Genomic DNA, 140,134 nt, shown 5'->3' with positions numbered 1-140,134 from the left:
CACACAGCTAACTTTCCCTAGATCCCATGCCTCCTGACTTTCTGAATGAGCCTTCCATGAGGAACTTTATCAAACGCCTTACTAAAATCCATGTGCACCAAGTTCACTGCTCTATCTTCATCAATGTGCTTTGTCACATCCTCAATTCAATCAGACTTGTGGGGCACAACCTGCCCCTCACAAAGCCACGCTGACTGTCCCCAGTCAGCCTATGCTTCTCCAAATGCCCATAAATCCTGTCTCTAAGACTCTTCTCCAGTAATTTGCCCACCACTGGTCTGTAATTCCCAGGTTATCCCTACTCCCTTTTTCTGAACAAAGGAACAACATTTGCCTTTGTCCAATCATCAGTGGCCAGTGAGGACGCAAAGATCATCACCAAAGGCACAGCAATCTCTTCCCTCGCTTCCTGTAATAACCTTGGATATCTCATCCAGCCCTAGTGACATCTATCCTAATGTTTTTCAATAGTTCCAGCACATCCTCTTCCTTCCTGTTGACATGCCCTAGCACATCAGCCTGTTGTATGCCATCCTCACAAACGTCAAGGTCTCTCTCACTGGTGAACACTGAAGCAAAGTATTCATTAAGGACCTCCCCTACCTCTTCGGACTCCAGGCACATTTCCTTTTTTTATTCCTGATCGGTTGTACCCTCATTCTAGTCATCGTCCTATTCTTCACATGCGTGTAGGCTGCCTTGGGGTTTTCCTTGATCCTACTCGCCAAGGCCTTCTCATGCCCCCCTTCTAGCTCTCCTAAGTCCATTCTTAAGCTCCCTCCTGGCTATCTTGTAACTCTCCGGAGCCCTGTCTGATCCTTGCTTTCTAAACCTTACTGTAGGTAAGCTTGCTTCCTTTTGACAAGATATTCTATGTCTCTTGTCAACCACAGTTCCTTCACTCTACCATCCTTAGACTGCCTCAATGGGACAAACCTATCCAGAGCCCCATGCAAGTACTCCCTAAACAATCTCCACATTTCCATTGTGTACTTCCCCAAGAACATGTTACCACCAATTTATGCTCCCAAGTTCCTGCTCAATAGCATCATGATTCCTGCTTCCCCAGTTAAATACTTTCCCATATCGTCTGCCCCTATCCCTCTCTAAGGCTATGGTAAAGGTCAAGGAGTTAAGGTCACTATTTCCAGAATGCTCTCCCACCGAGAGATCTGACATCTGATCGGGCTCATTGCCTAGTACCAGGTCCAGTATGGCCCCTCTAGTCGGCCTGTCCACATACAGTATCAGGAATCCTTCCTGGATGCACCTAACAAACTCTACCCCATCTATCCCCTTTACACTAAGGAGGTGCCAATCAATATTAGGGAAGTTGAAATCACCCATGACAACAACCCTGTTATTTCTGCACCTCCAAAATCTGCCTCCCTATCTGCTCCTCTGTCTCCACTGCTACTGAGAGTTCTGTAGAATACTCCCAACAGTGTGGTCACTCCCTTCCTGTTTCTGACTTCCACCCACACTGACTCAGTAGACGATCCCTCCAGGACATCCTCCCTTTCTACAGCATTTGAGAGAAAACTTGTGTGTAATATTAAAAACAAAGGGTAATTGTTTCAACAGAGAAATCAATAGGAAGAAGATGGCCAAGTTTGATAAGGGGCCACTAGAGAACAAGGCTGGTAAATTAATAACAAAAAGAAATGGCTGCAAACAATCCCAAGCAGGCTAATTTCAAATAACAGGGAGGAACTTGTAAGAATCCCAATCACAGGGGATAGAGTACGAGAGAAACTCATGGGCGGACAGATCACTGGGAGGTGATGGCCTGTACCTGTACCTGTACCCAAGGGTTTTAAAGCAGGTGGCTGCAGAGATGATGGACCCATTGGCCAAAAATATTCAGAACCTGTGAAATTCTGGGATGGTGCCAGAAGAATGGAAAAGTATCAATCTGACTCCCTTGTGCAAAAGGAAGACAGAAGGTGGGGAACTACAGGCTGGTTAGTTTAACATCTGTGATGGGCAAGGTATCAGAATCAATAATCAATGAGGAAATAACTAATCATTTAAGAAAGCTAAATAAAATCAAACTTAGTCAAAGGTAAATCATGTTTGACAAATGTGCTTGAAGTTTTTGAGGACGCAACAGGAGAGTTGATAGAGGGGAACTGTTGATGTAGTGTAGTTTGATTTTTTAAAGGCATGGAAATTTCTTTTCTCAGAAGGTGGAGAATCTTTGGAATTCTCTGTCCCCGGGGGTGGTGGTGTGGCCAGATCGTTCGATATATTTAAGGTAGCGACAGATCAATAGTTGTAAGATTGAGGGTTAAGGGGACCTGACGTAGAATGTACTCGGGTACACAGTAACATCGGTGATTTTTCATGTGTTTGCTCTGAGTGCTGATCAACAAGAACACCTTGTATACTGTAGAAATAGAAAACCAGAGGTGACCAAGTCTTGTGTGGTCTGAGAGCAAGATTCTTGCAATGGTCACTTTCCTACTGAGGAAACCAATTATTGTTACGCGCACTAGTAAAATGATCTATGACTTTGGTGGTGGACAGCCTGTAACCTGGAATTAGCGTGAGCATGACCTAAGCAATGACTGATTTGTAACATTGAATGAAGGTTATCTTAAATGAGCAGATGGGACACGCTCGCAGGGCAACGCAGGACGAGTTGGGCTGAAGGCCTGTTTCTGTGCTGTATGACTCTACAGAAGGGGCACAGAAAGACAAATGCACTAAGGAATTTCATTTCCACTGGAGCTGTGAGAAGTGCTCTGCAATGAATCTTGAGTCTCTTATTGTGGGAACAGATGTGCATTGAGTTTGGACTTTTTACTGCAGGAAGTGTTGAATATGTTCATTTCTAAAAAAGATAAATTAATGTTCATAAGTTGCCTTCAGTGAAGCTCATTTATTCATGATGAAAGACAACGACTTTCATAATGAAAGCACCTTGCAAGATGAAGTTGGTAGGTGTAAACAACCTAGCTTTAACTGAAGTATCTCAATTTCACAATACGTAATATATGCCAGGAGCCCACTGGTCACTCTCCTTGCTTGCTAACATGCCTGTACGTTCTGCATTGCAGGCTTTGATGTTTGTTTGTCCATCATAGCTAAGATTTCTGGAGTCTCTTGCATCAACCCACCTGATTCCTTAACTAAATTCTACTATATTTCAAAATTGTTCAAAGAATGATTTAAATAATGGGCCAGGAAATGCCACAGTGTTAACTGTAATCATGCAACAAATTGCAGGAGCATCACTCTGATAACAGGGCCACACGTTCCACGTAACATCTGTACTTGAATTCAACTGTCTATCTCCTTGTGAAATAGAAAAAAAAATGAGAGTCAGAGTCATACAGCACGGAAACAGGCCCTTCGGCCCAACTGGTCCATGCCAATCAAGATGCCCAATCCAAGCTAGTCCCATTTTCCAGGGTTTGGCCCAGATCGCTTTAAACCTTTCCTATCCATGTACCTGTCCAAATGTCCTTTAAAAGTTGTTATTGTATTTGCCTCAACTACTTCTGGCAGTTCGTTGCACATCCATACCGCCCTTTGTGTAAAAACAAAACGTTGCCCCTCAAGTTCCGATGAAATCTCTCCCCTCTCAGCTTCAACCTGTATCCTCTCGTTCTTGATTCCTCAACCCTGGGAAAAGGACTGAGTGCATTCACCCTATCTCTGCCTCTCATGATTTTATACACCCCTGTAAGATCACCTCTCAGTCCCCTACACTCCGAGGAATAAAGTCCTAGCCTGTCCAACCTCTCCCTATACTCAGTCCCTCAAGTTCTGGCAACATCCTTGTGGATCTTTTCTGCACTCTTTCCAGTTTAATAACATCTTTCCTATAGCAGGGTGATCAAAACTGAACACAATACTCTAAGTGCAGCCTCACCAGCGTCCTGTACAACTGCAGCATGACCTCCCAACATTTATACTCAAATGCCTGACTGATGCCAGTGTGCCAACAGCCTTCTTCACCACCCTGTCTACCTATAACTCCAGTTTCTACTTGTAATCCAAGGTCCCTCTGTTCTACATCAGTCCCCAGAGCCCTGCCATTCACTGTGAAAGTCCTACCTTGAGTTGACTTTCAAAAATGCAACACCTCACACTTGAATTAGGTTTAATTTGCCATTCCCCGGCCCACTCACCCAACCATCAAGATCCCCCTGTAATTTTTGATAACCACCTTCACTGTCCACTATACCACCTATTTTAGTGTCATCTGCAAACTCACCATTCCCTGTACATTAGAAACATAGAAAACCTTCAGCACTCTTCAGGCCCTTCGACCCACAAAGCTGTGCCGAACATGTCCCTACCTTACAAATTACTAGGCTACCCATAGCCCTCTATTTTTCTCAGCTCCATGTACCTATCCAACAGTCTCTTAAAAGACCCGATCGTATCCACCTCCACCACCGCTGTCGGCAGCCCATTCCACACACTCACCACTCTCTGAGTAAAAAACTTACCCCTGACATACTCTATACTTACTCCCCAGCACCTTAAACCTATGTCCTCTTGTGGCCACCATTTCAGCCCTGGGAAAAAGCCTCTGACTAACTACCCTATCAATACCTCTCATCATCTTATACACCTCTATCAGGTCCCCCCTCATCCTCTGTCGCTCCAAGGCGAAAAGGCCGAGTTCCCTCAACCTGCTTTCATAAGGCATGCTCCGCATTCCAGGCAGCATCCTTGTAAATCTCCTCTGTACCCTCTCAACAGCTTCCACATCCTTCTTGTACTGAGGTGACCAGAACTGAGCACAGTACTCCAAGTGGGGTCTGACCAAGGACCTATATAGCTGCAACAATACGTCTCGGCTCCTAAATTCAATTCCCCGATTGATGAAGGAATCTTATCCATTGACAGAGATGACAAACAACAATAGGCCCAGCACCGACCCAAGGCACACCCACTAGTCACGGGCCTCCAGTCTGAGAAACAACCTTCCACCATCACCCTCTGCTTCCCCCCATCAAGCCAATTGTGTATCCAATTAGCCTGCTCTCCCTGCATCCCTTGTGATATAATGATCCAGACCAGTCTACCATGCGGAACCTTATCAAAGGCCTTACTGAAATCCACATAAATCACATCTATTGCACTGCCCTCATCAACTTTCTTGGTCACATCATCAAGAAAACTCAGTCTGGTTCATAAGACATGATCTCCCATAGACAAAGCGGCGCTGACTGCTCCTTATCAACCCATCTTTCCAGATGTATGTAATCTTATCCCTCAGAATCCTCTGCGGTAACTTACTTGCCACAAATGTTAGACTTACAGGTCTGTATTTCCCAGGTTTTTCTTTGGGGCCCTTTTAAATAAAGGCACATTTGGTACCCTCCAGTCTGCCAGCAGCTCACCTGTGGCTAACGATGATGTAAATCTCTCAACTAGGGCTCCCACAGTGTTCTTGGATATAGCCAGTCAGGCCCTGGAGATTTGTCTACCTTCATACCTTTTGAGACTTCTTGAATCTTCTCTACTATAATGCAGACTGTCCCCAAGACATCCCCATTTGCTTTTCCTAATTCTGAAGTCTTCATGTCTTGCTCCATGGTAAAAATAGAGGAGAAATATTCATTAAGGACCTTGCCCATCTCCTGTGGCTCCACACAAAGATGTCCCCTTTGGTCTCTGTGGGGCCCTATTCTCTCTCCAGTTACTCTTTTTCCCTTAGTACAGTTAAAACTCTTTGGGTTCTCCTTGACCTTAGCCAAAGCTATCTCATGCCCCCTTTTTGCCCTCCCTGTCTTCCTTCTTGAGTACACTCGTTCATCCCCAGTACTCCAGGGATTTGCTTGATCCCAGTTGCCTGTACCTGACCCATGTCTCCTTTTTCCTGACCAGGGCCTCAATATCCCTCATCATCCAGGGTTCCCTACCCCTACCAGCCTCGCCCTTCACTCTAACAGGAACATGCAGACCTTGAGCTCTCACTATCTCACCTTTAAAAGCCTCCCACTTGCCTGTTGTCCTTTCGCTCACAAACAACCTACACCAATCAACCTTTGCAAGCTCCTGCCTTGGACCATCAAAATTTGCCTTGCCCCAATTTAGAACTTGAACCTGTGGACCAGTTCTGTCCCTTTGCATAACTAGTTTAAAACTAATAGAACTATGGTCACTGGTCCCAAAGTGCTTCCCCACTGACACCTCAGTCACCTGCCCTGCCCTATTACCCATGATTAGGTCGAGCTTTGCCCTCTTCCAGGGCCCTCTGTATATTGCCCAATGAAACTTCCCTGAGCACACTTAACAAATTCCACCCCATCTATCCGTTAGCACTATGGCGGTCCCCGTTTGTGTTCGGAAAGTTAGTATCCCCTACTGTGAAAATCCTGTTTTTACTAATCCATGATCTTCCTGCATATTTGTTCTCCTAATCCCTGTTGACTTTTTTTTTGGGGGGGGGCTATAGTACAACCCCAACAATGTGATCACCCCTTCTTATTTCTCAGCTCCACCCGTAAAACCTCACTGGATGATCCTTCAGTATCTTAGACTACTGCTGTGACATTCCCCTTAATCAAAAAGGCAACTCCCCTCCTCTCTTTCCTCCACCTCTATCCCACCTAAAGCACCTTATCATGCTGTTAGGTAATCATTTACAACTATGCTACATGCCAGGAAATGGCCACCAGCTAAAGAGAGTATAATCACTATCCCTGTCGTACAAGGATATTACCAATAATTCACTATCCTCTGGGTGAAGAAACTTGCACTAATTAAATCCTATGCTAATTATATTAAGTAAAATTTCGAACAGATTTGTCAAACACTATTTCCCTTTCATAACTCCATGTTGACTCTACCCAATCCGATTATTATAAGTGCTCCCCCATTTCCACTTCCTTGACAATTCTAGCATTTCCCTACTACTGGTATCACACTAAATGTTCCAGTATCTTTTTGCTACTTTTCAATCTGTGCGAATCACCAATTTCTCCAAAACTAATTTTTCTGCAAATTATAATTTCTTTAATGTATTCCGAAACCACCCCGTGCTGTGGTTCTCCACTATCTGCGAACCAGGGTGAACAAGCCAATTGGATACAAAATTGGCTTGGTGGAAGGAGACAGAGGGTGGGGGTGGAGGGTTGTTTTGCAGATTAGTGGCACCCCACACTCCAACACCTCTCCCCACCAGCCTCTCCCCCACTCCCAATGCCCCTCCCTCCCACTCACCCCTCCCATGACAACAACCTTTCCCTCAATGTCAACAAAAGAGCTGGTCATTGACTTCAGGAAAGGGGGTGGTGTACATGCACCTGTCTACATCAGTGGTGCTGAGGTCGAGAGGGTTGAGAGCTTCAAGTTCCTGGGAGTGAACATCACCAACAGCCTGTCCTGGTCAAATCACATAGAAGCCATGGCCAAGAAAGCTCACCAGTGCCTCTACTTCCTCAGGAGGCTAAAGAAATTCGGTTTGTCCCCTTTGACTCTCACCAACTTTTATCGATGCACCGTAGAAAGCATCCTATGTGGATGTATCACGGCTTGATATGGCAACTGCTCTGCCCAGGATCGCAAGAAACTGCAGAGAGTTGTGGACACAGCCCAGCGCATCGCGGAAACCAGCCTCCCCTCCTTGGACTCTGTCTTTACCTCTCGTTGTCTTGGCGAAGCAGCCAGCATAATCAAAGACCCCACCCACCCAGGACATTCTCTCTTCTCTCCTCTTCCATTGGGTAGAAGATACTGGAGCCTGAGGGCACGTACCACCAGACTTAAGGACAGTTTCTACCCCACTGTGATAAGACTTATATGATGAGGTGGACAATGACCTCACGATCTACCTTGTTGTGACCTTGCACATTATTGCACTGCACTTTCTCTGTAGCTGTGACACTTTACTCTGTACTGTTATTGTCTTTACCTGTACTACCTCAATGCACTCTGTACTAACCCAATGTAACTGCACTGTGTAATGAATTGACCTGTACGATCGGTTTACAAGACAAGTTTTTCACTGGACCTCGGTACAAGTGACGATAATAAACCAATACCAACACCCCACTCCATTGAAACGACCCTCCCTCCCACTCCTCCCTCATCCCACTCTCTACCCCCACCCACCCATTAGCTGCACCAACCCCCTCCCCCATCCCCTCACCACCCCCTCCACCACCCGTCATCCTCCCCCTCCACATCCCCCACTCTGCCCATCCACACACACTCTCACACCCCTCCCCACGCCACCCCTTTCCTCCCCTCCCGACACCCCTCCCTCCTCTTCCAAACCCCCTCCTCTCCTCCAACTCCCCTCCTCCCCTGACTTCCCCCTCCCCTCTCCTGAACCCCCCTTCCCTCCCCTCCCCTGACCCCTGCTCCTCCAACCCCATTCCCTCCCCTTCCTTGTCCTCCCTCCACCCACCCTGAACCCCCTCCCCTCCCCCAACCCACCATCCCCAACCCTTCCTCCGACCACCCTCCCATCCCACGGCCCCCAGTCACCCCCCCCCCTTGGTGGTAGGAGACAGGGGGTGGGGGGTTAGGTTGTTTTTCAAATTGGTGGCACCCCCACTCTGACCTCTCCCCACTCCCCTCCTGCCTCTGCTCGCCCACATCTCCCCACCCTTCTCTCCCTCCCTCCTTCCTCTCCACTCCCTCCTCTCCCTCTTCCCCCTCCAACTATCTCTCACCTCCACTCCCCTCTCTCAACACTCCCCACTTCTCTCCCCTCCACTCCCCCTCCCTCTCCCCTCTCTCATCTCCTTCCCTCTCTCCCTCCCCTCCACCTGTCCCTACCCCTCCACTGTCTCCCCTCCACTTCTCACCACTCCCCCCCACTTCCCTCCGACTGTCCCCCTCCCCTCCTGCTGTCACTCCCACTCCCCTCTCTCCCCCCCCCCTCTCTCCCCCCTCCCCTCTCTCCCCCCTCCCCTCTCTCCCCCCTCCACTCCCAACCCCTCCCCTTTCTCCCACTCCCCTCCCTTCTCTCTTCCTCAACTCCACTCCCCCTCCTGCCCTCCCACCATCTCCCCTCCTGCCCTCCCCCTCTCTCCCCTCCTGCCCTCCCCTTCCCACCGCTCCCCTCCCTCTCCTTCACTTCCCCACCTCTCCTCCCCCCTCACTCCACTCCCCTATCCCCCTCTCTCCTACTTCACACCCCTCCCAATCTCCACTCCCTCTCTCCCCCCCCCACTCTCCCCACCCCACCCCACTCCCCCCCACCTCCCTCCACACCCTCTCACCTAACCCCACCTCCTCCCACCCCCTCACCCTCCTCAACCCCCATCCCATCATCCACCTCCTCAACCCCACCCCACCTCCCTCCCTCACCCCTCACCCCCAACCTCCTCCCCTCACCCCCACACTCCCTCAACTCAACCCCAACCTCCCCCTCCTCACCCCTCCCCTCCCCACCTCAACCCCAACCCCTCAAACCCCAATCTCCCCCTCCACCTCACCCCCTCACCTCCCAACTGAACCCCAACACCTCACTTCCTCCCTCACCCCCACCCTCACTTACCCCCTCACCTGCCCCTCCCCTCACCCCCAACCTCCCCTCCAACACCACCTCCCTTCTCATCACCTCACCTCACCTCCCTCCTCACCCACACACCCCCTCACCTCCCCACCTCAATCCCAACCCCACCTCCTCCCTCACCCACCAACCTCCCCACCCCATCCCCCTCCCTCATCCCCTCACGTGTCCCCTCACCTCCCACCCTTCCCCCCTTTGCTCCCACCTCCTCCTGTCCCCCACCTCCCCTCGCCATAACCTCCTCCCCTCTCCCTCCCAGCTCCTCCTCTCCCACGTCCCACCTCCTCCCCTTGCCTCCACCACCCCTCCTACTCTCCCAACTTTCCTACCTTCCTCATCTCCCCACTCCCCTCCCCACTATCCCCCACCCAATTACCGCCTCCCCATCCCTCACCAATACCCACCCCTCCCCCTCCTCTTACCTCTCCCACCCACCCCTTCACCCTCCCCACACCCACAAACCCTCACACTCCCCCACACCCCTCTAACCCTCACCGACCACCGCCATCCCCTCAACCTCCCCAACCCTCACCCTCCCCTCAACCCCCCACCCCTCCCCCACCCCCTTACCCTCACCCACCACTCAACCTGTCACCCTCCCCCATCCCTCACACAACCCTTCAACCTCACCCCCCAAACCCCCCTCTAACCCCCCCAAACACCACTCTCACCCCCTCATCCCTCTCACCAGTGAACCGGGCACATGTGGCATTCTTTATAGTGCTGGAGGGCTGGAGGGTCCAGCCCAGGTAGTTCAAAAAGGCCAATGGCCCGGTGCCAGCAGGGGCTAATCGATGACAAGAGGCCAGTGACCTGAAGCCAAGTACAGATGTGCTTAAAGGGGCCAATGGTCAGGTGTGCACTGATGGGTGGGGTGGAGCCAGACATTGATTGACAGTGGTGTGTCTTTCGACCAGGTAATGGGCAGTGCTGTCACGTGATAGCCACAGCCCTCCACAATACAATCCACCCCTCGAAAGTCACACCACCCGCCAATCATGGTGATAACTATTACTAAGCCTAGAACTACGTGTCAGTGTACAGTATTTATGAAGGGCAGACGTGCTCTTAATAACCTGGCAATCACAGCATAATATATAGTGATGAGAATGAGAGCAGTCGCCCAGTGGACGATAGTAGCCTACCATCCCCCCAGAGACCCAAACGGCCACCAGCTTCCCAAAGACGTGTTGTGTTGGAGGAGCTGGTCCCTCGCTTTTTGAATTTTAGCCACCAAGTCCTGAATGTGAGCAGCCAAGTGGGTGATGTTCCTTGGTTCATCAGGGATAAATGTGCAGCACTCCTTACCAATCACTGCACAGGTACCACCATCCCCAGCGAGTAGGTAATCCAGGGCCATTCGATTCTGCAGAGCGACCATCCTGACGGCCGTCAGCTCAGTTGCCGTCTGCGTCAGGGCGTCTTCGGTATGTTGCAGTGCCACTGCCATTTTGTTGGCCGGCGGTTTGAGCACACTGGCCATCTGGATGACCTCACGGGACAATCAGGCCGTGCCATATGTGGGAAAGGCTATCATCCAAAACCTTTCTGCCTCTTTAATGGCCCTCTTGTCCCGGTGGCCGCTTTGTGCCAGGTGCTCCCCAAGGTCATCTAGGGTGTGGATATAGGGCACCAGAAACACTGGAAAGCAGCAACCGTACCAGTTTGCGGGGAGCCACGGGTAGGCGCGGTGGCCGCAAATCTGGTGGGTCCCGTTCAAAGTCCAGGGAGCCCCCAGTTTCGCGACACCATCGGCAGTGGTCACTGAGGCACCCGGATACCAGTTTCGCTCACAGTCGCTGTGGCTGACTGGAAGGGTGGAACCATGCTCATTCGGGAGCCTGCACCAGCCTTCCTTAGGCTTGCTCACCGGCTGTGGAACGTCCCTGAGAGTCGGGACTTGGGTGGAGGTCAAATTGCAGGGAGAGAAATACCAGTTCCTGAAACACCCACCCCATCGGGGATCGCTGCAAGAGATGTTATGTGGTGGTGAGGGGAGTGGTGGGGGACTGTCATCTGCCCCCCCCCCCAAACAAATCTGCCAAACCCCACTGGAGCGAAAAGTCTATGTAAACAGTTCATTTGAAAGTCATCCGGCGGGATCCGTGTGAGTGGCAGAGCTTCATCGGCGTGTGCTGGGGTTCACACGCAAATCCAGCAGTCGGATCTATTAGTGGTGCTGGCGAATTCGTAGGCGACTCTGAGGAAGGTGTTGGCAGGCGTCCCAATGCCGATCATCGCGGTGAACAGAAGGGATGACTGCTGTAGTGCCATTGTCCAGTAGGGGGTGGGGGGGAGGGGGGAGAGCTGTTGAGGAACAGGCTCATTCTCGTCAGGTCAGGTGTTGGGTATGAAGACAGGCCAGGTTAGTGTGACCCGGGTTCGCGACCCAACGGGTGTCTCCAGGACCGCGCGTGACAACTTCTCCCTTCCGAGGGGGACCCTGTGGCTGTCGCACTCACACTCTCCCTGAGTCCTCGGTCTCGGGGGGTCCAGTGTCTTGCAAGTCAGGAGGTGGGGGGGTGAGCCAGATGACGGGACAGCGGGGACCCCCCTCGGCCAGTGGGCCGTGTATTCAGCTGGTCGATGGCCTGCTACAGCACACTCAACCACCCCTGCAGTGTGCGGGAGGGTGTTAGCGTACGTACTTTCTCTTTAAGCAGGCCGTTCATTCTCTCGATCAGGCCTGATACCTGTGGGCGATAGGGTATATGGAACAGCCACGAGATCCCCGCCTCAACCGCCCAGTTCTGGACTTTAGCCCCAGCAAAGTGTGAGCCCTGATCAGATTGCACCTCCCATGGGACTCCATAGCTGGAGGAGAGGTGCTGCGATCCTTTGATGGTGCTGTTCTGGTCGGCCCTCTCACAGGGCACCGTCACCGGGACACCGGAGTATGTGTCCACCATCGTCAGGGCGTACTGCTTTTTGTTTTGGTGTGGGAGCGGTCCGATATAGTCTATCTGCCATACATGACCCGCTCCCATGCCGAGGTGAATGTGACCCGGCAGCCCTGCTGGCCAGCCTCGTGGCCTCACTTACATTGGTCTTCCCAACCAATGCTTCCCAACCAACCCCGAATTGCTCTGCCCAACGCCGCGTACCGTCGGCCCCTAGGTGACCGCTCTTGTGGTGTGCCCACGCAGCTAACGCACTGAGGTCAGGTTCATCTGGGGAGGCGGTGGCACAGCATATTTGAGCAGCCTGGTCCGCAGCAGCATTACGTATAGCCTCTTCTGTATTTTTGTGGGTATGAACATCCACATGGTGGACTGAAATCTGTCTGTGGGTTGCTTGATCCCAGATAAAACGCCAGTGTCCCTGTCCCCAGAAGGGGCATCCATGAATTTCCCACCCCATTTCGTGCCACAGGGCCATCCACACCGCCATACCATTGGCCACTGCCCGAGTCGGTATAAATGTGGACTGGCCCCGTAGTGTCCTGTAGGGTATGTGCTACCGCTGCCAATTCGGCAAGTTGACTGGACCCACCCACTCCCTCTTTGGTCAAGGTTTTCCCTGTGGCGGGATGAAGTGCTGCGGCTTTCCAATATTGCTTCCCCCTTTCCAGCGGCTGGAACCGTCTGTGAACCAGGCGTGCAATTTTTGTTCGGGGTTGAGGGAGTCGAAGGGTCGGCCCCAGGCATAGGGGAGGGCTGGATTTTAGGTACATTGGCATGCAAAAGTTTGGGCACCCCTGGTCAACATTTCTGTTACTGTGAATAGGTAAGTGAGTAGAAGTTGAACTGATCTCCAAAAGTCATAAAGTTAAAGATGAAACATTCTTTTCAACATTTTAAGCAAGATTAGTGTATTATTTTTGTTTTGTACAATTTTAGAGTGAAAAAAGGAAAGGAGCACCATGCAAAAGTTTGGGCACCCCAGGAGATTTGAGCTCTCAGATAACTTTTACCAAGGTCTCAGACCTTCATTAGCTTGTTAGGGCTATGGTTTGTTCACAGTCATCGTTAGGAAAGGCCAGGTGATGCAAATTTCAAAGCTTTATAAATACCCTGACTCCTCAAACCTTGTCCCAACAATCAGCAGCCATGGGCTCCTCTAAGCAGCTGCCTAGCACTCTGAAAATTAAAATAAATGATTCCCACAAAGCAGGAGAAGGCTGTAAGAAGATAGCAAAGCGTTTTCAGGCAGCTGCTTCCTCAGTTTGTAATGTAATTAAGAAATGACTGTTAACAGGAACGGTGGAGGTCAAGTTGAGGTCTGGAAGACCAAGAAAACTTTCCGAGAGAACTGCTCGTAGAATTGCTAGAAAGGCAAATCAAAACCCCCGTTTGACTGCAAAAGACCTTCAGGAGGATTTAGCAGACTCTGGAGTGATGGTGCACTGTTCTACTGTGCAGCGACACCTGCACAAATATGACCTTCATGGAAATGTCATCGGAAGAAAACCTTTCCTGCGTCCTCACCACAAAATTCAGCATCAGAAGTTTTCAAAGGAACATCGAAACAAGCCTGATGCATTTTGGAAACAAGTCCTGTGGACTGATGAAGTTAAAATAGAACTTTTTGGCCGCAATGAGCAAAGGTATGTTTGGAGAAAAAAGGGCGCAGAATTTCATGAAAAGAACACCTGTCCAACTGTTAAGCACGGGGGTGGATCGATCATGCTTTGGGCTTGTGCTGCAGCCAGTGACACAGGGAACATTTCACTGGTAGAGGGAAGAATGAACTCAATTAAATACCAGCAAATTCTGGAAGCAAACATCCCACCGTCTGTAAAAAAGCTGAAGATGAAAAGAGGATGGCTTCTACAACTGGATAATGATCCTAAACACACCTCAAAATCCACAATGGACTACTTCAAGAAGCACAAGCTGAAGGTTTTGCCATGGCCCTCACAGTCCCCCGACCTAAACATCATCAAAAATCTGTGGATGGACCTCAAAAGAGCAGTGCATGCAAGACGGCCCAAGAATCTCTCAGAACTAGAAGCCTTTTTGCATGGAAGAATGGGCAAAAATCCCCCCAATAAGAATTGAAAGACTCTTAACTGGCTACAGAAAGCGTTTACAAGCTGTGATACTTGCCAGAGGGGGTGTTACTAAGTACTGACCATGCAGGGTGCCCAAACATTTGCTTTGGGCCCTTTTCCTTTTTTGTTATTTTGAAACTGTAAAAGATGGAAATAAAAAAGTAATCTTGCTTAAAATATTAAAGAGATGTGTCATCTTTAACTTTATACCTTTTGGAAATCAGGTCATCTTTTACTCACTTAGCTACTCCCAGTAACAGAAATTTTGACCAGGGGTGCCCAAACTTTTGCATGCCACTGTATGTCTGGGGTGGGTCCTGGGACTGTGGGAAGGACATGACCAGCTCATGGAGGCGGCTGGCTCCTTCCAGACCGGTTTCGGCTCGGTCGGCAATGTACCATTTCCACTTCACAATAAAGAGTGCCACACGTGCCCGGTTCTCTCTCTCTCTGACTGCTCCGAGGGATTCACCCTGCTACATCCCAGGCTGAGGAACCGTGGAATGGCGCTGGAGAGACCGTTGTTAAGGTGTGCACTTCAACAGGGTTAGGAGCATTTAAGTTATTATCCCCGGTAGCATACAGCCGTGCCCGCACTGATTTAAGGAGTGGAGGGTATCGTATTGCTTTTCCATAGAACCATACAGCACAAAACAGGCCCTTCGGCCCACCATGTTGTGCCATCCATCAAACCACCCTCACACTACCTAACCCCTTCCTCCCGCATATCCCTCCATGTGCCTATCCAACAAGCTCTTGAACCTGTTCAATGTATCTGCCTCCACCACCACCCCGGGCAGTGCATTCCATGCACCAACCACTCCCTGGGTGAAAAACCTCCCCCTGACATCTCCCCTGAACCTCCCACCCATAACCCTAAAGCCATGACCTCTCGTCTTGAGCATTGGTGCCCTGGGAAGGAGGCGCTGACTGTCTACTCTATCTATTCCTCTCAGTATTTTATATACTCTCTCATCTCATCCTCCTCCTTTCCAGTGAATAAAGCCCTAGCACCTTAAGCCTCTCCTCATATTCAATACTCTCTAATCCAGGCAGCATCCTGGTAAATCTCCTCTGCACCCTCTCCAACGCCTCCACATCCTTCCTATAATGAGGCGACCAGAACTGAACACAGTACTCTAAGTGTGGCCTAACTAGAGTTTTGTAAAGCTGCGTCATCACCTCGCAGCTCTTAAACTCAATCCCGCGACTTACGAAAGCCAACATCCCATTGGCCTTCTTAACTGCTCTTTCCAGCTGTGAGGCAACTTTCAATGAACTGCGAATATGAACCCCCAGATCCCTCTGCTCCTCCACACTGCCAAGTACCTTGCCATTTACCCAGTACTCTGCCCTGGAGTTTGTCCTTCCAAAGTGTACCACCTCACACTTCTCCAGATTGAACTCCATCTGCCACCTGTCAGCCCAGCTCTGCATCCTATCAATATCCCTCTGTAAGCTCCGACAGCCCTCCACATTATCCACAAAACTGCCGATCTTAGTGTCGTCCGCAAACTTACTAACCCAGCCCTCCACCCCCTCACCTAAGTCATCTATAAATATCACAAAAAGTAGAGGTCCCAGAACCGATCCCTGCGGGACACCACTAGTCACTGCCCTCCAATCCGAGGGCACTCCTTCCACCACAACCCTCTGCTTTCTACAGGCAAGCCAATTCCTAATCCACACAGCCAAGCTTCCCTGGATCCCTTGGCCTCTGACCTTCTGAAGAAGCCTACCATGAGGAACCTTATCAAACGCCTTACTAAAATCCATGTAAACCACATCCACCGCACTGCCCTCGTCAATCTTCCTGATCACCTCCTCAAAGAACTATCAGGCTTGTGAGGCAAGATCTTCCCTTCACAAAGCCATGCTGGCTGTCCCTAATCAGTCCATGATTCTCTAGGTGTTCATAAATCCTATCCCTTAGAATCCTTTCTAACAGCTTACCCACCACAGACGTGAGACTCACCGGTCTATAATTCCCTGGCCTATCCCTATTACCTTTTTTGAACAAGGGGACCACATTGATTGTCTGTATCCAGTTCGTTGTGTGTGCGTGTGTGTATCTTACCCTTGTTGCGATTTTCCCACGCTCGCTATCACCAGTACGTGTGCGTGTGTTGCCCCCGTTACCTTGTCCCTGTGTTTGTCTTCGTCAATAAATCATTTATCTAATAAGACTGTGTTCAGAGTCCTTGTGCTTCGAGATCTCGAATCTGTTTCACAACACTTGGTGCTGTGAGCAGGGTCTCGAAGGTCTTAGCTGAACACAGATGCGGGGAGGGATAGAACATAGAACAATTACAGCACATTTCAGGCCCTTCGGCCCACAAAGCTGTGCCCAACATGTCCCTACCCTAGAAATTACTAGGCTTACCCAAAGCCCTCTATTTTACTCAGCTCCATATACCGATCTAACAGTCTCTTGAAAGACCCTATGGTATCCGCCTCCACCACCATTTCTGGCAGCCCATTCCACACACTCACCACTCTCTGAGTAAAAAACTTACCCCTGACATCTCCTCTATACCTACTCCCCAGCACGTTAAACCTTTGTCCTCTTGTGGCCACCATTTCTGCCCTGGGGAAAAGCCTCTGACTATCCACCTGATCAATATCTCTCATCATCTTGTATACCTCTATCAGGTCCCCCCTCATCCTCAGTCACTCCAAGGAGAAAAGGCCGAGTTCCCTTGGCCTGCTTTCATAAGGCATGCTCCGCATACCAGGCAGCATCTTAGTAAATCTCCTCTGCACCCTCTCTATGGCTTCCACATCTTTCCTGTAGTGAGGCGACCAGAACTGAGCACAATACTCCAAGTGGGGTCCGACCAGGGACCTATATAGCTGCAACAATACCTCAAGGTTCCTAAATTCAATTCTCCGATTGATGAAGGACAATACACCATATGCCTCATTAACCGCAGAGTCAACTTGCGCAGCCGCTTTGAGCGTCCTTTGGACTCGGACCCCAAGATCCCTCTGATTCTCCACACTGCCAAGAGTCCTACCATTAATACTATATTCTGCCATCATATTTGACCTACCAAAATGAACCACTTCACACTTATCTGGGTTGAACTGCATCTGCCACTTCTCAGCCCAACTCTTCATCCTATCGATGTCCCTCTTGAACCTCTGACAGCCCTCCAAACTATCCACAACACCCCCATCCTTCGTGTCATCCGCAAACTTACTAACCCACCCCTCCACTTCCTCATCCAGGTCATTTATAAAAATCACAAATAGTAAGGGTCCCAGGACAGATCCCTGAGGTACACCACTGGTCACCAACCTCCACTCAGAATACGACCCTTTAACAACCGCTCTTTGCCTTCAGTGGGCCAGCCAGTTCTGGATCTACACTGCAATGTCCCCTTGGATCCCATGTCTCCTCACCTTCTTCATAAGCCTCACCTGGGGTACCTTATCGAACGCCTTGCTGAAATCCATATACACGACATCTACTACTCTCCCTTCATTGATGTGCTTAGTCACATCCTCAAAAAATTCAATCAGGCTCGTAAGGCAGGACCTGCCCTTAACAAAGCCATGATGACTATTCCTAATCATATTATACCTCTCCAAATGTTCATAAATCCTGCCTCTCAGGATCTTCTCCATCAGCTTACCAGTCACTGAGGTAAGACTCATCGGTCTATAATTTCCTGGGCTATCCCTACTCCCCTTCTTGAATAAGGGAACAACATCCACAACCCTCCAATCTTCCGGAACCTCTCCCATCTCCGTTGATGATGCAAAGATCATTGTCAGAGGCTCCGCAATCTCCTCCCTCGCTTCCCACAGCAACCTGGGATACATCTCATCCGGTCCTGGCAACTTATCTAACTTGATGCTTTCCAAAAGTTTCAGCACCACCTCTTTTCTAATATCTACATGCTCAAGCTTTTCAGGCCGCTGCAAGTCCTCACTACAATCCCCCAGATCTTTTACCATAGTGAATACTGACGTAAAGTATTCATTAAGTACCTCTGCTATTTCTTCCGGATCCATACACACTTTCCCACTGCTGCACTTGATAGGCCCTATCCTTTCACATTTCATCCTCTTACTCTTCATATACTTGTAGAATGCCTTGCGGTTTTCCTTAATCCTGCCCGTCAAGGCCTTCTCATGTCCCCTTCTGGCTCTCCTAATCTCCTTCTTAAATTCCTTCCTTTTAACCTTGTACTCTTCCAGATCTCTAACATTACCGAGCTCTCTGTAGCTTTTGTATGCTTTTCTTTTCCTTTTGACTAGATTTATTATAGCCTTCGTACACCACGGTTCCTGTATCCTATCATGACTCCCCTGTCTCATCGGAACATGTCTGTACAGAGCTCCACACAAATATCCCCTGAATATTTGCCACATATCTTCCGCACTTTTCCCAGAGAACATCTGTTACCAATTTAATCTTCCAATTTCCTGCCTGAGAGCCTCATAATTCCCTGTACTCCAAGTAAACACCTTTCTAGCCTGTCTGTTCCTACCCCTCTCTAGTGCTAATGTAAAGGAGATAGAATTATGATCACTATCATAATGTTCTGGGACAGGGGCAGGAAAGCCAGTGCAGGCACCGAGGATAGGATCCCCGGGTGGACCAATGAGAGCGAGGGATTTGGGAGCTTGACCAGCATGCTGGCAGACCACGGTAAACCAGTGGACTGGGCTGAGCAGTTAGACCCCCGTGGTGAGAAACTGGGGCACCATGTGGTCGCCCTCCTCCAGAGGTCGGGGATCCCCAAGGCCAAAGGGGTGCCTTCTGGCTGCTTGTGTCCCTCCTGAGCTGCCAGGTCAGGATTACTGGCCAGATACAGGACACATGTCTCCAAAAAGACAAGGAGATAGAGGTGCTCCAGCAGCGCTGCTGTGTGCTGCAGGAGGCAGTCCAGGCTGCTCAGACCCGAGCCAATGACCTCGAAGCCAGCGGTACTGAGGTCGCCTGCAGGCTGATTCAACTGCAGCAGGGGCAGGCAGCCCGCCGGTCTGGCTGGCAGCTGGACCCACTCAAAATTCATGCCCTGGTCCAGTGTGGCGACAAGCTGGACGCATGGTTGGGGGATAGGGATATATGGATGGACAATGACAAGGAGCCTGGGTCTCATCACACCCGCCCTCCCCCCACGCACCCAAACTCCTGCATGCTCGACCCGTTATCACGCGGTCCCAGGTCCACCACAGAAGGGAGGGGAACGGGGATGAGGCCACCGCAGGGGGAAGTGCTCGTGATCCCTCTAGAACTATGGAGACCCGGGATTTCTCCATCATGGAGCTGACCCAGCTGGCAGATCGGTACCGCCAGCGGCTGGGCAAGCACCTGGCCACATGGCTGCTCCGACTGTGGGATGAGGGGGCCCCAAACGTGAGCCTCTCTCACCAGGAAGCGAGCGCCCTGGGGAGCTTGTCCGACCAACAATGCCCTGTGGGTGCCACCGGGAGGGATCGGGGACACCGCCACCCTGTAGGATCGGGTAGTGACCAGCATGAGGGTCCAGACCCTACCCTCTTTGAATGGGATTTATACGGGCGACTGCAATGGAACACAGTCAGTGAGGGCACCAGGGTCATTAGGGAGTGGGCGCTGGTGACCGGCATTTATGAGAGGGCCCGCGATCACGAGTTTTTAGAAAACATCAGGGTGACCAGTGCGCTGGTGGGATACCTGGTCACCACTGCGCGCAAGTTGAAGCCAGTGGTCCTGCCCCTCACGGGATTGGCTAATAGGAAGACCGTGTGGGATGGCATCACCCTCCTGGAAGGGCTAGAGAACAATCAGCTGGGGGGGGGGGGGGGGGGGGGCGGGGAGGCATTTGCCCAGGTCCGTAGAGTGGAGACGAGGGTTGGAGACACAACCCCTCATTTCACGCTCAAACAGTTATACAGGGGTGGACTGCACCAGCATAGATGGGGTCCCAACCTCCGCCCTTTACGCGCAGTGGAAAGACCTCCACCCCCATCCCACAGGATGAAGGCCAGGGGTCCCGGCACATTTGTTCCATTGCCCTTCCCTGCCCGGGGAACCAGAGGCCACATATACCCCTAGCGGTACGTAGGGGGAAGGGGAACGTACAGAGGTGGATGGCACTCGTCGACACAGATGCCCAACACACCATCATCCCGGGCAACCCTGCCGGATGGACGGGGGCGCAGGTGCAGATAGAGGGGTTGAGGGGGGGGGGTGTTCCCTTTTGCCTGCGAGGGAAGTCGCGATCCGCATGGCCATTGGGAACCAACCTCCTCGACCCATAACTGTTTTAATAGCGGCCTCGCCTGAGTGCATCCAAGGGATCAATGTCTTATAGGGACAGTCCCTTCATACTAACTGGGGCAAGTTTGCGTTCGGAGTCACAGGGCTACAGTGGTAGTTGGGACAGCCAAATGGGAACTAGTTGTTGTTCCCCCTCCCCCGCCTCCAAAGTTGTCTGTAGCTGACAGTACAGAGTGCCGGGGGGACACCGAGACATCACTGAGGCCGTCCAAGCCCTGCTGCGGGAGGGCGTTGTCAGACCCGCAGCCTCTCCCTTCAACAGTCCCGTCTGGCCCGTCCACTAAAAGAATGGGACGTGGCGCATGATGGTGGACTACATACACCTTAATACGATTGCCCCACCCCTCGCTGCCGCTGTGCCCGACATAGTCACTCTAGTCGAGGATATGGCGGGGGCCCAGCCAAGCCTTGGTATGCAGTGGTGGATTTGGCCAGGATCAATTCGCATTCAGCTGGGACGGGAGACAACACACATTCTGCCGTCTGCCCCCAGGCTACATTCACAGCCCTACAATTTGTCACGGTTTAATCTCCCAGGATATGCAAGGCATTCAACTCCCCCCCAGAGGTGTCAACTGCCCATTACATTGACCACATCCTCCTACAAGGGCCATCTGAGACCATTGTCTCAGAGGCTCTTGATATGTTAATCTCCTCCCTCAGAGAACGGGGCTGGGCCATGAACATGGCTAAGGCACAGGGCTCCAGCCAGAATGTCCTGTTCCTCGGGATAAAATGGCACTCAGGCAAGCGACATATCCCTGAGGCTGCCAGGAATAAAATTTTGAATTTTGCTGTTCCCTCCAATAAAACTGACACCCCTCCACCCCCGTCACCCCATCCCCCTCCTTCTCACCCCCTCCTCTCAACCCCTCCCCCTTCCCTCTCACCCCCCTCCCTCTCACCCCTCCACTACCTCTCACTAACCCCGTCCCTCTCACCCTCCCTCCCTGTCCCACTCACCCATCCCCTCCCTCACCCCCTCCCACACTCTCACCCCGTCCCTCCTTCTCACCCCCACCTCCCTCCCTCACCCCCCACCCACCCCCTCTCACGTCCCCTCCCTCTCACCCCCACTCCCCCCTCACCCAACCCCTCCTTCTCACCCCCACCTCTCACCAATGCCCTCCCTCTCTCTCACCCCTCCCTCTCACCCCCATCAGCATGCCTCCCTCTCTCACCCCTCCCTCTCACCCCCATCAGCATGCCTCCCTCTCACTCACCCCTCCCTCTCACCCCCATCAGCATGCCTCCCTCTCTCACTCACCCCTCCCTCTCACCCCATCAGCATGCCTCCCTCTCACCCCTCCCTCTCACCCCCATCAGCATGCCTCCCTCTCTCTCACCCCTCCCTCTCACCCCCATCCGCATGCCTCCCTCTCTCACTCACCCCTCCCTCTCACCCCCATCAGCATGCCTCCCTCTCTCTCACCCCTCCCTCTCACCCCCATCAGCATGCCTCCCTCTCTCACTCACCCCTCCCTCTCACCCCCATCAGCATGCCTCCCTCTCTCACTCACCCCTCCCTCTCACCCCCATCAGCATGCCTCCCTCTCTCTCACCCCTCCCTCTCACCCCCATCAGCATGCCTCCCTCTCTCACTCACCCCTCCCTCTCACCCCCATCAGCATGCCTCCCTCTCTCACTCACCCCTCCCTCTCACCCCCATCAGCATGCCTCCCTCTCTCACCCCCCATTCTTCCTCTCTAACCCATCTCCGTCACCCCCTCTCCATCTCTCACCACTCTCCCTCACTCACCCCCCTCTCGATCTCTCACCCCCCACCCTCTATCAACCCCCCCCACCCCCTCCCTCTCTCCCACGCCCTCACCCCTCTCTCCCCCGCACAAACCCCTCTCCCTCTTACCTCCCTCTAACTGGATCCTTGACTTTCTAACAAACAGACCGCAATCAGTGAGGATAGGCAGCAATACCTCCAGCACGATTATTCTCAACACTGGTGTCCCACAAGGCTGCGTCCTCAGCCCTCTACTCTACTCCCTATACACTCATGACTATGTGGCCAGATTCTGCTCTAACTCCATCTACAAGTTTGCAGATGATACCACTGTTGTCGGCCGTATCTCAAATAGCGATGAGTCGGAGTACAGGAAGGAGATAGAGAGCTTAGTGGAATGGTGTCATGACAACAACTTTGCCCTCAATGTCAGCAGAACAAAAGAGCTGGTCATTGACTTCAGGAAAGAGGGCAGTGTACATGCACCTGTCTGCATCAGAGGAACTGAGGTCGAGAGGGTTGAGAGCTTCAAGTTCCTGGGAGTGAACATCACTACCAGTCTGTCCTGTCAAATCACATAGAAGCCACGGCCAAGAAAGCTCACCAGCACCTCTACTTCCTCAGGAGGCTAAAGAAATTTGGTCTGTCCCCTTTGACTCTCACCAACTTTTATCGATGCACCATAGAAAGCATCCTATCTGGATGCATCACGGCTTGGTACGGCAACTGCTCTGCCCAGGACCGCAAGAAACTGCAGAGAATTGTGGACACAGCCCAGCGCATTACGGACACCAGCCTCCCCTCCTTGGACTCTGTCTTTACCTCTCGTTGTCCTGGTGAAGCAGCCAGCATAATCAAAGACCCCACCCACCTAGATCATTCTCTCTTCTCTCCTCTTCCATCAAGTAGAAGATACAGGAGCCTGAGGGCACGTACCACCAGACTTAAGTACATCTTCTACCCCACTGTGATAAGACTATAAGGTTCCCTTATACGATGAGATGGACTATGACCTCACGATCTACCTTGTTGTGACCTTGCACATTATTGCACTGCACTTTCCCTGTAGCTGTGACACTTTACTCTGTACTGTTATTGTTTTTACCTGTACTACCTCAATGCACTCTGTACTAACCCAATGTAACTGCACTGTGTAATGAATTGACCTGTACGATCGGTTTGTAAGACAAGTTTTTCACTGTACCTCGGTACAAGTGACAATAATAAACCAATACCAATAGCCCCCCCACCCCCCTCTCTCACCCCTCCCTCTCTAACCCCCATCTCCCTCACCCCCTCTCCCTCTCCCACCCCCCTCTCCCTCCCTCTCCCACCCTCTCTCCCTCCCTCTCTCACCCCCGTCTTCCTCTCTCACCCTCTCTCTCCCTCTTCCTCTACCTCTCTCACCCCCCTCTCACGCTCCCTCCCTCCACCGTCTCCCTCTCTCTCCCTCCCCCCTCCCTCTCAACCCCCCCTACCTCTCTCAATCCCCTCTCCCTGTCTACCTCTCACCCCCCTCTCAACCCCACTCCCTCCCTCTCCCTCCCTCCCCCTCCCCTCACCCCCCTCCCTTCCCTCCCTCACACCCCCCTCCCTTCCTCCCCTCACCCCCATACTCCCGCCCCCTCCTTCCCTCAAGCCCCCTCACCACCCCTCCCTCCCTCCCCACACTCCAGCCACCCTCACCCCCTCCCTACCTCTCCTCCCCCCACACTCCCCTCCCCCTCCCTCCCTCCCACCCAACACCCCATCCCCCTCACCCCCTCCCTCCTCCCCCTCTCCCCCCTCCTCCCCACCCCTCTCCCCCCTCTCTCGCTCCCTCCCTCACCCCCCTTCACTCCCTCCCTCACCCCCTCCCTCCCTCCCCCCTCCCCCTCACCCCCTCCTCCCTACCCCTCCCTCACCCCCTCCTCCCTCCCTACCCCTCCCTCACCCCCTCCCTCCCCCCACACCCCCTCCCCCTCACCCCACTCCCTCCCTCCCCCCTCCCCCTCACCCCCCTCCCTCCCTCCCCCCTCCCCCTCCCTCCCTCCCACCCCCTCCCTCCCCCCCTCCCCCCACTCCCTCCCTCCCCATCCCTCTCACCCCACTCCCTCCCTCCCCTCCCTCCCCTCTCTCCCCATCCCTCTCACCCCACTCCCTCCCTCCCCCTCCCCCCCCTCCCCCCTCCCCCTCCCCCCCTCCCACCCCCTCCCTCCCCCTCCCCCCTCCCACACCCCCTCCCTCCCTCCCACACCCCCTCCCTCCCTCCCTCACCCCCTCCTTCCCTCCCTCCCTCACCCCCTCCCTCCCTCCCTCCCACACCCCCTCCCTCCCCCTCACTCACTCCCTCCCTCCCACACCCCCTCCCTCCCCCTCATTCACTCCCTCCCTCCCTCCACTCCCTCCCTCCCCCCTCCCCCTCACTCACTCCCTCCCTCCCCCCCTCCCCCCTCCCCTCCACTCCCTCCCCCCCTCCCTCACCCCCTCCCCCTCACCCCCTCCCTCCCTCCCCCCCTCCCCTCCCCCTCCCTCCCCCCCTCCCCCTCCCTCCCCCCCTCCCCCTCCCTCCCCCCCCTCCCCTCCCCCTCCCTCCCCCCCCTCCCCTCCCCCTCCCTCCCCCTCACCCCTCCCCCTCCCTCCCCCTCACCCCTCCCACTCACCCCTCCCACACCCCCTCCCTCCCCCCCACCCCCTCCCTCCCTCCCCCTCCCCCCCCACCCCCTCCCTCCCTCCCCCTCCCCCCCCTCACCCCCACCCCCTCCCTCCCTCCCCCCCTCCCCCTCACCCCCACCCTCCCTCCCCCTCACCCCCTCCCTCCCTCCCCCTCACCCCCTCCCCCCTCCCACACCCCCTCCCTCCCCTCCCACACCCCCTCCCCCCCTCCCTCCCCCCTCCCTCCCTCCCTCACCCCCTCCCTCCCACACCCCCTCCCACACCCCCTCCCTCCCTCCCACACCCCCTCCCTCCCCCTCACTCACTCCCTCCCGCCCACACCCCCTCCCTCCCCCTCACTCACTCCCTCCCTCCCTCCACTCCCTCCCTCCCCCTCACTCACTCCCTCCCTCCCCCTCACTCACTCCCTCCCTCCCTCCCCCTCCCCCCCTCCCCCCTCCCCCTCCCCCCCTCCCACCCCCTCCCTCCCCCTCCCCCCTCCCACACCCCCTCCCTCCCTCCCACACCCCCTCCCTCCCTCCCTCACCCCCTCCTTCCCTCCCTCCCTCACCCCCTCCCTCCCTCCCTCCCACACCCCCTCCCTCCCCCTCACTCACTCCCTCCCTCCCACACCCCCTCCCTCCCCCTCATTCACTCCCTCCCTCCCTCCACTCCCTCCCTCCCCCCTCCCCCTCACTCACTCCCTCCCTCCCCCCCCTCCCCCCTCCCCTCCACTCCCTCCCCCCCTCCCTCACCCCCTCCCCCTCACCCCCTCCCTCCCTCCCCCCCTCCCCTCCCCCTCCCTCCCCCCCTCCCCCTCCCTCCCCCCCCTCCCCTCCCCCTCCCTCCCCCCCCTCCCCTCCCCCTCCCTCCCCCTCACCCCTCCCCCTCCCTCCCCCTCACCCCTCCCACTCACCCCTCCCACACCCCCTCCCTCCCCCCCACCCCCTCCCTCCCTCCCCCTCCCCCCCCACCCCCTCCCTCCCTCCCTCCCCCTCCCCCCCTCACCCCCACCCCCTCCCTCCCTCCCCCCCTCCCCCTCACCCCCACCCTCCCTCCCCCTCACCCCCTCCCTCCCTCCCCCTCACCCCCTCCCCCCTCCCACACCCCCTCCCTCCCCTCCCACACCCCCTCCCCCCCTCCCTCCCCCCCTCCCTCCCCCCCTCCCTCCCTCCCTCACCCCCTCCCTCCCACACCCCCTCCCACACCCCCTCCCTCCCTCCCACACCCCCTCCCTCCCCCTCACTCACTCCCTCCCGCCCACACCCCCTCCCTCCCCCTCACTCACTCCCTCCCTCCCTCCACCCCCTCCCTCCCCCTCACTCACTCCCTCCCTCCCCCTCACTCACTCCCTCCCTCCCTCCACTCCCTCCCTCCCCCTCACTCACTCCCTCCCTCCCCCTCACTCACTCCCTCCCTCCCCTCCCCTCCCTCCACTCCCTCACTCCCTCCCGTACCTGACGCAGGTGAGTCGGGCGGGGCGAAAAGTTCTTCCTGTCACGTGACCCGAGCGGACCCGGGAGAGAGAATCGGAGGGACAGACAGACGGAGGGAGGGAGACAACATGAGGAACTCCGGGCTCACGTACGACCCCAAAAAAGACGTAAGTAGCGAATGTCTCCCCTCCCCTGGCGCCCCTTCCTCACCCTCCACTCCCCTCCACTCCCCTCTACCCCTCTACCCCTCCCTCCTCCCTCCACTCCCGATCCTCCTGTCCCCTCTCTTCCTCCCCCTTCCATCCTCTGCTCTGCCTTTCAGCCTCCCTCCTCCTCCCCCTCCTCCTCCTCCTCTCCCCTCCTCCTCCTCCCCCCTCCTCCTCCTCCCCCCCCTCCTCCTCCCCCCCCCTCCTCCTCCCCCCCCTCCTCCTCCTCCCCCCCCTCCTCCTCCTCCCCCCCCTCCTCCTCCTCCCCCTCCTCCTCCTCCTCCTCCCCCCCCCTCCTCCTCCTCCCCCCCCCCTCCTCCTCCTCCTCCCCCCCCTCCTCCTCCCCCCTGCGTGTGAGCTCTTTGCTGCCCTGGTTTTCATTTTCCTTGGGTTAATCATCAACTCAGTCTTCAGCCCTTGACTGCAGACCAGCATTGGGTGCTGGGGACGTGGGAGTGTTGGTGCTGGCTCTGAAGCAGGTTTCACTTCAGACCAAAGATGTTCGAATGGCCATTGGATAGAATTTGTCGTTGGAAAGTTTAACTGGACCTTGGAGTCTGTGGCAGTTGGCTTTTTTTCTTGTTATCTTTTATCTTGGTTATTGCGTGGAGTGTGGTAAAAGTATTTTGAAGTGATCTCAGTTTTAAACACTTCCTCATACTATGGTGAATTCTGAGGGATTTGGAACGAAACATTGAACTATTTTGCCACCAGGTGGCCAGAAAGGAGTGGCAGGGGGCAGTGTCTAGGAAGTGGGACGCAGGTCAGGTGGGATAAGTGGGCAAAGTGTGAGTGATTGGAACTTGGAATGGGTTTGGCACCAGGTGAGAGATTAATCTACTCAGCAAAGGAGGACGGTTGTGGTTTTTGGGAAGATTGCCATCTCGGTTTCAGAATTTCACAACTGGAGATTCTCAGGACAGTGTCTCAGTCAAAGAATTCTCAACTGTTTCCTTAGTGGTTTGAGCAAACCGTTGCCCAGTTAAAATCAGAGCTACATGGCAGTGTTTTGTGTGTGATTTTAAAATGTTCTGGTATGTATGTAAAAGGAACGTAAGAATGAAACTATAAGCATGCAACTCCAGTGCAGTATTATCTTCTGTCCTTGCACTAATTGAAATCCTTAACCATATATCCCACTTGCCCCATCAGGTATTGCAAAAGATCCCCCAACACTATTGGAAGAAGGGAACTGCTCCTTAGCGTACAAGTCCAATGATTCCTGAAGGCAGCAGCACAGATTAAAAAGACAAATGGAACACTTGCTTTCATTAGTTGGGGTACAGAATATAACAGCAGGGAGGTTATGGTTCAGTTATCCACATCTGGAATAGTGTGTGCCGTTCTGGTCACCACACTATAGGAAGGTTTAGAGGGAATATGAGGGGTTGGAACCAACCGTATGGGTGATTGAAATCTGGAACACGCTGCCTGGAGAGGTGATGAGCAGAGACTGTCACAACATTTAAGAACCATTGAGACAAACATTTGAATCGCCTGGACATTGAAGGCTACAGACCAAATGTGGGTAAATGGGACTAGTATGGATAAGTACACTGGTGGGTTGAAGGGCACATGACTGTATGACTCTGGATGTACGTTTAGTCTTGGTTCCTAGGGAGGGACGTACTTACCCAGCAAAGATTTAGTTATTTGATTCCCAGGCTGCAAAGAAACTTGGAAAAATAGCAGGAGGAGTAGGCCATCCAGCCCTTCAAACCTGCTCTGCCATCCAATATGATCAAGATTAATCATCTATCTCAAAACTATACCCCTGGTCTCTCCCCATACTCGATGCTTTTGATCTAGAAGTTGCTTAAATTCTGATAATGTTTTCCACTCTGGGCATTTAACTGGTTTCCGAGGTTTGTCCCTTAAAAGAAATTTTCTTTTATACTTAGTATTCAGTCCAGATAACAGGTCTCAACCCAAAACTTCGACTATGCATTTCCCTCCATTGATGCTGCCTGATCTGAGTTCCTTTGCTGTTTTGTGTGTCAATGTCATATATCAATGGTTTTAAATACCCATAGATTGTGAGAGGAGGTGAAAAGTGAGAAAGATGATAACATGAGGAGTTCACTTAGTCCCTTAGGTTTGCTCTGCTATTCGTATCCTCAGGAAATTCAGCATGTCCAAATGACCCTCACCAATTTTTATAGATGCACCATAGAAATTAGAATTTGTCACATGTACTGAGATACAGTGGAAAAACTTAGTTTTGCATGCCATCCATACAGATCATTTGAAAACATAAGTGCATTGAGGCAGTACAAGGGAAAAGCAATAGGTTCTGCAGAATATTGTGTTGCAGTTACAGGGAAAGTGCAGTGCAGGTAGGCAATAAGATGCAAGGGTCATGAGAAGGTAGATTATGAGGTCAAGAGTTCACCTTAATGTACAAGAGGTCCATTCAATAATCTTATAACAGCGAGATAGAAGCTGTTAAGCTTGGTGGTGTGTGTTATCAAGCTTTTGTATTTTCTGCTTGATGGAAGAGGGAGAAGAAAGAATGTCTAGGGTGGGAGAGGTCTATGTTGTCTGCTTTACTGAGGCAGTGAGAAGTATAGACAGTCCGTGGAGGGGAGACTGGTTTCCCTGATGTGCGGAACTCTCTGCAGTTTCTGTGGTCACAGGCAGAGCAGTTGCTGTACCAAGCCGTGATGCATCTGGATAGGATGCTTTCTATGGTGCATTGAAAACATTTGGTGAGGGTCAACAGAGACATGCCGAATTTCCTTAGTCTTCTGAGGAAGCAAAGGCACTGGTGTGTTTTCTTGGCCCTAGCTTCTGTGTGGTTGGACCATTGCAAGCTATTGGCCATGTTTACACCTGAGAACTTGAAGCTTTCAACCATCTCCACCTCTGCACCATTGATGCATACAAGGGTGTGTGCACCTCCCTCCTTCGTGAAGTCAATGACCAGCTCTTTTGTTTTACTAACAATGAGGGAAAGGTTGTTGTCACAAATTGCAGTGGGTTGAAGTTGTCTGGGAGGCTGGAGTTGATGTGTGCCATGACCAGCCTCTTGAAGCACTTCATGATGGTGGATGTCAGAGCCACTGGGCAGTAGTCATTCAGGCATGTTACCTTTCATTATCTCCAGGATGATAGTGGTCTTAAGGCAGGTGGGAACCTCAGACTGAAGTAGGGAGAGGTTAAAAATGTCTGCAGATACCCCCGCTAGCCGTTCAGCACAGGATCTAGGGGCCCCATCTGGGCCAGATGCTTTCCGCGGTTCACTGATGTCTGCAATGGTGGGTATTGGTGCATTGGAGGCTGTCGGGGTGGGTGGTGACATTCCAATCCCCTTCTGTTCAAAACATGCATAGAATATGTTAAGCTCTTTGGGAAAGGATGCGCTGTTGTCAGCGATGCTGCCCGACTTCGTTTGGTGGACCATTATAGCACGTCAGCCCTGCCACAACTGGCGGCTGGTCTGGGACTCGATTTGGACTGGTTTCTGTGTCTTGGCATCCCTGATCACTGTTCAACTTTCTGTTCTGGATCCTCGTGTTTTGTGGAAGTGACTTCCTAATATGTGTCACCCTCTGAATGTGGAAGTACTTACTGGCATGGAGTGCATGGCATGGGATGGTGGGGAGGTTGGAGGGGAGCGAATCGTTTTGGGTCCCAATGCAGGCTCTCGACTCAAAATGTCGACCATCCTTTTGCCTCCACAGATGCTGCTTGACCCTTTGAGTCCCTCCAGCAGTTTGTTTCTTGCTCCACATTCTAGCATCTGCCGTCTCTTGTGTCTCTGATGTTTCTGATACCCACAAAGTCCTGTGATTGATAGAATTGATGTTCATTGGCTGTTTCCTCAAACTCCAGAGTCCAGATCTGTGGGATGAAGAGATGAAGAGAGATCTCTTTGTCTATCTCTTTACTGTGAATCTGTGCCATTATCTAACGCATGTGACTGTGGTTGCTCAATCATTGTTCAGAGGTGTTTCAGATGGATTTCTGAATATTAAGGGAAAAGATACAGCAATTGGGTGGGAGGATCAGTCATCATCATATGAAGTGGCAGAACAGATATAGGAAGTAAACAGCCTACTGCTCCTGCTTTTTATGTTTCCTAAGCTTTGGTCTGTGACACCCAAGGCCCAGTAGTGATGTTCCTGGGGGTTGTCATGTCCAAGTGATGGGGTCCTGTAGTACAGAGAGTGCAAGAATAACGTTTGAGATTGACGTTTGTTGGCTGTTTCATGATTAAATCCATTTGAAAATGGGTGTACTGCAATTCCTTCTGATTCATAAGCAGAATGTGGGCATCACAGACAATTTGCTGCCACCCTTAGTTGACCTTGCTGAGGTGTTGCTGAGTTTGAACCACTGGTATAAGGATTCCTGAAATGCTGCTAGGTAAGGAGATGTACGATATTGACCCAGTGAAGAAATGCGAGTATATTTCCAAGTCAGGATAGTGTGTGATTTGATACAGGAGGTGGCAGCTCTTGTCCTTCTTGATGGTAAAAATTTTGGATGTGTGAGGAACAGAGGACATCTGTGGAAGCAGCATTGTATCTTGCAGGAGGTGTGCCAGTGATGGAGGAACTGAAAGTCCAGGGAGGTTGATGACGTGTTAACTAACTGTAATAAAAACTATAATAGAAAATGTTGGAAATGCTGTAATACTGTAATAAAACTATAGTAATAACTATAATAATTAACTTTCATAAAACTAATAGAAAACGTTGGAAATGCTCAGCAGGTCAGGTTGTATCTGTGGGTAGAGAGACAGAATTAGTTTCAGATCAGAGACCCTTCAGAACTGGGAAAGAGAGAAAAGAAACTCAGAAGGGTGGGAGAAGGTGATGCCCCTGAGAGGGTAAGATTGGGGTAACCATGGGGTAAAGCTGTAAACAAGTTTATCTGGTCAGTGAGTGAATAGGAGCAGTTAGCGAGTGAGAACACAGACAAAAGAGCCTAGACAAAGATTTTATATTTTAGCTTTTCAGCATCTGCAGTTTTAGATTTTCATTTACAATTCAATTAACCTGGTACTCTGACCTGGATGGTGTGAACTTCTGAAGTGTGGCAGCTCTACTTATCCAAGTGGGGAGAAGGTATTCCATTCATAGCCCTGCCATGATTCACACTCAACGATTCAGGAACAGCTTCTTCCCCTCTGCCATTAGATTTCTGAACTGTCCATGAACACTACCTCGTTATTCCTTCTTTTGCACTAGTTATTTTTGTAGTTAGTAGTAAGTTAATGTCTTTGCACTTGTACTGATGCTGCAAAATGACAAATTTTACATCATCCAAGTCAGTGGTCATAAACCTGATTCTGATTTGTAGATATTGGAAAGTCTTTGGGAAATCAGGATGTAAACTCTTGCCTCCAGATACCTCCCCTCTCTTCTGCTATAGATAATATATGTTTGTAGCTGGTCCAATTAAGTTCCTGGTCAGTGATAACACCCCAATGTTGTTGGAGATTAGCAATGTTAATACCATTGGATGTCAAATGGGGATAGACATTCCTGTTTAAAATGGTCACCATCTGTTATTTGGCATCAATAAACCCAATTATAGTAAAGGTGCTGCAATAATTTGGGTGACTTTAACCTACAGATTGAATAACTCAAATTGGCAAATATAGCATTGAGAATGAGTTCATATAGTGTATTCAGGGCAGTTTCCTAGAAGAATATATTGTTGAACCAAGGAACAGCAAGTTTAGGATCTGGTTATATGCAACACAATAGGATTAATTTGTTATCTGTAATGAAGGATCTTCTGGCAAAGAATTGCTAGAATTTCATATTAGGTTAAAGAGTGAGAAACTTGAATAAAAACTTTTCTTAAATCTGGGCAATTAGATGGAGTTAAGTGGACTGGGAACATGGGTAAGACTGTAGAGGTGAAGTGGCAGAGTTAAGGTTCTATGTCATAATTCTTAACAAAGACATATTCCATTGAGAAATCAAGTGTCAGAGGGTTAATCCATCTGTAGCCAAGGAGGACATAGAACAGTACAGCACATGAACAGGCCCTCAGCCCACATGTTGTGCCAAACTAATTAAATTAGCAATCAAATGCTCAACTAAACCCTTCTGCTTACTCAATGTCCATATCCCTCCATTTCTTGCACACTCGTGTGCCTATCCAAGAGCTTCTTGAATGCCTCTATCGTATTTGCTGCCTCCACCAGCACCTCTGGCAGTGCATTCCTGACACCCACCACTCTGTGTTTTTCAAAAAAAACTTGCCCTGCACATCTCTGAACTTAACCCCTCTCACTTTAAGTGCAGGCCCTCTGGTATTAGACATTTCAACCCTGGGAAAAAGATACCATTGTCGACTCTATGCCTCTTGTAATCTTATAAACCTCCATCAGATCTCCCCTCAGCCTCCTCTGCTCCAGAGAAACAACCCAAGTTTGTCCGACGTCTCCTTATAGCACATGCCCTCTAATCCAGGCAGCATCCTGGTAAACCTCTTCTGCACCCTCTCCAAAGCCTCCACATCCTTCCTGTAATGTGATGACCATTGTTTATAAAAGAAGCTAGAAGGGTAAAGAGGGGACATGAAATATCCTTGGCAAGTAAGGTTAAGGAAAATCCCAAGATCTATATCAGGAGCTAGAGAGTAGCCAGGGAAAGTGTTTGGGGAGAATACAGAAAGCCTTATTGGAATAGTCCCCAGGATGAAGGGCTGCAGTTACATGGAAAGATGGGATAAATTGGTGGTGGTGTTCTTGGAGCATGGAAGGCTGAGAGGAGATTTCACAGGAGTGATCAAAATGAAGGTCTAGATCATGGAAGTCCAAAATTTGGTCCATGTCTTGGGCCATGGAGTAACTCCCAGGCTCAAATATTCACTGTGTTCAGTAGAATGTTGTCAGGGATCTCCTACTACCATGGAGAGGGGAGATCATGAAGACTTGGAGAGTGGATTACAGTGGGAGGCAGGTTGGAGAGAAGATGGGAGTCTGGGAAATGGAGATCGGAAAGAGGATAATGTGGATTGGAGTGCAAGGATTGAGCCAAGGGAAGAGTGGCTGATGCTCAGAAGAAATTGGTATATGCAGGGGCTGGCGATGGAGAGGATCAGGGAGTGCTCAGGCAGATGGTTGGGGAGGGCAACATTCTGAGAGAGAAAAGTTGCCCAAGCTTCTTCAGCCCTCCAGCAGTTCCCCACATTGGATCCTGTGATACTGAAGCAAGCCTCGGCTCCCCCAGTGTTCAAGATCTGTACCGTTCTCTCAGTAACCACAGAGCACATTTGGCCCATTGAATCCATGCCAGCTCTCATCCCCATCCCCATCTGTCCCATTTCCCCCTCTTACTCCCTTGTAACCTATTCCTTCTCACTTGCCCATTAAGCATCCCCTCTCCTGTCAGTCCTCTACACCAGGGGCCAATTAACCCACCTTTGGGCTGTGGGAGGAAACTGGAGCATCCGGGGGAAAACCATGCAGTCACAGAGAGCACCCAATGTCAGGGATGAACCAGGTCGCTGGAGCTGTACAGCACAGCTCTACCTGCTGAGAATGTTCTGGTATGTTTACTATCTCCCAAGCAGCGAATGGTCTCTGGCTTTTGTTGAAAATGTATTATCACTGAAGTGTAGATGCTGTTGGAGTGCGGGTGTGGATCTGTCCCAGTTTGGTTTGGCCTGTCTCCTCCTTTAGGGGATGAGTCAGGAGATGGGGCTGGCATGTGTCTGGTGCTGGGTGGGGCCTGAGCTGATGATTCATCACTGCAGCTATTTTTGGAAGCTGTGGGGGTGGATTCAGTTTCTATGAAATTAAGGTGGGATGTCTTCCCAGTTATTCCTTTCATTTACTTGTGAAAGATTGGAAATGACTGTTTCCAACTAATGCTTCGTCATCTGAATTTTACAACTTGTCACAAGTTCCTTTTCTTGAATAAATACAAAATGCTGGAAATACCCAGGAAGTCAGCCAACACTGTTGGAGAGAGGGACAGTTTCACTCCAGGGTGATGGCCTTTCTAATGAAAGGTCATCAGCTGAAATACAAAACTATTGGTACTTCACGGGTGCTGCCTGACGCAGAATATTTCCAGCATTTTCTGCTTTTGTTTGGGTTTCAGCATCACTTTCACTTGATGAGGCTCATTAGGGTTCTGTTGTTGCTCTTGCCGTGGTTACAGGTGCCCAATGAAGTGATCAGCCAGACACCGCACACATCATCCCAGCGAGGCTGAACTGACAAACTAATGTCTGGGTGAAATGTGAACCTGCCCAGGCCAGTGTTCACACCTCAGCCTATATTATTGGAATAGATTATCTGGCAATTTATTTCTGTGCTATTGGTGGAGGCTTGTGCTGTATAAATTGGTGGTCACCTGAATAAATCAGTGGCTGGAGTTCGGATGCCTGTAAAATGCACTGCTGACATGAGCTACAGGAGGATATTTGGTTAACACATCATTCTTTCAGCTCTACTGCTGTTGCTCGGTGATTCATCTCCGTGGAGTTGTTGGTTGCCCAGTGCTGCCTGTTGCAGGGACTCTGACGTCAGGCAGGGAGGCTCTCACAGCTCATGCAGGGGTTTTAGTTTGGTAAAGGTTCTGACTTGCAGTATTTCTCCATCTTTAACCTCACTCTCAACACCTGAGTGCTTTCCCTGTTGGACCTGTTCTGCAGGTTACCTATTTTGTTGTTTTTGACACTGTTGTAGAAGAAGTGACTGTTGCGAAACGTTCCTGAGGGATTGTTTTGCTGTGGAGTGTTCCCATGGTATTTTCCTTTGGTAGTGGTGGTGTAACAAGTTAAGTTACTGGACAAGTGACCCTTGACCAAGGGTTATCGATCCAGAGTTCACAGAATTCAGAGACACACTTGGCCCAGTCGACTTTGCAAAGTCCTCACAGACATCTGGGGACTGGTGTCCGAACTGAGGGAGGTGTTGACACACTCTCTGAGAAAGTGTTGTGCCCCTGGTAGGATGGACCCAGCAGTGAGGGCTGTGCAGTTATACACAGGCAGCTTTAAGAATACTCAACATTGACTCCAAAACCTATGAGGTCTCTTGGCATCAGGTCAAACATGGGCAAGAAAACCTCCTTGATTACCATCTGGTGTCCTTCCTTGGTTGACGAACCAGTGCCACTCCAAGTTCTGGACGTATTCTGGATGGGGATTTTAATATCCATCGCGAGTGGTTTGGCAGCATCACTGCTGACCTGAGCCCCGAAGGACTCGGCTGTCAGACTGGGTCTGTGACATGTATTAACTGGACCAACACAAGGGATAAAGCTCCTTGACCTTGCCAGTTTACCCATGGCAGATGTATCTGTCCATGATGGCACCATGCAGTACCAGACACTGTCTTCACACTGGGGACACCCTCCGTTCAGTTATATGTCACTGCAGATATGCAAAGTAGAGCAGTCTCAGGACAGATGTGGGCATTGATGAGGGACTGTGACCATCAGAAGCAGCAGAAATGTCCACCACTACTGTTTTGTAGTCTTGTGACCCAGCAGCAGGTACCTCAGTGTAGTCCATTTACCAGGGTTCAGATGGCATATTAGGGGCAGCGCCAAATGTACCTGATGATGACCTGGTGAAGCTGAAACATGCTAAGCAACTAAAACCGTGTGTAGTGGACAGAGCAAAGTGATCCTATGTCACCAATCAGATTAAAGCTCTGTAGGCCTGTCACATCCATCACCAACGTTAGTGGCTGGTTAGAGCTAATGGAAGGAGGTTGAGGAAGATCCCCGTCGCCTGAGGTGAGTGAAAGGAATGGGGAAGGCAAAAACAGGCCATGAAATATACTTGGCAGGTAAAACTTGAGGAGAATCCCAAGACACCCTGTATGAGAAGCAGGAGGATAGCCCAACTCCTTTGGGGACTAAAGGGTTCATCTGTCTGTGGAGCTGGGGAGGAAAGCGGGGTCCTGAATGTTCTCATTGGCATTCACCAAAGAGAAGGACGTGGAGGATGGTGAGATTTTTTTATTCATCCAAGAGATGTGGGCTTTACATGTATTACCCATCCCCAATTTCCCCTGCGGAGGTGGTGGTGAGCTGCCTTAAACTGCTGTAGTCCTTGTGGTGTGGGTATACCCACAATGCTGTTAGGGAGGGAGTTCCAGGATTTTGACCCGGTGACAGTGAAGGAACGGCGATACATTTCCAAGTCAGGACGGTGTGTGGCTTGGAGGGCAACTTCCAGGGGATGGTGCTCCCGTGCTTTTGCTGCCCTTGTCCTAGCTGGTGGGTTTGGAAGGTGCTGTCTGAGGAGTATTGGTGAGTTGCTGCAGTGCATCCTGTAGATAGTACACACTACTGCCTCTGTGTGTCAGTGGTGGAGTGAGTAACTGTTTGCAGGTGGGGTATCTATCAAGCGGGCTGCATGTCCTGTATGGCATTGAGCTTCTTCAGTGTTGTTGAAGCTGCGCTCAGACAAGTGGAGGGTGTTCCGTCACAGTGCTGACTGGCGCCTTGTAGATGGTGGACAGGCTTTGGGGAGTTAGGAGGTGAGATACTCACCGCAGGATTCCCAGCCTCTCACCTGCTCTTGTAACCACAATGTTTATATGGGTACTCCAGATCAGTTTCTGGTTACTGGTAATCCCCAGGTGGGGGATTCAGTGATGGTAACGCCATTGAATGTCAGGAGGCGATAGCTGGATTTTCTCTTGTTGGATATCATCATTGCCTGGCACTTGTGTGGTGTGAATGTTACTTGCCACGTGTCAGCCCAGGCCTGGATATTGTCCAGGTGCTGCTGCATTTGGATGTGGACTGCTTCGTGATCTGAGGAGTTGTGAATGGTGCTTGAACACTGTGCAATCATTGGCGAACATCCCCGCTTCTGGCCTTCCGATTGAAGGAAGGTCATTGATGAAGCAGCTGAAGATGGTTGGCCAAGGACGCCACCCTGAGGAACTCCTGCAGAGATGTCCCGTGGCTGAGATGATTGACCTCCAACCACCACAGCCACCTTCCTCCGTGCTGGGTCTGATCCCAACCAGTGGAGGGTTTTCCCTGATTCCTATTGACTCCAGTTTAGCCCAAGCTCCTTGATGCCAGACTCAGTCAAATGCTACCTTGATGTCAAGGGCAGTTACTCTCACTTCATCTCTGGAGCTCAGCTCCTTTGTCCATGTTAGGACCAAGGCTGTAATGAGGTCAGGAGCTGAGTGACTTTGGCAGAACCCAAACTCTGCTTCTGTGAGCAGGTTGTTGCTCAGCGAGTGCCGTGTGTTAGCACCATCGATGATCCCTTCCGTCACTTCACTGACTGAGAGTGGACCAATGGGGTGGTAAATGGCTGGGTTGGATTTGTCCTGCTTCTTGTGGACAGGACATACCTGGGTAATTCTCCACATTGTCAGGCAGATGCTGGTGTTGTCGCTGTACTGGAACAGCTTGGCCAAGGGTGCAGCAAGCTCTGGGGCACAGGTCTTCTGTACTATTGCCAGAATGTTGTCAGGGTCCATGGACTTTGCTGTGTCCAGTGCCTTTAGCCATTTTTTGATATCATGTGGAGTGAATCGACTTGGCAGAAGACCAGCATCCATCATGCTGAGGACCACTGGAGGAGGCTGAGGTGGGTCATCCTCGCAGTTCAGGGAGGGGGATGTGGATAATCTGGAGCAGGTCAGTATTAAGACCGGGGAGCTGTCAGATGTCATGGGATGCATAAGAGTTGATAAATCCCCAGAGATCTATCCAGGATGCCAAGGGAAGCCAGGGAGAAGCTAGCTGGGATCCTGATGAAGAGTTTTGCATCTTTGTCCAGCGAAAGACTGGAGGATGTTGTGATGCAGGGCTTCAACCCAAAGCATCGACAATTTCTCTTCCCCCAAAGATGCTGCTTGACCCACTGAGTTCCTCCAGCAGATTGTGTGTTGCTCCAGATTCCAGTATCTGCTGTCTCTGGTGTCTCCTGGAGGATAGCTAATGTTGATCCATTATTTAAGAAGGGTAGCAGGGATAAACCAGGTAACTACAGGCTGGTGACCTTTGTGTCATTGGTGGGGAAGTTATTGTAGAAAATTCTAAGGGACAGGATTTCTGTACGTTTGGAATGGCAGGGACTGATCAGGGACAGTTAGCATGGCTTTGTGTGTTGGAAATCATGACTGACAAATCTGTTAGTCTTTTGAAGAGGTAACCAAGAGGATAGATGAGGGCACAGCAGTAGACATCTGTATGGACTTTAGCAAGGCCCTTGACAAAGTTCCACATGGTAGGCTAGTCTGGAAAGTTAGATCGATTTGATCCAGGGAGAGATGGCTAAGCTGATACATAATTGGCTGGATGGCTTAAAAAAATCCAGAGGGTGATGGTGGAAAGGTATTTTTCAGACTGGAGTGATGTGCCGCTGGGACTGGTGCTGGGGCCTATGTTGTTCCTTATCTATGATAAGCAATTTGGATATGAATGTACAAGGCACGGTTAGCAAGTTTATGGATGACACTAAAATGGATGGTATCACAGACAGTGAAGAAGGTTATCGAAAATTACAGGGGGATCTTGATCAGCTGGGTCTGTGGGCTGACGATTGGCAAATGGCTTTCAATTCAGATAAGTGAAGTGTTCCATTTTGGGAAGTCAAACCAGGGTAGAGTTGTACAATGAGTGGTTGGGCGCTGGGGAGTGTTGTGGAACAGAGGGACCTGGGAGTACAAGTACACTGAAAGTGGTGTCACGGGTAAACAGGGTGGTGAAGAAGGTGTTTGGCACGCTGGCCTTCATCAGTCAGGGCATTGAGTATAGAAGTTGGGAGGTTATGTTGCAGTTGTACAAAACATTGGTGAGACTGCATTTGGAGTATTGTGGAGACACAAGAGAGACTGCAGATGCTGGAAATCTGGAGCAACACACAGATGCTGGAGGAACTCAGCAGGTCAGGCGGCATCTATGGAGGGAAATAAACAGTTGACATTTCGGGCCAAAACCCTTCATCAGGATGGGGCCTGAAACATCGACTATTAATTTCCCTCCATAGATGCTGCCTGACCCACTGAGTTCCTCCAACATCTGTGTGTCTTGCTCCTTTGGAGTATTGTGTACGGTTTTGGCCACCCTGGTATATGACGTACATCATTAAACTGGAAATTGTGCAAAGAATTCTTACGAGAATGTTACCAGGATATGAGGGCCTGAGTTATAGGGAGGAATTGGACAGGCTAGGATTTTATTCCTTGGAATGTAGGAGGTTAAGGGTGACCTTGTAGAGGTGTATAAAATCATGAGAGGCATAGATATGGTGAATGCACAGTCTTTTTCCCAGGGAAGGGGAACTAAAAACTAGAGGACATAAGTTTAAGGTAAGAGGTGAAAGATTTAAAAGGGGCCTGAGGGGCAACTTCGTCCCTGACTTGCTGAGTGTTTCCAGCATTTAGTCCGTTCCAGGTTTTCAGCATCTGTGGTATGTTTTTATTTTGAACAAAACATCTGTAACTGCAGGTCAGCCTTTGGTGGGTCAGACAGACACCTCCAAATCTCAGCGCTGGATAACGAGCTCTCTGTATGTTTCCTGCCAAAATGGCCACCTTCACATTTTCCCACATCACAGTGCGTTGCCCACTCATGGAACCTGTCTCCATCCCTCTCCTGTCTCCTCGCATCTTCTTTACAACTTCCTTTTCTGCATGACTCTGTCATCAGAACAATGGCCATGTGAAAGAATTAGCGGGGGCACAAATGGACAAATGGTCCTCTGAGTTGTAAATTTTATCAATTGGATGAAAATAAAAAAAATACTGCAGCTGCTGGAAATCTAACATGACCACTGGGGAAAGAGTTGAGGGAGTGGGACTGGGTAGAACTGGAACAAAGACTGTTCTGCATATTCCACAAAAAGACAGGGATAGCTTGGGCCCATGCGAGTGTCCATAGTTACACCTTGGACCTGGCGTAGAAGGAGAAGTTGTTCATTGTGTGAACAAGTTCAGCCAGGACAATGTGTGTGTGTTGGTGGAGGGGAACTGATTGGGCCTCTGCTTGAGGAAGAAGCAGAAGACCCTCGGACCATGCTGATGTGGGTTGGAGGAGGTATAAAGGGATTATACATCCATGGTAAAGATGAGTCTGTTGGGGCCAGAGAATTGGAAGTGGTCAAAGTGGCTGAGGGATAGAAGTGGGAAGGGACTGGACCAGAGGGGGAAGAACTAAGTTAGGTAGGGCAAGAGAAGGCCAAAACAAAGGGTCTGCCGGGGCTGTGCTGCTTGTGAGTGTTGGGTGGGAGATAGAAGCGGACTGTCCGGGGAGAGTTGTGAGGGGGGGGTCTGTGAGCTGACACCTGGCCCCTGCAAGATGGAGGTCGGTTCACCAGACCAGAAAAGCACCACCCTTATCAGTGGGTTTGATGACAATATTGGGGTTGTTTTGAGTGACTGAAGTGCTGCATTTTCAGAAGGGGACAGATGAGGGTGAGACAAAGATGGGACCGGTCCACTGGTTCACGTCTTAAATTGAGGCAGGGGCGATTTTGAAGGCATAGGCTATAACTTGCAGCGTTTGATTGCGTGAGATTGTTCGCAGGTAAAGGAACTTCTGGGAAGTGGGAGGCTTTTAGAAGTGCAATATCAAGAGTTCAGGTAAAGCATGTTCCTTTAAGATAAAACACCCAGTTATCAGTGAACAGATCGAGAGAGGGTACTGGCCAGAGCAAGGGGTCCAGGTGGATGGGCAGTTCTGATGGTGGGTGACACCGGTCACTGTGAAAGGTCTATAGTTTAAGGTGAAAGAAACAGGCAGAGGTGGCAGAAGAGTTCAGTGTGATGTTGAGCTTGGAATTCATTGGGATGAGGGTGCAGGAGGACGAAGCTGAGGCCTCTTCTGTGGACCAATTGTTCACGATTGAAGGTCAGAAGGGGTGGGACTGAGGGACGATGGGATCTGAGAAAGGGAAGAGGGAGAAAGATCCAGAGGGATATTGGAGTGCAGGAGCCTTCGGAGTCTGCGATCTTTGAGATCTGAAAGGGAGGAGAAAAATCTTCTGTGGTGGCACTGACTGATGAAGAATAAAGTGGAACTGTGGATAGTGAGTCAGTGTTGCAGAGAGAGGTGAAATGCATGTGGCAATGCACAGCAATGAGTGGTGATCTGAAGATGTGAAGAGAACCGTGCCCAAGTGATGTTGGATAGTTTGAACATCCTCCACGGTTTCCACCACCTTCAAAGAGATTCCACCACCAGGCACAGAGAGTCAGAGTCATACAGCACAGAAGCAGGCCCTTTGGCTCAACCCGTCCATGCCAACCAAGATGCCCATCTCAGCTAGTCCCATTTGCCCTTTGGCCCATATCCCTCTAGACCTTTCCTATCCATGGACCTGTCCAAGTACCTTTTAAATGTTGTTAATGTACCTGCCTCAACCACTTCCTCTGGCAGCTCATTTCATATACCGACCACCCGCTGGATGAAAAAGTAGTCCCTTGGGTTCCGATTAAATCTCTCCCCTCTCACCTTAAACCCATGCCCTTTTGTTCATGATTCCCCAATCCTGGGAAAAAGTGCATTCACCCTATCTATGCCCCTCAAGATTTTATAAGATTACCCCTCAGCCTCCTACACTCCAATGAAAAAATGTCCCAACCTGCTTAACCTCTCTCCATAACTCAGTCCCTCAAGTCCCAGTAACGTCCTGGTAAATCTTCCCTGTAATCCCTTCCCACAGAAGTGGCCTGACTTGCCGAGTATTTCCACTATTTTCTGTTTTATTATCATTTGGGTGAATTGTGTGCTGGGACTAGTGTTTTCTAACAAATCAGAAAATGCTGGAAGCACTCAGCAGGCTGCAGTATGTGTAAACAGGGAACAGGGTTAATGTTTAAGGCTGACCCTTCATCAGAACACAGCTGTTGGCAGGAGGAGCCTCCATTGATGCTGCCGGACCTGCGGAGTGTTTCCAGCATTTTCTGTTTTTGTTTCAGATTTCCAACCGCCTCAGTTTTGATTTTCATTGCGGAGTATTTTGTAATCCTGATTACACTACCTCCACATCAACAATTAGCCTTTTAAAACTCCTCCCACACACCCCGCCCTCGAGCAGGCCGGTTTCGTGATCTGCACTGGGCCGTGAAGAGGCAGACGTAGCAGGAAGTGCTTAACCAATTGGGTTATAAATCAGACTTTGACTGAGGAAGGATTAAACTGGGAACCTGTAGATTTTTTGTGGAATTTGGAATAAAATAACTATTGCTTCCAACAGCTCTCATAGTCAGTCAACTAAATGTAAGACAGCAAATTGCAAATATGCCACTGAGAAATGATTTTACTGACTCTTTACTTAAAACATTAACTCGTTTATAGAGTCATGGAAAAAGGTATCATGGAAACAGGCCCTTCAGCCTACCAAGTCTGTGCCGACCATCAACAACCTACTGACACTAATCCTACATTAATCCAACTTTATTCTGCCCACATTCTCATCAACTGCCCCCAGATTCCCCCACTCACCCACACACCAGGGGCAATTACAGTGGCCAATTAACCTGCCAGCTCCCATTTCTTTGGGATGTGGGAGGAAACTGCAACACCTGGAAGAAACCCACCCGGTCACAGAGTGTTTGAACTCTACACAAGCAGCACGCGAGGTCAGGATCTTTGGTGCTCTGAGGCAGTGGTTTTACTCAACAACAACACATAAAATGCTGGAGGAACTCAGCAGGTCAGGCAGCATCTGTGGAGAGAAATAAACAGTCGATGTTTTGGGTTGAGACTCGCTGCCCCATAACAGAGCGTAGAACAGTACAGCACAGGAACAGGTCCTTTGGCCCACGATGTTTTGCTGAAATAATTAAACTGGTAATTAACTGCCTAACTAAACTAAACCCTTCTTCCTACACAATGTCCATATCCCTCCATTCTCTGCACATCCATGGTGTCTATAAACATCTTTGTTGTATTTCCTTCCACCACCACCCCTGGCAGCACATTCCAGGCACCCACCACTCTGTAAAAAAAAAATTTCTCCCGCACACCTCCTTTGAAGTTACCCCCGTCTCACCTTAAATGCATGCCCTCAGACACTTCAACCCTGGGAGAAAGACACTTGCTGTCTATCTGTGCCTCTCATAATCTTTTAAACTTCTATCAGGTCTCCCCTCAGCCTCTGCAGCTCCAGATAAAACAACCCAAGTTTGTCCAACCTCTCCTTACAGCTCTTGCTCTCTAATCCAGGCAGCATCCATGTCTATCAGAATTTAGATTAGGACAAGTTGTGAAAAGGAAACAGAATTTAAACAATCACTTCTCTATGCAAAGTTGGCCGAGTACTTCATCAGATCGATATAACTACTATATTTCGTGATGATACAGTTCACCACGGACATCAGCAATTTGGCCCTGTCAGCTCTAAACAGGCTGTTGAAATGGCGATACTCCCCATGTCTATCTCCACAGACCTGCAATGTTCCTTTTAAGTATAAAAGTTACTATTTAAACTGCTTTCACTGTGCTTTTAGGTCGTGTTGTTTAGATCATTATAACTCTCTGCTTTAAATCAGGTCTCCTCTGGCTCTTTTATCAATTGTCTTTCATGTGTTTCACTGATTTCTTACTCTTCTGCCAATAGAAATAATTTTCCTTTCTCTGTTCCATCAAAAACCTTTAATTTTAATAATCTTTTATTAAATTCCTGCACACCTCCAAGGTCAACAACTACTTTTTCCGTAGAACTGATCGCCTTCTCTGCCTTCCCCAGGACTTTCATATCCTTCCTAAAATGTGGCACTCAGCATTTGACATGGTCTTTGGTGGGAACTGAACCAACCAGCAGCCTGTGTTCATGTAATAAGACTTCTTAACAAGCACATTATCTTCAAACTTTGAGCCCCGTTCACTTAAGCAAAACTTTGTTACAGCTTTGGTCTGAAAAAATATGAGTGGTGGATTGATGGACATAACACCAGAGCTGTCAGCAGAGGTTGTGGAAGGCACAGTCGCCATGGTGCAGCAATGAAATGCGGCAGAACTGGATGAGTGCAGATATCTCAGCAGTTGTAGGGCTGCTGGAGATTCCAGGGACTGGAAGGGGTGGTGTGACTATGGAAGAGTTTGCAAACGAGGAGACAGTGTGAGTTAGGGCACAGATTTGATTGCTGATTCACAGAAGGTAAATTGAGGGAGTCTGACATGTGTTGGAAGGCACACAGAGATCTGTAGCAACACACAAATCTCTGGAGGAACTCAGCAGGTCAGTCAGCATCTACGGAGGGAAATGGAGTATCAACGTTTTGGGTCAAGACCCTTCATCTGGATCATGAAGTTCAGATTTATCTAGACATGTAGTTGGATCCCAGTCTCCATTGCCAAAACTGGTTGCTAGTCAAAGATTATCCAGAAATGCAAAGATAACCCCCTCCTGTTCCCTACAGGCCACTTTTGTCTCCGATAGCAAGGGTGGGGAGCTGATGAACTTTGTCAGAAATAAATAGTCTGTCTTCACAGTGACTTCAGTTGTCCACCTCCGTCCAGTTCTCCACTGCCCCAGGACTAAAATCACATCTTCCTCAAGACTCTGCCTCATCTTCTGCCTTCCCATACTCACCTTGTGCATGAAACTCACTTCCTGTTCCCTCACTGCCATCTTGACCAAACATTGGCCATTTTAATTTCTGGGCCAAATGTTGGCTGATGATGTTCACTGCTCCCTCTCCTCAGACATTGTTGTCCCTCCACCTGGGGGAAAAAGCAACTTAAAATTCCTTCCCTGAATGATAGTGTAGATTTCTCACGGGTACTGTCATATCACAAGTATGATCACCTTCTCACCAGTGGGCTGTGCCAGCCAGTAATAGTTTACTTTCACTTCTATCTGTCCCATCCACTCACCCCTCTGCTCAAACAAGTCCACCCTTGACTCTCCCCAACAAGGTTCTGTCTGATCTCCAACCTTCCTTTCTACCCAGCATCCTTGAATGTTCTGTTGCCTCAAAACAGTGGCCATTTTTCTCACCGTCCTCTATTATGAACCCTCCAGTCAGATTTCTGGACCTGGTGCATTAATGGAACATACTTTATCAAAACTACAAATTACATTTCTGTTGATCTGGGCTGGAGGTTATCCACCTTTATCCAACTGAACCTGTCTGCAGACAGGAGCTTTGACCATTCCGTCTTCCAGCGACACCTATCCCCACGGCCCAGCTGAATTGTGCTACTTTTGATTGGTTCTCCGCTTGTGTGTTAAATCCCAGCAATTGTTCCTCTTGCTGCTCTCACAACACTGCTTCTGGGAATTCTCCTCAACCGCCCCCCAAGAACTGATGCTTGGTTCTCTACTGTCTTTCTGTATTTAGCCTCTCAGTGATAGCATCTGAAAACGGACAGGGTGATCTACGCTTCCACCACTTGTCCCTGAGCTGCACTGTGTTGCATCTGTCTCATCTTGACTGGATTCAATATTAGATGAGGCAGAATTTCCTGCAACAAAGTAAGTGGGAGCTGGAGCAACACACTCAAAACGCTGGAGGAACTCAGCAGGTCAGGCAGCATCTATGGAGGGAAACAAACAGTCGACGTTTTGGGCCGAGACCCCTCATCAGGACTGGAAAGGAAGAGGGCAGAAGCTGGAATAAGGAGGGAGGGGGAGGGGGAGGGGCACACGCAGGCAGGTGATAGCTGAGTCCAGGTGAGGGGGGAAGGTAGGTAGGTGGGGGAGGGGGGAGAAGTAAGAAGCTGAGAGGTGATCGGTAGAAGAGGCAAAGGGCTGAAGAAGAAGGAATCCGGTAGGAGAGGGCAGTGGACCCTGGAATAAAGGGAAGGGATGAGCAGGTCATGAGGGTGGGGGGAAGAGGGCCACAGGAATGAGGGAAGACAAGGAAAGAAGGGAGGGGTTACCGAAAGTTAGAGAAATCGATGTTGAGGCAGTCAGGTCGGAGACTATCAAGGCGAACTATGAGATGTTGTTTCTCCAACCTACGTCTGGCCTCAGTGTGGCAGTAGAGGAGGCTGTGGATAGACATGTCGGTGTGGGAGTGGGATGTGGAATTGAAGTGGTTGTGGTAGGTGATGACAAAGGGAAACCTGTCCCTGTTATTTTGGGGTGGGGGGGTGGGGTTGATGAGGTGAAAATAGACTTGTGGGAAATGGAGGAGATGCAGGAACGAACAGAGTGGGATTGGTGCCTTCTCTTTGGTTTTTGCCAAAACTCAACTCGCTGGCCACCACTCCTATCCCAGGAAACTGCCTGAAAGTGAGGAAGAAAGGTTATGACCTGGCCATTTCATGTCTCTCAGAGCTGAGATTGAAGCAGATATCCCCTGTTATCTAAAGACTTATTTCTGCTGCTGGAACTTTACCCAGGCCTTCTATAGCTCTAGACTTACCATTCCAGTGCTGTCCTACTTCTCCAAATCTCAGCCACACACATCTTGACACATTCTCTATTGTCTTTATGACCTTGTCTACCAGTATCAAGCCTTAAAGAAATTGGCGTTCTTCCAATTCTGGCACCAGCATGTCTGCTGCATCACCAGAAGCCAGAACTTTAGCTGCCTTGGCTCCAAACCACGGACTTCTTCCTTTGAAGCTCTGTGCTTCTCCACTGCCTTTCTCTGACCAAGGCTTCGACAGCTTGTACTGGTTTCTATGTTACATGGGTCTTGTTTTTGTTTGATAATGCACCAGCTAAACATTAACCATAAAGATGTAAAGGGTTTAGAGATAGTGCAGATAATTTGCCGAAATGATTCCAGGGATGGGCAACGTCACTTGCCTGGACGGACTGGAGGAGCTGGTGTTCTTCTCCTTGGAACAGAGAAGGTTGTGAGAGGATCTGATGGAGAGATTTAAGTTTTAGGAAAGGTGCAGTCAAAGTAGATGGAGGGAAAGCTCCCACTGGCTGAGCGGTCAAAAGCCAGGCACGTGGAGTGAAGGAAATTGAAAAGTTATTTTTGCACTGCGACTAGTAGGGTCTGGGGTCAGTGTCGGGAGGAGCAGCAGAGGGGGGCTCAATTGTAGAGTTCAAGAGGGAGCTGGGTAAGTACCTGAAGGGGAAAAAACCCTGCAGGGCCACGTGGAGGGGGCAGGGGACATGATGGACAGGGGACAGGGGGCAGGGGAGTATGGACATGATGGGCTGAATGGCCTCCTTCTGAGCTGTCAACATGATAAATGTAACTTACCGGTCATCATTATAAATCCATGTTTAAACAAGTAGATAACTTTGTACTAGTTGCTCTAAACTATCTCTCCATCTCAGGGTAACACTGATGCGGCTGGTGGAAGCCGCTGCCCTGCAGCTCCAGTGATCCGGCTTTGGTCCTGCCCTCTGCTGCTGTGACCGTGTGAGTTTCCTCCGGCTGCTCCAGTTTCCTCCCACATCCCAAAGACGTGCACTTTGGAAGGTTTAACTGGCTGCTGTAAATTGCCCAATTGTGTTGATGAGTGTGGTATTAAGGAGGAATGTGGGAAGAACAAAATGGGATTATTGTGAATGGGTGACTGATGGTCAACATGGACTCAGTGGGCCGAAGGGCCTGTTTCTGTACAACTCTGACTCTGCAGTTGCTGTGTTTATCCACTTCCCATCTTTGAACAGAGTTGTGATATTTGCATTCTCCTCACCTCTGGCTCCACCTCCAGCAGGAAAGCAGACAACATGCCCTCAGCTCTAGCAACCCGAGTTCAATCCTGACCTCGCGTGCTGTCTGTGTGGAGTTTGCATGCTCCTCCTGCGACTGTGTGTTGTTTCCTCCAGGTGCTCCGGCTTCCTCCCACATCCCAAAGGTGTGTGGGTTGGGAGGTTAATTGCCCCTGGTGCTTAGGTGAGGGGTAGAATCTGGGGCAGTTGATGAGAATGTGGGGAGAATAAAATGGGGGTCAGTGTGTGAGTGGTTGGTGGTTGCCAGGCACTGCGTTGCTCTAGAATTCTCTCCTCAAGCCCCATGGGACTAGAGCTCACCTCAAGGAACGCTTTGAAATCTGCTCCTTTGGCCTATCCTGTTTGAATGTTTGGTGTGAACTTTGATTGCCTGGCTCCTGTGATTGTGCTGGAACATCTCCCTCTGGTGAGGGTTCTGTACCGAGTCACAGAGAGGTGAGGCATGGAAACGGGCCTTTTGGTGCACCAAGGCCTCGCAGACCAACCAGCACTGATTTTTTTGCACTAATTTTATCCTATTATTCCCATCAACTCTCCCCAGATTCTATCACTCACCTACACACTGGGGATAATTTACAGCAGCCAATTAGTTTAACAACCTGCATGACCTTCAGATGTGGGAGGAAACCAGAGCAGGCACATGGATGATAGAGAAATGGAGGGCTGTGTGGGAGGGAAGGGTTAGATAGATCTTAGAGCAGGATAAAATGTTGGCACAACATTGTGGGCCGAAGGGCCTGTACTGTGCTGTAGTGTTCTATGTTCACCTGGAGGAAACCCACACAGTTACAGGGAGAATCTGAAAATTCCACACAGACAGTGCCCAAGGTCAGGATTGAACTCGCGTTACTGGAGCTGTGAGGCAGCAGCTCTACGAGTTGTGCTGCTCTACTGACCAGAAACGGAAGCCTTACGATAACGCAGGCTCAGAGAATTACGTGATCTTGTTCTCATCCTAGACATTGTTACTAGTTAAATGCCTTGTTTACCAGAACAGCTCACTATTTTCTGGATAATCCACATGTCTGTTCAGACACCTGGTTCAGGGAGATGCAGTGAGATGGACATGCTGAGTAGAATCAATCAATCTGATTAGTAATCCATCCGGCTGTCAGCACTCTTGTGTATGTCCAGTCCACCAGAACTTTGAGGAGGCCGGTGATAGGACAGACAACGTAGCTGTGTTTATTAAGGCCTTGGGGTTGTGTAGCTCCCCACGGCCTTGAAGCACGATAGTAGATTGTGGGAAACTGTTCTCTACCTGTGGCCCAGTCGATTCCCAGTCACTGCTTGTCCACTTTTGGTGATTGGAGGAATTGTAATGCACGCAGACCTTTTCAAGAACTAGAAAGCATAGGTTTAAGGTGAGAGGGGAGAGATTTAATAGGGACCTGAGGGGCAACTTCTTCACGAAGGGAGTAGTCAGTATATGGACTGAGCTGCCAGAGGAAGTGATTGAGGCAGGTACATTAACAAAATTTAAAAGACATTTGGACAGGTATATGGATAGGAAAGATTGGGAAGGATATGAGCCAAACACAGGCAAATGGGACAAGCTTCGATAGGCACCTTGGTCGGCAAGGGCTAGTTGGGCCAAAGGGCCTGTTTCTGTGCTGTAGGACACTATGAGGAGTTCTGAGGAGTCACTTCAGGTTATAGAATGACTCAGTGTAGCTGCTGTGCACCCTGAAATAATCCTTTGTGGTGATCTGTTCACCTTGTGGGAGGTTTATTCTCACTGAAACTCTGATCCAATTAACAACTTGATTTAGTATTGAGTTATTTTCTGAGTACCCGTGGTTTGAAGTGCTGGGCCAACATAGTCTCTACCTACTGCATGCATGTCTCAACAGGTTTGGGTATGGACTGAGCTGGGTGGGGACAGACTGTGGGAGGAGGCTCTTATCTGACTTCTGTTGATGTAAAAGATTAATCCAAGTTTCACTGGCCTCACTAGTTACTGCTTTAGTGGTGTAATTAGAAGGGACTGATCTCAGAATAATGTGAATACAAGAGAATTGGTAAGCCAGAAAACACTCAAAATACTCAACAGGTCAGGGTGCATCTGTGGGAAGAGACACAGAGATAAATTTTCAGCTCAAGACCCTCGTTAAATCTACTCCGACAGAGTTCTCCACTGACATTCTGACGCAAGGTCTCCCACCTGAAATGTTAGCTCTGTTTCCCTTCCCACAGATGCTGCCTGATCTCCTGAGTGTTTCCAGCCTTTCGTTGTTTTAGATTTCCAGCATCTACAGCTTGTTTGATTTTCAAGTTCAAGGCATACATACCCAGGGCTACATGCGTGAAAATTAACTTTTTACAACAGCAGCACAGTGCATTACAATATGGCCAGCATTAGTTAATATAAATTAATGTAAATTAGACACAACATACACGTGCGCAAAAATAAACAGCCAAATAAACATCACGACACCAGTGTAAGCTGAGAGAGAGAGAGAGAAATGGAGGTCAAAATAGTGCTGAGGTTTCTCAGGTCAGTTCAAGAATTTGATGGCGGTGGGGAAGAAGCTGTTGTTGAACCTTGAGGTGCTCCTATACCTCCTGCCTGATGGCAGCATCGAGAAGAGGGCATGGCCCTGATGATGCATGTCACCTTCATAGAGTCAGGGAGCAATACAGCACAGATACAGGCACTTCGGCCCAACTAGTCCATGCTGACCACGGTACCCACCCAGCTAGTCCCAATTTCCTGCATTTGGCCCATATCCCTCTAAGCCCCGCCTCTCCATGTACCTATCCGAGTGCTTCTTAAATGATACTGTTGTACCTGCCTCACCCACTTCCTCTGGTAGCTCGTTCCATATACTCACCAGTGAGTTATAGGGAGAGGTTGGACAGGCTGGGTCTTTATTTCTTGGAACGTAGGAGAATGAGAGGCGACCTTACAGAAGTGTTTAAAATTATGAGAGAGATAGATAAGTTGGATGGTAACAGTTTTCTCCTGAGAGTAGGGGAATCCAAAACTAGGGTGAGAGGGGAAAGATTTCAAATGGACCTAAGGGGCAACTTCTCCACAGAAGTTGCTTGACAGTAATGGTAAACTTTATCTTTATTCTTTACATCAACTCTGCAAACAAAGTTTACGTAATTTCGGTTTTCAGTTATTTTCTCTGGAAGTCAGCCAGAGTACTCTTGGTTTTTTTTTATGGCTTTCTTAACCTTTGTCAATGTGTTTATGGTTTTTCTCAGTTGTCCCAGATCCCTCAGTTCCTTTACCCTGTATGGACTCCATTTTCCAAGTCAGACGTGATCTTTGCACGATCTGAGTCAGAGCGTGCGATTTACTCTAAAGCGATTAGGTCCATTCATGTTTTGCATGCTGCAAGCGAAAAGGCTTTGTCCCCCAATGCGGATCACTCTAACAGTGTGAAGGTAGCACTGTTCACTGGTAACTCACGTTAAATGAGAGCATTGTGTCATTTGGCTATTATCGAATTGTTTATAAACGAATCTTTTCCATCCAAAATAGAGGGAAAAAATAAAGAATTACACAACTATTTGGCGTAAACTACCTAAATAATGGATTTAGTTATTGAAATTTTTGTTAGGGAAGTGAGAATTTTGGTAATTTCGTAGAGAAGTGGGTAAGAATTGTAATCTTTTATGTAGCAGTTAAATGGAAAACAACTCCTTTTGGAACATAAATTCATTTCAAGGGTATTTTTTCACAGAAATCCAAAGGACCAATGTCCAGGGTTACTGTTAAGACTCAAAAGTCTGCAAAGAAACTGCACACAGCCCCTAGATCAGTTTCAGTTCAATCACTATGTTGTAAAATCATGAGCATTTTAACATGGATGGGAGGGGTACTTGAATATGTTTTGTGCTCACTTTTGTAACAGGTTCTGGTGCTCCTATGGGTGAAACCACTGGGTTATTTCATTGTTGTTGGAAGGGCTTTTATCTTAGCTGATTTTACTACATTTTGGTGGGTGTATTGGTAGCATTCTTTCTTCATGGTGAGATTTCATAGCAGGGCTGACAACAGTGTAGTCCTGACTCTGTTGATCTTCGAACCTGAACCATAATTAATTTATTCTGTCATTATTTGAGTAGTGGTGAGTCCTTCAGTATTATTTGCTGATGTTATTGGGATTTGTTAATTGTTGGAAGACTCTGAGAAAGGTTGAATCCTTATGGGTGGAGCTAAGAAGCAGCAAGGGTAAAAGGACAATAGTAGCAGTTTATATAGGCCCCCTAATAGCAGTCAGGAAGTGGACTATAAGTTGCAGTTAGAAATAGAAAAAGCGTGCCAGAGTGACAACGTTAAGATAATTTTGGGGGATTTTAACATGAAGGTGGACTGGGAAATCCAGCAAGGCAGTAGATCACAGGAGAGTGAGTTTGTGGAATGTCTACGGGACAGCTTTTTGGAGCAACTTGTTGAAGAGCCCACCAGGGGATCGGCTGTTTTGGATTGGGTGCTGTGTAACGAACCAGAGGTGATTAAGGAACTAAAGGTAAAGGAACCATTAGGAACTAGTGATCACAATATGACTGAGTTCAGTTTCAAATTTGAGAAGGAGAAGCTGATAAATGGTGTATCGATATTTCAGTGGAACAAAGGAAATTACAATGGTATGAGAGAGGAGCTGGCCCAAATTGATTGGAAGAGTAAGCGAGCTGGAGGGACGGCGGAGCAGAAATGGATGGAATTTCTGCAAGAAATAAGGAAAATGCAGGATAGATATATTCCAAGAAAAAAGGTTTTGAATGGAAAAATGGCACAAATGTGGATAATGAGAGAGGTGAAGGCTAAAATAAAAGCAAAAGGGAGGGCATACAAGGAAGCAAAAATTAGTGGGAAAACAGAAGACTGGGAAACTTTTTAAAAAAAAACCTGCAGAAAGAAACTAAGAAGGTCGTTAGGAAAGAAAAGATGAATTATGAAAGGAAGTTGGCAGATAACACTCGAAAGGATACTAAGAGTTTTTTAAAATATATAATGAGTAGAAGAGAGACACAGGTTGATATAGGACCAATCGATAATGGTGCGGGAGAGATTATAATGGATGATAAAGAGATGGCAGAGGAACTAAATGAGTATATTGCATCAGTCTTCACTGTGGAGGACATCAGCAATATACCGGATAGTCAGGGGTCTCAAGAAATGGAACTGAGTTCAGTTAAGATTACTAGAGAGAAGTTGCTAGGAAAACTAAATGGACTAAAGACAGATAAGTCTCCCGGACCGGATGAGGTGCATCCCCGGGTTCTGAAGGAGGTGGCTTTAGAGATAGCGGAGGCATTGGTGATAATTTTTCAGGAATCGATAGACTCCAGCATGGTTCCAGAGGACTGGAGGGTCGCAAATGTAGTTCCACTGTATAAGAAAGGAGGGAGGCAGCATAAAGGAAATTACAGACCTATTAGTCTGACGTAGGTGGTGGGAAAGTTATTGGAATCGATCCTCAAGGATGAGGTTATGGAATACCTAGAGGCGCAAGGCAAGATAGGTCCAAGCCAACATGGTTTCGTGAAGGGAAGATCCTGCCTGACCAACCTATTGGAGTTTTTTGAAGAAATCTCAGGTAGGGTAGATGAGGGAGAGGCGGTAGATGTTGTGTATTTAGACTTTCAAAAGACCTTCGATAAGGTGCCGCACAAGAGACTGATTAATAAGATGAGAGCTCATGGAATTACAGGTAGGATAACAGAATGGGTGGAGCATTGGCTGGTAGGCAGAAAGCAAAGGGTGGGAATAAAAGGATCCTGTTCTGGTTGGCTACCTGTTACTAGTGGTGTTCCGCAGGGGTCGGTGTTGGGGCCGCTTCTTTTTACCCTGTACATTAACGATTTGGATGATGGAGTAAATGGTTTTGTGGCTAAGTTTGTGGATGACACCAAGATAGGTGGAAGAGTAGAGAGTATTGAGGAGACAGGAAGGTTGCAGAGAGACCTAGATAGTTTAGGAGAATGGGCAAGGAAATGGCAGATGAGATTCAATGTTGAGAAATGTGCAGTTGTACACTTTGGAAACAGAAATAAATGGGCAGATTATTATCTAGAAGGGGAGAAAATTCAAAGTACGGAATTACAAAGGGACTTGGGGGTACTTGTGCAGGATACCTTAAAGGTTAACCACCATGTCGGATCAGTGGTAAAGAAAGCGAATGCTATGTTGGCATTCATTTTGAGAGGTATAGTGTATAAAAGTAAGAAAGTGTTGATGAGGCTGTACGGGGCACTAGTGAGGCCTCATTTGGAAGACTGTGCACAGTTTTGGGCCCCATATCTTAGGAAGGATGTGCTGATGTTGGAGAGGGTTCAGAGGGGATTTACGAGGATGATTCCTGGAATGAAAGGGCTTACATATGATGAGCATTTGTCGGCTCTTGGACTGTACTCACTGGAGTACAGAAGAATGAGAGGGGACCTCATAGAAACATTTAAAACATTGAAAGGACTGGACAGAGTAGATGTGGCCAAGCTGTTTCCCTTGGTGGTTCAGGATCAGAGGACACAATCTTAGAATTAGAGGGTACAGGTTTAAAACAGATGAGGGGAAATTTCTTTAGCCAGAGGGTAGTGGATTTATGGAATTCTTTGCCACATACAGCAGTGGAGGCCAGATCATTGGAGGTGTTTGAGGAGGAGATAGATAGGTATCTAATTAGTCAAGTTATCAAGGGATATAGGGATATGGGGATAAGGCTGGAAATTGGGGTTAGAATATTTTTTTCTGCTCATGGAGCAGACACCCCCCATCACCCCCCGCCGCCACCCCCCCCTCCCCATCACCCCCCGCCGCCACCCCCCCTCCCTCCCCCCATTTCTCATTTCTTTTTCTTTTTCCCCTTTTCTTTGGAGCAGACTCAATGGGCCGAATGGCCTACTTCTGCTCCCTTGTCTTGTGATCTTCATATTCTTCTCAGCAAGATCTTCTGCACATACTTATCAACAATATAAATTCTCCAATTATATGTGTATTCTGCAAGTTTATTAATCTTGATATTTTATCACCTCCTTTCTCACAATCAACCACTTCCCCCCAGTTCAGTGTATTCAGCAAACTTTGTCTCTGCCTGTTTAATCCCATATTATGCAATGTTGCTAACAAATGCATTATGGAAAGTTAATATTTACTCAGTGAAAAGTAGGAACCTGATGGGTTGCTCTAGGGTGGGTGAACAATGGCTCTGTTTGCTTTTAACAGCATGTTCTGGGTTTCCACAGGAAATCAATGGCATTCCAGAGGAAATGGAGTTTCTTCCAGCAAGTAACCAGAAGAAGTTGGAGAAACGCAGCCCAAAGGAGAGAATGCTGCTTGTGGGATTGATTATTGGGGCTGCCCTATTATCCCTGATGATTGGACTCCTTGTTTGGCATTTTCATTGTAAGTATATCACAGCAGTAGTTGACGAAGGAGGAACATCACTTGCACAAGGGAGGTACTGCAGGTGGGAATGGAACACACAGTGATGCCTTCATTGTTTGGATGAATTAAAGAAACGCCAGTGGAATTCATGTGTGTTGAATGTCTCGAGCAAAATTCATTTATCTCCAGGACTAAATATCTAGAACGCAGGGTGTTTATAGCAAGGATTAAAATCCAGCTCACATATACTTGCAAAAGAGATAAATATTCGAAGTACACTCAGGGCTAAATATACAATGCACTTGCAAATGTGCCGTAGATCCAGAACAAATTTGCCTACAAATAGAGAAGTACACATAGCACTCTGTGCTTGTACACTGTTACATCAACAACAACCATTGAGGTTGTGGCTACCTTGTTGTAGAGCAATCCTCCCATGGTGCTACTCTGGAATTTTTTTTTAACCTTCAAATCTTAATCTAGTTGCATTTTTAAAAACTACAATCAAATCTCTATATACAGTTCCTTAAGGCAATGCATTCTAGATTGTAACTTTTTGCTTATCAGTCAGTAGCTTCTTCTTGAATCACTCCTGGGTCTTTAACCAATCATGTTAAGCCTGTGTCATTTGATTGTTGACCCCAGCAGTAAATGGGAAATATTGTGAGTAGAATGTGCTTGTGCACTGGACTGAATATCCGTAGCATATTGTGCTTACAGTTTCATATCCAGACTGCAGAGTGCTTCCAGAGAGAGTTAAGCATTCAGAGCACAGTGAGCCTGGACAAAGATTAATATCCAGATTACTGAGTGAATACAATGGTTAAATGTGGTAGCGTTGTAGATATAAGACTGGTAATGGAAGCATTGCAGAAATCTTGAATGAGAATCATTCTTATTTGCTGACTTTACCTTTTGACCACCACTAGTTCGGCCAGATAATCGAATCAAGAAAATGTACAATGGTTACCTTACTATTACCAACAAGCAGTTCACTGAGAAACTGGAGGATTCGGAGTCGGAGGCATTTAAGCAACTTGCTGCCACGGTTGAGGAAACGGTGAGTTTTTGGTTAAACAAATACCCACAGGGCAGGCAGGCATGGCGCAGGTAAATTACAGAATAAAGCTCCCTGCATGTGGTCTGAGGACAGGTATGACATTATTGAGACCTTGTCTCAGCTTCTAAGGGACTTTTCACTTTTGGAACCCTCGTTTTACAAACCTCTTTTACAATCCCCTTCACCAGTTTTTTAGTCATCCTTACTTGCTAAATTTCCCTCCATCTCAAGCCTAGCATAATTCTTGGCAAACCTCTATTAAGCTAATGTCATCTGTAATCCCTTAAGTCAGCTACAGGCAAAGCTGCTTTCCCAAAGAGTCTTACTTCCTTGACAGTATGTATCTTTGTTGAAAGTAATAAAGTATTTCTTCAAATATCTTCCAACTGTTAATCTGCTGTCCTCTCAGGTACTCCCAAGGGCCTTTCTGTTTGATCAAAGCTTTGACCAGTTCTCCTGATCTCTCTGTTACTTGGATCATAAACTGTGATTATTCTCCTGGAAAGAGTAGGTTGTGCAGAGATATGATGGAGGGATTTAAAATGACAAAGTAAATGGAGAGAAACTTCCCACTGGCTGAGTGGCCAAGAACCAGACACATGGAATGAACCACTGTGACTGGTGGGGTTTGGGGTCTCTGTCGGGAGGAGCAGCGGGGGGGGGGGGGGGGGGTCCACTTGTAGATTTTAAGAGGGAGCTGGATAAGAACCTGCAGGGCCATGTCGAGTGGGCAGGGGAGTGGGTCCAGCTTGGGATACTTCTACCTAGAGCTGGTATAGACAATGATGGGCTGAATGGCCTCCTTCCCTTCTGTAACTGTTCTGTGACTCTGTGATACCTTTTGATCTGAATTTCCAATCCATGTTAGCCAATTCTTATTTCATATCTATATTATTCCTTTATTTAAATTTAGGAACCTAAATTAATCTTTCTCAAATAACTGCCCAGAAAGCTGAGGACAAGAGTCTCATGTAAAGAAGGGATTTGAGGAAATTGGTATTTGTAAAAACAATGATGCCTAAATGAATGTGACAAAGCTGATAATCCCTTTCTCACAATCTGACCCCCTAGCGCACTGAAAGGAGTAGCCGTGGAGCCATGGGAACGGTAGATTCATGAGTAGTGTTTTCCCAAATTCTGCAGATTGTGAGACAGTTCCTGCAGTTTGGAGGGTGGCAAATGTCACCCCACTACTTAACTACGATGAAGAAAGAAAATCCAGCACTCCAGACCAGTTGGCATAAGATCAGTGGTAGGGAAAAGGCTGGTGTTAGTTTGGATATAATAATAGGAAATTTAAAAACTATCAGTAGGATTAAACAAAATCAGCAAGAATTCTTGAAAGGGTGATCGTGTTTGACAAAACTTCTGCAGTTTTTGGAGGTGTCACTGGTAGAATAGACAAGGCAGAACCAATGCATGTGATGGATTTGCATTTTCAGAAAGCCTTTGATAAAGTCCCACATAAGTGGTCAGTGCACAAAATTGAAGCACGTGGGATTGGGAGTAATGTACTGGTGTGGAAGCTGGGTTGGCAGATAGAAGACAGTAGGAATAAATACAGAAAATTCTGGAAACATTAATCAGATCCGGCAGTATCTTTGGAGAGAGAACCAGAATCAGTTTCAGGTTGAAGACCCTTCATCAGGTTCAAATTTCCAGCATCTTTTTGGGGTCTTTTTTGGGGTGGCAGGGAGTTACTAATGGGGTGCATTAGGGCGCAAGCGATTCTTGATGTACAGCAGTGATTTGGATCTGAGAATTTCCTTGGGGGCTCACATTTCCTCCTGTGCCCCACAGATTTACTGGTAGGTTAATGGGTTACTGTTAGCCAAGCCCAGGAAATTGGGACTAGCTAGGCGGACAGTGTGGTTGGCATGGACTCGTTGGGCCGAAGGGCCTGCATCCATGCTGTATTGCTGTTTGATTCCATGACACTCTATGACTCTAAATCACCCTTTAGCATAAATTAACCCCCCTTTGCCATTAATTGAGAGAATAAGTTGCAGGGGTGCAGGGAAGTAAGGAGACAAGGAGTGGGATTGCTGCACTGGGAGCTGGCATGGACCTGATGTGAACAGGATGAAAGAGGCTTCAGGTCAAGTTAGACAAGGTGAGTGAGTGAGCAAGTACTTGGCAGAGAGAGCATTGAGTGATAAGTGTAGGAAAACAGAACAGGTAGAACGTTCTTTATATCATGACATATTGGAAGATGTTGATGTACAAAGGGATCTGGGGGGGCCCCTGTACACCGGTCAATGGATGCAAACATGCAGGTCATAGTTTTATGCAGCACAGACACAGGACCTTCTGCCCACCATGCCTGTGCTAACCATCAAGTACCCAACTATACTAATTCCATTCACCAGCACTTGGTCTGCAGCCTTGTGTGCCTTGGCGATTCAAGTGCTTGTCCAGAGGTTTCCGAAGTGTGAGAGCACCTGGCTCCACCACCTCCTCATGCAGTTGGATGACAATATGCTTCAGATCCCTCTCAGCCTGTTCCTCTTCCTAATGAACCTGAGCCCTCTGTTCTTTAGACACCTGTGCCATGGGGAGCTGTTTCTTACTATCTCCTTGATCTCTGCCCCTCGTAATTTTGTACATCTCCGTCACACCCCTCATCAGCCTCCTGCTCCAGATGACAAACCCAGCCTATCCAGTCTCTTCTCATCGCTGATGAGCAAGGTGTTGCATTTTGGGAAGTCAAGTCAGGGTAGGACTTGTACAGTGAATGGTTGGGCCCTGGGGAGTGTTACGGCACAGAGGGACCTAGGAGTACAAGTACGTAGTTTGCTGAAAGTGGTGTCACAGGGTGGTGAAGAAGGCGTTTGGTATGCTGGCCTTCGTCAGTCAGGGCATTGAGTTCAGGTGTTGGAATGTTATGTTGCCTTTGTACAAGACGTTGGTGAGACTGCACTCGGACTTGAGGGCCTGAGTTATATGGAGAGATTGGGCAGGCTAGGACTTTATTCCTTGGAGCACAGCAGACTGAGGGATGACGTAGAGGTGTACAAAACCATGAGGGGTATAGATAGGGTGAATGCACACACTTTTTCCCAGGGAAAGGGAACTAAAAACTAGAGGGCATAGGTTTAAGGTGAAAGATTTGCAAGGGACCTGAGGGGCACTTGGTTCGTGCAGAGGGTGCTGGAAACATGGAACGAGCTGCCAGAGGAAGTAGTTGTGGCAGGCACAATAACAACATTCAAAAGACATTTTGATAAGTACTTGGAGACACAGGAGGTTCTGCAGGTGCTGGGATCTGGAGCAACACACACAAAGTGCTGGAGGAACTCAGCAGGTCAGGCAGCATCTATGGAGGGAAATAAGCATTCAACGTTTCTGGTCGAGACCTTCAACTCAATGTCAATTGTTTATTTCCCTCCATAGATGCTCCCTGACCTGCTGAGTTCCTCCAGTTGTGTGTGTTGATAAGTACACGGGTAGGAGAGGTTTAGAGGCATATGGGCAAATGGGGCTAGTTTGGTGGGCACCATGGTTGGCAAGGAAGAGTTAGGCCGAAGGGCCTGTTTCCATGATGTATTAAGTGCTCTACAACTCTATGAAGTGCTTTATCCCGGGCAACCTCCTGGTGAATCTCCTCTCTAGTGCAATCATGTCCTTAACGTAGTGTAGCGACCAGAACTAAACAGAATATTTCAGCTGTGACCTAACCAATATTTTATAAAGTTGTACAGTCTTCCCTTCTTTTATATGCTTTTCCCAGCTAATGAAGGCAGGTATCTCATCCTGCTCCTTCACCACCCTATCTACCAATGGTACTACCTTCGGGAATCTTTAGACTTTTACTCTTTGGAGGTGCAAGGAAGGCAAATGATATGTTGCCCTTCATAGCAAGAGACTGACTATAGGAGCAAGGATGTCCAGCTACAAATAAACAGTACCTTGTTGAGACTATGCCTGGAATATTGTGTGCAGTTCTGGTCTTCTTACCTCGGAAAAGAAATACTTGCAGTGAAGGGAATGTAATAAGAGTTCACCAGACTGATTCCTTGAATGGCAGGACTGTCCTGTGAGGAGAAGTTGAATTGACTCATCCTGTACTCATAGAGTTTAGAAGAATGAGAGGGCATGTACCAAAACATTGGTCAGGCTACATTTGGGGTATTGTGTACAGTTTTCGTCGCCTCAATACAGGAGGGATGTGGAGGCTTTGGAGAGGGTGCAGAAGATGTTGCTGGATTGGAGAGTATTAGCTAAGAGGAGCGATTGGACAAACTTGGATTGTTTTCACTGGAGGGGTGGAGGCTGAGGGGAGACCTGATAGAAGAATATGAATTTATGAGAGGCATAGATAGTCTTTTTTTCCAGGGTGGAAATGTCAGATACTAGCAGGCATATTTTAAGGTGAAGAAGGGGAAGGTTTAAGGGAGATGCGTAGGACAAGTTTTTTTACACAGTGGTAGGTGCCTGGAACGTGCTGCCGGGGTAGTGGTGGTGGCAGATACAATAAAGGTGTTTAAGAGGAATTTAGACAAACAAGCAGGGAATGGAAGGATATGGATCATTTGCAGGCAGATAGGATTAGGCTGTATTGCACTATGTTCTACGTCTTGTCAAAATTCTGATGGTCCGACTGCAGGGAGGGTGTTTTCTCTGGGTGGGGAATAGGCAGTGTCGAGGACTACGGGTCATAGTTTCAGGATGTGACGTTAGGACTGAGGAGGGGAGAAACTTGGTGGTCCGGTGGCATTCCCTACCACAGAGGGTTGTGGAGGCCAAGTTGCTGAATATACTTAGGAAGGAGGTAGATTCTGGATGCAAAAGGCATCGAGGGTTACGGAGAAAGTGGGAAATGGTTTGGGGGAAGATTGGCCACAACAGGATTGACTGGCAGAGCAGGCTCAAAGGTCTGTTTAGTCTTCACGTTCTGCTGTTTCCATGTGAATTTTGCGATCCCTTGTTCTCCAAAGGTTCTTCACTGTGCAGTCACTAGTTACTCCTATCCATGACTTGATCTGAAATAGATTGTTCCCCCTTTACCTCCAGGGCCAAGAATGTATTCCCTGGACTCTCCTCAAGATCACCTTGTGGGAGGAGTCTCTCCTTTGTTGTTTCCTGCCACTGCTTGCATGGATCCTGCTTCCTCTTCTCTCTGAGCCAGAGTAACTTCTCACAAATCCGACTGCATCCTTCATATTGTATGTTATATTTCTTGTTCTATTTTCTTGTGACATAAGAGGCCATTCAGCCCATTGAGTCTGTGCCAGCTCTCAGAGCAATCAATTTGTCTTATTCCCCTGTCACCCATCCTCCCCATATTCTCATCAACCCCCCCCCAGATTCTATCGCTCACCTTCGCACAAGGAGCAACTTACTGTGCAATTAGTCTACCAATCCGCATGCCTTTGGGATGTAGAAGGAAACCCCTGTGGTCACGGGGAGAACGTGAAAAATCCACACAGACACCACCTGGGGTCAGAATCGAACCTGGGTCACAGGAGCCTGAGGCAGCTGCACTAACTGATGCCCTATTGGAATGCCCCACCTCATCTCCCATGAAAGTTAAATACCTGTGAATGTCCGGTCCCCAGCCTAGGTCACCTCACAGCCATGAGTCTGTAGGGGCTAGCAGATCACAAGGGAGCATTTTAATTAGTATTTTATCCGTTTTTGCCTTTATTCGTCTGCATTGGTACGAATGCCCTGCACGCATTGTTGTCACTTTGCCTGTTACTCCAGTGCGCCATCTCTTGTCCTTCCTTTGCAACTTTTTAAATTCGCCTCATTGCCCTCGCTCCTTCCCCTCCATCCCCTCCCCACCCCACCAAAGATGCAGTTTAAAGTTCCAGTTTCTGAGATCATCAAACCACTGTCCACAGTTTGTGCAGCCTGTGTGCTGAGAGCAAAGACAGCAATGGGGGTCAGAGAACGGACCAAAGCACCGCAGGTGTACAGGACCTGTGATACCACACCTGGGATATTGTGCACATGTCTGGGACACAGACCTGAGACAGACCAGCTATTCACGGACTGTACAGTTGGGATAGGTTAAAAGTGGTTTAATTTGTAGTGAGAAGGTATATCGCTTTTGTTAAATTTGATTATTTCCTCTTTAATTTGACAGCTTCAGAATACTTACATGGGGATGGACGCAGTGGCTCCGTATTATGTTCGTTCCACTGTTAGTGCATTCAGGTAGGTCTCTGACTGGCACTGCTTGGGCTGGGGTGGGGTTTTGTTTTGGGAAGTGCTGGGATCACAGTTCTATGATGCTGATTTCAGAGGTACTGTCCATCCTTGCTGATGCTTGGGTTGTGAGATACGTGGTTGCCAATAGTAGGGATCTCTGACACCAGGGGTACCTGTTCCATGATCACTGATTTCCAGGGGACTGACTCTGATTTCAGATTCTCATGGTTGCATGATCACTGGTTCTTCATGAATGAACAGGCACATTTCTCTTGGCCTGTGTGGTTCTAAGAAAGCACATGGTACAGTCAACCTGCTTGTGCACTCTGACCTCAATACTCATGCCTTGTGCTCCAGGGTTACTCTGGGAACCCAGCTTGATGCATCACCTCCCTGACCAGGAACTGTGGTTAATTACAGCTTGCATGGAGATTAAACCCTTGGTCTTGTTACTTGTGCAGCTTGGTCACAGGAATGCAGGATCCACTTGTGAACTGTGGTCCAGTGCATAGACTGCTGAGTAACTGTGTCACCAGATCAAACCTTCTGGCTCCTCCTTATTTCCCTTCACTCCTTTGATCTCTCAGTTAAGAACATAAGAACCAGGAGCAGAACCTGTGAGGCTGCTCCACCATTCTGCAAGGTCATGGTTGTTCCTCTTGCTCAGCACCACTGTCCTGTATTATCATCGTACCCCTTGATTCCTCTCTCCTGAGCTCAATGACTTGAGCCTCCACAGCCCCTGGGGTAGAGAAGATATAAGATAAGATTTCTTTATTCGTCACATGTACATCGAAACACACAGTGAAATGCATCTTTGCGTAGAGTGTTCTGGGGCAGCCTGCAAGTGTCACCACGCTTCCAGCGCCAACGTAGCATGCCCACAACTTCCTAACCTGTGCGTCTTTGGAATGTGGGAGGAAACCAGAGCACCCGGAGGAAACCCACGCAGTCACGGGGAGAACGTACAAACTCCTTACAGGCAGCAGCTGGAATTGAACCTGGGTCTCTGGTGCTGTAATAGCATTACGCTAACTGCTACATTACCCCCGAATTCACCACCCACTGAAGAAATCTCTCCTCATCTCAGTCCTAACTGGCTTATTCTTTATTTTGAGATAATGAAGGGCATGTTGTGATGAGGATATTGTGACCCTGCAATAGATGGAGTGATGGGCAAAAGCTTGTTCAATGGAGTTCATTGTGGGGAAGTGTGAGGCCATGTAATTCAATAAGAAAAACCAAAAGACAGAGTAGTATCTAAATGGAGAGGGATTGCAAGTGAGTGATGTTTCAGACAGGTCTTGGTGTTCTGGTGCGTGACTCACAAAGTTAATGGGCAGGTTCAACAAGTAGTTGAGAAGGCAAACAACATTTTGTCATTTATTGCATAAAGAGGTTGGAGTTGAAGCATGGGGAGGTTTTGTTCCAATTGTACAGGGTGTTGGTGAGGTCACACCTGGAGTACTGCGCACAGTTTTGGTCCCCTTACCTAAAATCAATATAGTAGCATTGGAGACCATCCAAGTGAGATACGCCATGAGAGGCTTGTCTTATCAACAGTGGCTAAACACATTGGGTCGGTTTTCAGAGAATGAAGGGTGACCTTACAAAACCATACAAGATCCTGAGGGGACGACAGGGTAGATGTTGGGATGTTTTCACTATTGGGAGAGTCTCAAACGAGGGGACAGAGTTACAAGATAAGGGACAGTCATTTAAAATGGAGGTGTGCAGAAATTTCTTCCTGCAAAGGGTGGTGAATGTCTGGAGTTCTCTACCCCAGGGAGTTGTGCAGACTGAATCGTGGGAAGTATTTAAAGTCAAGGTAGAAAAGTCTTTGAAAGATCAGGGAGTTGAGGGCTGTGGGGAACAGGCAGAGAAGAGGAGTTGTCAGAGAGTCATGCAGCAGGGAAACAGGCCGTGCAGCCCCTCGCAGCCACGCCACCCTCGGGCACCCACCTGTATCAATCCTGGCCCATGGCCTTCTATCCCTGGGCGATTCAGGTGCTCATCTCAAATGCTGTCAGCGACCCAGCTTCCACCACTCACTCCAGCAGCGCATTCCAGGTTCTCACCACCCTCTGGGTGAAGAAGGTCCCGCTCAGATCCCCTCTGAATTTCTGCCCCCTTAACCAAAATCTACATCCTCTAGTTTTAGTCACCTCTGATCTGGGAAAAGTTTCCTGTGGTCATCCCTATCTACATCCCTCATAATTTTATATACCTCCATCATTTCTGCTCACCTGTTCCACTCCAGGGAGAACAGACCCAGCCTCTCCTCATGACTGAAACACTCCATCCCAGGCACATCCTGGTGAATCCCCTCTGCACCCTCTCCGGTGCTATCACATCCTTCCTATGGTGTGGTGACCAGAACTGCACACAGTGCTCCAGCTGAGGTCTGACTGATGTTTTGTAGAGTTGAAGCGTAACCTCCCTGCTCTTGTGTTTTCTTGTCCTCCTGTGCATTAGGGCCAATGTAGATGAACCATGATCATATGGAATGGTGAGGCAGGCTTGAGGGGCCAGGTAACCTACTCCTGCTACTTTTTCTCTCTGTTCGTGTGATCCCTGGTTCTAAACTCCTCAGACGTGGTGAACACCCTCCCTGCACCTGCCCTGTCAAGCTGCCTGAGGGTTTGTGCGTTTCAGTGAAATCACATCTCCTTGCAAACTGGAGTGTGTTGAGCTGTATGTTTCTGCCGCCTGTCTGAGCTGTCTCCTCTCCTCCTGCAGTGAAGGTTCCGTGATTGCTTATTACTGGCTTGAATGTTGGGTCCCACCAGAGAATGCAGCAGAACTTGATGCAGCTATACGAGCAACATCGCTTTCGATATCTGGCAGATCCCACCCAGGTGTCTCAAAATCACTGAGGATTGCTGAGTTAGTTGTTGATCGTAAGTACCGTGTGTCTCTGTGTGCATGGAACAGGCAATGGCGCCTCTGTGTCATTGTCCTTCAAATCCATCTACGTATGCAGCATGGGGGGTCAAATTCTGATGGACATATGGAGTAAATGGCAGGGAGACGAGGAGCACTGATGCACGGCATGACCCTTGGCATCCAAGTCCATAGCTGCCTGAATGTGGCAACACCAGTGGTTGGATAGTGAAGGCCTTTGGTGTAGAGACACAAGAGACTGCAGATGCTGGAATTAGGAGAATAAAACAAACTGCTGAAAGTCGAGACCCTGCATCAGGACTGAGAGTGTAGAGGGAAGAGAGCTGGTATAAAGAGGTGAGAGGGAGGGCTGAGACTGGGCTGGCAGTGATAGGTGGAACCAGGTGAGAGGGGAAGGGCGGTGAGGAGCGGGTGGAGCCGTGTGGGGGAGGAGGAGGGGAGGCTGGTGGGTGAGAGTTAGAGAGTCCTAGAAACAGGCCCTATGGTGCACCATGTCTATGCCTAGGCCCTCTAGTTTTATACACCCCTACCATGAGAAACTCTAGCTATAAGACATGGTCCCACCACTGATGTAAGGCTCACCAGCCTGTAGTTCCATGGCTTATCCCTGCTGCCCTTCTTAAATAAAAGCACAACGTTAGCTGTCCTCCTGATACCTGGCCCATAACTAACAAGGATCCAAAAATCTCTGCCAGAGCCCAGCCATCTCCTCCCTCAATTCCCGTAACATTCTAGGACACACCTGGTCAGGCTCTGGGGAGTTATCCACCTCTGTGTTTCGGGAGCTCCAACACCACCTCTGTTACGTTGTTGTGCTCCAGGATATCACTTTTCCCTCCCCTGAACTCACCGCTTCCATGTCCTCCTCCACCGTAAATACAGACAGGAAGTATTCATGCAAGACCTTACTGACTTCCTGTGCTTCCAAACATGGATCACCACACTGATCCTTGGGTTTATTCTCACTGGAACATAGGATGCTGAGGGGTGACTTTATAGAGTTTGTTAAAATAATGAGGGCCGTAGATTGGGTAGGTCGTCAGAGTCTGTTTCCCAGGGCAGGGGAGCTCAGATCTGGAGGACAGAGGTTTAAGGTGAGAGGGAATAAATTTAAAGGAGATCTGAGGGGTAAGTTCTTCACACAGAGGGTGGTGAATATTTGGAAGCAGCTGCCGGAGGCAGTGGTGGAGGCAGATACAATTACAATGTTTAAAAAGAGTTTGGACATGTAGGTGGATAGAGGGTGTAGAGGGACACAGGCATATTGCAGGCAAATGGGATCAGTATGGATGAGGTGGGCCAAAGGGCTTGTTTCTGTGCTGTATGATTCTGAGATTGTATGATTTTATTGTAGTTTGTAAATTGAAATATCTGAAGCAGAAGTAGCCCACGTAGCTACTTGTAGCTGCTTCAACTGTTCCGTGGATCTGTTTCCCAGAACGATCCTTTCCCCTACAGTCCAACATGTCTGCTCTGCTCCTTTCCCTCCATCGGGGTCAATCCATGGTCACTGTGACACAGCAGCACCACCCCAAACGCTGAGACAAAACCCTTAATTTCGCTGCCATTTTCTTGGTCCCTAAAGTAATTTTTCACCTGTCTGAGTGACGGTTTTAGTAGTACAGCTGGTGTCAGGACTGGACCAAGTAAGCAGCCAGTTTAGATAGAGAGGTCAGGTAGGCGGAGGGAGTGTGATTGGGTGCAGAGAGCAGTTGTGGGGATGAGGGGTGGAGATGTTGAGGGGCATGGGGTTCGGATCTTGGGGTGGTGGGGGGAGGTAGTTTGGTGGTGGCAGGTTGAGGGTGATTGATGACTGGGGAGGGATGTGTGTTCAGGGTACGTCTTTTGGGTGGTGGGGGTCTGGAGGTTGTGGGTGAAGAACAATGAGGGGAAGGTGACCGAGGGGTGCTGAGGTGGAGCGAGAGTCAGTGGTCAGTGAGCAACTGAGGGCCAGCAGTGACCGTGAGTAAGTGAGTGGTGCACAGGGAGCACGGGGATTAGGACTGGTGCGTGACTGGGGAGCAGTGCTGGCTCTTGGAGAAGGGAGGTGAGGGAGGGGTAGGGGAGGACTGAGTGGGGTAGGGGTATCTGTTGCAGAACTGAGCTGAGACTTGCACTATGTTTCCAGGTGCTGATCCACAGAGGGTGAAGCCGCCAAAGGACAGTAAGTACCAAGGCTGCTGAGTGACGGGGAGGTGTGGTCTGCGTCAGGTATCTGCACGGTCTTCTCTGTTTGTCTGGAGATTGGGAACGGTTTTTACTTGTGAGTTGGGGAGTGGCAGACTGCCAAAAGAGGACTTGCAAGTATTTTATAATTTCTTTCACTTTCTCCGACAGAAAGCTGCTCCTTTGATCTGCATGCAGTTCCTGGGAAGGTCGGCACATTCACCTCACCCGGATTCCCCAATTCCCCCTACCCCTCCAACGCCTGGTGCCAGTGGGTGATCCGAGCAGATCCCCAGCATATCCTCGAACTCAACTTCGTGACCTTCGACCTGGAGAATATTTGCCACAATGACTTTGTCGTGGTCTATGACTCTCTGAGTCCGATTGAACAGCGGGAAATAACAGAGTAAGTAAAGAGCTCCAAGGTGCTGGAGAATTCTTGTTCAGTTCAGTGTTCAACAGCACACTGCCTGGAATTCTGACCTTCAGAGACATTCAAAACCAAGTAACAAAAACTCAAATTATTCAAATACTGGAATCAATGAAAAATCAGTTAAATATTTTAAGTATTCTACACTAAACTTTTAAACAAACAGTTAAAAATTTAACAATCCCAACACACACGGTGTAACCGTTGCCTTCCAGTGTGATCAGTAGGGAATTATTCTCTTCGCCTGCTCAGGGATTGGCATTAGCTCCCTGCCGGGGCTCTCCATCTAGAGTCCAACGCTGCAGTGCAGGTAAAGAAATGTGTGACAAACAGCTGTCAGTAACTTCAGGCTTTCTGACTTCACTACGTATGCATGGAAACTCCTGGACTTGCTGGCACTTCCTCACAAGATCCAAATGTATCTGATCTCCTGCTGGTTCCCTTTATTCTCGCTGACAGGCGCTGTGGCATGTATCCTCCAACAAATGCATTCAAGTTAATCTCCTCACGCAACGTGATGCTGGTGACGTTGATGACGGATGATGATGAGAATTACCCAGGATTCAAAGCGGAGTTCAGGCAACTTCCAAAGATAAAAGGTAAAATCTCTTCGTGTCAGCACCCATGAAAGCTGAGGATAGGGTTGAGCAGGGCCGAGTCACAACTGGTTCCTCTGCACTGACACTGAAGCTTGATCAGGATTCCTGGAACATGGAAGCAGGAGCGGAAGTGCCCCCTTGGCCTCTTTGAGCCTGCTCCATCATTCCACGTGAACATGGCTGATTGTCCAAATTCAGGACCTCTTCCTGCTTTTTCCTGAATGTCCTTTGAGCCCTTTAGCTTTGAACTCCTTGAATGTATGTAGTGATCTGGCTTCAACTGCTTTCTGAGGTAGAGAATTCCACAGGTTCACCACTCTCTGGGAGAAAAAAGATCTCCTCAAAGTCCCTCATGGCCTGCACCTTGTCCTTAGACTGCAACTCCTGACCCTGGAGTCTTCCACCATCCTTCCTGCATCTGGTCTGCTTGCTCTAATTAGAACCTTATTTCTTCTCATTCTTCTGAACCATAGCCAGTACAAGCCTTATTGACTCAATCTCTCCTTATGCACAGTCCTGCCAACCAGGAGTCAGTCCTGTGATGCTTCACTGCACTCCCTCCATGGTAAGAATAGTCTTCCTCAGATAAGAAGACTGCACACAATACTCAAGATGCCCCCTCCACTGTACCTGCTGTGAAGGCCAACATCTCTTCCTGTGCACAAGGACACCCCAGTTTCGTGGCACCTGCTTTTCCAATCACCTCTTAGATAATGACTCGCCCTCCTGTTTTGGCCACCAAAGTGTCATAGAACCTTGGACTCGTAACCTGATGTTTACTCACGTTACATTTGCCTGCTCAGTCAACCTGTCCAAATCCAGCTGCAGCTTCTCAACATCCTCCTGACAGCTCACACTCCCACCCAGCTCTGTGTAATCTGCAAACTTGGTGATATTGCATTTATTTTCCTCATCAAAATCATTAATACGTATTGCGAGTAGCAAGGGCACTAACACAGCACCCTGCAGTGCCCCACAAGTTGCTGCCTGCCACTCAGGAAACAACTCATTTATTTCTACTCCTGGTGTGTTGTCAGCCGTAGTTCACTGTCCCTGTGGGGACCTTGCACCTTAGTGCCATGTGCTTTAATTTTGTACACTAATCTCTTTCGTGGAAATTTGATGAAAGCCTTCTGAAAGTTCAAGTCCCCCACATCCACTGGCTCTCCCTCATCAACTGGCTCTCACATCCTCAAAAAACTTCCGGTGGATTTATCCAATGTGATTCCCTTCTCACAAGTCCGTTGTGTTTATCTGTTGCTGTTTCCCAGGTGCTCTGCTGTTGCCTGTTTTCTTGCGGACTTGGCGACTTGTCTCAGCCCAGTTTTCTTTCCCCTTGATTGGAATAGCAGGGACACGTTAGCTCCGCTCTGATCTGTGGAACTGTTCCAGAGTCTATACAACTTTGGAAAATGACTGATATTATTGACCATCTGTTATTTCTCAGCATTTTTCACACCATGCCCCTCGTTGTTGGTCACCTGTAGTTTCTGGGCCTTTCACTTTTGCCATTTTGTTTCCTGTCTTTCACTTCTATACCTTTTTCCTCCTCTTGTCTCCCTGCTCAGGTTACCACCCCCACCCCCCCCCCCCCAACCCCCTGCCATTCTAGTTTAAATCCTCCCCAAGAACACTAGCAAACAGCTCCACTAGGGCATTGGTCTGGGTCCTGCCCAAGTGTAACCTGTCCTGCTTGTCCCAGAAACCTAGATCCCTCCCTCCAGCACCATCCTTCCAGCCACGCATTCATCTGATCTAATCTCCTATTCCTGCGCTCATTGGTACATGGAACAGGGAGTAATCTTGAGATTACTATCTCTGAGTCCTGCTTTTCAATTTAACTCCTAATTCCGTAACACCAATTACTGGATCTCATCCCTTCTTCCAACATATTTAGTTGATATCATTGTGCACCACACTAACTGCCTGTGCACCCTCCCCCTTCAGAATACCCTGCAGCTGCTCCTAGACCCTAGCATCAGGGAGGCAAAATATCATCCTGCAGTCTCTAGAAGTAAGTGAAAGTGCCTCTAATCTCCCATCTGGTGCAGGAGGAGCATGCCTTGGCCCTGGATTAAGCTCCATAGTTATTCACCTTTAGTGTGTATGGAAGTATACTTTGGGGAAAGGAATAACAAGGTGATGCATGGGAAGTAAATTGGGTTTACAATGTCTACGTGGATTTTACTAAGGCGTTTGACAAGGTCCCACGTGGGAGGCTCATCCAGAAGATTAAGATGCACAGAATCCACGGTGACTTGGCCGTTTGGATTCAGAATTGGCTTGCTCATTGAGGACGGAGGGACTTATACTGGCTGGAGGTCAGTGACTAGTGGTGTTTCGCAGCGATCTGTACTGGGACCTGTGCTGTTTGTGATGTTTATAAATGACCTGGAGGAAAACGTGGAATGGGTGTGTTGGTAAGTTCGCAGATGATACAGTGATGGGTAATGTTGTGGATCATGTAGAAGATTGCCAAAGGATACAGAGGGATATAGATCAGTTGCAGATATGGACAGAGAAATGGCAGATGGAGTTTAATCCAGCCAAATGTGAGGTGTTGCACCTTGGGAGATCAAATGTAAAGGGACAGTACACTGTTAATGGCAAGAGCCTTAACAGCGTTGATGTACAGAGGGATCTTGGGGTCCAAGTCCATAACTCCCTGAAAGTGGCTGCACAGGTTGATAGGGTGGTAAAGAAGGCATATGGCGTGCTTGCCTTCATTAGTTGAGGCACTGAGTTCAAGAGTCAGGAAGTTATGTTACAGCTCCATAAAGCTCTCGTTAGGCTGCACCTGGAGTATTGCATTCAGTTCTGTTCATCCCATTTTTCGGAAGGATATGGAGGCTCTGGAGAGGGTGCAGAAGAGATTTATGAGGACACTGCCTGGATTAGAGGGCATGTACTATAAGGAGATGTTGGACAAACTTGGTTTGTTTTCTCTGGAGTGGCTGAGGGGAGATCTGATAGAGGTTTATAAGATAATGAGAGGCATAAATAGAGTAGACAGCCAGTATCTTTCTCCCCACGGTTGAAATGTCTAATTCTAGAGGACGTGCATTTAAGGTGAGGGGGGGAAGTTCAAAGGAGATGTTCGGGCAAGTTTTTTTTAAACACAGAGAGTGGTGGGTGCCTGGAATGTGCTGTCAGGGATGGTAGTGGAGGCAGATATGATACAGTAGTTTAAGAGGCTCTTAGTTAGGCACATGAATGTGCAGGGAATGGAGGGATATGAACAGTGTGTAGGCAGAAGGGATTAGTTTAGTTAGGTGTTTCATTAGTTCAGCACCACATGATGGGCCGAAGGGCCTGTTCCTGTGCTGTACTGTTCTAGGTTACAATGTGTTCCCTTCATACTGCTGGGCACCAGGGGTGGCAAAAGTCTGGCAGTTGCAGGTGATGAGTGCTGGTTGGGAGGGTTTCAGCTGCACATTCAGTCACATCAGCAGTGCCACTTGGGAAATTGGCGGGAGATTCTTATTCATTTCATCAAGGCCCCATTCTCCAGAGCATGATTTTGCCCAGTGAAGCCTCTCCCTGTGGAACAAACAATCTGCTGAAGGAACTCTATCGGGTCGAGCAGCATCTGTGGGAGGAAAGGAATTGTCAATGTTTCAGGTCAGAAGCCTGCATTCAATCTCCCTGTGGAATACTGACTGACCCATTGAAGCCCCTCAACATCCCTACTCCTGATCGACATGATTCTGTGGCAGTGTTCAATTGATTACATTAGTTTATGTGATACTTCACTGGGAGCAAAAATGCAAATGCTTAATTGTGTCATGCCTCTTTGAACTGGAAGATTTACAGCTTGATATTTACAGCTGATGTCTGGCTGAATTATTTAGGGTCAGCCTCTCCCTGATGACTGACCGGTGCAGCTCCTGCTCCTGATCTAGTTCGCTGTTGTGACTCTGCTTTAGGAATCCACATGTCTCTGTTCTTTCACTGGTGGGTAAACAACCCTTCACTAACCAGAAAGGTCATTTATTTCTGACAGAGTGCAATGAGGTACTGGAAGGATCGGGAAACATCTCTTCCCCATATTACCCAGCATATTACCCGCCTCGAGCAAACTGTACCTGGATTTTGAGGGTAAGTTTGAATCATAATGTTGTCATTCCTTTTTCTTGCTACATCTTATTAAATATCATCTGCTGCATGACAGTCTGGTTCAGTAACCCATGGACTCTTGGAGTCATACAGCATGGAAACAGGCCCTTTGGCCCAACTGGTCCATGCCGACCAAGATTCCCATCTAAGCTCATCCCATTTGCCTGTGTTTGGCTCATATCCCTCTAAACCTTTCCTATCCATGTACTGTACCTGTCCAAGTACCTTTTTAAATGTTGTTAATGTACCTGCCTAAACCACTTCCTCTGGCAGCTCGTTCCATCTACTGATCACGCTCTGGGTGAAAAAGTTGCCCTTCAGATTCAAATTAAATCTCTCCACTCTCACCTGAAACCTATGTCCTCTAGTTCTTGATTCTCCAAACCTAGGAAAAAAGACTGTGCACATTGACCCTATCTATGCCCCTCGTGATTATATACACCCCTGTGAGATCACCCTTCATTCTCATATGCTCCAATGAAATAACTCCTAGAATAAAAAACTGAAAATGCTGGAATTATTTAACAGATCAGGCAATGTCTATGGAGAGAGAGAAACTGAGTTGGTATTTCAAGTTTATAAGCTTTCGTCAGAATGAAAAATTTAGAAATAAAACAAGTTTAAGGAAGTTTTAGTAAGATGAAGAGGAGTTAACGGGAAGTGCAGAGAGGAACCAGGAGAGACTGAACGTCACAAGAGGTGGTGGTGTTGGCTGAGGGAGGAGGCTCACCTTGTGCCTGGAGGAAGTATGAATCAGAGAGACTGAAATCGGAAGAACCAGAAGAGGAGAGAGAAAACCGGAGTGTGGGAAATGTGAGCTACAGGACTGATTATCTGAAGTTATTGAGTTTGAGGGCCACGTCAGAAGATGGAGCTGCGGTTCCTTGGAGTTTTGTTGAGCTTTGTTGGAAGACTGCAGGAGGCTAAAGAGAGAGAGAGAGTGGGATAGAAAATTAAAGTAACTGCAAGCTCAGGTCACCCCTCTGCAAAGCAGTCACCCAATCTGCATTTGATTTCCTCAAAGTAAATGAGATCATATCACGAGTGCCAAATGTAGTTCATTAGATTAACAGAGGTGCAGGTGAATCACTGCTTCACCTGTTTGGGTCCCTCAGCCACAGCTGAGGTGCCAAGTGACTGGAGGACAGTGAATGTAGTACCTTGTGGCAGTGGGGATAAACCAGGTAATTACAGGCCAGATAATCCAATGTTGGTGGTGGAAAGTTATTGGAAAAAATTCAGAAGGGCAGATTAATTGATATTTGGAAAGGTAGGAATTAGTCAAAAACCACCTTCATTATGGGGAGATTCTGTCTGATGAAGTTGGTTGAATTTTTTGAAGAGCCAACAAAAAGTGTACTGATCGGGGCAGTGGGGTTAAGTTGGTCTCCATGAACAACAGTAAGGCCTTTGACGTGTGGGACACTGGCACCAACGATTAGAGCCCACGAGATCTGGGCAAATTGGATCCAAAATTGTCTTTGTAGTCGGAGGCAGAGGGTGGTGGTGGAGGGTTGCTCTTGTGATTGAAAGCCAGTGAGCACTTTACGGTTTGTGATGTGCATTAATGATTTGGATGTGAATGTAGGGGGTATGTCTAGTTTGCAGATGACATGCTGATGTTGGGCAGAGCAATGACAGATGGAATTTGAGCCTAGTTAGTGTGAAGTGATGCATGTTGTGAGGTCAGATAAGAGTCAGACAGACAATGAATAGCAGGGCTCCAAGGAGTATTTAGGAACAGAGGAACCCAGGTGTACAAATCCGCCGATGGTGGCAGCACAGGTAGAAGGCACATGGGATGCTAGACTTCACTAGCTGAGACACAGAATACAAGAACAGGAAAGATACGGTACAGCTTTATAAAGCATTGCTGAAGCTACATCTGGAATATTGTGTGCATTTTTGGTCACTGCGGTATAGAAAGAACATGAATGAAACAAGACCCAAGGCAAGGTCAGTGAACAACACCTCATCTTGTATCAGGGCAGTTTGCAACCTTGTGGGCTCAATATCGCATTCTCTAACTTTAGAGAGCATGCTCTTCCTGTCCATGAAAGAACCATTAGTCACACATTCAGTCACGAGCAGCCCTCTACCATCACCCTCCAGCCTGTTCCCAAGCCAGTTTTGAATCCAAATTTGCCAACTTGCCCTGGATCCCATGTCCCTAACCTTTTGGAACAGTCTCCCTGTGGGACCTTGTCAAAAGCTTATTCAAGCCGATGGAAACCACATCTGCTGCACTGCCCTCATCAACACACTTTGTAATTTCTTCCTTCTGTTGCCCTTTGGGATTTTGCCTTTTCTTCAAAGGTCTTCCATTGTTTATTCTGTGTTTTGCCTTTGACTTCAGCCCTCCTGGACATGATCTCTTCTACTCACCAAAATTAGTCCCCCAGTTATGTTTTGTGGAGTGTTATATTTCATCCTTTTCCACAACGATTGTACCTTGATGATATTGTGAATCAAGGTATGATTCCAACTGAAATGTTCCAGCCCTGGCCCCCACCTCTACCCCCCCCCAACCCCCCCCCCGCCACCCCCCCCCCCACCACCACCATTCCTCAGAATTAGACCACTTCCATCAGGAAAAATCTCTTGGTGCATTGGGGGAATTGCATCAGTGCTTTTACACTGTTAGGGCCCAGCATTCATCGGGATAAATTATGTCTCCCCATCATCACCAATCGGTAGTCAGGTAATTGTTCTGGAAATTTGTTTTCTTCTTCCCCAGTTTGTAAGATCACACCTGGAATTCTGTGTGCAGTTCTGGTCGTCACACTGTGGGATGGATGTGGGTTCGCTGGAGAGAGTGTGAGGAGGTTTACCAGGAGGTTGCCTGGATTGGAGGACTTCCGTTATGGGGAGATACTGGACAGCGTGGGCTTGTTTCTCCTGCAGTGAAGGAGGCTGAGGGCTGATCTGATAGAAGTGTTAAGGTTATGAGAGGCATAGATAGGGTAGAAAGTCAAAACCTTTTTCTCATTGTAGCGGTATCAAAAACAAGAGGGCAGCAGTTTAAGGCGAAAGGAAGGAGTTTTACGGGATCTGAGAGGAATGTTTTCTTTACACAGAGTGATTGATATCTAGAACTCACTGCTAGAGGAGATGGGATCAGATACAGTCACTGTGTTTAAGTGGCATTTAGACACACACTTAAATGGTTGAGGCAGGGAAGTATACGGACATAGTGAGGGTAAATGGAATTAATGTAGGTGGGCAAAAAATTCGGCATGGATGTGGTGGACCGAAGGGCCTGTTTCTGTGCTGTACAAGTCGGTGACTCTAAGAGCTGGTTTGTTTACCCTTTGCAACCTTCAGTCACTTCTTCCCTTTCCGGTTCTACAGTTGCTTCTTTGAACAATTGACCTCTGTTTTCCCACCCCGTCTTTCCTGAATATCTTGTGGCCAGGACCATTAATTTTGAAGTCTTCCCTTGCCTGGAGCTGGGTCCCTGCTGTCACTGCTGCATCACAGATCCACGTGTAACCTGCCTGCAGCTCACTAACCTTGTTTATCGTGTCACCTTATGTATTCTGGACCTACCCTGGACTGCACCTTATTTACCCCAATTCCTTCTACTTCTGACCTATTCCATCTGTTGCTCTTTGCATCTCCTAGTTCTCTCTGCATAGTTTTTGTCTCTGCTACTCACTGCTGGTGTTAGCAATGGCAACTTGAAACCTGTCCACCCTTCACAGTCCCAGACCCTTGCCTTGTCCCAGAACCAACAAGGAGATCATGTTGGAATTCTATAAATTGGCAGTGAGACCTCAGCTATAATTTTGTGAATAATCTGGGCATCAGATCTCAGAGAAGGTAGAGGGCCCTTGGAAAAAGTGCAGCAGATTTGGACATCCTTTAGACATAGAACAGCACAGCACAGGAACAGGCCCTTTGACCCACCACGTTGTGCCAACCTAATTAAACTAGTAATTAAACTCCCAACTCAACTAATGCCTTCTGCCTACACAATGTCCATATCCCTCTATTCTCTGCACATGTATGTGCCTATCTAAGAGCCTCTTAAACACCTCTGTCATACTTGCCTTCACCACCACCCCTGGCAGTGCATTCCAGGCACCCACCACTCTGTGTGTAAAACAAAACGTGCCCACACATCATCTATGAACCAGCTGTCTACACTATCTATGCCTCTCATAATTGTATAAGCTTCTATCAGGTCTCCCCTCAGCCTCCACTGGTCCATAGAAAACAACTCAAGTTTGTCCAACCTCTCCTTATAGCACATGCCCTCTAATCCAGGCAGCATCCTGGTGAACCTCTTCTGCACCCTCTCCAAAGCTCCCACATCCTTCCTATAATGGGGCGACCAGAATTGAATGCAGTTACTCCAGATGCAGCCTAACCAGAGATCTATAAAACTGCAACATAACTTCCTGACTCTGGAACTCAGTGCTTCCGCTAATAAAGGCAAGCATGCCGTGCACTGCATTTACCACCCTATCAACCTGTGCAGCCACTCTCAGGGAGCTATGGAGTTGGTCACCCAAGATCAACATCAACACTGCCATTAACAGTGTACTGTCGCTTTACATTTGATCTCCCAAAGTGCAGCACCTCACACTTGGTCGGATTAAACTCCACCTGCCGTTTCTCCACCCATATTGGCAACTGATCTGTATCCCACTGTATCCTTTGGTGATCTTCTACACTATGCACAACACCAATCTTTGTATCATCTGCAAACTTACTAACCCACCCATTCACTTTTTCATTCAAGTCATTTGTCACAAACAGCAGAGGTCCCAGTACAGATGCCTGCGTAACACCACTAGTGACGGACCTCCAGTCAGAATAAGTCCCATTGACCACTACCCTCTGTCTTCTATGGGCAAACTGATTCTAAATCCAAATGGCCAAGTCATCATGGACCCCATGCATCTTAATGTTCTGGATGAGGATCCCATGAGGAGCCTTGTCAAACACCTTACTAAAGTCCATGTAGACGATACAGTATCTACAGCTCTACCTTCACCAATCACCTTCATCGCCTCTTTGGAAAAACTCTCGAAAGAGAGGATGGAACAGCTAGGACTGCTGCTAGAACAGAGAAGTTTATGAGGACACCTTGCAAAGGTTTGATGGATGCTGAGAAATTGTGATGGTGCATTTGAGGTGGTCAATAATTAGAGGCTGATAGAAGGGAAGGAAGGAGAAACATGTTCACTCAGTTGTTGGGATATGGAAATCTTGACCTGAAAAGGTAGTACTAGATAATTCTGTAAATATGACAGGTGCATGGATAGGAAAGAGGGATATGGGGCAAATGGGACTAGTTTAGATGGGCACCTTGGTTGGCATGGTTGAGTTGGGCCGAAGGGCCTGTTGCTATGCTGTATGCCTCTATATCTCCATTTTAAATGTTGGATTAGTTGAAGAAAAAAACCTCTTTGTAATCCCACGATACCTTGCATGTTTCTGTCGGTCCCTAACCACCTTGAAGGAGGAGGTGAGTGGGTGGGAAGCAGTAGATGGGCTGAATGGCTCCCTTCACTGCTGTCAGCTCTGTGATGTGAAGCCCTCTCTCCACCGTGGCCCCTGTGTCTACCTACCTTCTCCACTGTTCCTACACTCACTACGTTTGAAGTCCCACAGGATACCAGCTCTCTGCTTCCACATAACTCACAACTTGCACCCGTTGCCTCCCCCTTGAATGTAAAGCTTTTACTTCGGCAGAGAGGAACAGCACCTGCAGGATTGTGCTAATAGCCCCTACAGTCAGGGGAATCCCTGGCCCGTGAGGGTGCTCAACCCACCACGTCGATGCTTGCAAAAAAAATCTCAGCTCTTTGGGTCATTGCTAGCTGGCAGACAGTTTCAGTATTCTGCAGATGTTGAGTGAAATCCTTGACCCTGATGTCAGGGAGAGGATAGGACCATTGGCCTGTTTCTGTGCTGTATCTCGCTAATGACTCTGTGAACAGCCTGAATCATGTCTATGGTCACATCAACACCTGTTTGTAGCCTAACCTTAGAACTGTGTGTCAGTGTGGCCCCCTGCTCCCGTCCTTTCCATGGGGGTCTCATAGTACCTTGGATTTGGGGGTTTTGAGTTCAGCCACCTTGCAGCCCATTATGGATCTATATTTTGCTGTGATTCCTCTCCCGTGGTTCGATGGAAGTGCGCTAGAATCCCCTCCTCGTACTCGGCACTGAAAGCCGAGTGATGCCAAGCTCCAGGAGTGTTCCTGTACTGCCTCTCTCCTGGATGCCAAGCTCTGTGGTGTGGAGTGATCATCTCGTGGAACGCCAGTGTTTGAAGGGTTCTTTCTCTCCCCCGTGTTCTGCTGCTGCTCAGTCTCAGACACGGAACAAATGGAAGCACTTCAGTCAACGGGAAACTCTGGGCTCCACACTTGGCAACGGGTCTCAGTTGTCCCTGTGCTTTAAGTTCTATTTATGTTGTGCATGTTTTTTTAGTTCAGTATCCTTGCTTATTTTTCAATTATCCATGAAATTCACATCCCTTTAACCCTCTACTTGGAGAGTTTCAACCCTATCCCCTTATTTCCTTTGAGCTGGTAATTACTTTGGTTTTTATATCGGCACTTTTATCTCGGTCTCTTGATTTAAAACTCTTGGAGCCTCCTTCCTCCTGTTCACCATTCCAGCACATTCTATTATCACTCAGCACCCACTTATTTTTAGAATTTACAGCTATAATAATAAAGGACCTCTTTAGGAATGTACTAACTATTAATTAGTAACAGTAGTGGCCTAAAGTTAAAAAGTAAGAAGACAAGGTTAAATTTCACTTGGGCAACAGCAAACTATCTCCACAATTTATCAGTGAATTTGTAAATTTACTTAAAAACGGAAAGACTTGCCCTTACAAAGTACCTTCCACGCCCCTGTCCAAAGGTATGAATCATGAGTTACTACTGTAATGCAGGAATCGAGGAGGCCCATTTGAGCACTGTGTGGTAAGACAAACAGCGCTGTGGTAATGACCACTTGATCTGATTTGTAGAAATACTGACTGATGGAGAGCTCTCCTAATCCCCTTTGAAATTGTGTCATGGGATCTTCGACTTCCTGGATTTTCAAGCTGGTGTTTCCCTCTGAGCTCCATGGGAATGTTGGAAGTTGGGCCCAGTTATAAAGTTGACAATTTTTGGTTAAAACCAGAGTGGGAACGCAGCAAAAAACAAACTGTAAATTGCAGTTTATATCCATTCAAGAAACAGGGTGGAGCCTCAGTTAACATCGTAACCCAAGGAATTGTCTCCAACACTCCAGCACTCCCTCATTGGTAGGTTTAAAAAGTCAGCTGAGATTTTCAAGAAAATTTCGGTAGTGTCTAGATTTAAGCTAATTCATCGAGCCCTATGTGTTATAGACTTTGGGAGACTGGTACAAAAGACTAGAGCCAATGAGATCCAGGGCATGTTTGGCAAATTGGATCCAAAACTGGCTTAATGATAGGAGGCAGAGGATGGTAGGGGCAGGTTTTTTTGTGGTGGGGGCAGGTTTTTTGTGATGGGATGGCTGTGACCTTCGGGACGCTCATTGTTTGTTAAATATATTAATAATTTACTGATGGTGAGAAGAGTTGTTGTTTACAGGGTGACATTGGTCAGTTGGTAAGATGGGCAGAGCAATGGCAGATGGAATTTAATGCTGATAAGAGTGAGGTGATGCATTATGGGGGGGGGGGGGGGTGATAAGGGTGGGATGTCCATAATGAACAGTAGGGCCCTGGAGAGTATTGAGGAACCAAGGATCATTTGCCTTCATTGGTTGGGGCATAAAGAGCAGAGAGGTTATGTATGACTTTATAAAACATTGGTTAGGGTACAGCCAGAGTACTGTGTACGGATTTGGTCACCACACTACAGGCAGGATGTGACTGCACTGGAGAGGGTGCAGAGATGATTTACCAGGATATTGCCTGGGATGGAGCAGTTCAGTTAAGGAGGAGAGACAGGGGCCTAACAGGTGTACATCACAGAGGGGCATGAATAGGGTAGATGGCAGGAAATATTTTTCCAACCCAGAAGGTTGTCAGAACATTTTCATTGAGAGACTGATAGATATCTGGAGCATCCCGGCTAACTGGGTGGTGGAGGCAGGGATTCACAACATTTAAGTATTTCAACAACCACTTACATCACCAACACATAGAAAGCTATGGACTTAATGCTGGCAAATGAGGTAGGTATAAACTGGGTACTTGATGGTGATGTGGACATGAGGTGACGGTTTCTGTGCTTTACAACTCTGAGGTAGAGTTCAGGTGTGATCTGGAAGTGGTGTTTGGCTCGAGATAAAACTGGGTGGATCTGGGTCACTGGTTGGATTTTGGTTTGGTCCAGGTTACATTGGTAGGGACTGGGGTTGGTCCGGTTTGCGGTGGGACCGGGATTGCTGCAGGTGCGACAGTGAAGTGTTGGGTTGACCAAGGTGTAATCCCTGTGTCTGAGTGTGATCCAGATGTATGGGCAGTGGCAGGATTTGACTTGATTTGTTGATTGGGCCTGTGTTTGTTTTGCCTGTTAATGGCTGTGTCTGAGTGTGACTGAGGAGCAGTGGGTGGGAATGGTTTAGTTCAAAGTGTGCTGCTTGGGTCTGGGTTTAACTCTGCCTAATGGCCTGGTCTTGATTTCCCCTGGTACAGTGACTGGGTCGGAGCTTGAACTGGTGCAGTGGTGAAGTTGAGGGTTTCACCATCTTACCGGGGTGTCTGCATTTCCTGGTTGTCACGGATTAAAACGTGTAACTTAGGGTTTATGTTTGACTCGGTTCTCGTGTCTGGGTCTGGGATTGTTCCGTGTGTAATGCTATAACTTTGCTTTCACCAGTAGACAGCAGTCCCTGTTGGTTGGGTCTTGTCTGTCCTTTCAACCAGCAGGTTGTAGCTCGCTGCACCTGGTGTTTGGTATGTTGCTGTGGGGCAGGTGATGATCCAAGGGGTTTTCTGCACCTCTGCCCTGAACCCTGTGTCACTGTGATCCTTTTCCTCCTCAGGTAGCTCCCTCCAAACACGTAAAAGTCACGTTCAATGTATTCCTTTTGCAAAATCCGGACAAGGACAACATCTGCAGGGACTACGTGGAAATAAACAACAAGAAGTGAGTTGTTCTGCACTCACACACATCTGAGTTTATTGCCGTGGGCACCACCTACCCAGGGTATAAATGCCATGAGAGTCGGCTTTTTGCAGTACAGTACAGACATGGCAAACATTAAGTGCATAAACTTAAATTATAATAGGTCTTAGGGTTTGACAAATTGATAGATCTAAAGGAAAACACATTTTCCACATTTTTATCTTTTTTTCAGGGTGAAAAGGGCAACCAGTAATAGCACAGCTTCCCTTCGTTTGGAATAGGTTATAGGTGCAGAGAAGAAGAGGTGACTAAGAAGGTGCTCAGGATAGCTGAAGGTGTAGAATGTAAGAGCAGGGAGGTTATGAACTGGCGAGGTCACAGCTGGAGTTTCATGTGTAATTCTGGTTACCACGGTATAGGAAGGATCTGACTGCATTGGAGAGGGTGCAGAGGAGACTGACCAGGAGGTTGGCTGGGATGGAGAGTCTCCGTCATGAGGAGAGAGTGAGTACACTGGACTTGGAGCTGAGAAGGCTGAAGGGGGAGCCCGGTCCACCATGAAAAAAGATTTTCAAAAAATGTGGGAAAACCTGCTTTCCTTTGGCTCTATCAGTTTGTCAAACCCTAAACCTATGCCGTCTAACGTTAGACACCTCTGCCATGAGGAAAAGTGTTCTACTATCTACAGATCTATCCAGTCTTTCCTCACAACTGAACTGTCCTATCCCAGGGAATAATAGCAGCTTCTCAGTGCTGAAAGGTGTTTTGTGCTGTTGCCTGTCTGTGCGTTGGTGAGTTCAGCCATCGCCCTCAGCCTGGAGTTCGTGTCATTTCAAAGCTAGCTTCTCTCTCAACATTTCATTTCACCTCTCTTTTGTGGCTACAAAATTTTACCAGGCCCAGATTCAGGAGTATTTATCACCAGGAGTGCCATCCAGACCTTGGATTATTGTCCATCAGATCATCGCCGTGTCTAGATCGTCGGGGGAAAGAAGTAGTCAAAGGTTGCTGAGCCTTTTGAGGAGCTGTGGTTCCCTCTGTGGTTTTTCTAGTTAACAACAAAGACGGTAGAACAGACCAGCTCAGGAACAGGCCCTTCAGCCCACGATGTCTGCACTGAACACCATGCCAAATTAAACTAAACCTCATCTGCCTGCACGTGATCCATATCCCTCCATTCCCTGCAGATTCATGTATCTGTCTAACAGCCTCATGAATGCCACTGTCGTATCTGTTTTCACCACCACCCCGGCAGCCGGTTCCATGCACCCACCGCTCTCTGTGCTTAAAGAGAAAACTTGCCCTGTACATCTCCTTTAAACTTCCTCCCCTCACCTTAAATGCATGTCCTCTAATACTTGACATTTCTACCCTGGGAAAAAGATTCTGGCTGTCTATCTATGCTCCTCGTAATTTTATTACCTCCTGTCAGGTCTCCCTCAGCCTCTGCCACTCCAGAGAAAACAACCCAAGTTTGTCCAACCTCTCCTCATAGCTTATACCCTGTAATCCAGGCAGCATCGTGGTAAACCTCTTCTGCACCCTCTCCAAAGCCCCTACATCCTTCCTATAATGGGCGACCAGAATTGAATGCAATACTTAAAGTGCAGCAAAGTTCAATACAGCTGCAACGTGACCTCCTGACTCTTGTACTCAATGCCCCGACCAATGAAGGCAAGCATGCCGTACACCGTTATCACCCTATCTACTTGTGTGACGTCCATGGATTGTTTCCCTAATACAACAGGCCACATTAGAGGATCTAAACTGGACTCTCATTTGCAGTCTGAGCACCATTCCCTTCCATCTCCTGGCTCTTGGACCAGAGCATCTGTCCAAGTGCATTTAAGGATGTGGAGAGTTCCCTTATATACCTGTTGCAAAGACTCCACAGCCGTGAGCAGGGTCTGAGAGACGGGGATTGTTGTTACACCTAAAACAGTGATTTCATCAGTTCCCACAAGGTTACTGAACTCTGCACCTCTTCTGAATAATTCTGGTTTATTTTGGGATCTGTGGAAACCAGAGATTAGGTCTGTTGGATGGTCAATAGTGATGGTTTAGATAGTGTAAAAAGTTTCCATCTGTGGATGGTTCACGAACCAGGGGGCACAGATTTATAGTGCAGGGAAACGATGGAGGAGGGGTGGCCTGGGGAAAAGGATGAAGGGCAGAGCAGATCTGGGAGGATGGGGGGGAGCAGAACAGCAGCCATTTAAATGCAAGGAGTCTGACGGGTAAGGTGGATGAGGAAGGTGCTAAGTGGAGGCTCCAGCCTCTGCAGCCTCTTGTTTCTACTTATCACCTTCCAGTCCGTCTCCACCCCACCCACCCTCCCTCCCTCCCTCCCTCCCTCATGAGGCTCCACTGCCCCCATCTTTCTCTGTCCTTGTCTGTCTCAGCCTCTTCCTAATGCTACCCCTCCCCTCACCCACCTGACTCCATCTGCCCCTCACCCTCCTCCTCCACTTCAGCCCCTGCCTTGCCCCTCCCCCTCACCTCTTTACTGGCTCTCTTACAGTCATAAAGCATGTCCAAGCTGGCCCTCAAGTACCCACCTGTACCAGTCCCATTATCCAGCACTTGCCTGTAGCCTTCTACACCACGGGCTCCTCTAAATACTTCTAACACGATGTGAGGGAACCTCCCTCCACCACCCCTCAGGCAGTGCCTTCCAGATTCCAAACAACCTCTGAGTGAAAAAATTCTTTGAATTCCCTCTGAAGCTCCTATTGCTTACTTTAAATGTGCCTTCCAGTTTTAGAATTGTCTGCCGTGGGGACTAATTTCTCACTATTTACCATCTTATTTATTCCCTTCATAATTTTGTACACCTCTATCAGGTCCCCACTGCGCCTTCTCTGCTGCAAGGAAAATGAACCCAGTCCCTCCAGTTGCTCCTCACCATCCCAGGCAACGTTCGGCTCAATGTCCTCTGCACTCTCTGCAGCACAGTCACATCCTTCCTGCAGTGTGGTGACCAGAATTGTACAGTGCTCCGGTTGTGGCCTAACCAAGCTTTTAAACATTCATAACCTCCCTCCTCTTGTAGTCTATGCCCTGAAGTATCCTATGTGCCTTTATTAGTCACCGATCCTGCCGTCATCAGGGATTGTGTGTGCACCAATGTACACCTCAATACCTTCCAGGGTCCTGCCATTCATTCTGTTTATCCTAGTCTTACAAAAATGCAGCTCCTCTCATTTTTCAGCCATTCCCCTCCCCATGTTACCAACTGATCAATATCGTTCCGTAGCCTGACTACTGTCCTCACCACCCGTAATTCTGTGACATCTAGGAGTTTACTTATCATGCCTTGCATATTCACATCCAGATTATTAATGTACATAACAAATGATAAGAGTCCCAGCAACAAACCCAATTGCAAAAACAGCCCTTAACCAGCACCCTCTGTCTCTTCTTGCCCCACCAATTTTGGATCTAATTTGCCAAAATGCCCTGGATCCAATGGACATTTACCTTGTGTGCCAGTCTGTCACACGGGACCTCGCCAGAGGTCTGACTGAAGTCCATGTAGTATACGTCAACAAACTCATCAGTGCACTTACTCACCTCCTCAAAGTTCAGTCAGATTGACCAGATTAGATCTGCCCCCCTCCCCCACAAAGCAGAGCTGATTATTCCTCACCTATTATCCCCGACCCCTTCCTCCCTGTGCAGATTCATCCTTTCTAAATTTTTTTATTAATTTTATTTTACTTACAGCATGGTAACAGGCCCTTCCGGCCCAATGAATCTGCGCTGCCCATTTTAAACCCCCAAATTAACCTACCCATACGTCTTTAGAATGTGGGAGGAAACTGGACCACCCGGAGGAAACCCACGCAGACACGGGAGAACGTAAAAACTCCTTACAGACAGCGACGGGAATCGAACCCCGATCGCTGGCGCTGTAATAGCGTCGTGCTAACCGCTATGCTCCCGTACCTCAGAAATTTTTTCCAATATGCATGACTAAAAATATCCATATCTGATTATATGTGGTTAAATAAAACATCTTTCAAATGAAAGGCTCACAGGGATGGTGAAGAAGGTGTGGCACGCTTGCCTTCATGGGTCAGGGTGTAAAATATAAAAGCTGGGATGTTATGGTACAACTTTGTAAAACGTTAAGCAGTTCTGGTCACCACACTATATGAAGGATGTGATGGTGCGGAAGAGAGTGCAGAGGAGAGTCACCAGGATGTTGCCTTGATTGTAGGCTGGGCTTGTTTTCCCTGGAGCGAAGGAGCTGAGGGGTGACTTTTTACGCAGAGACTGGTTGATACCTGGAACTCGCTCCCAAGCTACATTTAAGTAGTATTTAGACACACACTTAAAAAGGCAAGGCATAAAAGGATACCGACCTAATACAGGCCAATGGGATTAGTGTCGATAGACTAAAAGTTTGGCATGGACGTCATGGGCTGAAGGGCCTGCTTCTGTGCTGCACGAGTGTGACAAAGGCCTACAGTTCCCTGGTTTTGAAAGTCGTAACTAGGTGAGTCAATTTCCATTCTAACTTTAAAGGAACTACTCTGGTCAACTTTGGGTTTTCCTAATCTAGTTATATTGACATTAATATCTATTTTAACATTAATGATGTTCAACACAAAACAATTTTCATCTGAAGCATTAGGTTCACCTGCTGCTAATTGACCGTTGAGCAGCTGTACGGAAACAGTCAATTAATGGCCCTCTATGTTGCTTGAAGTACATGTCCACACAGACCAGTAGATGATCAATCAAACTACTGAGCAATACACGTCATTTTCATATTCTTATTCCATATTTTCTTATGAATTGAAGGAGGCAATTTGGCCCATCAAAGTCCGAGTTAGCTCTCTTCATTAAGCACTCCCACGCAGATAACTTCTAAGTGAAAAGTTGCAAAGAATTTTCCCATGTTCACTTTTCCAGGCAACATTGCGTGTCTGGCTGTACGCCTGTCAGTTTTGAAATGGTTCCTGATCCATATGTTATCTGCTGTGACTTCAGCAGAGGGCATTATTGTACCAAATATTCCCCATTCTCATGAAACGTGCTGACATTTCATTGATAGTGTAAGGTGAAAAATGTGATAATTTACAATTGTTCCAACATTAGGATAGATGAAACCAAATGTCCTGGCCCCAGTGAGATATAATTCTTTACCTAAATTCTTTGCTGTTTTGAAATTACATTTAGTAACAACAATACTGGTTGTTAGTTTTGATCCTGGCAACCTAAATCAAAACCCTGTATCAGCTAAAGTACATTCAGCATGTTTGTACAGATATTAGGGTTGACCATTGGAAAACCATGTTTTTTTATGACAGACTGTGTTGTAAAATAACATATTAGGAGATGTGGAATAGCTTTAGTGGTTAAAAATGATTCGCCAATGCTAGAGGACGGAAGCAGCCTGTGGAGTTTTCATTGGTAAGATGAAGGGAGAAAAGGCTCCTGGCGTGGGACTAGTGAACAGTGGGTCTGCAGAATGTCGGGAGGTAAATAGAAACTGCAATGAGCAGAGTAGCTCATGTTTGGAAGGCAGTAAATATCCATGGTGTGTTAGGAGAGTTTTCCACAATAATATTTCCAGCTTTACAGTCAAGAATTGAATCAGCTATATGTACAGGACTTTAGGTCCACCATTTTTTGGAGTAGCAAAGATTTGCATCCTCTCTGCTATGGGGATGTGTCACATGAACATTTTAGATGGGTTATGTGGGCTTGACCACCGCGCCCCCCCCCCCCCCCCCCCCCCCCAGTTTTAGTTAACAGAGGAACAGTGTGTGAACATTTACCTGATGGTGATCATGGTGATCACGATATTTCAATGTAATATTTGAAAGACAAATAGTAAAGAGCTGGTAAGAATGTAGACTTGAGGAAGTCCAGCTTTAGCTTATCGTGACGGAGACTGTCCATGGTAAACACCAATGTTCAGAAAGGAGTGTAATGTAATTACAAAAGAGATAAATAGTGACATAAAACTAAAAACAAAAATCTACAATAACATCTAAACCTGTGCAGATCTCATCACTGGGAGAAGGACAAGGAATAACCTTGGAAACACCCACAGTAAAGGCAACAGAGGCAAAGGCAACAAGGCACAGAAAATCCAATCATTGCAAATTTCTCAAACAGTTGAGCAAAAGATGGTGATCGGGAGCAGCTCTGCAAGGATATCAGTAATATTTTTAATGGAAAGGCAAATAAATAACTTGTATTTACTGAAGAAGATTCTATTACGACACCTCAGAAAACAAATTATTTTTTGACAAAGGATTTTGGCAAATCAGGGATAGGAGCTCACACACTTAATGTCAGCATTATGTCAGGAATAAAGAAAACACTGCAGGTAAAGGGAGCCAGCTCTCCAGCTGCAGTCGGTCTCTGTATCAGGCTTTCATAGGAAGGGGATGGGGACATTACACTGGTTAATGGACCGGATCTTCCATCACTTGGCAAACTGCCAAAACCCACCCTCAGCCCATTGTTATTTATAGCGACCTTCTGGGTAGAGTCTCTTGCTGGGAAGCTGATCATAGCGGTGGAAGACTGCAGGGCTCTCAAGCCCATTGACAGGTTGTGCCCTCAGGGTGACTGGACAGTGTTCCCAGGATTACTGCCTGTCAGTCTTGTGGTTGACTAGTTTAAATATTTCTGTCATTCATAAAAACTGAAAGCACTCAAAATGTAAAATACTATTTAATTATTTCATTACTAGTAATGAAATGCTAGATCACAATTTAATTATACAAATATAATTGGGTGAAGAACTTCCCATTGGCCAGTGGTCGTTTCTTCCCATTGATGTGTGTACAAGCTGAGCTCCCGTGAGGAATGCAGGTATCTCTGGATCATCTTCACCCTCAACTTCCACCCAACTGAGTGGGTAGAAATGCCAATGGATCTTTGCCAGAAATCAGTCAGAAAATTACAATTTAAGAAAGGTGATAGAAGCGACAATTGGCCATTTAGCCTAAAGTTTTGTTGAGAAATTGCTAGTGTACAATAGTTAGAGTGACTGAACGCCTTAAACACAGAGCTGGCATGGCCGTACATAAAGGAATATCAAAAACTACAAATGCTGGGAACCTGAAAAAAGAAACTGGTAGGCTGGGAACTCTCAGCAGGTCAGGCAGCATCCATGGAAGTGAAACAGTTAACCGCTGAAGAGATCTTTCAAGAATCACTGGAGTCAGGAATTGTTCCAGAGGACTGGAAAATCGCAAATGTCACTCCACTCTTGAAGAAGGGAGGGAGGCAAAAGATAGGAAATTATAGGCCAGTTAGCCTGACTTCAGTGGTTGGTAAGGTTTTTATTAAGTCCATTATTAAGGATGAGGTTTCAGGATAGTTGGAAGCACATGATAAAATAGGCCAAAGTCAGCATGGTTTCCTTAAGAGGAAATCTTGCCTGACAAATCGGTTGGAATTCTCTGAGGAAGTAACAGGCAGGATAGACAAAGGAGAGTCAGTGGATGTTGTTTACTTGGATTTTCAGAAGGCCTTTGACAAGGTGCCGCACATGAGGCTGCTAAACAAGATAGGAGCCCATGGTATTACAGGAAAGGTACCAGCATGGATAGAAGATTGGCTGACTGGCAGAAGATATGGAGTGGAAATAAAGGGGGCCTTTTCTGGTTGGCTGTCAGTGTTCCGCAGGGGTCAGTGTTGAGTCCGCTACTTTTCATGTTGTATGTTAATGATCTGGAGGACAGAATTGATGGCTTTGTGGCCAAGTTTGCAGATGATACCAAGATAGGTGGGGGGGGCAGGTAGTGTTGAGGAAGCAGGGAGTCTATAGAAGGACTTGGACAGGTTGAGAGAATGGGCAAAGAAGTGGCAGATGGAATACAACGTAGGGAAATGTATATTTATGCACTTTGGTAGAAGGAATAAAGGCGTAGATTATTTTCTAAACTGAGACACAAAGGCAAATGGTTGTGGTCTTCAGACATGAATCATCCCAGCCCAGGATATCACCGAAGGGCAGTGTCCTCAGCCTCACCGTCAACAGCTGTATCATCAATGATCTTCCTTCCAGTGTCAGAATTGTGGGTGCTCATTGATTGTACAATGTTCAATTCCACTTGCAACTCCTCAGCAAATGAAGCAGCCCATGCCTGCATGAAGCAGGACCCAGACAACTTTCAGGTTGTAAATGGCAAGTAACTTCCATGCTACAGAAATGCTGGGCAATGACCATCTCTAACAAGAACGAGTTGAACCACCTTCCCTTGTCACCTTCCAGTGACATTATCATCACCAGGTTCCCCTGGAATTACTACTGACCAGAAACTCACCTGGACCAACCACATAAATACTGTGGCTACAAGAGCAGGTCAGAGGCTGGTATTGTGTGATGAGTGGCTCACTTCCATGTACAAGGCACAAGTAAGATGGTGAAGAAATACTCTTCAGTTCTCCAGATGAGTGTCGAGCCAACATCTCTCAAGAAACCTGACACCATCCAGGACAAGGCAGGCACTTGTTTGGCACCCCATCAACCACTGTAAACATTCACTCCCTGCGCCACCGGCACACACAGTCTCCAGTGTGTACTGTCTGCAGTTACTTGGCCAAGCTGTGCCCACAGCACCTCCCAACCCCATGATCTGTACCGCCGGGAAGGACGAGGATGGGGGAAACACCTGCAGGTTGCCCCCAAGTCTCTCACAATCCTGACTTGGAAATATCTCCTCGTTCCTCCGTCACTGGGTCTACGTCCTGCAGCTGCCTCCCAACAGCAGTGTGGGGCAGCTTCACCACACAGACTGTAGCGGTTCAGGACAGCTCACTGCCACCTTCTCAGGATAATGAGGGATGGGGAAGAAATGCTGACTTTGCTGGTGATATCAGCAGACAGTCCAAGGGGCGAGGCTGGCTAGCTGGCATTTTTTCTAGGGAACAAATGTGACTGAGAGATTTAAGTGAGGTGTATAAAATTATGAGAGGTTGAGCCACAGTGAGTAGGAAGGACCCAGTTCCCTTACTTGGGGTCTTAGATTTGGATAAGTTGTTGGGACCAGAGGAAGGTTGGGGCAGGCGTGGGGGAGAAGGTGTCTGGAACTTGCTGCAAAAACATGGTGGAGGCAGAAACCTTCAGGTCTTAAGTACCTGAACGATGACTTAAGAACTATAACCTCCAGGACTCTGGATGAAGGTCTGAGATCAATTAAAAGTCTAAACACAGCAAATACTGGAAACACTCAGCAGGTCAGGCAGCACAGTGGAAGGAGGAAGATAATATTTCAGGTTAAAGACCCTTCGTTATAATTGGGAAAGATAGAAAACAAGTTAAGTTTAAGTAGCAGAGAGGGTGGGGGTAAAGGGAATATCTCTGAAAGGGTGAGGTCAGGAATGCCATGGAGATAAGTTTGTTGAAGGATAAAGCATGGAGGTTTGAGGTAATGTAAAGAAGCTCAGCTTTTGGAGAAGCATAGTCTGATTAGGGACAGTCAGCATGGCTTTGGTGAGGGACAGGCTGTGCCTCACGAGCCTGATTTGAATTCTTTGAGGATGTGACAAAACACATTGAGGGTAGAGCAGTGGATGTGGTGTACATGGACTCTAGTAAGGCATTTGATAGGCTCATTAAGAAGGTCAGGAGGCATGGGGTCCAGGGAAACTTGGTGTAGATTTGGAATTGGCTTGCCCATAGAGGGCAGAAGATGGTTGCAGATGGAGCGTGTTCTGCCTGGAGGTCAGTGACCAGTGGTGTTCCACAGGGATCTGTTCTGGAACTCCTACTCTGGGATTTTTTACAAATGACTTGAATGAGGATGTGGAAGGATGGGTTAATACGTTTGCAGATGTTGCAAAGGTTGGTGGTGTTGTGGATGGTGTAGAAGGTTGTCGAGGGTCACAATGGGACATTGATAGGATGCAATGCTGGGCTGAGAAGTGGCAGATGGAGTTCAACCTGGAAAAATGTGAAGTGATTCACTTTGGATGGTTGAGCTTGAAGGCAGACTACAAGGTTATTCACAGGATTCTTAGCAGTGTGGAGAAACAGAGGGATCTTGGGATCCAAGTCCAGAGATCCCTCAAAGTTGCTGTGCAAGTTGATGGGGTTGTTAAGAAGGTGTAAGGCATGTTGGCCTTCATTAGTGGGGATATTGAGTTCAAGAGCCACGAGGTGATGTTGCAGCTCTATAAAACCCTGGTTAGACCACACTTGGAGTACTGTGTTCAATTCTGGATGCCTCATTATAGAAAGGATGTGGAAGCTTTACAGAGGGTGCAGAGGAGATTTACCAGGATGCTGCCTGGATTGGAGAACATGTCTTATGAGGATTGGTTGAGCGAACTAGGGCTTTTCTCTTTGGAGAGGAGGAGGGTGAGAGGTGACCTGATAGAGGTGTACAAGATGATAAGGGGCATAGATCGAGCGGACAGTCAGAGACTTTGTCCCAGGGCAGAAATAGTTAACACAAAGGGGCATAATTTTAAATTGATTGGAGGAAAGTACGGCGGGGATATCAGAGGTAAGTTTTTTTTTATACAGAGAGTGGTGGATGCATGGAACGTGCTGCCAGGGGTGCTGGTAGAGGCAAATGCATTGGGGACATTTAAGAGACTTTTAGATAGGCACATGGCTGATAGAAAAATGGAGGGGCATGTGGGAGGGAAGGGTTAGATTGATCTTAGATTGAGTAGGTTAAAAGGTTGGCACAATATCTTGGGCCGAAGGGCCTGTACTGTGCTGTAATGTTCCATGTTCGCGCTCTCTCTCACGCTCTCTCTCTCACGCTCTCTCTCTCTCTCTCACATTTAGCATGGCCTGAACTGTTTTAGCATCCCTATAGGTCAGCATTTTGCAGCTTTAGGTTGTGTTGTGTCTCTCTGCCCTCATTAGTGCGTCAGACAGTTTGTTTCATGAACATTTTATCCCCACAGGAACCCTGACCTCACCTATCAGTGGTATTCCCTTTGTCCTGCCTGATCCATCCCTCTCCCTCCCTCCATCTCTACAACTTAAACCTAACTTGTTTTCTCACTTTCCAGTTCTGATGAGGGGTCTTTGGCCTGATATGTTACCTCCATTTCTCTTTCCACAGATGCTGCCTGACCTGCTGAGTGTTCCCAGCATTTCCTGTTTTTATTTCAGATTTCCAGCGTCTGCAGTTTATGATCTTCATTTACGTAGCCTGCTAGCTCTTTGTATTAAAGCTGCTTTTAATTTTCATGTAACTTAGAATCTATCCTTGGCTGGTGGAACCCTCCTGCACTCTAGATTTCTGATTCTGGAGACACGAGATTGCAGATGCTGGAATCTGGAGCAACAAACAATCTGCTGGAGGAACTCTTGATGCAGGGTTTTGACTTGAAACGTCGATGATACCTTTCCCCACAGGTGCTGCTCAATCTGCTGAGTTCCTCCAGCAGGTCGTTTGTAACTTTCTGATTCTGTTTCTTTAACAATAATAGACAAAGGATGTCTCGTTCCATCACGGATTGGCCAGGAAGTGGGACAGGCTAAATGGTGCTCATGTCTACTTCAAATCATGGTTCATGTTTCTGTGTTGTCTGACTCTACCACCTCTCTGTCCTCCTGAGAGGCTCCTTCAGATACCTTGGGACATTTTACTGAGTTAAAAATGCTGCATAAATGCACATGTTTTTGTTGATTTACCAACAATCCTACTCTTTTATCTTCCAGGATCTGTGGAGAGAAACCGAAGATGGTGGAACTGGGCAATAAGAATGAGATGACAGTCAAGTTCCATTCTGATGGGGCTGAGTCATTTCGAGGATTTTCTGCTATGTTTGAACCTTATGATCCTAGTAAACGTGAGTAACAGAGGTGTGACTTTGGAGGAGAGGGTTAGATTGTGGGAGGCACAAGATTGTGGGAGGAATGAATAAGAGGACAATCAGCAAGTAAAAACAGATGAGGAGGGAGTGAGTGATGTGAATCCATCTCTGGAGAGCACTCGTTCTGTAAAGTCTGCCTCCAATGATTCAGACTGTCTGAACTCTGGTTAATCCAATGTTAATGGGAGGGCTCTGGGGAGCGTTGTAGAACAGACAGGCCTGGGTTGCAGGTACATAGCTCCTTGAAAGTAGTGACACAGGTAGACATGGTGAAGAAAGTGTTTGGCACTTGAAATATTGGTCAGGATATTGATTACAGGAGTTGTGACGTAATGTTACAGCTGTACAAGATATTGGTGAGTAGTGTGTTCAGTTCTGGTCACCCTGCTATAGGAAGGATCTCATTAAACTGGAAAGGGTACAAAAACAATTTACAAGGACATAACCAGGACTGGAGGGTTTGAGTTATGAGGGGAGGTTGGATAGGCTGGGACTATGGAGTGTAGGAGGCTGAGGGGTGACCTTAGGTTTATAAAATCATGAGGGTCATGGATAAGGTGAATAACCACAGTCTTTTCCCCAGGATAGGGGAGTACAAAACTAGAGGCCATAGGTTTAAAGTGAGAGGGGAGAGATTTACAAGGAACCTGAGGGACAACTTTTTCATACAGAGGGTGCTGGGTATATGGAACGAGCTGTCAGAGGAGGTGGTAGAGGTGGGTACAATTATGACATTTAAAAGATACTTGGAAGGTATGTGGATAGGAAATGGGATCTGGTTCAGATTGCCAGCATCTGTAATTCTTTTGATTTTCTTGCATTTGCCACTGTTAATGTTGTTACACCTTTGCTGGCTATACCTTCAGTGCCAGGACATGCAAAAGTATCAAATATCTTTCTATCTTTACCTTCCTTTTTCAATTGCACTCATTGATCGTCTGAATGGTTCATTTTGTTTGGAAGTGCACCTGTTAATGGCATGGGGACACTCCCTGGGCTGGAGAAGCTGCATCAATGACTGTTAATAATGTATATTCTTCTGCAGCTTGCCCGAAGAAGTTTGCCTGCAATAATGGCCGTTGTGTTCAGTTGGACCTGAAGTGTGACGGTTGGAATGACTGTGGAGACAACAGCGATGAAATCAACTGTGGTAGGTGTCTATGTTACACTACTGCCACTTCGCAGCAGCATTTTCTTACTTGAGGAAAGATATACTGGCTTTGGAGGTGGTGCAGAGGAGGGTTCACTGGGTTGATTCTGGGGATGAGGGGGTTAGCCTCTGAGGAGAGATTGAGTCACCTGGGACTATACTTGCTGGAATTCAGAAGAATGAGAGGGGATCTTATAGAAACATAAAATTATGAAAAGGATAGATAAGATAGAGGCAGGAAGGTTGTTTCCACTGGTAGGTGAGACTAGAACTAGGGGACATAGCCTCAAGATTTGAGGGAGTAGATTTAGGACGAAGATAAGGAGAAACTGCTTTTCCCACGGAGTACTGAATCTGTGGAATTCTCTGCTCAGGGAAACAGTGGAGGCTACCTCTTTAAATATACTTAAAACACAGATAAATTTTTGCATAGTAGGGGAATTAAGGGTTATGGGGAAAAGGCAGGTAGGTGGATCTGAGTCCACGGCCAGATCAGCCATGATCTTATTGAATGGCTGAGCAGGCTCAATGGGCCAGGTGGCCGACTCCTGCTCCAATTTCTTATGTTCTCAGTGGGATGAGGGAGTCATATTACAGTAAATAATCTTGGAATATGTATAAGTTACTGCTTCTTAGACATTCAGAGTAAAGCTGCTGATAATTAGCTGTTCTCTTTTACAAGAATAGATGTTTAATTTTTAATCAGACAAAATCCTAAATGCAGACAGTTTCATGGACACGTTGGTGGGACTGAGAGCTTTGGAATCAACATGGGGAATTTGAGTCACCAGCCAATCAACCTTGAACTAGTTACAAGACTGAGTGGGCTTGTGGGGCTGAATGGCTCCTCTGTGCTGGGGATGGGCCGTGTCACAGGGACTGAGTGCCCTTGGGGCTGGAGGAGAGGCTATGGGTATGGTGGGGTACAGATTCAAGGAACTGTTGGTAATTCTTCTCTCTCCCCTAGAGTGTAGCAGTGACCAGTTCCACTGTGGTACAGGGCTCTGTAAATCGATGTTTTGGGTGTGTGATGGTGTCAATGACTGTGGCGATAACAGTGATGAAGCAAATTGTGGTACGTACCTTCAACGGTTTCTGCTGTGGTACCAATACTTCTACTCTCTTCCCTTCCCTTCCCCACCCCCCATCTCGTTCCCCTGCTGCTTATACGCCCTCTTGCCCCTTCCCACATGTGGCTCTCTCCTTTCTCCACACCCCTCAAGTTTCCTCATGCATACACATCCCAACCCACCTGCTTCACCATCCCCCCCCCCCCACACCCCAACACGCGGCTTGTCCTGCTGCCCACACCCCCCGCCCCACCCCACCCCCACACCCCCAGTCCTATCAAATCACCAACCCCCACCCTCCTGGATCCTGTCACATCTCCCAGCCTGGCTCCTGACCATAAGCCACATCTGCCCTCTTGAAACCAGAGGGAACCAAGGAAGAAGAATGCAACAGTGTCATGAGCTTCAGTGTCTAATGTGTGTTTGTATTTTTCAGAATGTGCAGTTGATGAGATGAAGTGTATGAATGGAAAGTGTATTCCTGAGGTACAGAGGTGCAACTTGGTGGACGAATGTGGGGACAGATCTGATGAGCAGGGTTGCAGTGAAGGTAAGCTGATGAGTCTCCACCTCACCTTTCCAAAATTAACCTGTACCTAACATGCAGTTTGGTCTGCCCCTGAAGCATCTGTCTGATAGAATCAGAGTTGTGATGGGTACTGAAGGAAGGCATTTGAACCATCAAGTTAGTGATGGCTCAGTGTAGAGGTAGCTTTACCATCTCTGGCCTGCGCTGTTATCTGCTTGGAAGCTTTTAAATGAACAATGGACAGTTAACGATGAACCACTGAGTTGTAAGCTGGAGGTCTGTTTGTGGGCTTGGTAATGCCATGCATTTGTTCCCTGGCAGCCGAGAACACTGTGGCCTGTACTGATTACACGTACAAATGTAGGGACGGTAGCTGCATCAAGAAGAAGAATCCTGAGTGCGATGGGACCAGACATTGTGCTGACGGGTCTGACGAGCAGAATTGTGGTAAATACTCATTATCTTGCATCTCATTGAGTTCCTGGTTGCTAGTGGTACCCAAATACCTTCATCAACTGGACGAGGAGGTTGGCCAGACCCCTCTTCAGTGGGCAGGTAATCCCTCTCCACCGGAGTTGGTCACACCTCTCGACCACGTGGGTTTTGGTCACCTCACTTCACGTGGCGGGTGATTCCTCCCTCTCTGCTGGGGCATTGGGTCACGGAGACACTTAGCAAATCACTTAAATGTAAATTTTGTCAAATGTTGGATTAAATAAGTGTACAAGATGGTGACGGATGTAGTGCTTGTGCTGTTTAGGAGGAATGATGGTTTTGTTTTAATGGTGGGCACCTAGTAAACGTGGGTGTGCTCAGGAGATGCACAAGGTTAACTTGCAGGAATAAGGCACCAGGTGAATTATATTAACCTTTACTGTAAGGGATTAGGGTGAAAAGCATAACAATTTTCCTGACACTGCACAGGACTTTGGTCAGACCACTTTGATAGTGTTGGAAAGCTTTGGAAACATGTTGGAAATGTAAACAAGGTACAAGTTCTGATCTCACTGAATAGCAAACCAGCTGAAAGGCCCTATTGCCTTCTGGTCGCCATTCTTATGATCTAAAGTTCAAGTTTGTTGTAGGAGAGGGGTGGAGTGGGGCTCCCTAGGGAGACTGAGGGGCGAGGTCCGAGCACTGGGGGGGTCCTGATGAACTGGGGAGATGAGCTCTTGGGGAGGTGGGGTTTGAATAGAGTTGAGCTGTGCAGGGGAGGGGGTGAAGAGAGGGTGAAATGCTGCTGGCAGGTGGGCTCGATGATGGAGCTGAGCTGTGAGGGAGCCCCAGTAATGGCTGGGAGTCTGGTCCTTTGCAGGAGCCTTGGGCAGGTGATGTGGTTGCTGGGAGTACTTCCATTAAATACTGACGTGTGTTTACAGATTGTGGGACTCGACCGTACAAGCACTCCCGTATTGTGGGTGGTATGGATGCGGAGATCGGAGAGTGGCCTTGGCAGGTCAGCCTGCACTTCAAGAAGCTCGGGAGTACATGTGGAGCCTCAGTGATCTCCAACAACTGGCTGGTGTCAGCAGCCCACTGTTTCCAGGATTTTCAAGGCACCAGGTCAGTGTTCAGTGGGCAAGTTCTAGGAGATACTCCCTCCCCCACCCATCCCCCCACTCCCCTCACAGGAATGTGTGTGCATTGGGGGGTTTGATTTGGCCTTCATCCTGTTGTCTCCACCCCCCTCTCCTCCCCAGATACAGTCTCCTGTCCGTCTTTGCCCCTCCCCCCTTCCTTACCGTTGTATCACTGTCCCTCCCGGCACCAACCTACCTCACTACACACCTCATCCATCTCCGGCACTCTCCCTCCACTACTAATCTGTCTCCCTGGCCTCCCTGCAGATACTCTGATCCTGGTCACTGGGTTGCGTACCTCGGACTTCATGTTCAACATAAGTTGAGTGATCGAGTGGTGAAGGAGAACATCAAACGGATCATTGTTCATGAAAAGTACAACCCACAGATGTTTGATAATGACATTGCCCTGTTGGAGTTGGCTCATCCTGTGACTTTCACCAGTGTCATTCAACCCATCTGTCTCCCCGATGCTTCACATGACTTCCCTGTGGGTAAATCCACCTGGGTCACAGGCTGGGGCAAAACAAGTGAAAGCGGTGAGTGGAGCACGTGAATCTGCCGAGGTTATGGTTGTTGTGCTGTCGATCCAACCTGCTGTCACCAGTGTTCAGATTCAAAGGTCTTCCATTGAACCGTCAGCTCTGTGTCTCTCTCCACAGATGCTGCCTGACTTGCTGAGTGTTTCTAGCATTTTCTGGCTTTAGTTCAGATTTCCAGCATCTGCACGTTGTTGTTACTTTTATTCACTGCTGTAATTCAAACTGTGGAGGAGCAGGAACATTCACACGCCGGCTGGACCCCACACGTTCTACAGAGTCCACTTTTCAAAAATATTGATTATTTTCAAATATGAATGAAGTTAGAACGTAAAACAGTACAGGAGCAGGCCCTTCAGCCCACCATGGCATTGCCGAACTAATTCAACTACTAATCATAGAACAGCACAGCACAATACAGGCCCTTCGGCCCACCATGTTGTGCCGACCTTTAAACCTCGCCTAAGACTATCTAACCCCTTCCTCCCACATATCCTCCATATGCTTATCTAGTAATCTCTTGAATTTGACCAATGTACCTGCCTTCACCACCGCCCCAGGAAGCGCATTCCATGCCCCAACCACTCCCTGGGTAAAAAACCTCTCTCTGATATTTCCCTTGAACTTCCCACCCATTACTTTAAAGCCATGCCCTCTTGTTTTGAGCATTGGTGCCCTGGGAAAGAGGTGCTGGCTGTCCGCTCTATCTATTCCTCTTAATATTTTGTACACCTCTATCATGTCTCCTCTCATCCTCCTTCTCTCCAAAGAGGAAAGCCCTAGCTCCCTTAGTCTCTCCTCATAATGCATACTCTCTAATCCAGGCAGCATCCTGGTAAATCTCCTCTGCACCCTTTCCAACGCTTCCACATCCTTCCTATAATGAGGTGACCAGAACTAACTTCAGGTGAACAGAATTAAATACCTAACTAAATTAATCCCTTTTGCCTATATAATGTCCATATCCCTCCATTCTCTGCATGCCCATGTCCCTATCCAAGAGCCTCTTAAATGCCTCTATTGTATCTGCCTCCACCACCACTCCTGGCAGTGCATTCCAGGCACCCACCACTCTGTGTAAAAACAAAACTTGCCTCACACATCTCCTTTGAACTTATCCCCTCTCACCTTAAACACATTCCCTCTAGCATTAGATGCTATCACCCTGGGAAAAAGATACCAACTATCTACTCTATCTATGCCTCTCATAATCTTCAGCCTCCTCAGCCTCTGCCACCCCAGAGGAAACAACCCATTTGTCCAACCTCAACGCCATTGAGGCAGGCACATTAGCAACATTTAAAAGCCATTTAGATAAGTACATGGATAGGAGGGGTTTAGCGAGCTATGGGCCAGACGTGAGCAGATGGGACTATCTCGCTGGGCAACACAGTCGGCCTGGGCTGAAGGGCCTGTTTCCTTGCTGTATGACTCTATGCCTCTCCTTACAGCGCATGCCCTCTAATCCAGGCAGCATCCTGGTAAACTTCTTCTGCACCCTCTCCAAAGCCTCCACATATTCCTAACAATGTTTGTATCATCTGCAAACTTACCAACCCACCCATCCACGTTTTCATCATCGAAGTCATTTATATACATCACAAACAGCAGAGGTCCCAGTATGGATCCCTGTGGAACACCATTAGTCGTGGACCTCCAGCCAGAATAAGTCCCATCGATCACTACCCTTTGTCTTTTCTGTGCAAGCCGATTCTGAATCCAAGTGGTCAAATCTTAGATAAGGTGTTTTAGTAAGGCGTTTGACAAAGTTACTCATGAGAACCTCTTCTAGATGATCCTCCCATGAGGAACCTCGTCAAACGCCTTACAAAAATCCGTGTTGATAACATCCACAGCTCTACCTTCACCAATCACCTTTGTCACCTCCTTGAAAGTAAGACGTGATTTGCCCCGCATAAAGCTATGCTGACTTTCCCCCGCATAAAGCTATGCTGACTTTCGATAATTAGGCCATGGTTTTCCAAATGTTCATAAATCGTGTCCCTAGGAATCCTCTCCAATCCTTCTGGACTGATGTGAGGTCACTGGTCTTTACTTTCCAGGATTACCCAACACTACATTTCTTTATCTCAAAATACCCTGGCATATTAGCTCACTCCACACTGATCTCACTTTCCTCCACAGCCTTCTCCTTAGGACTCATTTAGGACCTCGCCCACATCCTCTGCCTCCAAGCATATGTTCCCTCCTTTATCCTTGAATGGTCTATCCTCTTTCTCGTTATCCTCTTGCTCTTGATGGATGTATAGAATGCCTTGGGATTCTCTTTAATCCTACTTGCCAAGGACTTTTCATGGCTCCTCCTGGCTCTCCTGATTCTCTGCCTGAGCTCTGTTCCAGCTATTTTACAATCCTCAAGGGCCCTGTTTGATTTTAGCTTCCAAAATCTTGCATACACTTCCTTTTTTTTTCTTAACTAAATTCACCACCTCTCTCAACATCCAAGGTTCCCTCACCCTGCCATCCTTGTCCTTCCTTCTCACTGGAACGTCCCTGTCCTGTCCTCTGTGTAGTTGGTCTTTTAACACCCTCCAAATGTTAGATGACTTGCCCAGAAATGGCTGGTCCCAATTAACTCTCCTAGTTCCTGCATAATACTCTCGTAGTTTGCCCTGCTCCAATTTAATACTCTCCTGCAAGATCCATACTTTTCCTAAATTATAGCTATCTTAAAAACTTCAGGAGTTGTGATCATACTTCAGCCCGTCCGTCCCATCGTGTCCATTACCTTGCTCCTGTCTGACCTTCCTTACAGATTTACTGGCCCTGACATCTACCTTCCTCTCAACCCCTCCACTTTCTGACCCAGTGCTCTGGTTCTCATCCCCCTGTCAAACTATTTTAAACCTTCCTAAATGGCACTAGCAAACCTCCTGGCCAGGAACCTGTCCTTCTTGTACAGGTCACCCCTGCCCCAGAAGAGGTTTCAGTGATCCAAGAACCTGAAACCCTGCCCCTTGCACCAGTTCCTCAGCCACGAATACATCTGTTCTATCCTTCTATTCCTGCCCTGGGAGTAATCCAGAAATTACTACCTTCGAAGTCCTGCTTTTCAGGCTCTTTCCTGACTCCCTCTACTCACTGTGTAGGACCTCGTTCCCCTTTCTACCTGTTGTTGTGGCTGCTCGCCCTCCCCCTCGAGAAAGTTGACGTCCGTCCTTCTGGAGGTTCTTCCTTCACTGGCCCCAGGGGTCCTCTTGCCCTTTCACCAACTCTGGGCACTGCTGCTCACTGCTCGTGTGTAGTCTGTTCAAGGGAATCAGTGTGAGCAGTGCTGCTTGCTGCTGGAAGTGTATCTCAATTTTGGGGTTGCACTGGGTGTTTCTGGAGACATGGACTGCCAGAGGGAGGGGGTATGTGGCCAAAGAACTTGGACATCAGCAAAGTGTCATAATCCCAGAGGATTAAACAACCTTTATGGTAAATTACATTTTCAGCAGTGGGTTCAGATATGCTGGAAACATTCAATAGACTTCCTTGTACAAGCTGCACTACTGCGTAGGGGAGGGCTGCAGAGAGTCCGAGGTGGGTCATGACCACAAGGTGCCACCTTGGGTGGGAGGAGCAGTAGGCTGATGTCACCAGCCAACAAATGTAGTGAGGCTGCAGTAACTTGTTGCTGCCACTTTGGGGCTAATTCCGTGATGCTTGTGTTCAGGGGATGATTTAATAGCTGGCAGCAATCCCTTTCCTTATCCTCCTGCAGGTCCTGTTGCCACGGTCTTGCAGAAAGCTGAGATACGGATCATCAAGAGGAAAGTCTGTGATAATCTGCTGAGCAGTGCCGTCACCTCCCACATGTTGTGTGCTGGGTACCTGAGCGGAGGCATTGATGCGTGCCAGGTAAGGCCCCGTGGATGCTGCTCTGTACACAATGGATTGCTGGGGAACGCGGAGCCCACAGAGTTCACTCACTCCACGGACTTCGAAAGCCCCTTTTTCCAAATGTGACTTGTATGTAAGTTGGTTGTGAAAGTTAGCTGATGTTTTAAGGCCTTTCAAGGTTTGTATAAGGACTAAACCAGAATAAACTACACACAGCTTACCTGACCATCACAAGCACATTCTACAGTGGATCGGAAATTCAGAATCCCCCTCCCACTGGCGACAGGTAGGCATGGCAAATAAAGCACACTGCACCAAAGTGCCTGCACGTAGGATAGATCTGAGAAACTCGTAGTAAGTCTGAGTGTGGACTTGTGCACAAAGTTTTGTTTTTAAACAGTAATTTATGCAAAGTTGAATGTAGATAAGACAAGCAGAATGTGGTGGGTGGTTACAAGGCACAGTCAGTCCCATGGAAACCTCAGGGTTTCCCACAAGGCCTGGGTGAGTGGGAAAGGAAGGAAATATTGTTTAGCGTGAAGATGCTCTGAGTGAGGCGCGAAAAGTGAAATGAGAGGGCAGTCCTGCAGGGTGGGTGTTTCCTCTGACTGAGGAGTGTAGAATCACTTGGAGTTAGGGGCCAGTCATTCAGGACTGAGAGGAGGAGAACAAAAGTGTTGGAAGTATTTAACTGTTAACGTGTCGGGTCAATGACCTTCCCGAATTGGAGAAAGGTCATCGCCCTGAAACATGAACAGCTTCTCTCTCCACAGCTGCTGCCGGTTCTAATGATTGTTTCCGGCATTTTCTGTTTTCATGTCGAAATTCCAGCATCTGCATCATCCCAGACAGGTGATGAGCCTTTGAAATTCCCTTCCCAGGAGGGCAGTGGAGGTTCAGTTGCTCAGTAAATTCAAACACAATGGCTCTCAAAGTAGGTTTAGAAATACCCTTTCCCCCTCATCCCAACCCTCTTGACCCCCTCGGCCCAGCCCTGTGCTCTCTCTTTCCCCCACCTTTGGTCTTTCTCTTTCCCCCTCCCACCCGCCCACATAGACACAGTGAAATAAGACTATTGGCCATTGGGCCCTTCAAGCCTGCTCTGTAGTTCAGAACAATTATGGCTGATCCTCTGTATCAGTAGCATATTCCTGACCTCTCCTCATGCCCACTGATTCGTTTTGAGATTAGAGATCTGTCTCATCCTTGGATACATTCAGTGACTTCTCGCTGTGGGGAGAACTTCACAACCTCTGAGTGAAGAAATGTCTTGCCCTGTGTTCCTTCATCCTCCCCTCACCTTCCCTTGCCCCTTGCATATCCCTGTCACCTGGCTCTTGCCTGCCTGTTTCCCATCCTGGACCCCTCACCTGCCCTTACCTGTGTCCTCTGCAGACTGATTCACCTCCAGTGATGTTCTACAGTTTGACAAAAGATTGTGAATAAGCAGCGAGTACCTCTGTAACATGGGCACAGAGGAGGCTGAGGTGGCTGAATCTCTCCCCCTACTTTGTCATCATCTCAAATACGATTAATTTCTACACTTTATTTCAATTTTGCTCAATTTATCCTTTCCTCTTGTTCAGTTAATCTAAAACTTATTAAAACACAATACTCAAAATCTGGAACTAAAAATTAGGAACTTGCAGCTGGAGATTCTTTCTGACTTCCCTGTGGACTCTCAGAATCGTACAACACAGAAACAGGCCCTTCAACCCATCGAGTCTGTGCTGACCATCAAGTCCTACTTCTCCTAATCCCATTTACCAGCACTTAGTCCGTAGCCTTGGTGATACAAGCGCTTGATGCGATGGGAGTACCTGCTCGCTGTGGGAGTATCTAACAGTTGTGATTTCTGTCTCCACCGGCTTCTCCATCCTCTGATTTCTCAGATCCCCTCTAAATCTGTTACTCCTCACCTTGAACCTTTGCCCTCTGTTCTTGGACACACTGCAATGGGGAGAAGTTTCTCACTATCTACCCCATCTAGATTCAGAGACACACAACACGGAAACAGGCCCTTCAGACCAACTTGACCATGATGAACAAGGTGTCTTCCTGGCCAGGTCCCTTTACCTGCGTTTGGCCCATATCGCTCTAAACCCTTCCTATCTATGAACCTGTCCAAATGTCTTTCAAATGTTGTAATTGTACCTGCATCTACTCCTCCTCTGGCAGCTCATTCCATATCCCCACCACCCTCTGTGTGGAAAAACTTGCCTCTTTGATCCCCTTTTAAATCTCTTCCCTCTTACCTTAAACCTCTGCCTTCTAGTTTTGGACTCCCCTACCTTAGGGAAAAGACAGTGACCATCCACCTTGTCTATGCCCCTCTATCAGGTCGGCCCTCAGCCTCCTTCGATCCAGGGAGAACAGTCCCAGCCTCTCCAGTCTCTCCTTATAACTCAACCCTCCAGACCCAGCAACGTTCTTGTCAATCTTTATTGCATCCTCTCCAGCTTAATCACCTCCTTCACATAGTATGGTGACCAGAACTGCACACAAATGCTGCCTCACCAACATCCCATCCAGCTGTACTATCTACACCATGAATCATTTAGTACACCTCTTTAGGTCATTCCTTCACCTGCTCTGCTCCAAGGAAAACAAACCTAGCCCATTCAGTCTCTTCTCATAACTGAAACGCTCCATCCCACACAACATCCTTGTGAATCCCACCGCCACCCCCACACCCTCTCAGTGCAGTCACATCCTTTCTATACTGTGGCAACCAGAACCGCATGCAGTCCTCCAGCTTGGCTTAACCACTGTTGTATAAAGTTGCATTAAGACCTCCCTGCTCATATACTCTCTGCCCTGGCTATAGAAGACAGGTATCCCATATGCCACCACCTCCACCCTATTTACCTGTGCTGCCACTTGTACACCAAGGTTTCTTTGTTCCTCAGTGTTCCCCATGGTATATGTCCCATATTTATAAGGCCCCCTAAAACGCATCACCTCACACTTATCTGTTCAGTTTTGGTCACCCTGCTGTAGGAGAGATGCCGTTAAACTGAAAAGAGTACAGAAAAGACCTGCATGGATGTTGAAGGACTGGGTTATAGGGAGAGGTTGGGCAGGGCAGGAACCAGGGAGGGTTAATTGGGACCAGCTGTTTTTGGGCAAGTCCACATCTGACATGTGGAGGGTGTTTAAAGACCAACTGCACAGAGTAGAGGACAGGGATGTTCCAGTAAGATGGAAGGACAAGGATGCCAGGGTAAGGGAACCTTGGATGATGAGAGAGCTGGTGAATTTAGTCAAGAAGAAAAGGAAACATGTGTAAGGTTTAGGAAGCTAAAATCAAACAGGGATCTTGTGGATTATAAAGAAGCTGGAATAGAACTCAAGAAGGGAATCAGGAGAGCCAGGAGGGGCCATGAAAAGTCCTTGGCAAGTAGGATTAAAGAGAATCCCAAGGCATTCTACACCTGCTTTAAGAGCAAGAGGATAACTAGAGAGAGGGTGGGACTGCTCAAGGATAAAGGAGGGAACATGTGCTTTGGAGGTGGAGGATGTGGGTGATTGAATGAGTACTAAATGAGTACTTTGTGTTGGTGTAACCAAGGAGAAGGATGTGGAGGAGAGCAAGGTCAGTGTGGAGCATGCTGGTATGCTGGGGCATTTCCAGATAGAGTAGTGTTGGCTCTCCTGAAGAACATTGAGGTGGCTAAATTCCCAGGGCCTGATGGAGAGAGGTGAGTGATGAGATTGCTGGGGCCTTGACCAAGGTCTTCATGTCCTCTCCAGCTTCAGGCAAGGTCCTGGAGGACTGGTGAGTAGCTAATGTTGTTCTGTTGTTTAAGAAGGGAAAATCCTGGAAACTATAGACTGGTGAATCTCACATCAGTGGTAGGGAAGCTATTGGAGAGGGTTCTTGGGAATAGAATTTATGAGCATTTGGGAAGCCATGACCTAATCAGGGAGAGTCAGCGTGACTGCAACTTGACTGAGATTTTTGAGGAGGTGACGAAGGTGATCGATGAAGGTAGAGCTGTGGGTGTTGTCTACATGGACTTTAAGGATGTAAGAGGGAAACATGAGCTTAGAGGCAGAGGGTGTGGGCGAGATCATAAAGGAGTACTTTGCATTGGTATTTACTGAGGAGAAGGACGTAGAGGCCAGTGAGATCAAAGTGGAGCGTGCTAAAATGCTGGGGGATTTTGAGATTAGGAAAGAGCTGGTGTTGGGTCTCTTGAAAGACACTGAGGTATATAAATTCCCAGTGCCTGATGGGATATACCCCAGGTTATCGAGAGAGACGAGAGATGAGATTGTTGGGGCCTTGACCAAGATCTTCGTGTCCTCTCCAGCCACAGGTGTGGTGCTGGAGAACTGGCAGGTAGCTAATGTTGTTCCTTTGTTCCTGGAAACTATAGACCAGTGAGTCTTCTGTCAGTGGTAAGGAAACTAATGGAGAGGGTTCTTAGAAATAGGGTTTATGAGCATCTGACCATCAGTGTGGCTTTGTGTGGGGCAGGTCATGTCTTACTAACCTGATTGAGTTTTTTGAGGAGGTAACGAAGGTGTTTGAAGGTAGAGCTGTGTGTGTTGTCTGCATGGATTTTAGTAAGGCGTTTGACCAGCTCCTTCGTGGGAGGCTCATCCAGAAGATTAGGATACATGAAATCTATGGTGGCTTGGCTGATTGGATCCCAAATTGGCTTACCCATTGAAGACAGGGTAGTGGTGGATGGGTTTCATTCTGGATAGAGGTCTGTGACCAGTGGTGTTCCACAGGGATCTGTACTGTTTGTCATATATATTTAAATGATTTGGATGAAAATGTGGTTGGGTGGGTGAGTAAGTTCGCGGACGACACAAAGATTGGTGGCGTCATGGATAGTGTAGAAGATTGCCTAATGATACAGTGGGATATAGATCAGTTGCAGATATGGGCGGAGAAACGGCAGATGGAGTTTAATCCGGCCAAGTGTGAGGTGTTGCACTTTGGGAGATCAAATGTAAAGGGAAAGTACACAGTTAATGGCAGGAACCTTAACAGTGTTGATGAACAGAGGGATCTTGGGGTCCAAGTCCATAGCTCCCTGAAAGTGGCTGCACAGGTTGATCGGGTGGTAAAGAAGGCGTATGGCTTGCTTGCCTTTATTAGTCGAGGCATTGAGTTCAAGAGTCAGAAAGTTACATGGCAGCTATATAAAACTCTGGTTTGGCTGCATTCAGTTCTGGTCGTCCCATTACAGGAAGGATGTGGAGGGCGCAGAAGAGGTTTACCAGGATGCTGCCTGAATTAGAGGGCATGTGCTATAGGAGAGGTTGGATAGTTTTCTCTGGAGCAGCGGAGGCTGAGAGGAGACCTGATAGAAGTTTATAAGCCTGAGGGGCATAGAGTAGGCAGCCGGTATCTTTTTCTCAGGGTCGAAATGCCTAATACTGGAGGGCATGCATTTAAGGTGAGAGGAGGGAAGTTCAAAGGAAATGTGCAGGGCAGGTTTTTTTTTTACACAGAGAGTGGTGGATGCCTGGAATGTGCTGCCAGGGGTGGTGGTGGAGGCAGATACGATAGAAGCATTTAAGAGGCTCTTAGGTTGGTACTTGAATGTGCAGAGAATGGAGGGATATGGATATGTAGACAGAGGGGACTAGTTTAGTAGATGTTTAATTACTAGTCTAATTAGTTTGGCACTACATTGTGGGCTGAAGGGCCTGTTCCTGAGTTGTACTGTTCTACGTTCTATTCCGTGGAGTGTATGAAACTGAAGGGTGACCTTATAGCGGTGTAGAAAACCATGAGCCGCACAGGGTGAATGCTTATAGTCCTTTTCCCGGGGTTGGGGAATCAAGAACTGGAGGGCGTAGGTTTAAGGTGAGAAATTTAATAGGAACCTAAGTGTAACTTTTTCACCCAACGGTCGTCTGTATGTGGAACGAGCTGCCGGAGGAAGTGGTTGAGGCGGGTCCAATAATAACATTTAAAAGGCACTTGGACAGGTACATGGATAGGGAAGGTTAAACACGGGCAAACGGGACCAGATGGGCATCCTGGTTGGCATAGACGAGTTGGGCCGAAGGGCCTGTTTCTGCGCTGTGTGACTCTGTTATCTGGGTTAAATTCCATTTTCCACCGTCTGCCCAACCGATCAACATCAGACCCTCTACACGATCAACGACATCCATTTTTGTGCCATTTGCAAATTTACATGACATGACATGACATGAATGTGTATAACAGCAAGGGAGTGCTGCTGATGTCAGGCTGAGGGGTGAGGATTTGGAGCTGGCTACACGGGGGAGAGAGTACAGTGGCTTGGATTGGTTCTGTGGGTCAGGGGTCTCGGATCGAAGTTCGCAGGCTGCGGTGTATGGATGAGGGGCGGGCTGGGGACAGCAGGTGAGGAATGACCAGGTCCAGTGTTGGTGGGTGAGGTTGGGAGCCGGGCTGGGATGGGGCCGGGAGCCGGGCTGGGATGGGGTCGGGGTTGGTCCTGGAAGGCCATGGGGCCTCAGTTCCCAGTGGACTCTGCAGATGGGCAGTGAGATGGGGCTGTGGGGAGGGATCAGTGGGGGAGGAGGTTGGGAGCTGCAGGTTGTGGGGTTTGGGAGTTTGCTTGTTCTGCCAGCTGGGCCACTGGGGAAATCCTGTTGCACTTGGTTCTTGTTAGTTGCAGCTGCATCGTGGAACTCTGGATGTGGGGTTACAGGTGCCTACAGACAGACACTTAACTCTTGGTTTGATCAAGATTAAATCATGGCAGAGGGCAAACCTCCCAGTGCAGGGAGTCGCACGCTGCACTGATGGCTGTGTTTGGTGTGAGTGCTCATATCCAAGCCTATTCTGCTGGTGCTGACAGTTTTACTCTTTGGTTTCAGGGTGACTCTGGAGGTCCCATGTCCAGCGTGGAGGAAAATGGGAAAGTATTCCTTGCTGGGATTGTCAGCTGGGGAGATGGCTGTGCCAGGAAGAATAAACCAGGAGTCTATACCAAGGTGTCAAACTATCGCCAGTGGATCACACAACACTCTGGAGTGTAGCGCATTAATGTGTATGTCGTTCTAGCCTGGGTGTATCAGATAAATTGTTCCATCCTGGAGAACTGAAGCTTGGAGCACACTTTCACTTGTATCATTGGTTCCTGCTACTGAGACTCTCCCAACTTGTAGATAATGTATAAAATTTCATGAAATCAATTCCATCAGTGAAGATATTCTGTGGGGTGACTGGTCATTTCTCATCGTACTGAACCAGTAAATGCTTGGGGGTGTATGGATGAGGGGATTAGTACAATGAGCTGGAACACTCCAGATAACCCTCACTCCCTCCCCTCCCCCCACAGATGGACTGAAGGTTGGTCAGACTGGGCTAGGAGCAGGTTGGTTGCTCAAAGCATGCCTTTTAGTTTCAATTCACTTTATAAAATTCTGTGAAGGAAAGTAACTGTTCCAGTTTTGTATTGAATTCAACATTACTGAACCTGCTGGGAGCCAGAATGATGTTTTCAGGGCTAAATGCATGGCCATTGGTATTCACCATGATCTCTCAGTGACTCTCAGAACCTTTCAAACTATCAGTAGATTGTGAGTGCTTTTATTCTGTGATGTATACATAATGTGACACAAAGGTTTTTAAATTCTGTTCTAGTTTATTTGGTCTGTTCAATGATTGCGAGAGGCTGACCTTGGTGTTACTCCCAGCACATATTAACTAAGGAATTACTCTTTCTGCTCAAAACATAAGTGGCTTCGTGCGGGTACAAGGCAGGCCCACTGACCTGGGGTGAGCACCCCGTTCTGCACCCCTGCTGGAGTTCTGCCTCCCTGGGGGGGCTGTGGTGAGCTGACCTCAGTCAGGCCTTGAGATGAAGTTTGCTTCTCTGACCTTTTGATGTCAAATTTCAAGCATGAAGGAAAAATTCAGAACAAAAGCAAATGTCGAGGTTTAAGTTAGCAGGAGTTTTCAGTTCACAATCAGGTCAAGGTGACCAGTTGGCAATACAATGGTTTGAATGCAACAAGGGTTTTCTTTGTGGTATTCATGAAGTTTGAGTCATGTGACACCACACACAGCCACTGAGCTTTGTTCCAAAAGATCTTAGTCGAGCAGAGCTGATTCAGTCGGCCCTTGCCAAGTGCTGATCAGTGTTTGTGGATTCCTGTGAAAGAGATGGAGGCAGAAGAGTGTCTTCCTGATGTATGTGCTGCTGTTTTAACTTCTGTCTGCTTTCCCACTGGAGGGTCAGTGTTTTACTGATAGTGTTGTACCGATACTGTCTTGCTCAGCAGTGTTTTTATACGCAAAATTTTCTACTGAAAATAAACTGGAAGTGAATGTACCTTGTCTTACTTGAGATTCGTCCTATTTATCGAGTCAGTCATACAGCACAGAAGCAGGCCCTTTGGCCCAACCGGTCCACGCTGACCAAGATGCCCATCTAAGCTAGTCCCATTTGCCCGTGTTATAGAGTTTTATTTACTTTGGTGAGCTCGTGCATTGTTGGGGTTAATGAGGGGGATTTTAACTGGTCTGGACTTGTATCAACTCATGTGGCCCTGAGCTGTGTGGATACATCTTGAAAAACATAGCCATAAGTTGTTATGAAGGATATTTAGAATATAAATATTAGTTTTATTTAGAATATAATATGTCAACTTGCTCCAAATGCAGAGGCTGCTTGAAGCAGCTGATCTATTGGATCAAACGTAGAGGAGGAAGACAAGGGAGAGGAAGTTAGAGAACACCTGACTAATGTTGTACCGATGGTTTGGTGAACAAACTTGTCATTTTGGTCACATCTTAAAACAAGTGGACTTCAAGCCTAAGATACAAACAGGAACACCCTGCAATCTAACCAAACTAAACCCACAATCATGAGCAGTCCTCCTTGAAAGCAAACACATGGTCTGTCAGTCACAATGGAGGCCTGATGCCAACTCACAGTCCAGAATCAAGTGTCAGTTGCTGGTGCTCAACTGCCTAGAGTTTCGATACCACAGCAGTTGTCTGTTGCTCAGCAGACTGAACATTCCAGAGCCCATCGCAGACCAATGTTTTGGGAAAGTTCTGAATCCCAGGAGTTCCACTTACAAGCTCATCTGCATAAACCGACTGTTTCGTGTAGTGCAGTGTTCCGTCTGACATTGTAAGTTCTGGAGCCCATCACCCTGCAGGTGTTGCAGCTCCTCAGCCCACCTCACCAGTGGGCTGCATCATCCTGTTGTAACAATCACTGCAGCAGCAGCCTGTGCTCTAGTTATCAGTGTTCCTACCATACAGCCTAACACCAGGTCACCTATTCCCTGTGCAGGGCACGTACCTGCGCCATCACTCAGTCTTACACCCAGCTATGTAACTAGGCACGGACTTGTTGGATCTTGTGAGGATTCATTGAAAAGCAGTGTTGTTGCTGCCTCTCAACTCCAGTGGCCTGGGTCCAATCCTGACACACTTTGTGGAGTTTCCATGTTCTTCCTGTGACTGTGTGGGTTTCCTCCAAGTGCTCTGGTTTCCTCCCACATCCCGAAGATGTGCAGATGGGTAGGTTAATTTGTCACTGTAAATTGCCTGAGTGTGTGGGTTTGTGGTAGGATCTGGGGGGAATTTATGAGGAGAATAAAACTGGACGGTGCACGGAGGGCCTGCCATGTAACTGTGGCTCAGCTTTGCCATTGGCCTTGGGATAGTGAGGTAACACCGTGTGTTTTAATTTCCACGCATTGGCACACACTAAATTATGCCAATGCACATCTCATCTGTCACCAATAGCAGCATGACTGGTATTTCAAATATTGCAAACAATTCTTGACATTCTCTTACAGCACTGCATGCAGTAAAGGAAGTGAGTCTGTCCACCGTGAAGAAGTTACTGTGATGGCTAGGCACAGAGATCAGAGGATAGACAAGTAACTCTGTCTTACCCTCAACCCTCAAAGGCCTATCCACAGACTCGTTGAAATGGCTCCAAGGAGAATTGAACAGACACTAAACTGAGCAATACATTATTTAAGTTCTGTCGCACCTCTGGTGCGTTGAATGAATTACACTACCTTGCTGCTGCCGTTAATCTTCAACCAGAAGTAATTCACCCTGATCATTTTCTTCCAGCATTTGTACAAATTCTCAGATGTTACCTTTGACCAGGTATACACTTCCCAGTGAATATGTGAGAACCATCTCCATATGATTTCCCAGTTTTTTCAATTATTTTGAAACAGCATAAGGGTGACCATTCAGCCCATCAAACTTATACCGGGGCTGGAGCTTTCCCATCACTCTGATTTTCCCCCGGAACCTATTCTCTCTCGCATGCTTGTAGACACCTACTGACACCAGGCTAATTCCTGGGATGTGTGGGTTATCCTATCATGAAAGGTTAAAGAAATTGGATCTATATTCTTTACGTACATCAAGAGCAAGAGGATAACTAGGAAGAGGGTAGGACTACTTGAGGATAAAGGAGGGAACGTGCTTGGAGGCAAAGGATGTGGGTGAGGTCCTAAATGAGTACTTTGTGTTGGTATTTACCAAGGAGAAGGATGTGGAGGGTAGTGAGGTCAGTGTAGAGTGCGCTAATATGCTGGAGCATTTTGAGAAAAAGGAGGTAATCTTGGGTCTCAAGAACGTTAAGGTGGATAAGTCCTGAGGCCCTGATGGGATATACCCCAGGTTACTGAGAGAGGCAAGAGACGAGATTGCTGAGGGCTTGACCAAGATCTTTGTGTCTTCTCTAGTGACAGGTGAGGTCCCGGACTAGCTGATGTTCCTTTGTTCAAGAAGGGAAATGAGAATAATTCTGGAAATTATAGACCGATGAGTCTCACATCGGTGGTAAGGAAGCTATTGGAGAGGATTCTTAGGAATAGGATTTATGAACACTTGGAAAACCATGGCCTAATTAGGGACAGTCAGCGTGGCTTTGTGCGGGGCAAATCATGTTTTACTAACTTGATTGAGTTTTTCGAGGAGGTGATTGATGAAGGTAGAACTGTGGATGTTGTCTACATGGATATTCGTAAGGCGTTTGACAAGATCTCTCATGGTCGGCTTGTGCAGAAGTTTTAGATGCATGGGATCCATGGTGACTTGGCTGTTTGGATTCAGAATTGGCTTGCCTGTAGAAGACAGAGGGTATGTGCTAAAAGGAGAGGTTGGAAAAACTTGGGTTGTTTTCTTTGGAGCGGTCGATGGGATTTATTCTGGCTGGAGTTCCGTGACTAGTGGTGCCCTGCAGGGATCTGTACTGGGACCTCTGCTGTTTGTGATGAGCATATACTGTAAATGACTTGGATGAAAATGTGAATGGGTGAATTAGAAAGTTTGCTGATGACATAAAGATTGGTGGTGTTGTGGATATTGTAGCAGATCACCAAAGGATACAGCGGGATATAGATCAGTTGCAGATATGGGTGGAGAAATGGCAGATGGAGTTTAATCCGACCAAGTGTGAGGTGTCGCATCTTGGGAGATCAAATGTAAAGGGACAGTACACAGTTAATGGCAGGAACCTTAACAGTGTTGATGCACAGCGGGATCTTGGGGTCCAAGTCCATAACTCCCTGAAAGTGGCTGCACAAATTGATAGGGTGGTAAAGAAGGTGTATTGGTTTATTATTGTTATTGGTATTGGTGAAAGACGTGTCTTGCATGCCAATCATACAGATCAATTCATTACACAGTGCAGATACGTTCAGTTAGTATAGAGTGCATTGAGGTAGTACAGGCAAAAACAATAACAGAGTATAGAGTAAAGTGTCACAGCTACAGGGAAGTGCATTGCAGGTGGACAATAAGGTGCAAGGTCACAACAAGGTAGATTGTGAGGTCAAGAGTCCATCTCATCATATAAGGGAACTATTCAATAGTCTTATCACAGTGGGATAGAAGCTGTCCTTGAGCCTGGTGGTACATGCCCTCAGACTCCTGTATCTTCTGCCTGATGGGAGAGGAGAGGAGAGAATTACCCGGGTGGGTGGGGTCTTTGATTATGGTGGCTGCTTCACCAAGGCAGCAAGAGGTAAAGACAGGGTCCTTGGAGGGGAGGCTGGTGTCCGTGATGCGCTGGGCTGTTTCCACAACTCTCTGCAGTTTCTTGTGGTCCTGGGCAGAGCAGTTGCCGTACCGAGCCGTGATGCATGCAGATAGGATGCTTTCTATGGTGCATTGATAAAAGCTGGTGAATGTCAAAGGGGACATGCCAAATTTCTTTAGCCTTCTGAGGAAGTCGAGGCGCTGGTGAGCTTTTTTGGCCATGGCATCTACATGGTTGGACCAGGACAGGCTATTGGTGATGTTCACTCCTAGGAACTTGAAGCTCTCGAGCCTCTCGACCTCAGCACCATTGATGTAGACAGGTGCATGTGCACTGTCCCCTTTCCTGACCAGTGTCTCAAAGTACTTCATGATGATGGATGTCAGAGCCATTTTCAGTAGTCATTTTCTTCGGTACTGGAATGATAGTGGTCTTTTTAAAACAGGTGGAAACCTGGGATTGAAGCAGGGAGAGGTTAAATATGTCTGCAAATACCTCTGCCAGCTGATCAGCACAAGATCTGAGCACTCAACCAGAGACACCATCCGGGCCAGATGCTTTCCTCAGGTTGACTCTCCGGAAGACTGATCTTATGTCCTCGACAGTGACCACAGGTTCAGTGGCATTGGAGGCTGTCGGTGTGGGTGGTGAAAATCCCCTTCCCTTATGTTCAAAACATGCATAGGATGTGTTAAGCTCATCAGGAAGGGATGCGCTGTTGTTAATTATGCAGCCTGACTTTGTTTTGTAGCCTGTAATAGCATGTAAGCCCTGCCATAACTGATGGCTGGTCTGGGATTCTATTTTGAACCGGCATGCTTGCCTTTATTAGTCGAGGCATTGAGTTCAAGAGTCAGGAAGTTATGTTGCAGCTTTATAAAACTCTGGTTTGGTTGCATTTGGAGTATTGCATTCAGTCGTGGTCTCTCCATTATAGGAAGGATGTGGAGGCTTTGGAGAGGGCGCAGAAGAGGTTTACCAGGATGCTGCCTGGATTAGAGGGCATGAGCCATAAGGAGAGGTTGGACAAAGTTGAGTTTTCTCTGGAGCGGTGGAGGCTAATGGGAGACATAAAAGTTTATAAAATTATGAGAGGCACAGATATACAGCCAGTATCTTTTTCCTGGGGTTGAAATGTCTAATACTAGAAGACATGCATTTAGGGTGAGACGGAGTAAGTTCAAAGGAGATGTGTGGGGCAAGTCTTTTACACAGAAAGAGATGGGTGCCTGGAATGTGCTGCCAGAGGTGGGGGTGGAGGCAGATAGGATAGAGGCATTTAAGAGGCTCTTAGATTGGCACATGGATGTGCAGAGAATGGGGGGATATGGACATCGTGTAGGCAGAAGGGACTAGGTTTCATTAGCTTAATTAGTTTGGTACAACATTGTGGGCCGAAGGGCCTGTTCCTGTGCTGTATTGGTCCATGTTCTATGTATTCTTTGAAAAATGAGGGATAGTCATTTTGAAATATATAAGATCCTCAGGAAGCATGACAGGGAATGTTGAGATGTTCCCACTAGTGGTAGTCCCGAACAAGGGGACTTAGAGCCAAAATAAAGAGATGGTCATTTAAAACTTGGGTGTGCAGGAATTTCTTCTTGGTGAGGGTGCTGAATTCTGAGGGGTTGTGGAGGTGGACCACTGGAAGTAGCTAAAGGGGAGGTAGATGGTTTTGAAAGATCAGGTATTGAGAGCTGTGGGGATTTGGCAGAGAGGAGCCAGGAGTAGGTCAGCCGTGATCACGCTGATGGCAGGGCAGGGTTGAGGAGCTGAGCAGCTTTCTCCCGCTGCTGCTTTCTTGTGTTGTCATCTACACCTGGAGTCATTTCCTGTGGTTCATTAACCTACCGGCATGTCTTCGGCTTGTCAGAGAAAACCAGGAGGAAAGCCTCACAATACAATTTAGTACAATGATAAATCTCCTTTGAACTTACCCCCTCTCACCTTAAACGCATGCCCTCCAGTATTAGACGTTATGACCCTGGGAGAAAGATACCAGCTAACTATCCTACCTAAGCCTCTTGTAATCTTATAAACTATCAGGTCTCCTCAGCCTCTGTGCTCCAGAGAAAACAACCCAAGTTTATCCAATCTCTCTTTACAGCTCATACACTCCAATCTAGGCCATATCCTGGTGAATCTCTTCTGCGCCCTCTCCAAAGCTCCAGGCGCAGTAGTACAGTGGTTAGCGTAACGCTTTACAGCGCCAGTGACCCGGGTCCAATTCTTGCTGCTGTCTGTAAGGAGTTTGTACGTTCTCCCCGTGTCTGCGTGGGTTTCCTCCGGGTGCTCCGGTTTCCTCCCACATTCCAAAGACGTACAGGTTAGGAAGTTGTGGGCATGCTATGTTGGCGCCGGAAGCGTGGTGACACTTGTGGGCTGCCCCCAGAACACTCTACGCAAAAAAAATGCATTTCACTGTGTGTTTCGATGTACATGTGACTAATAAAGATCTTATCTTATAATATGATGACCAGAACTGCACACAACACCCCAAATGTGGCCCAACCATTGTCTTATACAGCTACAACGTGACTTCCCAATTGTCACACTCAATGCCCCGACCAATGAAGGCAAGCCTTATTTACCACCCTATGACCATGCGTTGCCACTTTCAGGGACCTCTGGGCTTGCACCCCAAGGTTCCACTGTACATGGCATGTGATTAAAACGGCCACTATTGAGATCACGGGTATAAGATCACAGGGAGGCGAATAAAGATGACACAAGGGAAATGGAGAGACCAGCGACTCCAGCTGCAGGAATGTGGAGCAACAAACAACCTGCTGCAGGATCTCCGCGGGTCGAGCAGCAGCCGTGGGGGGAAAGGAGTTGTCGACGTTTCAGGTCGAAAGCCTGCATCAGGACACAAGGAAAATCTTGTTTTACAGAGCGTGTGATGGCACTGTTTGTAAGTTCCATTGTGGTCTACAAGAGGGAATTGGATAAATATATGGTGAAGTACATTTGATTATACATTGGATAAACATACACGTGCCACAGTGGTGCAGCTGTTAGAGTTACTCCCTCACAGTGCCGACAACCCAGGTTCGATCCCGACTCCGACGCTGTCAGAGTGGGGTTTGCACGTTCCCCCTGTGACCGCGTGGGTTTCCCCCGGATGCTCTGGTTTCTCCTCACGTCCTAAAGACATGCTAGTTGTTCGGTTAATTGGCCGCTGTAAATTGTCTCTAGTGTGTAGGTGAGAGGTAGAATCGGTAGAGTTGATGAAAATGTAGGGAAAGCAGATGATGGGGTAAATCAGTGGGGGAATGGGAATGCTCAGAGAGCTGCATAGACTCGACGCACTGAACGAGCGCCTCCAATGTTTACGGAGAAGTCAGGTTCAGGAAATAGGGTGAGGAAAAACTTGCAAGACCCTGGAGAATGGGTCTTGGAGTGGAAGTAGCGAGTTGCTCTGGTAGAGAGCCAGCAAGAGCATGTTGGGTCGAATAGCCTCCTTCTGTGCTGTAACCATTTTATGATTCACCATTCTCAGCTCAGGCCTGAATACCTTCACCTTGTTCTAACACCGTGGCTGCTGCTTCTGGAGACTGCTGCCCAGAGGAACTTCCACCCCTGCTCGGCCCCTTCAGAACTTTGTTTGTCAATGAGAACACCTCATATTCTTCTAAACTTGAATGTGTATAGGCCTCGTCTGCTCAATCTCCCCTCATAAAACAAACCCACTGCCCCATGAACCTTCACCGCACTCCCTCTATCACAAGACTATCCTGAAGATTAAAAAAAACTGCAGGTACTGTAAATCTGAGATAAAAACCAGAAGTGCTGAAACACTCAGCAGGTCAGGCAGCATCTATGGAGAAACAATCAACATTGCAAGTCTGAGAGCCTTTGTTAACCTATCTGTGGAAAGAGAAATAGAGTTAGCGAAGCCTCTCAGACCTGCAATGTTGACTGTTTCTCTTTTCTTGTAATACCTCAGTATTCCACTAATTCATTTTTTTAATAAATTTTCAGAGAATCAGGTGAGTGGAAATTGAGCATGAGGACTGGGCCCCAGCTCCGGTGAGTGGAGAGGGAGTGTGAGAACAGGGACTGCGTGAGTTAGAGGGCTTGCGAGAACCAGGATCTGGGTGAGTGGGAGGAGAGAGCAACAAACACGAAACACAGTACAGTGTGGCACAGGGGCAGGCCCTTCGGCCCACAATGTCTGTTCCGGCCATGATGGTATTAAATTGCAGCAGGGCAAATTACAAGGCAGGAACTAGGGAGAGTTCATTGGGAACAGCTGTTTTTGGGCATGTCCACATCTGACGTGGAGATTGTCTAAAGATGCCTTCTTCTTGTTACCACCATCAGGGAGGAGGTACAGGAGCCTGAAGACCCACACTCAATGATACAGAAACAGCTTCTTCCCCTCCGCCATCAGATTTCTCAACGGTCCATGAACCCATGAACTCCACCTCATTCCTCGTTATTACTTTTTTTGCACTTTTTATTTATTTTGTAATTTAAAGATTTTTATGTCTTTGCACTGTACTGCTGTTGCAAAATAACACATTGCCTGTCATATGTCAGTGATAATAAACCTGATCTTGATTCTGATCAACTGCACAGAGTACAGGACAGGGATGTTCCAGTGAGAAGGAAGGGGAACCTTGGATGTTGAGAGAGGTGGTGAATTTAGTCAAGAAGAAAAAGGAAGCATGTGTAAGGTTTAGGAAGCTAAAATCAAACAGAGCCCTTGGGGAATATAAAGAAGCCAGAAAAGAACTCAAGAAGGGAATTAGGGGAGCCAGGAGGGACCATGAAAAGTCCTTGGCAAGTAGGATTAAAGACAATCCCAAGGCATTCTATACATACATCAAGAGCAAAAGGATAACTAGGGAGAGGTTAGGACATTGGTATTTACCGAGGAGAAAGGTGTGAAGGATAGTGAGATCAGTGTGGAACGTACTAGTATGCTGGGGCATCTTGAGACAAAGAAGGTAGTTGTGTTGGGTCTCTTGAAGAACATTAAGGTGGGTAAGTCCCCAGTATCCGATGGCATATACCCCAAAACTTCACTGGGTGTACCAAAAAACTTTACTGGGTGTTTTTTATAGGCCGCCCAATAGTGACAGGGTTATTGAGGAGCAGGTAGGGAAGCAGATCCTAGAAAGGTGTGAGAATAACAGAGTTGTTGTGATGGGGGATTTTAATTTCCCAAACATTGATTGGCATCTCCAGACAGTGAGGGGTTTAGATGGGATGGAGTTTGTTAGGTGTGTTCAGGAAGGGTTCTTGACACAGTGTGTAGATAGACCTACAAGACGAGAGGCTGTGCTTGATTTGATATTGAGTAATGAACCTGGTCAGGCGTCAGATCTCTCAGTGGGTGAACATTTTGGTGATAGTGATCATAATTCTATCTCCTTTACGTTAGCACTGGAGAGAGATAGGAACAGACAGACTAGAAAGGCGTTTACTTGGAGTAAAGGGAATTATGAGGCTCTCAGGCAGGAAATTGGAAGATTAAATTGGGAACAGATGTTCTCTGGGAAAAGTATGGAAGAAATTTGGTAAATATTCAGGGGATATTTGTGTGGGGCTCTGTACAGACATTTTCCGATGAGACAGGGGAGTCACGAGAGGATACAGGAACCGTGGTGTACAAAGGCTATAATAAATCTAGTCAAAAGGAAAAGAAAAGCTTACAAAAGCTACAGAGAGCTCGGTAATGTTAGAGATCTGGAGGAGTACAAGGCTAAAAGGAAGGAACTTAAAGAGATTAGGAGAGCCAGAAGGGGACATGAGAAGGCCTTGGCGGGCAGGATTGAGGAAAACCCCAAGGCATTCTACAAGTATGTGAAGAGCAAGAGGATAAGATGTGAAAGGATAGGGCCTATCAAGTGCAGCAGTGGGAAAGTGTGTATGGATCCGGAAGAAATAGCAGAGGTAATTAATGAATACTTTACGTCAGTATTCACTACGGAAAAGGATCTGGGTGATTGTAGTGGGGACTTGCAGCAGCCTGAAAAGCTTGAGCATGTAGATATTAGAAAAGAGGTGGTGCTGAAACTTTTGGAAAGCATCAAGTTAGATAAGTCGCCGGGACTGGATGAGATGTACCCCAGGTTGCTGTGGGAGGCGAGGGAGGAGATTGCGGAAACTCTGACGATGATCTTTGTGTCGTCGATGGAGACGGGAGAGGTTCTGGAAGATTGGAGGGTTGCGGATGTTGTTCCCTTTTTCAAGAAAGGGAGTAGGGATAGCCCAGGAAATTATAGACTGGTGGTTGGTAAGCTGATGTAGAAGATCCTGAGAGGCAGGATTTATGAACATTTGGAGAGGTATAATATGATTAGGAATAGTCAGCATGGCTTTGTTAAGGGCAGGTCCTGCCTTACGAGCCTGAATGAATTTTTTGAGGATGTGACTAAGCACATCAATGAAGGGAGAGCAGTAGATGTCGTGTATATGGATTTCAGCAAGGCGTTTGATAAGGTACCCCATGCAAGGCTTATGGAGAAGGTGAGGAGACATGGGATCCGAGGTGGATCCCATGGTGCAGTGTGGATTCAGAACTGGCTGGCCCACAGAAGGCAAAGAGTGGTTGTTGAAGGGTCATATTCTGCGTGGAGGTCGGTGACCAGTGGTGTACCTCAGGGATCTGTCCTGGGACCCTTACTCTTTGTGATTTTTATAAATGACCTGGATGAGGAAGTGGAGGGGTGGGTTAGTAAGTTTGCGGATGACACAAAGGTTGGGGGTGCTGTGGATAGTTTGGAGGGCTGTCAGAGGTTACAGAGGGACATAGATAGGATGCAAAGTTGGGCTGAGAAGTGGCAGATGCAGTTCAACCCAGATAAGTGTGAAGTGGTTCATTTTGGTAGGTCAAATATGTTGGCGGACTATAGTATTAATGGTAGGACTCTTGGCAGTGTGGAGAATCAGAGGGATCTTGGGGTCCGAGTCCATAGGGCGCTCAAAGCGGCTGTGCAGGTTGACTCTGTGGTTAAGAAGGCATGTGGTGTATTGTCCTTCATCAATCGTGGAATTGAATTTAGGAGCCTTGAGGTATTGTTGCAGCTATATAGGTCCCTGGTCAGACCCCACTTGGAGTATTGTGCTCAGTTCTGGTCGCCTCATTACAGGAAAGATGTGGAAGCCATAGAGAGGGTGCAGAGGAGATTTACAAGGATGCTGCCTGGAATGCGGAACATGCCTTATGAAAGCAGGTTGAGGGAACTTGGCCTTTTCTCCTCGGAGAGACGGAGGATGAGGGGGGACCTGATAGAGGTGTATAAGATGATGAGAGGCATTGATCGGGTGGATAGTCAGAGGCTTTTCCCCAGGGCTGAAATGGTGGCCACAAGAGGACATAGGTTTAAGGTGCTGGGGAGTAGGTACAGAGGAGGTGTCAGGGGTAAGTTTTTTACTCAGAGAGTGGTGAGTGTGTGGAATGGGCTGCCGGCAACGGTGGTGGAGGCGGATATGATAGGGTCTTTCAAGAGTCTGTTAGATAGGTACATGGAGCTGAACAAAATAGAGGGCTGTGGGTAAGCCTAGTAATTTCTAGGGTGGGATATGTTCGGCACAGCTTTGTGGGCCAAAGGGCCTGAAATGTGCTGTAGTTTTTTTTTCTATGTTTATGTTTCTATGTTTCAGGTTACTGAGAGAGGCGAGAGATGAGATTGCTGGGGCCTTGACCAAGGTCTTCGTGTCCTCTCGAGTCACAGGTGTGGTGCCGGAGGACTGGTGAATAGCTAATTTTGTTCCTTTGCTCCAGAAGGGAAACAGGGATAATCCTGAAAATTATAGACTGGTGAGTCTCGTGTCAGGGGTAGGGTAGCTATTGGAAAGGATTCTCAGGATAGGATTTATGAGCATTTGGAAAACCATGGCCTATTTAGGGATGGTCAGCATGGCTTTATGTGGGGCAGGTCATATCTTACTAACTTGATTGAGTTTTTGAGGAGGTGACGAAGGCAATTGGTGAAGGTAGAGCTGTGGATGTTGTCTGCTGGGGTTTTAGTAAAACATTTGACAAAGTCCCTCGTGGGAGGCTCATTCAGAAGATTGTGATGCATGGGATCCACAGTGACTTAGCTGCTTGGGTTCAGATTTGGCTTATCCCATCAGGCCCTGAGGACTTATCCACCTTAATGTTCTTCAAGAGCCCCAGGACCTCCTCCTCCTTGATTACTTGGTGAATCAGATACTAAACCACTGGAATTTCTGAATAGGTAGTGGTGGCCCTCCCAAGGAGTCAATTGAACATAATTACAGCCGCGAAGATGGTGACGTTGGTCTGGGAGAGGATGCTGCATTGGCTACTTATCCAGTCAATTAATTTGGAAGGTTTTGTGCAGACAGTGTTGGTGCTTTGAGGTGCTGACAGAAGGCTGTCAGTGCCTCTGAAAGTGGGGTTAATGATGTTTGGAAGGTGGTGAGGTCAACGCTGGGTTTGAAGTCTTCAGCTCTCCAAAATGAATTCAATTCCCTAATGGACAACCTGACAGTGACAGAGCTGAACCTTGCATTGCTGTCACAGCCTGGGAGATCAGGTGATTTGACGTGTATGAAGAGACCACTGTTGGTCCCAGGGTCTCACTGAAAGAACCCCTCACCTGCACCCAGGGCCAGACCACTGTCCCCCATGTAAGGATCCTTGATTCTGCTCAGCAATGAGCTCTCTGGAGAGATGCACGTCACACCTACTGACAGCACTGAGCACTCTAACTCCAGCTGCACTTTGGACACTCCTGCCCATTCACAGAACGATGAATTCTGAAGGGCTTTACTGCCACAGTGTTTTTGAAGCAAGTGTTGAAAGAACCAAACAAAACGTTCTTGACTTCACCCTCACCATTTTACTTATCACAGATGTGTACAGTTTACAACAGTGATAGTAAACTATTGCACAGTCACTGTGGACGTGTAGTTCATTATTCACAGTGGGTAATTCTTCACCATGTTGTGAGGAACTGCTAGCATGATAAACGGGACAGATTCAGGAAAGAGCAGCTTAAATCTGTCACAACCAACAGCAGCTGATCTGTACCGCACCATAATCTGTAACCTTGTATATCCAACAAATACCAAAGGGCAAGGGATTTGGAAACACGCCACAGCACAACACAGCTCACAGCCACAGCACTGAAGACTTACAGTGCAAAACTATCCTCATCTATAGTTCAGATTGTTGTAGTACAGTTACCACAACGTGTCTACAAGGTGTATAATCACCTATGAATGTCCTGGCTACAAATACAGGGCTGGTTGAATCCATCAATACTGCTCCATCAATCTACTCACAGTCACCAGCAGAGAGACAGGAGATGTTGTTGACAGTGCCATCGGACAGTACTTACTCACTGATAATCACAGAAGATGGGAAAACTAGAGGACTAGGTTAAGGGGTAAGAGGCTCAGTGGGAGCCGAGAAGGAATATTTTATCCAGAAGATGGTTGGAATCTGGAACACACTACCTGAGTGGATGGTGGAGGCAGAGTCCCTCACAACATTGAAGAAGTACAGCCAGAGACTGATTAAGGATAGTCAGCATGGCTTTGTGCGTGGTAGATCGTGTTTAACAAATCTTGTAGAGTTTTTTGAGGAGGTTACCAAGAAAGTAGATGAAGGAAAGGTGGTGAATGTTGTCTACATGGACTTTAGTAAGGCCTTTGACAAGGTCCCACATGGGAGGTTAGTTCAGAAGGTTCAGTCACTAGGTATCCATGGAGAGGTTGTAAACTGAATTTGAAATTGGCTGTGTGGGAGAAGACAGAGTGGTAGTGGATGATTGTTTCTCAGACTGGAGGCCTGTGACTAGTGGTGTGCCTCAGGGATCAGTGCTGGGGCCATTGTTGTTTGTTGTCCATATCAATGATCTAGATGATAATGTGGTAAATTGGATCAGCAAGTTTGCTGATGACACTAAGATTGGAGGCGCAGTGGACAGTGAAGAAGGCTTTCAAAGCTTGCAGAAGGATCTGAACCAACTGGAAAAATGGGCCAGAAAATGGCAGATGGAATTTAATGTAGACAAGTGTGAGGTGTTGCATTTTGGAAGGACAAATCAAGGTAGGACATACACAGTAAATGGTAGGGCACTGAGGAGTGCGGAGGAACAAAGGGATCTGGGAGTTCAGATACATAATTCCCTGAAAGTGGCGTCACAGGTAGACAGGGTTGTAAAGAAGGCTTTTGGCATCCTGGCATTCATAAATCAAAGTATTGAGTATAGGAGTTGGGATGTTATGGTGAAGTTGTATAAGTCATTGGTGAGGCCAAATTTGGAGTATTGTGTGCAGTTCTGGTCACCTAACTATAGGAAGGATATCAGTAAGATTGAAAGAGTGCAGAGGAGATTTACTAGAATGTTGCTGGGTCTTCAGGAGTTGAGTCACAGGGAAAGATTGAACAGGTTAGGACTTTATTCCTTGGAGCGCAGAAGAATGAGGGGAGATTTGATAGAGGTTTACAAAATTATGAGGGGCATAGACAGAGTTAATGTGAGTAGGCTCTTTCCACCTAGCTTAGGAGAGATAAGTACGAGAGGACATGGCTTTAGGGTGAAAGGGGAAAAGTTTAGGGGGAACATTAGGGGGAACTTCTTCACCCAGAGAGTGGTGGGAGTGTGGAACGACCTGCCATCTGACATGGTAAATGTGGGCTCACTCTTAAGTTTTAAGAATAAATTGGATAGATTCATGGAGGGGAGAGGTCTGGAGGGTTATGGACCAAGTGCAGGTAAATGGGACTAGCGGAATAAAGTTTTGGCACAGACTAGAAGGGCTGAATGGCCTGTTCTCTGTGCTGTAGTGTTCTATGGTTCTATGGTTTAAGTATCTAGATGAGCACTTGAATTGTCAAGGTACAGAAGGTTACAGACCAAGTGCTGGTGGATGGCATCCGAGTAGGTGGGTACCTGATGGTCAGCATGGACATAGTGGGCTGAAGGGCCTTTTCCTGTGCTCTATAACTCACTGATGTTACCGTCCTTGACCCAGCTGCATCATCAATTATGTTCTGTTCAGACTAATGTCATAAACATAGTTGCTGACGATTGTGTAATGTTCAGTTCCATTCACCTGTCATCAGAAAATAAAATGGTCTGTGTTTGCTTCAGCAAGATCTGGGAGGCGGGTAGACATGGGTTCATAGACACCAGGTGACATTATTAACAAACAAGGACCAGCTCCACCGAGAGAAAATCTAATCACATCATCCTGACTTTCAACAGCCTTCCCTCGCTAACAACATCCTGGGGTCATCCTCAGCTGGAAATGGAACTGAATCAGCCACAAAGGTGCTGTGTTTACAGCTTGGTTGCTGCTGGATATCCTGACAAATTCCCCCTGACTCCCTGAACCTTTTGTACAACTTACAGGGTACAGATCAGGAGCGTGATGGGATACTCTCAACTTACTCGATTGAGTGCAGCCCCAACAACACCTGAGAGGCTCGGTGCCCCACGTACCTTCCTGAGCATTAACTATCTCCATTACCAATGTACCCTGATGGCAGGGTACTATCTGTAGATAAGATATTTATTTATTTTTCACATGTAAATTGAAACATGCAGTGAAATGTGTCTTTTTGCATTACTGAGAATGTGCTGGGGTCAGCCTGTAAGTGTTACCACACTTCCGGCACCATCATAGTGTGCCCACAACTTCCTAACCCGTATGTCTTTGGAATGTGGAAGGAAACCGGAGCACCCGGAGGAAACCCACACAGACACAGGGAGAACGTGCAAACTCCTTACAGACAGTGGCGGAATTGAACCTGGGTCGCTGGCACTGTAACAGTGTCACGCTGGCTGCTACACTATTGTGCCGCCCCTAGAAAAACAACAGCTCTGTAGAAAACCTGGCTTAATTTAGCAGCACACCCAGACCCCTGGTCTCTCCCCACCATAAGGACAAAAGCAATGGATGCTGGGGAACACTAACACCTCGAGACCCTCACCACATTACATGGCATCATATGAAATACGTCCCCATTCCCTCAGTGCCTATTAGCGCTTACACCACACCTGCTGTGGTGAAGGGTAGACATGAATGAGCATTAATTGTTGACTTTTCCAGCAATGCCTGCATTGGACAAAAAAGTTAATAAAAATATTCCCAATATTTTTGGACTTCAGTGGGTGCAGTTTAATAGGTACTATTCAAAATGGGACAGGTATTGTAACTACTGACATTAATTGAAATCTTTAGTCTAAGATTCTGCAGTGTGCTATTTTAATCCAGGCATTAACACCGATTGTACAGGACAGTACCAAACAGTAGTTACACCCGAGTCCGGCGGGTGAATTCCCAGAAAGCAGTCCGTATCGCGACTCTCTGTAACATGAAGCCACGTCATCTCCGCACGTGCCAAGAAGTGCAAGCTGAAAATAAAATCAAAATTGACACACAGATTCCAAGAGCAAACTTTGTTCCATATCTCAGACTTTTGAGTACTGACTTGTGAACTCCGTAAGGGTGGATTTCTGTAACCTGAGGGGCCATATTGCTGCGCTTGCCTATACTATGGAAACTACAGAAGGGTCAGCGTTACTTTGCTCACTCCTTTATTCCAGAGTGCAACTGAACAAGGAATAAACTGTGGAAGACTAAGGAAGGGTTAAGAATTCGAGTGCTCTGAGCATCATCTAAATCCAAAGGTTCCAGCTATGAACTGATCAGAGCTCCCCATTATTAAGGGTTCTATTGTTCTGATTTTCTTTTAAATATTTTGTGCAAGAAAATAAGAGGCAGAGGAAGGGGGCTGGGGCCGGGGAGGGTGGAGGTGAAGCTGCTGGAGGGAGCGAAGCAGGAACACAGAGGGCTCCAGTGCTGGACTCTGAGAGGTAAAGGAGGTGAGAATGGGAACCATTCGGGGAGAGGTGAAGGGCAGATGGGACCGGAACCAGGGGTGGTGGGGGGTAGGTGGGAAAGCCTGTGGGTGAGCTATGTGTACAGTGGGTGGATGGAACCACAGGGCGGGGGTGGGTAGGAGTGGGAGGACCGGAGGAGGATCAGAAGGAGAGGGAGGGGGTGAGGGGGGAACCCACCAGAGGGGAGGGTTCCTAAAATTGGAAAACTCAATGTTCATGCCATTGGCTTGGAGACTACCCATATGAGGTCAATATGAGGTGTTGTCCATCTAGTTTGTGTTGGGCCTCAACCTTGCAGTAGAGAATGCCGAGGATGGACAGATCGGTGTGGGAATGGGAAAGGAAATTGAAATGGCATGTAACTGGGAGCTCGGGATGGCCATTGCTTGTCTGCGCTTGGTCTCACTGACGTAGAGGAGGCCACATTGGGAGCACCGACGTAGACAAGGTTGGAGGAGGAGCACGTGAATCTTACCTGGAAGCCTCACTTAGAAGAGCTGTCTCCATTCCACACTTTCACCGCTCTTTGGGTGAAGAAATTTCACCTCATCTCAGTCCAAAATGGGCAACTTCTGCACTGATGGTTCTGAACTTCCCCATCAGCAGGAACACCCTTCCTGTATCTGATCCATTCAGTCTAGTCAGGACTCTATACCAGTGAGATCCCCTTTCATTCTACTAAACTGCAGCAACTTAAGTCCAGCCATCCCTCTCCCTCTCCATACACAGTTGCCGCCATCTCAGTCTGGTCAACCTTCAGTAGATTCCCTCCATAACAAGAAGTTCCTTCATCACATCAAGAGATCAGAAATGCATACAGTACTGAACACGTTGCCTCACCAAAGTCCTGTACAACTGCAGCAAGACATCAAGATGCTGCCTGGATTAGAGGGTTTTTACACAGAGTGGTGGGTGCCTGGAATGTGCTGCCAGGGGTGGTGGTGGAGGCAGATACGATAGAGGTGTTTAAGAGGCTCTCAGATAGGCACATGAATGTGCAGAGAATGGATGGATATGGACACTGTGTGGGCAGACGGGACTAGTTTAATTACTAGTGTAATTAGTTTGGAACAACATGATGGGCCGAAGGGCCTGTTCCTGAGCTGTACTGTTTTATGTTCTGTCTTCTATCCTCCTGCAGCTCACACTCCCAACCAATGTTCTGTCATCTGGTGATTGTGCAGTTATTTCCCTCATCTAAATCATTAACATATTTTGGGAACCCAAGTAGTTACTACCTGCCATTCGAAAAGGATCCATTTGTTCCTACCCTTTGTTCCCTGTCTGCCAACCAATTCACGACCCGTGTCACGATGCTGCTCCCAATCCCACCTGCTTTCATTTTGCACACAAATCTTTAGTGGGAACTGGTCAAAAACCTAAAAGTCCAAATGCATCACATCCACTGACTCACCCTTTCTGTTCTTCAGTTACACCCTCAAAAAATTCCAGTAAATCCATCAAGCACAACCTTCCTTTCATAATCCATGCTGACTTTGACCAATCCTGACACTATTTTCCAAAGTTTTTACATTTTATGATGGATTCAAGCATTTTCTCCTTTTGCAGTTTATAACTCCCACTTTCCCTCTCTCTCTCCTTTCCTGAAGGCCAGTTTATCCCTTTAGGTCAGGTTGGTCTCACACTTTGGGTTTAATCTTTCCTTGATCCAGGACTAAGTTTCTTTTAATCTAATTGTGATTATTTCTGCAGAGGGTTTTGGTGGGTGGGGGGGGGGGGGGGGGGGGGGTGGAGGGTGGTGACACCTTTCCTTCCCCATTTACGTGAAGAATTCTGCTCTGACATTTAAATTTTTAAATTTTATTTACAGCGTGGTAACAGGCCCTTTCGGCCCAACGAGTCCGCACTGCCCATTTTAAACCCCAAATTAACCTACCCGTACATCTTTAGAATGTGGGGGGGAACCAGAGCACCCGGAGGAAACCCATGCAGACACGAGAGAATGCACAAACTCCTCACAGACTGCGACGGGAATCAAACCCTGATCGCTGGTGCTGTAAAAGCATCGCGCTGACCGCTACACTACCATCCCAACCTGTTTCGCTCCAGTTTCCTAATTCTGCTCATGGTTCTATGAATGAAAGAGCTGAGGCCGGCTGAAAGGGCCCGTTTCTACGCTGCACAGTTCTATGGCTCGTAAATCGCTCTGCTCCAGCATCGTTCCCAGCTCCTCGTGGTTTAGAAAATGCTGTGAACTGTTGGTTCTGGTTCCAGGCTGAAGATTTCATGGTTCCCATCCTGCTACAGTTTGCTGGATTGTTTAGGTTATGTGGAGAGACTGGATCAGCTGCGTTTGTTTACTTGGAGCGGCGGAGGCTGAGGAGGGCTCGATAGATCACAAGGTCACAAGACAAAGAAGCTGAAGTAGGCCATTTGGCCCATCGAGTCTGCTCCATGAGCTAAACTAATACTATTCCAATCCAGCCCCAATTTCCGGCCGTATCCCCATATCCCTTGATACCTTGACTAATTACTTATCAATCTTGTCCTTAAACGCCTCCAGTGATTGGGCTTCCACAGCTGAAAGTGGCAAAGAATTCCATAATTTCACTATCCTCTGGCTAAAGAAATTTTTCCTCATTTCTGTCTTAAACCAGGTTTAAACCTGGCTCCCAGATGCCAGGGTCCACAGGATTCTAGAGCGGGAGGGAGAACAGCCAAAAGTCGTGGTTCATGTTGGTACCAACGACATAGGTAGGAAGAGGGATGAGGTCCTGAAAAGTGAGTTCAGGGAGCTAGGCAGAAAGCTGAAGAACAGGACCTCAAGGGTAGTGATCTCGGGATTGCTGCCAGTGCCACGTGATAGTGAAGGTAGGAACAGGAGGAGATGGCAAATAAATGCGTGGCTGAGAAGTTGGTGCAGGAGGGAGGGATTTAGATTTTTGGATCATTGGGATCTCTCCTGGGGAAGGTGGGACCTGTACAGAGAGGACGGGTTACACCCGAACTTGAGGGGAGCCAATATCCTTGCAGCCAGGTTTGCTGGGGTACTTCAGGAAGGTTTAAACTAGATTGCGAGGGGGAAGGGAACCGGAGGAGTAGGTCAGAGGAAGAAGGGGATGGGGAAAAGTCAGATCTGACAGGTAAAGAAGCTTTGAGGAAGAAGAAGCAGAGTACAGGCTATAGAAGTAGTAAAGTGGATGGGCTAAAGTGCATTTACTTAAATGCGAGAAGCATCAGGAATAAGGGAGATGAACTGAGAGCTTGGATAAGTACATGGGACTATGATATTGTGGCTATTACAGAGACATGGCTGACACCAGGGCAGGAATATTCCTGGTTTTCAGTGTTTTAAAAGGGATGGTGGGGGAGAGAAGAGGAGGAGAGGAGGCGATACTGGTCAGGGACACTCTTACAGCTGCAGAAAGGGTGGATAATGTAGAAGGATCCTCTCTAGAGTCAATATGGGTGGAAGTTAGGAAAAAGAAAGGAGCAGTTACCCTCCTGGGAGTATTCTATAGCCCCCCCGGTAGCAGCAGGGATACTGAGGAGCAGATTGGGAGGCAGATTTTGGAAAGATGCGAAAATAACAGGGTTATTATAATGGGAGACTTCAACTTTCCAAATATTGATTGGCACCTGCCTAGTACCAAAGGTTCAGACAGGGCGGAGTTTAAGTGTGTCCAGGACGGATTCCTGACAGAGTATGTTGACAGGCCAACCAGAGGGAATGCCATATTAGATCTAGTTTTGGGTAATGAACCAGGTCAGGTGACAGATCTATCGGTGGGTGAGCATTTGGGGGTCAGTGACCATTGCTCCATAACCTTTAAAATTGTCATGGACAGGGATAGGAGCAAAGAGGATGGAAAAATACTTAATTGGGGAAAGGCGAATTATGAGGCTATAAGGCTAGAACAATGAATTGGGATGACATTTTTGAAGGGAAATGTACTATGGAGATGTGGTCATTGTTCAGGGATCTCTTGCAGGATGTTAGAGATAAATTTGTCCCGGTGAGGCAGAGAAGGAATGGCAGGGTGAAGGAACCGTGGGTGATGAGAGAGGTGGAACAACTAGTTAGGAAGAAGAGGGCAGCATACATAAGGTGTAAGCAGCAAGGATCAGACAGGGCTCGTGAGGAATATAGAGTAGCAAGGAAGGAACTTAAGAAAGGGCTGAGGAGAGCAAGAAGGGGACATGAAAAGGCTTTGGCGAGTAGGGTTAAGGAGAATCCCAAGGCTTTTTACTCGTACGTGAAGAGCAGAAGGATGGCTTGAGTAAAGGTAGGTCCGATTAAAGACAAAGGTGGGAGGATGTGCCTGGAAGCTGTGGAAGTGGGTGAGGTTCTCAATGAATACTTCTCTTCAGTATTCACCAAGGAGAGGGGTCTTGATGATGCTGAGGACAGTGTTGGTAAGGGTAATGTTCTAGAGTATGTAGATATCAAGAGAGAGGATGTGTGGGAGCTGTTAGAAAATATTAGGACAGATAAGTCCCCGGGGCCTGACGGAATATTCCCCAGGCTGCTTTGTGAGCCGAGGGAGGAGATTGCTGAACTGTTGGTTAGGTTCTTTGAGTCCTCGTTGTGCACAGGGATGGTACCAGAGGATTGGAGGGTGGCGAATGTTGTCCCCTTATTCAAAAAAGGTAGTAGGGATAGTCCAGGGAATTACAGACCAGTGAGTCTTACATCTGTGGTGGGCAAGCTGTTAGAAAGGATTCTAAGAGATAGGATCTATGAGAATTTAGAGAATCATGGACTGATTAGGGACAGTCAGCATGGCTTTGTGAAGGGAAGATCTTGCCTCACAAGCCTGATAGGGTTCTTTGAGGAGGTGACCAGGAAGATTGATGAGGGTAGTGTAGTAGATGTGATCTACATGGATTTTAGTAAGGCGTTTGATAAAGTTCCACATGGTAGGCTTCTTCAGAAGGTTAGAAGCCAAGGGATCCATGGAGGCTTGGCAGTGTGGATCAGAATTGGCTTGCCTGTAGAAAGCAGAGGGTTGTGGTGGAGGGAGTGCATTCGGATTGGAGGGCTGTGACTAGTGGTGTCCCGCAGGTTTCGGTTCTGGGACCTCTACTTTTTGTGATATTTATTAATGACTTAGATGAGGGGGCAGAAGGCTGGGTTAGCAAGTTTGCAGATGACACAAAGGTTGGTGGTGTTGTGGATAGTGTGGAGGGCTGTTGAAGCTTACAGAGGGATATTGATAGGATGCAGAGCTGGGCTGAGAGGTGGCAGAATGGAGTTCAATCCAGAGAAGTGTGAGGTGGTACACTTTGGAAAGACAAACTCCAAGGCGGAGTACAAGGTAAATGGCAGGATTCTGGGCAGTGTGGAGGAGCAGAGGGATCTGGGGGTTCATATCCACAGATCACTGAAAGTCGCCTCACAGGTAGAAAGGGTAGTTAAGAAAGCTTATGGGATGTTAGCTTTCATAAGTCGTGGAATCGAGTTTAAGAGCCGTGAAGTAATGATGCAGCTTTACAAAACTCTGGTTAGACCACACTTAGAGTACTGTGTCCAGTTCTGGTCGCCTCATTATAGGAAGGATGTGGAGGCGTTGGAAAGGATGCAGAGGAGATTTACCAGGATGCTGCCTGGATTAGAGAGTATGGATTATGAGGAGAGACTAAGGGAGCTAGGGCTTTACTCATTGGAGAGAAGGAGGATGAGGGGAGACATGATAGAGGTGTACAAAATATTGAGAGGAATAGATAGAGTGGACAGCCAGCACCTCTTTCCCAGGGCACCAATGCTCAAAACAAGAGGGCATGGCTTTAAAGTAATGGGTGGGAAGTTGAAGGGAGATATCAGAGGGAGGTTTTTCACCCAGAGAGTGGTTTGTGCATGGAATGTGCTGCCTGGGGTGGTGGTGGAGGCAGATACATTGGTCAAGTTCAAGAGATTGTTAGATAAGCATAGAGAGGAATTTAAGATAGAGGGATATGTGGGAGGAAGGGGTTAGATAGGCTTAGATGTGGTTTGAAGGGCGGCACAACATGGTGGGCTGAAGGGCCTGTATTGTGCTGTATTGTTCTCTGGTTCTATGGTTCTAAACCGGTACCCTCTAATTCTAAGATTGTGCCCTCTTGTCCTGGACTCACCCACCAGGAGAAACAGCTTAACCACATCTACTCTGTCCAGTCCTTTTAACGTTCTAAATGTTTCTATGAGGTCCCTTCTCATTCTTCTGTACTCAAGTGAGTACAGTCCAAGAGCTGACAAATGCTCATCGTATGTAAGCTCTTTGATTCCGGGAATCATCCTCGTAAATCTCCTCTGAACCCTCTCCAACATCAGCACATCCTTCCTAAGATAAGGGGCCCAAAACTGCGCACAGTATTCCAAATGAGGCCTCACCAACACTTCTGTACTTTTATACTTTATACCTCTCGAGATGAATGCCAACATAGATCCAACCTGGCGGTTAACCTTTAGGGTATCCTGCACGAGTACCCCCAAGTCCCTTTGTACTTCTGTACTTTGAATTTTCTCTCCTTCTAGATAATAATCTGCCCGTTTATTTCTGTTTCCAAAGTGTACAACTGCACATTTCTCAACATTGAATTTCATCTGCCATTTCCTTGCCCATTCTCCTAAACTACCTAAGTCTTTCTGCAACCTTCCTGTTTCTTCAATACTCCCTACTCCTCCACCTACCTTGGTGTCGTCTGCAAACTTAGCCACAAAACCATTTACTCCATCATCCAAATCATTAATGTACAAAGTAAAAAGAAGCGACCCCAACACCGACCCCTGCGGAACACCACTAGTAACCGGTAGCCAACCAGAACAGGATCCTTTTATTCCCACCCTTTGCTTCCTGCCAACCAGCCAATGCTCCACCCATTCCAATATCCTACCTGTAATTCCATGAGCTCTCATCTTATTAATCAGTCTCTTGTGCGGCACCTTGTCGAAGGCCTTTTGAAAGTCTAAATACACAAAATCCACAGCCTCTCCCTTATCCACCCTACCTGAGATTTCCTCAAAAAACTCCAATAGGTTGGTCAGGCAGGATCTTCCCTTCACGAAGCCATGTTGGCTTGGACCTATCTTGCCTTGCGCCTCTAGCTATTCCATAACTTCAGCCTTGAGGATCAATTCCAATAACTTTCCCACCACTGATGTCAGACTAATAGGTCTGTAATTTCCTTTATGCTGCCTCCCACCCTTCTTATACAGCGGAACTACATTTGCGATCTTCCAGTCCTCTGGAACCATGCTGGAGTCTATCGATTCCTGGAAAATTATCACCAATGCCTCCGCTTTCTCTAAAGCCACCTCCTTTAGAACCTGGGGGTGCACCTCATCCGGTCCGGGAGACTTATCAGTCTTTAGTCCATTTAGCTTCTGGAGCACCTTCTCTCTAGTAATCTTAACTGAATTCATAGAAACATAGAAACATACAGCACAATTCAGCCCCTTCGGCCCACAAAGCTGTGCTGAACATGTCCCTACCTTAGAAGTTACTTTGCTTACCCATAGCCCTCTATTTTTCTCAGCTCCATGTATTTAGTTCTGTCCCCTGAGACCCCTGACTATCCGGTATATTGCTGATGTCCTCCACAGTGAAGGCCGATGCAAAATACTCATTTAGTTCCTCTGCCATCTCTTTATCATCCATTATAATCTCTCCCGCACCGTTATCAATTGGTCCTATATCAACCCTCTCTTTTACTCTTCATATATTTACAAAAACTCTTGGTATCTTTTTGAATGTTATCTGCCAACTTCCTTTCATAATTCATCTTTTCTTTCCTAATGACCTTCTTAGTTTCTTTCTGTAAGTTTTTAAAAGTTTCCCAGTCTTCTATTTTCCCACTAATTTTTGCTTCCTTGTATGGTCTCCCTTTTGCTTTTATTTTAGCCTTCACCTCTCTCGTTATCCACATTTGTGCCATTTTTCCATTCATAACCTTTCTTCTTGGAATATATCTATCCTGCATTTTCCTTATTTCTTGTAGAAATTCCATCAGTTTCTGCTCCGCCGTCCCTCCAGCTAGTTTACTCTTCCAATCAGTTTGGGCCAGCTCCTCTCTCATGCCACTGTAATTTCCTTTGTTCCACTGAAATATCGATACCCCAGTTATCAGCTTCTCCTTCTCAAATTTGAAACTGAACTCAATCATATCGGTGGGCTCATCAACAAGTTGCTCCAAAAAGCCATCCCGTAGACATTCCACAAACTCACTCTCCTGAGATCCACTGCCTTGCTGGCTTTCCCAATCCAACTTCATGTTAAAATCCCCCATAATTATCTTAACGTTGTCTCTCTGACACGCTTTTCTAGCTGTAACTTATAGTCCACAGCCCAGCTGCTGTTAGGGGGCCTATATATAACTGCTATTATTGTCCTTTTACCCTTGCTATTTCTTAGCTCCACCTATAAGGATTCCACTTCTTCTGGCCCTATGTCCTTCCTTTCTCTTGATTTTATATCATTGCTAACCATCAGGGCCACATCACCCCCTCTGCCTACCTGCCTGTCTTTCCTATACACTGTGTACCCCTGGACATTTAGTTCCCACTCACAGCTTTCCTTAAGCCATGACTCAGTGATGCTACAATGTCATATTTTTTAATCTGTAGCTGTGCCACTAGGTCATCCACTTTATTGCTAATGCTACGTACGTTTAAATATAGTACATTTAGGCCAGTATCTGCTGTCGATTTCGTTGTACTTCTATTGTTCAGCAAATTATCCTGACTTTTCACCTGCCTGTCCTTTTTACCATCTTCACTGCACACTGTCCTGGACTTGCTCCTATATACCTCTTCCTCTATCCTAACATTCTGGTTTCCTTCCCCCGCCAAATTAGTTTAAACCCTCTCCAACAGCTATATTAAACATTCCCGCCAGGATATTGGACCCCTTGGAGTTCAGGTGTAACCCATCCTTTGTGAATAGGTCACCCGTCTCCCAAAAAATGTCCCAATGATCCAGGAATTTGAAGCCCTGCCCCCTGCCCCAGTCACAGCCACGCATTCATCTGCCAGATCTTGCTATTCTTACTGTCATTTGCACGTGGCTCTAGGGTAGTAAGAGGTCCTGCTTCTCAACCTTCTTCCTAGTTCCTTGTAATCTTCCTCCAGGACCTCCTCTCTTTTTCTACCTATGTCATTGGTACCCACATGTACCAAGACTTCTGGCTGATCACCCTCTTCCGTCAGAATATTCTGGACCCGGTCCGTGACATCCCGTACCCTGGCACCAGGGAGGCAACACACCATCCGGGATTCATTGTCGGGTTCGCAAAATCTCTTATCTGTTCCCCTCACTATAGAATCCCCAATGACCTCCGCATTCCTCCTTGCCCGCTGGACCATGGCACCAGGTATGGTGCCAAACTCCTGTTTGCCATGGTCTTCCTCTGTCAGGTCATCCTCTTCAATGGAATCCAAAATGAGATACTGATTTTTGAGGGGGTCTGCCACAGAGGTACTCTCTACAAATTCTTTATAACTCCTGTCTATCTCCTGCTCGCTCTCCCTAATCAGCCCAAGGTCATTGAGCTGCTGCTCCAGACTCTCAACACGTTCCTTGAGGAGCTGCATCTCAATGTTTACAAAATTATGAGAGGCATAGACAGGGTAAATATTAAAAAACTTTTCCCATTGGCAGAGGTGTCTATGACCAGAGGGCATAGGTTAAAGGAGAGGTTTAAAGAGGATCTGAGGAAGAATTTTTTTTTACCCAGAGAGTGGTTGGAATCTGGAGCTCACTGCCTGAGAAGGTGGTGGAGACAGGCACATTTAAAAAACACCTGCACAAGCACCATGGCTAAGGATCAAGTGCTGATAATGGGATTAGTGTAGATAGGACTTGATGGTTGGCATGGACATAATCGGTATTGGTTTATTATTGTCAGCTCTACCGAGGTACAGTGAAAAACTTGTCTTGCATACCGATCGTACAGGTCAGTTCATTACACAGTGCAGTTACGTTGAATTAGTACAGAGTGCATTGATGTAATACAGGTAAAAACAATAACAGAATACAGAGTAAAGTGTCACAGCTACAGAGAAAGTGCGGTACAGGTAGAGAATAAAGTGCAAGGTCATAACAAGGTAGATTGTGAGGTCAAGAGTCCATCTCATCGTATAAGGGAACTATTCAATAGTCTTATCACAGTGGGATAGAAGCTGTCCTTGAGCCTGGTGGTATGTGCCCTCAGGCTCCTGCCTGATGGGAGAGGAGAGAAGAGAGAATGACCCGGGTGGGTGGGGTCTTTGATTATGCTGGTTGCTTCACCAAGGCAGCAAGAGGTATAGACAGAGTCCATGGAGGGGAGGCTGGTTTCCGTGATGCGCTGGGCTGCGTCCACAGCTCTCTGCAGTTTCTTGTAGTCCTGGGCAGAGCAGTTGCCGTACCAAGCCATGATACATCCAGATAGGATGCTTTCTATGGTGCATCGATAAAAGTTGGTGAGAGTCAAAGGGAACATACCAAATTTCTTTAGCCTCCTGAGGCGGTAGAGGTGCTGGTGAGCTTTCTTGGCTGTGGCGTCTACGTGGTTGGACCAGGGCAGGCTGTTGGTGATGTCCACTCCTAGGAACTTGAAGCTCTCAACCCTCTCGACCTCAGCACCGTTGATGCAGACAGGTGCATGTACACCGTCCCCTATCCTGAAGTCAATGACCGGGTGAATAATGGACTGAAGGGCCTGTTTCTGTGCCATTTGCCATTAGAACACTTGGTCCATACCCTTCTATGAGTTCTTAAATGAATGTATGCAGGGATCCTGATGGACAGAGAGATCTTGTGGTCCTACTTCATAGCTCACCGAAAGTGGCCACACAAGTAGATGGGGTGGTAGAGAAGGCGTAGGGCATGCTTGCCTTCATTGTTCAGGACGTTGAATATAAGAGTCAGGATGGTCATGTTGCAGCTGTATAAAACTCTGGTTTGGCTGCACTTGGAGTACTGTGTGCACTTCTGGTCGCCCAATGACAGGAAGCTTGTGGAGGTTTTGGAAAGGGTGCAGAAGAGGTTTACCATGGCTTTGTGCGTGGGAAGTTATGTTTGATGAATTTTTTACAGTTTTCTGAAGAGGTCACCAAAAAGGTAGATGAGGGTAGGGCAGTGGATGTTGTCTATTTGGACTATTTGGACTATTTGGCCTTTGACAAGGTCCCTCAAGGTAGGCTGCTCTGGAAGGTTAGGTCCCATGGAATCCAGGGGGAACTAGTTAGCTGGATTCAAAATTGGCTCGGAGGTAGGAAGCAGAGGGTGGTGGTTGAAGGTTGTTTCTTGGAATGGAGACGGGTGACTAGTGGTGTGCCGCAGGGGTCGGTGTTGGGATCCTTGTTATACGTTATTTACAGTATATACAGTAAGTGATTTGGATGTGAATGCACAAGGCTTGATCAGTAAGTTTGCGGATGACACCAAATTAGGAGGTGTTGTTGATAGTAAAGGTTATTGTAGATTACAGGGGGATCTTGATCAGTTAGGGAAGTGGGCCGAGCAGTGACAAATGGACTTCAATACAGATAAGTGTGAGGTGATGCACTTTTTAATGTCAAACCTGCGTAGGACTTATACTATGAATAGTGGTGAAAAAGACGTTTAGCACTTTGCACTTCATCAGTCTGGACACTAAGTGTAGGAGTTGGGACATTATGTTGCAGTTGTATAAGTTGTTGGTGAGGCTGCACCTGGAGTACTGTGTACAGGTTTGGTCACCCAGTTATAGGAAAGACATGGTTAAACTGGAAGGAGTGCAGAGATTTACAAGGATGTTGCCAGGACCAGAGGGCTTGAGTTATAGGGAGAGGTTGGCCAGGCTGGGTCTTTATTCCTTGGAACGTAGGAGAATGAGGTGCGACCTTATAGAACTGTTTAAAATTATGAGAGGCAGAGATAAGGTGGACGGTAACAGTCTTTTCCCCAGGGCAGGGGAGTCCAAAACTAGGGAGCAGAGGTTTAGGGTCAGAGGGGAAAGATTTAAAATGGACCTGAGGGGCAACATTTCCACACAGAGGGTGGTGAGTATATGGAACGAGCTGCCAGAGGAAGTGGTTGAGACAGGTACAACAGTATCATTTAAGAAGCACTTGGATAGGTGCATGGAGGGGCGGGGCTTGGAGGGATATGGGCCGAACGCAGCAAATTGGGACTAGCTGGGTGGGCACCGTGGTCGGCATGGACTGGTCAGGCCGAAGGGCCTGTATCTGTGTTGTATTGCGCTATGACTAAGACCAGGATGCTGCCTGGATTAGAGGGCATGAGCCAGAAGACAAGCTTGGGTTGTCTGCGGAGCAGCGGAGGCTGAGGGGAGACCTGAGAGAAGTTGATAAAATGTTGAGAGGCAGAGATCGGGTAGAGAGACAGAGTCTTTTTCCCAGGGCAGAAGTGTCAAGAACTAGAGGACTTGCATTTAAAATGTGAGGGGGAAAGTTTAAAAGAGATGTGCAAGGCAAGTATTTTACACAGAGTGGTGGGTGCCTGGAATGGGCTGCCAGCCGTGGTGGAGGCAGATATGATAGAGGTATTTAAGAGGCTTCTAGATAGACACATGAATGAGCAGGGAATGGAGGGATGTGGATCACGTGCAGGCAGCAGAGATTTAGGTTAATTTGACATTGTGTTGGGTGCAGACATTGTGGGCCGAAGGGCCTGTTCCTGTGCTG

The 140,134-nt window shown here is 47.8% G+C and overlaps 1 protein-coding gene across 2 annotated transcripts; it reads left to right on the top strand.

The window, feature by feature from the left end:
• Positions 1 to 26,625: 26,625 nt before the first annotated feature.
• On the top strand, positions 26,626 to 110,995 carry st14b (ST14 transmembrane serine protease matriptase b). Of its 2 annotated transcripts, XM_052040099.1 has the most exons (20): positions 26,653 to 26,735; positions 47,925 to 48,009; positions 55,527 to 55,686; positions 56,598 to 56,728; positions 62,820 to 62,890; positions 65,624 to 65,784; positions 67,917 to 67,952; positions 68,126 to 68,360; positions 68,844 to 68,983; positions 72,987 to 73,081; positions 82,094 to 82,197; positions 93,833 to 93,963; positions 95,033 to 95,137; positions 96,105 to 96,212; positions 96,644 to 96,757; positions 97,058 to 97,183; positions 98,116 to 98,299; positions 98,584 to 98,855; positions 102,583 to 102,719; positions 109,536 to 110,995. In XM_052040099.1, the coding sequence occupies exons 3-20, from the start codon at positions 55,551 to 55,553 to the stop codon at positions 109,695 to 109,697; spliced, it is 2,448 nt and encodes an 815-aa protein (XP_051896059.1). In that variant the 5' UTR covers positions 26,653 to 26,735; positions 47,925 to 48,009; positions 55,527 to 55,550; the 3' UTR covers positions 109,698 to 110,995. The 2 variants fall into 2 exon arrangements, with proteins under 2 accessions (XP_051896058.1, XP_051896059.1); XM_052040098.1 differs by lacking the exon at positions 47,925 to 48,009 and having other exon boundaries at positions 26,626 to 26,735.
• The last annotated feature ends 29,139 nt before the right edge of the window (positions 110,996 to 140,134 follow it).

The sequence above is a fragment of the Pristis pectinata genome, chromosome 27 (genome assembly GCF_009764475.1).
Source record: "Pristis pectinata isolate sPriPec2 chromosome 27, sPriPec2.1.pri, whole genome shotgun sequence".
In the NCBI taxonomy this organism is placed as follows: Eukaryota; Metazoa; Chordata; class Chondrichthyes; order Rhinopristiformes; family Pristidae; genus Pristis; species Pristis pectinata.
The sequence above is the reverse complement of the archived record's forward strand: the minus strand, read 5'-3'. Positions and strand labels throughout refer to the sequence as shown.

Coding starts and splice junctions, on each gene's coding strand:
- st14b (XM_052040098.1), top strand. CDS start 26,697: ATGAGGAACTCCGGGCTCACGTACGACCCCAAAAAAGAC. Junction 97,184..98,115: donor GTCTGACGAGCAGAATTGTG/GTAAATACTCAT, acceptor GTGTGTTTACAG/ATTGTGGGACTCGACCGTAC. Junction 98,300..98,583: donor CAGGATTTTCAAGGCACCAG/GTCAGTGTTCAG, acceptor GCCTCCCTGCAG/ATACTCTGATCCTGGTCACT.